The following is a 144,179-nucleotide window of genomic DNA, read 5'->3' on the forward strand; positions in this document are numbered from 1 at the left end:
CCTTCTATCAGGTTTTTTTTGTCATCAGCAGTTATTAGATAGGAACCTGTACAGAAATCTTCTGGACTGCTGGCCAAAAAGACAGAAATTCTGACTCAGGGACTTGGGGAGGGCCTAGAAACAGGGCACTCAGTGGGTCCCAAGGTGAACAGAGGCCAGAGGGGTCCAAGTGCAGGCCTAAGACATGTCCTGGGCTCTGCGTGGCCCTTAGTGGCTTGGGAAATACTCTTTCAGCCAGATTCCATCTAGCCTGACACCCCACCCTGCCACTTCCCAGGCTACACCAGGCTCCCCCACTCCCTGAAGGTCTGGGAATGCATCCCACTCAATCCCCCATGTCGCCTGGCCACGTTCAATCTCTATTTGCCGAACGGAAATAGTGAGGAGAGAGGGTTGCAAGGGAGGGGGCAAAGCATCCTAATTCAGTGCCCCTCTGGTTCCTTCTCTTTCAAAGCCCAGCCCTGGCCTCAGCTCCCAGCACAGGCAGCCTGGGACCCAGCCGGCCAGCCCCTCCCCATGCTCCCTGGATCACCTTTTGGATGCACCCGCTTCCCCACCTGCAGCCGGCTCAGCCCAGTCCCTGCAGCCAGCCTGGGGTTTCCAGAGCTCATGCTGCCCCCTTGAGGTCAGCTCCTGCAGCTTTTCTTCTCAGTATGGGACAGTCCCAGAGGGAAGGGGGTCAAAAGGCTGGGAATGGCTCTGCTCCTGCACATGGCATCTCTGGCCAACAAGCACCCAGAGCCCAGCTAGAGCCCACCTGGGTAGCAGCACGTGCAAGCAAAAGAATCTACCTATTCCAGTGGCTCTGCCCCTCCCCTTGACCTCCCTATCTGTAAAATGGGAAGCAAGATGATACCGCCCACACACAGCCTTTGAGAAAACTGATCACTTGACTAGAGGAGAGAATCATCATTGTGATGATCATGGCTGTCATATTGAACACTTCCTATGAGCCAGGCACTGTGCTTTGCATACATTATCTCATTAAATCCTCCCGAAAAACAAACTTCTGAAGGAGGAACTATTAGTATCCTCATTTACACATGAGAATACTGAAACTCAGAGAGAGCTGGTGACTTGTCCGGAGTGACACACTAATGCAGAGGACAGCCAGGCTTTCAACCCAGGTCTGTGGGACACCACACCCCTGTCCTTCACTGACCACAGCGTCCTGCCTCCCGGAGTTCAGATTACTCCCCACATCTCTCTCCTATCTCTCTCCCATCTTTTCTCCATTCTCTGTTGCCTTCAACTCATTTGCTTGTCAGCATCTCTAGGTCACTGTCCAGCACCACTGTCCTGGACGGCAGAGCCCCAAGTCTTTGCATGAGGAGGCAAGCTACTACCTAGATTGTGAAGTGGGGAACAGTGATGCCCAGAGGGCCGCTCTGGTCCTGGACGCTGGTGCAAGACATGTCTAAAGTCACAGCTTAGTCTCAGTGCGGTACAGACTCTGGGTGAGGCAGACATAGAATATTTCAGGTGTGGAGTCCAGGGGGCTCTTGGAGCACCACCTGGAAAGTAACAAGGATGGCAGCTCTCAATTATTATGCACCTACTGTCTTCCAAGCATTGGACAATGTCAGCTCTCATTGAATCCTCTGAAGTAACACTGAGGTAGGTTGTACTGGCCCCATTGGACAGGTGAGAAAGCCAAGGCTTGAAGAGATGAAAACCCTTGCCCAAAATCACATAGCTCTTCAGTAAAAGAATCTGGGGTTCAGACCAGATGGGGGTCTGCCTGGCATGCAAACCCATCTATCTTGCCTCATGTGTCGTGCAACCCACCCTTCCCACTTGTGGGATGCTTGGGTCCTGGTTTAGTGAGCAGTCACTGTGCACAATGTTAAGGGGCCCAGTGGGCCCTGGCCAAGTGCTCCCAGGATGGCTGAGATCCACCTGAATCTTACCTTCACCCTGTACAGCTCCTCAGCCCCCTCAGCTTCTCGGAGGAGGCCCACTCCTTCAGGATGCTCAGAGGAAGTCAAGGGCCCTAGGTTCCCAATGTGTCTGCAAGTGCTCTTTTGGCCTCAAGTTGCAGAGACTAAGAAAATTGTATAGTATAGCTCAGTGGCTCAGATGCCCCAGCCCTGCAGCTTCCTATTGAGATGGCCTTCTTTCAACATTGGTCCCTACATTTGTGGAATGAGGATAATGGTACTGACCTCCAAGCGTTGTTGGGAAGGTCAAATGAGCTAAGCCCAGTCACGTGCTTTCTCAGCAGAACACCTGACAGGGGGTTGGGGCTCGGTCAAGGGCAGCTATCATTAGAACCATCAATTCCCTGCCCATCTCACACTCATCCAAAGTTTCTATTTGTCTTTAAGATAAAATGAGGAAAAAAACAATTTGTGACTGATGAATAAAGACAACTTAATGTTTACACTTTCAAAACAAAGGGTGTTTAGGGCAACATATTAAATGAAGTCCTTGGTACCACTGGGAATAAAAATGAGAAAATTCCAAAATGGGAATTTCTGCTCAGAAGTACTTGGGTCTTCGTGAATGAGGATCTCTTAGGGTCTTAATAAGTAAGGGCGTCCAAGGGTCTGGAGTAAGGAAACAGAATCTCACTAAATGGCTGTTCTGAAATTTGTCCTTGGGTCTGCAGGAGGTCACAGGAAAAGAACATGGCATTTTGTTATTTTTAAAGTGTGGTTATGAAATAGTCTCCACTGACGGGTTCCTGGAACTGTGTTTTTCTTTACTCTGAACTCTGAATATGGAGGCAGATGACTTGGAATTAGTCTTGTTCCTACTTCTCCATTTCCTTGTTCTGGCAACAGTCCTCCAGTTTGTCCCTGGAGTTAGGCACTGCAGCAGTGAAAAGCTCTAACCTGGGAGTCAGGAGCCCTGGGTAACAGCTCTGGCTTTGCGGCCAGCCACCTGTCACCTGGGCAGGTCAGATCACCTCTCTAGACCTCCATCTGTTCTTCAGTAAAATGAGGAAGTTAAATTAGATGGTTAAGTTATGGGTGTCCTGACATTCTTGGATTTCTCTTTAGTAAATATTAAACTATTGCCTTTTCTTTTTGGCCACAAAGAACTCAAGGGTCTCTGAAATATTTTTACAGCCTCTGTGTCTAGTCCAGGGCCTATTACAGTGGAAAGGACCTGGTATTCTGGCCCCAACTTGGCCATTTACTGACTGAGGGAATATGCAAAGTCATGCCCCGCTGAGCCCATTTCTCCATCTTGAAATGTGGCCCAATGTCCTTATCATAGAGCTTTTGAGAATGACAATATATGTAAGGCATCTAACACACAGTAGGTACCCCGGGATATTCTGTTGAATAGGCCCACATAGAGGTGGTTTTAACTTGACTACTGGCTTCCAAAATTTAATACTGTTCCTGTTCTGCCCGTGACTTGGGACACATTTATCCCCATTAACGCTCCAATTCCCAGCAAAGGACATGCTTTGTCGCACCAGCCAGCACACCCGGAAATAAGGAGCTCTATTATTGTCCCTAATGGTCTTGGAAATAGCTACAGATTTAAGCCTATGGATGCAAAACACTGGTTGATCTGGAAACTAGGGGCTGACTTCCTTTACCCATGAAGAGAATTTTCAAAGCAGTCAGTTGTTCTCGAAAAAATCACCCCAATTTTTCCAATGCTGGAAAACCAGACAGGTCCCTTCTCTCTTGCTCCACAGCTTAGAATCCAAGAGGGTCCAAGATGGAAGGCAGCTTAGAGAACTCTAGTTCAACCCCTCACCTGACAGGAACAGAAACTGAAGGTCCAGGAGAGAAAGGGTAACACAGGCAGTTAACTCAGGACGGGGTGAAATTAAGTGATCAAATTGACCATCAATGTACCACATTGTATTTCCTACTCTGCACAGCACCTTAATGATCCTGTGAGGTAGATATTGGTGTCTCCACTTGACAAAGAAGGAAATCAAAGTTCACAGTGCTGGAGGGACTCCTCCATGATCACCTGGCCTTGCCCCCTCATCACCATGGCTGATCCGGAACTTCTCCCTGTGGCTGTTGGAAGCATCAGTATGACTCTGGAGGGAGGCAGATGTGCTTGGGCTTGCTGGGCCCAGAGGTTTAACTTGTGAGGTTTGGAGGGAAGAGGGAAGGGCTGCTGTGTGTGTCATGGTGACTGTTGAGTGTGGGGACAGAGTCACTCCCACACCCTGGGTCAGAGAAGATGGACTATGCCACCCTCAAAGGTCAGTTATGTGTCAGACTCATAACAAGTGTCAGAGTATCAGGACATGTAGCCTCTGCCCCCAGGAAGCTGATGGCTTGCCTGAAGAGACAGAGGTAACCCCCATGAGCCACTCAGAAAATAGTATCATTCAGCAATAAATAGGAGACGACTACTGATACACACTGCACGGATGACGCTCAAAACCCTATGTCGAGTGGTGGAAGCCAGGCACAAAAGAATGCCTAGCATATGATTCCATTCACACAACGCTGCAGAAAAGACAAACCTAGTCTATAGGGACAGAAAGCAGATCCGTGGTTGTCTGAGGGTGGGGACAGACTGAGAAGAGGCACCGCGGAGCCTCTTCAGGTGATGGAAATGTTCGGTATTTGATTGCAGTGCTGGTGGTTACACAAATATAGACATTTTAAATAAATTTCTACAAATTCATTGATAGGTGCACCTAACATGGGTGTTTTTATTATACACAAATTAGACCACAATAAAGCTGATTTTGAGAAAACACACAGTCCTGGCTCTCATGAAGCTCTCATTCTTGTGGAGAATACAGACATTAGTACAGCCATTGTCCAAATAAATGCAAACTAATTATAACTGGGATGGGAGCTATGAAGGACATCTTGTGGAGTTTGAGAGTGTGTAATAAGGACTTGGCCAATTCAGATTGATCGGAAACACTCTCCGGAGGGGTAACTTTAATCAGAAGTAGGCATGAACCAGGGAAGATGACTTGGGCTGCGAGAGCAGCATTTGCTAAGGGCCTGTGGCTGAAGGGGATCCTGTCAGGACCATTGAAAAAAGGGGCGATGAGGATAGAGCAGAAGGAGGGGAGGGGGTAGAAGGAGATGCCTCTCTGGAGGTGAGCAGGGGTAATGCATATAGAGATTCTTAGGCCCAGATAAAAGTTTGCATTTTTCTTGAAAGCTGAAAGCCCACTGAAGTGTTTGAAGGGGTGGTGGTAAGGGAAATGAATAGCAAAGTTGTTGGGATAACACGGTGGAGTTAGTACTCACTTCTCCCTCATTCTGGCTATAAGGTTCCTGAGATGAAAACCAAGCCTTACTAACCTGTGTAGCCCCCAAAGAAACCTCAGCAGCACTGAATATAAAGTGATGTACAAGAACTGTTCTGAATGAGCAAATGAATGGATGAATTATCTGAGGTTCCAAATATGTGCTTATCCAAAGTCATCTGGTAAATGATAAACTTAGATGAATTTAATTCTTCTCTCCAAACTGAAGATGTGATAACACAATAACACGTTGGGCAATAGGGAGGTACGGGCCTGTTATCCTCTGTGATCCATGAGCCGCTGAGCACACAGGGGACCCACCGCCAGGGAGCCAGTCAGAGTCCATCTCTTCCCCTGGCCCTTACCCTTACAGCATGTCCCTCAGCTTGTCAGCCAAGACCCTCTGGAGGCCATGCTACCTGCCTCGTGGCCTTATTGTGCCAAGTCTCCTCTACACACACTTGGGATCCAGACGTTGCCACCCACCAAGCTCGCTGAAGGCACAGTGTACATTCTCATGCCTTACTGCAGGCTCTTCCCTCTCCCTAAACTCACCTTCCTTTCTCGGATCCACCAGAAAACCACTCACTATGGCCTTGAAGACCCAACTCAAGCACCTGCTTCTTTGGAAGCCTTTTCTGCCTACCTCACCCCATTAGCTACTACCTCATACCTGCCTCAGGTACTGCACTTGCAACCTGATCCATTTACCTGTGTTCCTTCTTATTCAAACATACAACCTTCCAGCACTCTTATCTGTACTGTTTTCTTCTCTGCACTCCTATTTCCTAGTTTGAGGCAAGATGAGGTGGATGGGATGGGTTATGGTTAAGTTTAGGTAGATCCCTTAAAAAGACAGATGACCAGAGAGACAGGAAGAAACACTTTTACATTACCAGTGGAAATGTAAACTAGTACAACCACTATGGATAACAGTGTGGAGATTCCTTAAAGAGCTAAAAGCAGAACTACCATTTGATCCAGCAATCCCACTACTGGGTATCCACTCAGAGGAAAATGTATCATTATATGAGAAAGATACTTGCACATGGATGTTTATAGCAGCAAAATTTGCAATTGGAAAAGTATGGAACCAGCCCGCAAACCCATCAATCAATGAGTGGATAAAGAAATTGTGGGATATATATATATATATACACACCATGGAATACAACTCAGCCATAAAAAAGAATGAAATAATGGCCTTCACAGCAACCTGGATGGAATTGGGAGACCATTATTCTAAGTGGGAGGGGAGTGAAAGATAAAAGACTACACATTGGGTAGAGTGTACACTGCTCAGCTGATGGGTGCACCAAAGTCTCAGGAATCACCACTAATGAACTTATTCACGGAACCAAACACCACCTGTCTCCCAAAAACCTATTGAAATTTTTCAAAAAGAAAAAATATATTAACTCTTTTCAAGGAGGTAACATTTCTGAATGATATGGAAGTCCATAAACAGAATTTTCCCTCTGCCTTTGGGCCTCCATTGATTTTGAACCAGTTTCCCCAGACTCATAGCCCAAACCTATGGGCAGTTGGCTCACACCTCTTTATTTTCATACTGAGATCCTTGGGGTTCTTCCCCACATGCTGCCCCTTCCCTGCGCTTTGTCCGCAGTTCATGACTTTCTACCTTCCAGCCAGGAAAAACCAGCACCCTCTGGTTAAGGAGGCAAATCCTATCACATTCACAGTGCAGAAATCTTCTGCAGTAAGAGGTACACGTTGGCTTGACTTCGCATTCCAATCTGAGGAAGCCTAATTGTGAAAGTGCTTGTTCAGTTGTTTTAAATCTAATGTTGAATATGGAAAGTGTAGGTGTCAGCCCTCTGAGCCCAAGCTAAGCCATTATATCCCCTGTGGCCTGCACATACACATCCAGATGGCCGGTTCCTGTTTTCACTGATGACATTCCACCACAAAAGAAGTGAAAATGGCCTGTTCCTGCCTTAACTGATGACATTGTCTTGTGAAATTCCTTCTCCTGGCTCATCCTGGCTCAAAAGCTCCCTTACTGAGCACGTTGTGACCCCCACTCTGCCTGCCAGAGAACCCCCCTTTGACTGTAATTTTCCTTTATCTACCCAAATCCTATAAAATGGCCCCACCCCTATCTCCCTTCGCTGACTCTCTTTTCGGACTCAGCCCGCCTGCACCCAGGTGAAATAAACAGCCATGTTGCTCACACAAAGCCTGTCTGGTGGTCTCTTCACATGGACGTGCATGAAATTTGGTGCCGTGACTCAGGTCGGGGGACCTCCCTTGGGAGATCAATCCCCTGTCCTCCTGCTCTTTGCTCCATGAGAAAGATCCACCTACGCCCTCAGGTCCTCAGACCAACCAGCCCAAGAAACATCTCACCAATTTCAAATCCAGTAAGTGGCCCCTTTTTACTCTCTTCTCCAACCTCCCTCACTATCCCTCAACCTCTTTCTCCTTTCAATCTTGGTGCCACACTTCAATCTCTCCCTTCTTTTAATTTCAGTTCCTTTCATTTTCTGGTAGAGACAAATGAGACACGTTTTATCCGTGGACCCAAAACTCCGGCACCAGTCACAGACTAGGGAAGGCAGCCTTCCCTTGGTGTTTAATCATTGCAGGGACTCCTCTCTGATTATTCACCCAGGTTTCAGAGGTGTCAGACCACCCAGGGATGCCTGCCTTGGTCCTTCACCCTTAGTGGCAAATCCTGCTTTTCTGGGGAAGGGGCAAGTACCCCAACCCCTTCTGTGTCTCTACCCCTTCTCTTCCTTTCTGGGGGGCAAGAAACCCCCAACCCCTTCTCCTTCACCCTGAGCAGCAAGTCCTTCTTTTCTAGAGGAGGGACAAGTACCCCAACCTCATATGTCTGCACCCCAATCCCTTATTTCTGTGCCCCAACCTCTTATATCTCTGTGCCCCAATCCCTTATTTCTGCACCCCAACCTCTTATCTCTGTGCCCCAATCCCTTATTTCTGTGCCCCAACCTCTTATCTCTGTGCCCCAACCCCTTATATCTGTGCCTCAACCCCTTTCCCGCTTTTCTGGAAGGTAAGAACCCCCGAACCCCTTCCTTCCCTGTCTCTTTTCTCTAGGCTTGCTTCCTTCACTATGGGCAACCTTCCACCCTCCATTCCTCCTTCTTCTCCCTTGGCCTGTGTCCTCAAAAACTTAAAACCTCTTCAACTCACATCTGACTTAAAACCTAAATGCCTTATTTTCTTCTGCAATGCTGCTTGACCCCAATACAAACTCGACAGTAGTTCCAAATAGACAGAAAATGGCACTTTCAATTTTTCCATCCTGCAAGATCTAATTCTTGTCGTAAAATGGGCAAACGGTCTGGTCTGAGGTGCCTGACGTCCAGGCATTCTTTTACACATTGGTCCCTTCCTCGTCTCTGTGCCCAGTGCAACTCGTCCCAAATCCTCCTTCTTTCCCTCCCATTTGTCCCCTCAGTCCCAATCCCAAGCGTCGCTGAGTCTTTCTAATCTTCCTTTTCTACAGACCCATCTAACCTCTCCCCTCCTCCCCAGGCTGCTCCTCGCCAGGTCAAGCTAGGTCCCAATTCTTCCTCAGCCTCCGCTCCTCCACCCTATAATCCTTTTATCACCTCCCCTCCTCACACCTGGTCTGGCTTACAGTTTCATTCCGTGACTAGCCCTCCCCCACCTGCCCAGCAATTTACTCTTAAAAAGGTGGCTGGAGCTAAAGGCATAGTCAAGGTTAATGCTCCTTTTTCTTTATCCCAAATCAGATAGCGTTTAGGCTCTTTTTCATCAAATATAAAAATCCAGCCCAGTTCATGACTCCTTTGGCAGCAACCCTGAGACACTTTACAGCCCTAGACCCTAAAAGGTCAAAAGGTCGTCTTATTCTCAAAATACATTTTATTACCCAATCTGCTCCCGACATTAAAACTCCAAAAATTAAATTCCGGCCCTCAAACCCCACAACAGGATTTAATTAACCTCACCTTCAAGGTGTACAATAATAGAAAAAAGTTGCAATTCCTTGCCTCCACTGTGAGACAAACCCCAGCCACATCTCCAGCACACAAGAACTTCCAAACGCCTGAACCGCAGCGGCCAGCCATTCCTCCAGAACCTCCACCCCCAGGAGCTTGCTACAAGTGCCAGAAATCTGACCACCAGGCCAAGGAATGCCTGCAGCCCAGGATTCCTCCCAAGCCATGTCCCATCTGTGCAGGACCCCACTGGAAATCGGACTGTTCAACTCACCTGGCAACCACTCCCAGAGCCCCTGGAACTCTGGCCCAAGGCTCTCTGACTGACTCCTCGGCTTAGCGGCTGAAGACTGATGCTGCCCGATCACCTCGGAAGCCCCGTAGACCATCACGGACGCCGAGCTTCGGGTAACTCTCACAGTGGAGGATAAGTCCATCCCCTTAGTCAATACAGAGGCTACCCACTCCACATTACCTTCTTTTCAAGGGCCTGTTTCCCTTGCCTCCGTAACTGTTGTGGGTATTGACAGCCAGGCTTCTAAACCCCTGAAAACTCCGCCACTCTGGTGCCAACTTGGACAACACTCTTTTATGCACCTTTTTTAGTTATCCCCACCTGCCCAGTTCCCTTATTAGGCCGAGATATTTTAACCAAATTATCTGCTTCCCTGACTATTCCTGGACTACAGCCGCATCTCATTGCCGTCCTTCTCCCCAACCCAAAGCCTCCTTCGTGTCTTCCTCTCGTATCCCCTCACCTTAACCCACAAGTATAGGACATCTTAACCCCTTCCCTGGCAACCGATCACATGCCCGTTACCATCCCATTAAAACCTAATCACCCTTACTCCTCTCAACGCCAATATCCCATCCCACAGCACGCTTTAAAAGGATTAAAGCCTGTTATCACTTGCCTGCTACAGCATGGGCTTCTAAAACCTATAAACTCCCCTTACAATTTCCCAATTTTACCTGTCCAAAAACCGGACAAGTCTTATAGATTAGTTCAGGATCTGCGCCTTATCAACCAAATTGTTTTGCCTATCTATCCTGTGGTGCCCAACCCGTACACTCTTTTGTCCTCAATACCTTCCTCCACAACTCACTATTCCGTTCTCGATCTTAAAGATGCTTTTTTCACTATTCCCCTGCACTGCTCGTCCCAGCCTCTCTTTGCTTTCACTTAGACCAACCCTGACACCCATTAGGCTCAGCAAATTACCTGGGCTGTACTGCTGCAAGGCTTCACAGACAGCTCCCGTTTCTTCAGTCAAGACCAAATTTCATCCTCATCTGTTACCTATCTCAGCATAATTCTCATAAAAACACACGTGCTCTCCCTGCTGCTCGTGTCCAATTAATCTCCCAAACCTCAATCCCTTACAAAACAACAACTCGTTTCCTTCCTAGGCATGGTTAGTGAGGTCAGAATTCTTACACAAGAGCCAGGACTGCACCCTGTAGCCTTTCTGTCCAAACAACTTGACCTTACTGTTTTAGCCTAGCCCTCATGTCTGCATGCAGCGGCTGCCGCTGCTTTAATACTTTCAGAGGCCCTAAAAATCACAAACTATGCTCAACTCACTCTCTACAGCTCTCATAATTTCCAAAATCTATTTTCTTACTCACACCTGATGCATATACTGTCTGCTCTCCGGCTCCTTCAGCTGTACTCACTCTTTGTTAAGTCTCTACAATTACCATTGTTCCTGTCCCGGACTTCAATCCGGCCTCTCACATTATTCCAGATACCACACCTGACCCTCATGACTGCATCTCTCTGATCCACCTGACGTTCACCCCATTTCCCCACATTTCCTTCTTCCCTGTTTCTCACCCTGATCACACTTAGTTTATTGATGGCAGTTCCAGCAGGCCTAATCGCCACACACCAGCAAAGGCAGGCTATGCTATAGTACAAGCCACTAGCCCTCCTCTTAGAACCTCTCATTTCCTTTCCATCGTAGAAATCTATCCTCAGGGAAATAACTTCTCAGTGTTCCATCTGCTATTCTACTACTCCTCAGGGATTATTCAGGCCCCCTCCCTTCCCTACACATCAAGCTCAAGGATTTGCCCCCACCCAGGACTGGCAAATTAGCTTTACTCAACATGCCCCAAGTAAGATAACTAAAATACCTCTTAGTCTAGGTAGACACTTTCACTGGATAAGTAGAGTCCTTTCCTACAGGGTCTGAGAAGGCCACCGCGGTCATTTCTTCCCTTCTGTCAGATATAATTCCTCAGTTTAGCCTTCCTACCTCTATACAGTCTGATAACAGACCAGCCTTTATTAGTCAAATCAGCCAAGCATTTTTTCAGGCTCTTGGTATTCAGTGACAGACTAAAGGTCTTTTAAAAACACACCTCACCAAGCTCAGCCACCAACTTAAAAAGGACTGGCCAATACTTTTACCACTTTCCCTTCTCAGAAGTCAGACCTATCCTCAGAATGCTACAGGGTACAGCCCATTTGAGCTCCTGTATAGATGCTCCTTTTTATTAGGCCCCAGTCTCATTCCAGACACCAGACTAACTTAGACTGCCCCCAAAAAACTTGTCATCCCTACTATCTTCTGTCTAGTCATACTCCTATTCACCATTCTCAACTACTCATACATGCCCTGCTCTTGTTTACACTGCCAGCTTACACTGTTTCTCCAAGCCATCATAGCTGATATCTCCTGGTGCTATCCCCAAACTGCCACTCTAAACTCTTGAAGTAAATAAATAATCTTTGCTGACAGGACTATGCTGAATTTCCTTAGGCACTCTCTAATCAGATACCCTGGGTCGTCCCAATTCTTAGACCTTTAATACCTGTTTTTCTCCTTCTCTTATTCCATTTGGTTTTTCAATTCATACAAAACCGTATCCAGGCCATCAGCAATAATTCTAAATGACAAATGTTTCTTCTAACAGTCCCACAATATCACCCCTTACCATAAAATCTTCCTTCAGCTTAATCTCTCCCACTCTAGGTTCCCACGCCGCCCCTAATCCCGCTCGAAGCAGCCCTGAGAAACATCGCCCATTCTCTCTCCCTACCATCCCCCCAAATTTTCGCCGTCCCAACACTTTACCACTGTTTCATTTTATTTTTCTCATTAATATAAGAAGACAGAAATGTCAGGACTCTGAGCCCAAGCTAAGCCATCATATCCCCTGTGGCCTGCACATACACATCCAGATGGCCGGTTCCTGCCTTCACTGATGACATTCCACCACAAAAGAAGTGAAAATGGCCTGTTCCTGCCTTAACTGATGACATTGTCTTGTGAAATTCCTTCTCCTGGCTCATCCTGGCTCAAAAGCTCCCCTACTGAGCACCTTGTGACTTCCCCACCCTGCCGGCCAGAGAACAACCCCCCTTTGACTGTAATTTTCCTTTACCTACCCAAATCCTATAAAACGGCCCCACCCCTATCTCCCTTCGCTGACTCTCTTTTCGGACTCAGCCCGCCTGCACCCAGGTGAAATAAGCAGCCATGTTGCTCACACAAAGCCTGTTTGGTGGTCTCTTCACACGGACGTGCATGAAAGTAGGATTTTTACTTTTACACCCTGCAGAAGCATGGACAAAGTTGCAAAATCCTGCATGAAGGGATATTTCCTTCTTCCTCTCATGTCTTTTAAAACAGATTCATTTCTCCTTTCATCTTTTAATGAAAATTTACCTTTTCTTTCTGGCAAGACCTTAGGGTGAGGTTTAGAACAAATTTCAGTTAGGTATAGAGAGTAGATGCACTGTCTGATTGGAGTAGAATCATTGACTTTGGAATTAGATCAAAGTGGGTTCAAATCCCAGCTCAGCCATATCTGTGAAAGCGTGACTTGCAGATAGGTGACCACAAACACCACAGCCATAATGATGATAATGTGCCTTATGCTGAGGTTGGACTATTTGCAAAGCACCTAGCTCAGCCCCGTTAGGCTCAAGTTTCATTTAATCCTTACAATGACCCCAAGAGGTAGTTTACATTTACAGAAGAGGTAGGTAACTGAGGCTCAGGCCCAATATGGTTAAGAAATGGAAATGAGTTTCTCCCCAGGCTAGGTGGCTTTGAAGCTGGAGCTCCCAGCCACTCTGACATATTGTTGTGTAATTATTGCTATTACTCTTGACAGACTAACCTCTTGGATAAGACCTTGCAACTTATATAATGCAGAACCTTCTCTTCCCAACTGGACTGATTTCTTTGATTAAAGTGTTTGTATCTCCTTCATCTCTGTATTTCTCACCCTCCCAATCCCAGTGGATAGTGATTTGCACATTCTAGAGGTTCATGAAATATCAATTGACTAACATAAGTGGGCTTTGGAGAGCCTCCAGCTTTGGTTTTGCAACAGCAGACCTCTCTTTCCCTGTCTACTTGTCTTTTAAAAAATCATCTTAAATATGATTGACGCTTTATAAAGGTAAACATATCAAATGCAGAAAATTCAGAAACTCTAATGAAGAAAAAAATGATTTATCATTCCACTACCAAAAGGTATCATTTTGTCTGATTTCCTTCCAATTTGCCTATGCAGAGATTTATGTTATTGCTCTTTACAAATGTGTATTTTTTTTTTTTACCATAAAAATAGTACATTTGCACATTAGGAATGGGAAAAAAAACTGAAAAATAATACAAGTTACTCAGAATACCACAACCAAGAGTTAGCTGTTGTTAACTTTCTGACACACATTGACTTGACTTCACGTTCTAATCTGAGGAAGCCTAATTATGAAGGTGTTTGTTCAGTTGTTTGCAGGCTAAAGTTGAATACGGAAAGTATAGGATTTTTGATTTATTCTTAATGGCTGCATGATATTCCACTGTGTGGCTGAACCAAAAATCACTTAACCAGTTCCAAGTTGTTGGGCATACAGCTTGTCTTCAATCAGTCGCTTTATACATACCAGTGAAATAAACATCCCTGCTGTTGCTGCTAAAGGATTCTCTGGTCACCGACCAGGGGTAGACGTAACTGGGGTGGGCCCACATGGCTCTCAGACTCCAAAATGTGAGTTTCACCTGCCTTCCACTGTTGTTCTTCTCAGTAGAGGTCTGCCTGTGCCACCTGTGCATCTGAGCCCATCCGATGCACTGGATTCATCTGGAGGAGTAGCTTTCTGGCAAGGAAGTGACTTTGTGGGTTCCCCTAGGAATCTCCTGCAACTTTTCTAGTGTGTTGGCTTCTGATTTCTCCTGTAGGTAGACACACAGGAATAGAGGGCAAAAAATAGAAAAAGGGATTTTTAAAAACTAATTTATGCACATAAAAAATATCCCAACAGTTTAGAGAGAGCAAAAAAGAGAAAAGTCATCTCTCTTTCTCTCTCTCTCTTCCTCAGATGCCTTATTCCCTTCTAGAGGCAGCTGTTGCCCACAGTTTCTCCTGTTTTCTTCCAGAATTGTCTGCAGTCACCTCTCTATCTATCCACTCACACAACCATCTCTATCCACCTATTCATGTGTTCAGCTATCTTTTCTCTATGTATGTATATAACTAGCTGTTGATCCACCCAGTCATCCATCTGTAGAAAAATCAGGAATGTTTAAATGAGTAGTTATCACAAATACAGCAGTTCAGAGGGGGCTTTGGGAGGTAGAAGCCTGGGTCCCCAGCTCACCACCAATCCACTTTGTAACTTTGGCCAAGAGGCTCTGCTGCTCTCAGCCTGTTTCCTCCAGTATAAAATGAGGCCAACAACACTCCCAGGGGGCGGTGAATGTGCCCTGGAAAGTGGAGACATGGAGCAGATGGAAAGGCCTGGAAAGGCCCGTGGAGGATGCTGCTCTCCGCTAAGGCCTGTAGCGAGGGAAGGCCCAGTGTGCTTTTTCACCCAAATGAGGGGAGCAGAAGAGGGCAGAGGGAAGCAAGGAAGGTAAGGGAGTGCCCCCCAGTTCCCCCACCGCCTGGTGGAAGGGACAGGGTGATGTTTCATAAACATTACCTCATGTGTTTTCAAGGAGATAAGGTGTTTAGTAAACGTTGGAGGAGGACCTGACCTGGACAGCCATCCGCATGACCACCACCAGGACACGCGGCTGCCTGCTCGGACCGGCTTCAGGGGCCTCCAGCTTGGCTTGCCCAAAATACAGGAACCAGCAAGTGGAACTGGCTCTATTTAGTGTAAATAGAGGCAAATACTCTTTTGCTGAAGGACAAAGAGGTTGTGCAGGGAGAGGGCCGGCAGCCTCCTCTCGTCAGCAGTCAAGGTCTGTGGGCACCAGGACCTCAGCATTTCCATGTGGGGTTCAGCTCTCTGGAGCTGAGGTTTGCCTCAGGGGCTCCGTGTAGCACAACCCCACAGAGAGGCATTGACATAAAATATCATGGGAATGGTGCCCCCTGGAGTTGTGTAGCGGGGTGCCTGGTGCAGGCACAAGGAAGTGGTCACCATTTGCTTACAGAGCAGGCTCTGTGGGATCCTAGGAAACCTGAATTGGCCACCAGGTCCCCTACTGTCCACCATTTACCCTCCTCCCCACCACAGGAGGGCCCTTGGCTGCAGCAGGTTGGCATTGGGCAGTAATGGCGTACTCTTCCTTATCCGAGCAAGACTTCCCTTCATGCCCACACAGCCGAGCCAAAGGTGGCAGCGGCACAAGATGCCTTCCCTGAGCCAGTCCTCTCTGGACCCTTGCCAGGGAGCAGAAATGTCACAAACGTACAAATCTGAGCTCAACGAGGAATGTCTTTGCTAACTCTCTGGGCCCCCAGGCATGGACAATGGACCAGACCCCATCCTATTTTCTTTTTCAATTAATGTTCCTGACATATTAACAAATGAGGAAATTCTAACACAGATTTGCAAAAATTGTGATATGATGGAAACTTTTGCATTTAACAATTTAATGCTTTCAACATATACTCACCCAAACACATGGACTTGGCAATAATATCGAGTCTGAATTGGAAAGCCTTCATGAATATTAGGCCCAGGACAAATTTCTCTCTGGCTCTACTCTGTCAAAGAAAGTGAGAATTTAGCTTAGTAAGTGGTGATGTCCTCCTCACTGGAGGCACATAAGCAGAATGGATACCACTGAGGGAATCACTGCATAGGCCTGAGGCTGTCTGGGAAATGTGAACTGCAAGACATCTCCAGTACCAAGGCATATTTGGTTCTAAATCTAGTTGTAGAGAGGTCCTGGCTGGGCACGACGGGTCATGCCTGTAATCCCAGCACTTTGGGAGGTGGAGATGGGTGGATCACCTGAGGTCAGGAGTTCAAGACCAGCCTGGCCAACATGGTGGAACCCTGTCTCTACTAAAAATACAGAAAAGTAGCTGAGCGTGGTGGTGTGCACCTGTAATCTCAGCTACTCAGGAGGCTGAGGCAGGAGAATTGCTTGAACCCTGGGGGAGGTGGTTGCAGTGAGCTGAGATTGCACCACTGCACTCCAGCCTGGATAATAAGAGCAAGACTCCATCTCAAAAAAAAAAAAAAAAAAAAAGATCCTTCCTGCTGAGCTGCTGACTTGGCTGTGAGCAGAGGCAGAGTCTGGGAGGCACCCCAGCCTGAGCAACTTTTCTGGAACTGCATAGTGTTTGATGAAATGGATTGAAAACCCAATTTCCAGCTCCGTGCCAATTTAGGGTCAAATGATATATTTCACTTTTGTCAATGAGCTTTGCTGTTCTGAGCCTCAGTTTCCTCATCTGCAAAATGGGAGTGATACTTCCTGACTTGCAGGGCTGTGGTAAAAACTAAATAGGATAGTGTATGTCCAGGCAAACTCAGCATCACACACACAGTTAGCACTCACGTATGTGGCGTGAGAGGTGTGAGGCACCCTCTGAACTAAAACACTAAATCAAAAAACAGATATGGAGCTGGGCATGGTGGTGTGCGCCTGCAATCCCAGCTACTCAGGAAACGGAGTAGCAGGAGGATCCTTTGAGCCCAGGAGCTTGAGTTCAGCCTGGGCAACATAGAGAGACTTCATCTCAAAATTAAAATAAAATAAAATAAAATAAAATAAAATAAAATATAAAATAATAAAATAATTAAAGTAAAACAGATATGGGGAGGAGCTCTCTCTGGCTTTCCCTCCCGGCTCCAATTCCACAGCTCCAGAATCCGCACCTGGCAGGCCCTTTCGCTCTGAACTCAAATGCCTGGCCTTATTCTGGCAGTGTTAGAAGCACAGGCTTGGGTTCTGGAGGATGAGTACAGGTAACTGACTTCCCCGGGAATTTCACTGTAGCTTCTGAGCACATACAGATAGATAGTATCGTTATAATAATAATAACTATTATTTATATGGCTCTTATTATTTGCTAGTTACTTTCTTTGTGCCCTTAAGCAAGGTACTTAACCTCTCTGAGCCTCAGATTCCTTATCTAGAAATCAGAGAAAATAATAATGCTTATTCAGAGCGATTGTGAAAATAAAATTAGCTCATACATATAAAACAGAACAGTGCTTGATGCACAGCAAATTCAAAATGTAAATATAATTAACACTATAAATACATTGAAACAATATAAAATTAGTTGTTATTTGCCAGGCACTGTGCTATACACATGTGCATGATTCTCAGAACAACCTTCAAGGTATCTACTATTATTATAATCTCATACAACAGTTGAATAAACTGAAAAGTGAAGTAAATATTGCCCTAGACCACTTGGCCAATAATTGGCACATCCAAAATTCAAAATTGATTGGCTCATTCCAAAACCAAGCTCCTAATTGTTATGTGCTCATCAGTGTGGAAGTAAGAGATTGTCAAATATTACTTCACACCCCCCCTTCATTAGTTAAAAAATAGGCAACCACCACCTCAATGATGCCAACAACTACAAAACTCAACTCCACAGGACCCCTGTCATGCTACAAGCAGATGGCATCGATCCTGACTTTGCTGCCATGAAATCCCCTCAAGAGAGCCCCACATCAGGGGTTCTGAGTTTGCAGACAGTCATTAGAGACATCCTTGTTTGGGAAACAGCTGCCCTCCACCCTGACTTCACAGCTGGGGAAACAGGGCCTGGAGAGGAGACTCATCTGGTCCCCTCTGTTTTATGCCGCTCCTTCCTCTTGCCAGTAACACCACACCATGGAGCTTTGCCTCTCGGGGCCCATTCATCTCAAATCCTTTTTCTGATTAGCTCACTGTGCTGCCTGCCATCGAGGTTCTCATCAGAGCACTCACCGGGCCTTGGCTATTTAAAAATTCTGTTAATTCGAGAAGTCTCTGCCACTGCCCCTGCCAGCACCAGGCTCACCCATGTTTGGCTTTTGCATTCTGTGCTTCCTAATCCCATTTCTGGGGCTTAATTATGATTACACAGCTTTATTATGTAGAATTGATTTTAAGTAATGGCCCTAATTAAGAGTGAATTTTAATTAAGCTTAATTCAGAGCCTGCCTCCGATTGCCAAAGATTTGCAGCCTGAGAAAGGGAAAGGCTGCCCGTGCACAAAACTCACACGTGACTTTGATCTTCATGCTGCTGGGCTGTTGCAGCCAGATGGGTTTGTACTATTTTCTGGCCTCAGGGTGCATTTCTTCACCAGGGTGCAGGGGGTATCAGCTCTAGTCCATCTTCCCCTTCCATCCAGAAGCAAACTCGGAGTGTTGGCAATAAATAGAAGTGGGGAGCCTGCACCTTTGGGGTGAATATCAACCACACCACCCACCCTGTTGTAGAAAATGAAGCTCATTTGCTTTCTTCCAACTGCTCATGAAACCTGTTGCACAGGTGAGAAAACCAAAGCTCAAGAAGGCCAAGGCACACACAGGCAGTGAGGGCAGCGGGAAGATTGGAAATCAGCTCTGTTCCCAATGCCTGTGCCCACTCTGTTCCAACACAGCCTTCCAGTAAGTGGCAATCATCTCTGACTTTGGCAGAAACCAACCTCCTTGAATTTCCTGCCTGCCCACCTAAGCCACTGCTTCCCCAACTTTAGAAGCTCATATGCTGTGAAGGTGGGTCTTTTATGTAAGAGTGAAAAACATCTCAAACCAACTTGTTTTCAAATGAAAATTTTATCCTACCTTTAAAACTGCTATAAAGTGAAAGTTGTCATAAGAATGTTAAAAAGGAAATAAAACAATGTGATTAAATCCAAATCAGAAACTATTACCTTCTAAAGCCCTAGGAGTAAGGCTTGATCTGCTGTCTTTAAAAAACAGAGATGAGAAGATAATTCGACACAACAGCACAAAACTGAGACTTTGTCCCTAACATAATTGGAAAGACCGAAAAAGAGTTGGGAGGACAATCATTGTGTCACTCTGTGATACAGTGTTATTTAAAGTCATATCCAGGTGCCAGCTAAAATCGACTCTCCTTTGTCCAACACTTTCATGGACACTGATCCAAACCAATTTAGCACAGGTTTCCAGGGACCTCCGAGTAATAATGCCCCTCAGCTGCCCTACAGATGACAAGATTCTGGGCAGAAATCCAGCTCCCCTAACCCCCAGCCCTGGCCCAAGGACAAGATATGGGCATTCCTTTGGTGTTTCAAATAAAAACACAGTGAAATCAATATGTTCTCCAAGACCGGCTTGGTGGAGGCTCTTCATCTGTGGAGAAGGGGCCTGGCCATCCAGTTCCTGAATGCCTTTGCCACACTAGAATGTTTTATGGTTCTAAAGTTTCCATCTTAGAAAATCACCCACTAAGAAGCCAGGCTCTGAAAACGTTTTGACTTTTCTAGAGGGAAATGGAAAGTGAAAAATGGAATTCAATTACCTTGAAAATAAAAGGGGCAATTTCACTCACAACTGTTATACTTAAAAGCTCCATATGAAACAGGCATTCAAATAAGTCTCGGGCTAAGTTAAAAGAAAAAGGGGAAAAAGAAAATCATGTATTAATCCTCTTCCGTCTATTCCTTCTGACCGAGTAAGTCTTCCTTAGATTCAAAAAAGATAGATGGACTTGAAACACATTAAATAAGCATTGTATGACTTTAATAATCCAAGCCACAGAAGTTTTCTATTAAAAGTTGGGTATTTAGAAGACCCATTTGGTTAACCTAACCAGACTAGTGACACAGAAACCACCATGTGCGGGGGGCTCTTCTGAGCAGAGCTGAAGCAGGGACTCCCTACTTTTCTCTCAGGGATTTGGAGGTAAAGTTACCATCAGACCCTTCAGTTCAGCTGAAAACTCTGAGATGCCCAATACACTCCCATTTTCTACTTCTAGGAAACTTCACTAAAAGAGAGGAAAAGATAATAGCCTTGATTGAAATAGAAAGGCGTTACAGAAACCGACACCAAACAACACAACAGACATCATCTCGTCATAACCACGACGCGCTTATTCTTTCTTTATATCTTCATTCCTGCTAGGTCAAGGCAAGCCATAGAAGTGGTTTTATGACCACCATGATGGTTTCCCAAGGCAAATTTAGACAGCGTATTTTCTCCTGCCACAAAAAAATTCCAGCCAGACTCTCCAGTGGTTGAATTCCTGTTCCGCAAGTTACCAGCTGTGGAATTTTGTGCCTCAGTTTCCCCATCTGTAAAATGGAGATAACAGTAGCATCTACCTCATAAGATTGCTGTAAATATTAAATGAGACAGTGCTTAGCACAGTGCATGGCACAGAGCAAGCACTTGGTGGCCGATCAATGGTAAATACTAACCCTGGCTCAAGCTTACTGCCGTGGTTTATCTTAGCAGCTCCTGCCTTGCCTGTTGAGAAAAAATGCTCCTACACTCAGAAGTATTCAGAAAACCTACAGCAAGGTGGTGAGAGACTCGACTCTTCAAACCTCTGAGGTGCTTTTCTGTCCGCATTCCAGTTTTCTGCCCATCACATTGGCCAAAGAGCTCTAGCCAGAGCTGAAGCCAGTGCTGATCACTTTCCTGAAAACCTGGCTGGCAGAGATGGGACCATATGTAGCACAGGGAAGAGGTGTGTGTTCAGACAGCTTCCTCTTGGAAATCCATTTTGAATGTAGATCCAAAGAAAATCCTTCCAGGCTTCTTGTACACACGCCAAAACCTGCACACATGTATGCATTTCTTCCTCTCTATGCATCTCTCCTGCACATCCAGGCAAAAACCAATCTCTGCAGGTAGCATCTTGTGTATGTAGCTGTCCGGCCCTATGATAAAATGCATTGTTTCTCTCTGAGTGAAGCTTAATGCACCTCAGCCTGGGGATTTATACTAAGCAATAAAATCCACAGGATAGAGAAATGCAAATAGATTGTAGAATATGATATTATCATTGTCAACATAAAAGACTTATTTACTGACCCCCAAAAGAAAATACACCATAGTGTCGTTTGTTTCAGGGAATGCAAAAAAGGTTTCAACAACTAACAGGGCATGTTTCTGAGCAAAATATACCCCTTATATAATGTTGGAACACATATTGTCAGTGGCCACTCGTGTGTCTGTGTTCTTACAAACAAACCTGTGGAATTGAGTCATGGAAGGTCACTTCCAGCCACCTCTCTGAGCCACACAGCACCTACCTAGCTCTGTTCACAAACAAACCAGACAATATAGACTTATTTGAAGGGAGAGGCCCTCTGAGGCGGGCCATACTCCATCAGCACATCTTAGAATGAGGCGTTTGAGCAGCTGCTGACTTGGCTTCCTGAGGAACTAAACGGAGTTGTGGTGGAGGTTGATTAAACAGATGGTCCATGTTGCTTTGGGCAAAGGGAAAACTTAAAGAGAAGATTTAGTAGAGCACATGGGAGGCGACAACTCCATCTTTTCTCTAGGAGGTATCCCTACAACTCCCACTAAATGCTCATGGTCATTCCACCAATGCTTTTGTTGCACAGGATACTGACAACTTACAAGACCAATTATTTTCACTGATTTGTTTGAATGATAAGTCTGTTGTTTTGTGTAGGGGTTTAGCTATGATATCAGACCCAGTCACAGCAATTGTTTCATTTCTGTCTATGAGGGCAAGATCTAAGTTTATAAGGCTTTAAACAGCCATAATTACCTAAATGACATTTTATGTGAAAAATATATTCTAACTGGTTCTCCCAATAACCCTGGGAAATATACCCTAGGTATTATTATGGCCAATTTACAGGTGACAAAACCGAGGCTTCAGAGAGGTGAAGCACTTATCCATGGTCACCCAGCCTGTAGGACGGTGGCTCCAGAGGCCTTGGTCCTGAGCCCAAGCCTGTCCTGCTTAAGCTTACATCAGGGAAGCCCCTATGTGGCCCGTGCTGGGTGCTCTGCCATGGGGACATCTCACAGGTTTGGTAGGTTTCATCACTCCTGCTTTACAGATGAAGAAATTGATACTTAAAAGAGGAAAAGAGTCTGCCCAAGTCACACAGATGTATATAGCTTGACTGGACTCAAACCTAAGTCCTGACTCCACCTGCTGTGGGGGTATAAAAAGAGAGCTTGAAGGTGTCATGATTATCCCCTTTATAGGCCACCACACACCCTGTCACTGAGTGAGTTTTATAAGTTTCAGCAACCACATCAGTAATCTCATTTTGCATCCACAAATTTCTATTTTGTCCTTGGCAGCTCACTTGGACAGGGAATGGCCCGTATGTTTGAAAAGATGGTTCAGAAAGGAGGCTTTGGCAATCCCCAGGGTTTCTGCACCCAAGATGCACTGGAGGGATCATGACAACCAGTTGCAATCAAAGAAGGAAAAGAGGAAACCATATCCTAGAGTGGAAGCTGTTTTCTTGCTTTCAGAAATCAAATGTCATTACACCCCTAATTCAGTCCTAATGCGTCCTCCAAAGACATACTCTTGAGCTCTCACAATCCACCCCTCAAGTCATGGTGAGGCTCAAGGCCTTCACTGGGTTTCATTATCACAGAGCAAACAGGGTGGAGAGACTCATTTATTGAAGCAACAGATATTGGTGACCAATGAAATTGATGACCACCATGACCTAGGCTGGGCATTCAGTGGAGAGTAACACAGGCATCTTCCCTGACATCTGGGGCTTACAGATAATGGAGGAAACAGAAAAGAATCAGATAAAAAGATAGGCCAGACCAGAGAGTGCTAAGCAGAAATTAAAACAAGGAAGTCAACATTAAATGCAGAGCCCAGGGAAGGCTTCCTTGGAGAGGTGACACTGAACTGAGGCCTGACTTGCCCTGGAAAGACCTTGGGACACATTCTAGGGGGGAGGGTGCTGAGCCCTGGAGAGCTCTGTTTTGGGCAGTCACTCTCATCAGAGTTTCCATGATGACACAAAGGTCACATGGATGCCCAGAGTCTAATTTCAATCAACAATGAATCATGGCCACTCTGGGCGCACCAGCACCCCACTCTCAAACCTCCACCACACCCACCACACCTACAAGGGCAGTTTGTTTGACCAACAGAGAAAAGATTATTCCAAAATACACTTGGTAAAAACATCCATGGGGAGGGTGAAGTTTCTGGTTTCCCCTTTAAAGAGCTATCATCTTTGGATGTTCAGAGCTTCTCACAGGATAGCACCTCCTGTAAGGGTTTTGCCCCTATAGTTAATGTTCAGAAAGTATGTATTTCCCTTTTGAGAATTCTGTATGAAAGGGACACTGATAAGGGAAATGGAGGCCTTATTGCTAAGAAGCTAGTCAGCATTTGCAAGAGGAAGGGGAACAAGCATTGACTGCACACTTCCATGCACCAGCGTTGAGCTGGATGCCTTACCTGGTTTATCTCCTTCAATCCCAGGAAGAAGGTATTAAAAGCACCACTTTTACAACCTAGGACATTAGGTCTCTGGGAGGCAAGGCAACTTTCACAAGGTTATACAGCACATAAGTGACAGAACCAGAACTAATTATATTACGTTTATTACATGAATCAAATTTCGTGATTACTTACTAGGTTCCAGGCACCTTGCTTGTTGCCTTTGGATCGTGCATGATTTCACCGACTTCTCGCTGCATTTCATTATATTACTGTTCCCATCTAGCAGATGGGAAGACTGAGGTTCAGGGAGGTGAAGTAGCTTGCCTGTGGTTGTTCAGCTTCGAGGTGATAAAGTCAGGATTGAAACCCACACATGTCTGATGCCCTCTTTTCAGAGAGGCTGATGTCAAGAGAGGGAACGATGGAAATTTTCCATATTAAAGGAGATTTAACGAGACATGACTACCAAATGCAAAGCCTGATCATAGACTGGAAACTGGACTAAAGGGGAAAATTCTATAAAGGATATTTTGCAGTCAACTGACAAAATTGGGATGTAAATCGTAGATCAGACAAAAGGAGTTGTATCAGTTTTGAATTTAGGCTGTTGATAACCCTACTGTGATTATGTGAGAGAATATCTTTCTGTCTAGGAAGCTCATAGTATTCAGGGATGAAAGACTATGATGTATGCAACTTCTTCGTGTGTCTCAGAAAAAGAAATTGTGTGTATGTGTGTGTGCCAAGAGAGAAAGAGCAGATGGGGTAAAATGTTAACGTTAACAATAGATTAACCTAATGGGTATGCTTACTTTTCCGTAAGTTTGAAATTATTTGCAAATAAAATTGTTTAAAAGAGAAGGAGAAAGAGAGAGAGAGAATTGCCAGCTGTTGTATAATGAGCTTGTGGATATTTCCTGAGTCCTACTTCAAGGTTAGTTCAACTCTGTGCCCTAATTCTTCCCCTCTGTCTGAAATTTCACCATCACTCATTCAATCTTTCACATTTACCTGTCCAGTTTTTGTTTGTTTGTTTGTTTGTTTGTTTGTTTGTTTTGAGACGGAGTCTCACTCTGTCACCCAGGCTGGAGTGCAGTGGCGCGATCTTGGCTCACTGCAACCTCCACCTCCCAGGTTCAAGTGATTCTCCTGCCTCAGCCTCCTGAGTAGCTGGGATTACAGACACATGCCACCACACCCGGCTAATTTTTTTGTATTTTTAGTAGAGACGGGGTTTCACCGTGTTAGCCAGGATGGTCTTGATCGCCTGACCTCGTGATCCGCCCGCCTCGGCCTCCCAAAGTGCTGGGATTACAGGCATGAGCCACAGTACCCGGCCACCTGTCCAGTTTTTAAATGCATATGCCATTAGGGTTATTTGTCATGCAGATGTTAAGGAGATGGAGCTTGAAGTGTTTTTATTAATTGCTGAGACCCTATTGCTGAGCAAATCTGCTTAATGAAGAGAGAAGAGTATTTGTTGTATGAAGTGATGCCAAGTGCAAGGTATCCCTAAGAAAGTTGCTCAGTGGCCATGGCACAACATGGAAAGCCACTACTAAAATGTGTCGATAATAGAGCTTGGGAGAGGAGGAAGGGAAAACAGAAAAAAATGAGATGGCAGACTATTATGAACAATCTTCACCTGTCAAGTCACAAAGGGCTGGTCCAAACATCTCTGTAATGGGCAGCATTCACGTCTTTTTTATCTTTTTTTTTTTTTTTTTTGGTCTCCTCTGACAAGGTATCATGTCTCTGAAATATGAACATATAGCCTTAAAAAGAACAACAAATGAAGAGCAAATGTTGCTCCAATGGTTACTAAACCCATTGTCACCCTGTATTTGTCTTTTGGGTTAATCTTGGCATTTATCGAAAAAGAAATAAGCATAAATGAGAAATAAACATATACTTCTATAGTAGCAAAAATTATAAATAAGGATAATATCTAATATTGATAAAGATGATTTTATGTCAAGAATCTGACTGAAAATTTTCTATTGTACTCATTATGGAGGAAATGGAATAAAATGAGTAATGGCTGGGTGTGGTGGCTCATGCCTGTAATTTCAGCACTTTGGGAGACTGAGGTGGGCAGCTCACCGGAGGTCAGGAGTTCGAGACCAGCCTGGCCAACACGGTGAAACTCCATCTTTACTAAAAATACAAAAATTAGCCAGGTGTGATGGCAGGCACCTGTGATCCCAGCTACTCAGAAGTCTGAGGCAGGAGAATCACTTAAACCTGGGAGGTGGAGGTTGCGTGCCACCACACTCCAGCCTGGGTGACAGAGAGCGACTCCGTCTCAATAAATAAATTAAGTAAGTAATAATTTTGTGTAGATGAAATAACAAAAAGTAAAGGTAATGATAACCCATAGCATTGTGGAGGTGCATTCTTTCAGTGCTCATGGCAAGTGAATAAATAAGAGCTTCTGGGATGGCAACTGGTGATATGTCTTAGGAACCGTAAAAATGTTCACAGTATTCAGCATGCTGGTAATATTTCCTAGAATTAGCCTAAGTAATTCATCCGAAAAGAAGCAAACAGTTAAATACACGAAAATGTGCATGCTAGTATTCTTTACGTTCTTTAAAAATCTGGAAAATAGCCTAAATGTCCAAAAGTAGGACAAAAGTAAATTATGGCATAGACAGTTGATGAGGTATTAAAATAATAACCACAGTGAATATGCTTGTCATGGACTGAGTTATGTCCCCCTCAGAACTCATATATGGAAGTCCTGATCCTCATTGTGACTGTATCTGGAGTAAGGAAGTAATTAAGCTTACATGAGTCTATGGAGTGGAGCCCTGATTCCATAAGATCCGTGACCTTATAAGAAGAGACACCGGACAGCTTGTATTCTCTCTTTCTCTCTCCGCCACGTGAGGACGCAGCAGGCAGGCGGCCATCTGAAAGCCAGGAAGAGCTTTCGCATGTCCTGCCTCACAAGAAATTGAATTGATTTTGGTCTTCCCAGACTCCAGAACTGTGAGAAAACACATTTCTGTTGTTTAAGCCACCCAGCCTGTGACACATTGTTACGGCAGCCCAAGCAGACTAATAGAATGCTCTTATGCTTAAATGTGAAGTGGAAAATAAAAAGTCTTAACACAAAATGGTATTTGTGATATGCTGACAACAATAGCAGGAAATGGAAATTCAGGTTTCCTGACTTGCTCTTTTCACAGTATGAATGTCAGGTATCGTGACTGCCTGAAGAGTGAGAAAAGTTCTCAGGCTCACCATCATCGGCTGAGTCAAGTGCCAGGCACCGTGGTAAGTACTTTATGCACACTGTCTCAGCTAATGGGCCCGAACATCCTAAGGAGTAGGTATGTCACCATTTTAGACCCTCTGAACCCTGGACACAGAGAGGTTGTCATTGGCCCCAAGTTCCTCAGCAAATAGATAACTAAGCCCAGGTTGGAACTGGGACTTGTTTGAGTCCAAAGCCCAAAATCTTCAATTCTATAAAAGTACAATATTTCAAACAAGTAAACAGTTTGTCTTCACAGCAGAAAAATAAACCAGATAGAAATGGCTATTGCAGTTTGCATTTTTCCCAAGATGCCACCCAATTTCCTAATCTTTACTCAGTGTCCCACGCACTGTTCTTATGTGCGAGGGCAGTAACCTTATTTTCTGGTGAAGCATCTTTAGAAAGGCATCGTTGATGGTTTTCTGCCTTGGGACATCAGCTGGCTTTTGAGCAACCACAGGAAATTTAGAAGTCATTTTCAACAGAGCAAGTGCTGTCACTATCATCATCAAGCATTCTGACTTTCTCAGGGTGACCTCCTTAACAAATGGCCTGTCCCACCGTTAGACCACAGTGCCTCCTAAGTGGGTTCCAGAAGGCTGACTTCTGTGGCTGACAGCTCCTGATAATTCCAAAAATCATAGAATGATCTTTGGAAGGCTTCCTTCACCCCACCAGAAATCCAGTGTTGTATAAACTCTCCCACAGTATATAAGGCTCCAGAATAATCTAGTCTTTAACTCTCTAGCTTCAGCTCTGGCTGCTCCCACCCCATCCCCAATTCAGAGTGGACTACATTTCTTCTATTTCTCTGAAAGTGTCTCATATTATCTCACTTTTGGGGTAATTTTCCCTATTCCCAGAATGCCCCTTGTTCTAACTCCAGTTTTTCCTGCTAAACTCTGGTGTGTCTCTTTTTGTCCCAACCTACATGCCACTTCCTCCGGGATGCCTTTGCTGAATTTTAAGCCACTTCCTCCAGGAAGCCTTCACTGAATCCTAAGCTAAGTTAAAAAGCCAATAGCCTTTCCAGTCACCGAGGTGTTAGCTTTGTCTGAGTTTTTCTTAATTTCCTTATAATGGCACATCGCTCTCCCTTATAAGCTCTTTGTAGTCCACAAAGCAGGAACGATATCTTATTTCCCCACTTTTTTCATGAGTGAATAAAGGAAAGAGCACCAAGGAATAATCTTAAGCTGAATTTCTGTGCTGGCTTCTGCAACACATATACTGAAATTAAACTGAATTTCCCCGTGAAAGCGCAATGAATGAGAGTTCTGAGCTGAGCTCATGAGTCTGTAATGTGAGAGGCAGTTTAGAAAACTAATTCAGATCCCGGTCAAACAGACCTAGTTTCAAATCCAAGAACTGCAGTTCTCTGTGACTTTAAGCAAGTGACCTAGCCTCTCTATGCTTCAGTTTCCACGTCTGTAAAATACAGATAAGCTTTATTTGTTTCCTAAGCTGTTTCATAGTGTTATTTTGAGGATCAAACAACATTAGACACATGGAACTCTTAGCACTGTCACTGGCCCTGGTAAACACTGGATAAATGTTTACCACAATGATTAGGATTTGTTATGCTGTTGTAATTATTAAAGCCGTATTTTAAAAAGCAAAAGAATCAAGCGTAGATGTTCAGAGGGCTGCTGCCATAGAAACCTGGCTAAACACACAAAGTGTAATTGGCTCTTCAGCCGATGTTGCATGTACCACAGCATCTGGGGGTCCTCAAACAGAATCTACCTCTACAAATAAGATTTTTGTTTCCTTTCTCAAGATCAAACCTGATAAGGGAAAAAAATAAAGCATATCATTTCAAATTCCTGGTTCCCTAGCATTCAGAATATGACAGGTGTGTTTTGCTAAATCTGGTGGGAAACATTGAGTGAGGCAAGGTAATTCTTGGGTCTTGAAATTAACTTTTTGCAGGTCCCAGTTACATTTGGTACTGTGGGCATCCATGTCGCAGTGGCAGAGGCCCAGGGATGCAGAGGTAATGTGGCGTAGTGGTCAAGGACACAGATTTCAGACCCCAGAGCCACAACTGACTAGTCGTACCACATTGGCAAATTACTTTACCTCTGTTTGCCTCAGTTTCATCACCTGTAAAATGGGACTAATGACAGTATCTACCTCAAGGTTTTATAAGAGAATTAAGGGAGTTAGCGTTTGCAAAATGAGTAGAAGAGGAAACTACGTGAAGTGTTTGTGAAATAAAGTAAATAATGGAACTGTGAGGCCAACTCAAACAAGAGAGAAAAATTAGAGATTGTCACTTCAGAGCCTTGGGGATCATCGATGTGTGTATTTATCTCTGTATTTTTGTTTCAAAAGTATCTGTTCAGAAGGGCAAGAAGGAGGCAGAAAGAAAATCCTTTTTATTCTGCCTGTGTCATCGGCAATTCCTGTGGGGAAGAAATCAATGAGAATTTGATAAACAGTTTGCAACCCTCTCTGACAAATCTCAAAAATTGATTCCACTAAGATTCCTTGACTTTCAAGTCCTCTATAAAAAAAGACAAAAATAAACCCAGGCTTTTCTCTAAGGTAGAAGGTGAAATTGTATTATTTCCAGCAACAATGATACTTTTTACAAAGGTAGACCGGTTACATTTGCACCAAAGCTACTTGATTTTATGAGAAGTTGTTCAAATGCAGAATATGGTAGCAGCACTCAAAATCAACAGCAACAAGTACCATGCATTTACATGGTGCTTTAAAGATTTCAAAACTTATGTGTATATCTTAGTTGCCTCCCACATATGTGCCATCCCTCTTGTATTGCAGAATAAAAAGCAAGTGGCCTAGAATTAGGTAACTTACATCATTCTGCACAAGCTTCTATTCATAAGCAAATGAATTCATGTTTCCGGGCCTCAGTTTCCCTGTCTATAGAACAGACAAGGCACGGGTAGTATTCCCCTCCATTCTGGTGTATTATAAGTATTCAGTGAGCTAACTATGTAAAGCCCCTCACATGGCGAGTGGCACATATTTTTAGTATTATTGCCTCACGTGATAGATTCTAAAGATTAGGTTATGAGACTAGAGTGTGAAAACTAAGTTATATGAAAGTGCTTTGAAAATATCACATTGAAGGAATTTATTTTAAATGGGATTCACATGTTAAGGAACGATTGTTCAATTTTTACATATGATAATGATAATAAGGTTCTCTTTTTTAAAACAGGCCCTTTCAGATTGCAGCCTCTAAATGCCATTAACCACTAAAATGAACCAAGGCTGCCTGGGAAAAATGGCGAATTCCAGGTCTAGAGCAGGAAATGTGCCATCTTGTCACACCAGACAGCAAAGGAACCATCAAGGCCACCAGGGCTGTGACAAAAAGGACTCAGAAGACAGCCTGGCGAGACTCCTATTGACCAAAAATAGGACAATGTGAGCCTTAATAAAGATAATAATTGTAAAGAATTGAAAAATAACAACTATGCTCAAATCCATCAGTATAAATGATACTAAAATAAAGGGGAAAATCAAGCATTTATTCTGCTCTTTCCATATAAACTGCTCCTCTGCATAATCAAACAGTTAAATAGGAGATGTTGCTTTGTATGCGAGGATTCCAGCTAATAAATGCAGAGGGAATAGTAGAATATCACCATTTTGTACACAGCTAATGAATTAATGGATCTAGTCAATGATCATCTATGTCTGTTCATGTCACCATGGAGAGATAGTTGGTGCCTATGAAGTAGCCTTCCTCTTCAAAAGAACAAAAGACAGACTCTTGTCAAGCTTCTAGATCTAATTGTCAAATTACAGAAAATGCAAGAAACAAAGGATTATGTCAAACACCACCACACAGATACAGGGAGAAAAATTAAGAATCTGTGGCCAGGCACGGTACACACACCTGTAGCCCCAGTTACTCAGGAGGCTGAGGTGGGAGGGTTGCTTGAGCCCAGGAATTCTGCAATGAACCGTGGTTGAGCCACTGCACTCCAGCTTGGGCAGCAGAGTGAGACCCTATCTCAAAAAGACAAAAAAAAAAAGAATCTACAAGACATTTGTCTAGTACAAGACATTTGACTCAGTTTCTTCAATTAAAAAAAATTGGGAGAGAAAAAGAAAGGAAGAAATTTATAGATTAAGAGAGATAAAAATATATCAAACATTCAGAATATATGTACCTTATTTGGATACCAGTTGAAACAATCTGGTTTTTGTTTTTTTTAAGAAAAAAGACAGGGAAATTTGAATACTGACTGGATATTTAATACTAAGGAAATTACTCTTAATTTTTTTAGAGTGAAAATGGTATTGGTTTTTAAAATTTTAATTCAAGTGAAATTCACAAAACATAAAATTAACCATTTAAAAATAAACAGTTCTGTGGCATTTAGTACATTCAAAATGACATGCAACCACCAGCTCTATCTAGTTTTAAAACATTTTCACCACCTTAAAAGAAAACCTTAAAGTGCAATGTACACTACTTGGGCAACAGGTGCAGTAAAAGCTCAGAATTTACCACTATATAATTAATCCACATCACAAAGAAAATGCTTGTACCCCAAAAGCTATTGAATTTTTTTAAAAAAGAAATCCCCACACCCTTTAAGCAGTTGATCCCTATTCCCCTCCCTACTTCCCCTGGCAAGTGCCAATCTGCATTCCGTCTCTATGGATTTACCTATTTTGAATATTTCATCTGTGTGGATCATACAACATACGACCTTTGTGCCTGACTTCTTTCACGTAGCATGTTTATGAGATTTATCCATGTTGTAGCATGTATCAGTACTTCACTTTTCTTCATGACTGAACATTCCATTTTATGCGTGTGCCACAATTAGTTTATCCATTCATTTGTTGATGGACATATGGCTTGCTCCAATCTTTTAGCTATTGTGAATAATGCTGTTATGAATATGAATATGTGTGTATATGTACTTGAGTACCTGTTTTCCATCGTTTTGGATATATACCTGGACGTAGAATTGCTCAGTAATTCTACATTTAACTTTCTAAGAAACCACCAAACTGCTTTCTTCCGCAGCTGTTCCATTTTCCATTCCCATCAGCAGTGTACAAAGATTTTCATTTTTCTTATTGTAACCATCCTAGTGTGTGTGAGGTGGTACCTCAGTGTGGTTTTGATTTGCATTTCCCTAATGACTAATGATGTTGAGCATCTTTTCATGTATTTGTTGGCCACTTTTGTATCTTCTTTGGATAAATGTTTATTCAAGTCCTTTGCACATTCTTAAAATTAGATTGTCTGTCTTTTTATTATTGAATTGCAAGAGTTCTTTACATATTCTACATGCAAGACTCATTAGATATAGGATTTGCAAATATTATCTTCCATTCTGTGAGTTGTCTTTTCACTTTCTTGAAGATATTTGATGCACAAATATTTTTAATTTCTCAATTTATTTATTTTCTTTTTTGCTCATACTTTTGATGTCATATCTATAAGTCATTGCCAAAGCCAAGGTCATGGAGATTTGCCCATATGTTTTCTTCCATTTAATAGCATTAGCTCTTATTTTTGTGTCGTTAATCCATTTTGAGTTAATTTTTTTGCATATGGTGTGAGGTTGGGGTCCAATTTTATTATTTTGCAAGTGAATTATTTAATTTTCAGAGTCTTTATATTCTAAGGAGACGTAGGGATATTTACAAACTTAAATGTCTAGAATTTGTTTCAAAATAATCTATGAAAGAGAAGAATTGAATATAGATAAAATAGAATTGCCCATAAAGTGATCATTGTTGAAGTCAGATAATGAGTAGATGGAGGATCATTTCAGTAGTCTGTATAGTTCTCTATATATTTTTTAATTTTCCTGTTAATGATAATAATAAGAGCTTTATAAATAAGAGCTTTATATTTTAGAGAGATTAATTGAAATATTTACAGATAAAATATATGATGTTTGAAATTTATTTCAAAATAATTTTGTTGAGGGAATTGGGGAAGGTATAAATGAAAGAAGATTGGTAATGAGTTGATAGTTATTGAAGCTATATGATGGTATATGTAGGTTCATCATACTGATCTTTCTAATTTTGAGTATATTTGAAAGTTTTTGATAATAAAGCTTTTTAAATGTAATACATAATTAACTGCTAAGATTTTATTTGGTAAGAATGAGAATCTTTCCAAATGAAAGCAAGAGGAGACAAGCTACAGAACAGTATTGGCAGCTGATGTTTATTATTCTCAAAAGCCAACCAACATCACCACTGAATAAAAGGAATATGGTAGGTGAGCATGTTTGAGGAATTCTTCTGGAAGAGGAAAGCAGGCAACATTTGAATGGGCCTTGAAGGATGAGCATACATTTTTGTCAAGATAGGAGAGGAAGGGTGGTCTACTTACAGGTTATGGAGAGGTGAAAAGGTTACGATATTTGAGAGGAATGAGAAACTGACTGTAAGAGGAGTCCAGGCAATTAGGCAATGAAAATTAGAGGTAGTCTTTGATTCTCATGCTAAGGATGGATTTTCAAGTAAGCCAGAATTACAAGAAAATTGATGGCCCATAGGCTGATATAGTCTTTGCCCTGTTAGTGTGTGTGTTTTAATTGACCCAACACTAAAAGAAAAAAAAAAATGCAGGAGACTTTACTTTGAAATCTGAATGTCTAAATTTCTTGAAAAATGAGAAAATACAGCAACATAGAGCCTGCATCTCCCATGCGACAATTGACCCAAGCTGAAAGATGGTGTCCATCTTTAAATGGGCTGGGTCTCCTTTAGTTCATCCAGCTCTCCCAGCCTCTATCCCATGCCCCACAGCAGGCCCAGTAATGGGGCTATTAATCACCATTGTTTAGCTGGAGGGTTTTTTGTCATTGTAAAGGAATGTTTACCTGCAACTCTATCAACAGGGAGAAAATGAAATGTAGACACAGAAGTCTGAGTGTCTCAATAAAATATTTGAGAGAGCACATTCCTCTGTGGCAGTAAAGACAGCTCTATTTTCGTCTGTTTAATATACAGAGTGTAGCAGTATGGGACAAATACAACTTAAGATGCCAAGGTAACAACAAAAACAGCAATAATAATAATAACACCAAACTAACTAGTACCTACTGAGCACCTGCATGCATAAAATGCTCTTCTCCTGCTTTTCAGGTATTGCATCATTACCTCCTTATGAAGACACTCTATCCCCATTTTACAAAGAAGGGAACTGGCCCAAGGTCATATTGTTATTATACTCCCAGCCAGGAGGCTATGATTCAAGGCAGTCAGACTCCAGAGCTCCAGGCCACCATGCCAAACAATGACAAGAAAGGTATGACTGATAATCCTACAAGGTTTGTTCATGAATAGGAGGTAAAAGGCATTCCACCCATTGAAGGCAGTGGCATTGTGTTACTCCTTTTTATATTGAAGACTCCTCCCCAGTATCTAGCATAGTGCCTTGTACATCGTAGGTATCCAATAGATACACGTTTAATCAATTAATTGACTAGGTGTTGTTATCTGATCCCCTTAGAGTTTTCATTCTTCAGGATAAACAGCTCTCGAACATTTAACATATCTCACTTCTCAGAGCTAACTCCAAGGCACCCAGGGCTAGAACTAGGGGGAGGCAAGAGAGACATCCAGGTTGCAGCATGTGAAAAAGATAGTAGGTCTCAGGTGCCCAACCTGCACTTGCAGGAGCCCAAGAGTGAGGTCCTCCTTATATTTTGCACCCTGGGTACCTCTCTTGCTTTACCCTAATCCCTGCCCAGTAAGGCATCTCTCTTTTTCATCTTCCTGTACTCGTACTCCAGATGTGATCAAACCAGAGTGGACTATGGGAAGGGCTGCCATCATCCATGCACTGAACACTATACTCCTGTTAATTCTGCCTAGGGTTTCACTTCTAGCTTACTAGCAGCTCCCCTCTCCACCTTAGGCCTGTCTGTCAAGCTGATTTCTTAAGACTGGGAGCAGGACTTCATATTTAATCTTTCTCTTGTTTCTTTCAACAATGACTGAAATCGAGTATCATCTTTTTTAAGGTCCTTATTGATTATTCCGCATAGTAGTTATTTTCCCAATCCTCGTTTTCATTCATTTATTCATTCATCAATGCCCATTCCCTGAGCACCCGTTCTGAGGCTTAGCGTACAGAAATGAATGACTTGGTCTCTGTCCTTGAGGATCTGTGGCATGGTCCAGTGTAAGAGACAGGCCAGTAAACAGTTGACAATTGCACAAGGGACTGAGTGTAGAGAAAAATGTCAGAACTGAGGGCATAGAGGGGCACCTAAACCAGACCAGAGGACCAGGGAAGGCTTCTGGAGGAGGTATCAAGGATATTGAGATCAGAGAGGGATGACCAGATATTGTGCATCATTAGACCTGATAAATGATAAATGAGCTTCCATGTCTGTCTCTAAGTTACTAATAATCATAGGGACAAGGCCAAGGCTAAGCCTTGTAGCAACCAGGAAAACATTCCCACCTGAGAAAGAAAGTCACCCTGATGAAGAACAGATGTGTTCTAGAAAGCTGCTACTAGCTTATAGGGGGTCTTTATGCATTTTTTTCAATGCACCTGTGGGCAGAGGAATTAGAAAAAGGCAGCCCAAAGCAGCCTCAGCACTCGTCCTTCTCTCCTTCCTCCCTCCCCCTCAGTATAGCCTGGTGAGAGAAGCAGAATTCAAATGCGGTCGAAGGGTTCCTTGAGGTATTAGGGTTTTGTTTCTTTGCTTCTCTCCTTTCATCCATAAATATGGATGACTTCCCTTTATGCTGGTAATGCAAGAGATGGCAAGTGACTAGGCCACAGTCCAAAAACCAGCCAAAGACAAAAAGAATATTTAGGGTTCCAAACTTTGGAGTGTCAGTCAATAGATTTCTGTTCAGTACTTACACAGTTCCTGCCACAAGAAACTTACTGCCCTTCAAGCTTCCAAGTGAACTGAGCTCTCAAATGCTGCGTCAGAGCTGCTGGGAGCTGCTGCAAGTTGGCTGCCTCTTTATTAAGGAAACAGCGTTCCCTGCTGTCGCTCCTGACTACATACAGATTTGCTTTATATATTATCTGAGCTGTGTCAAGATTGTATTGACACCCCTTCACTATACCTCTGGAAAGAAGTCCACCCGGGCTACTGTTCATTGCTTTTGTTTGTTCAATTTATTTGAAATGAAATTGGTGTTGAGAATTTGGGGATACCATCTGATACATTATTATCATTATTACTGATAACAACAATTAGCGATTAGCAAACCAGGTATTGTGCCAAGCACTTATATGCATTGTTTTATTCAAATCTCTCAACAATAAAAATTATCATATCCATTTTATGGATTAAGAAACTGGAAACATTGATCCCTTGGCACAATTGCTTTTATTGAATAATGTAATATTTACTCATACAACACATTTGTATTGAGCACCTGCTGCATATCAGGCTCTAGACGCACAAGGATGAATGAGGCATCGCCTTTGTCTTTGTAAAGTCGTAGCAGAGAAAGGAGGGAGAACAAGAGGAGAAAAAAACGAATGTTGATTAGACATCTAGTCTGTGGCACTGTGCCTGGTGTTTATAATTGGGCAATTTCATCTCATTCTCCAACAATCCTGGGAGGTACGTTTTCATCTATCCATTTTACAGGTGAGAAAAACTAAGGCTCAGAGGGTTCAAATGACTTGCCTAAGGTGACACAGCTGGTTGGTAGAGCAATTGGAATTTAAACTCAGCTCTCCTTGATAGCAAAGCCACACTTTTTGAGAGGATATATTGGAAGAAATTATTAAAAAAAAAAAAAAAAGTTTTATTGAGGCCCCAGAGGGGGTCAAGAAGATGAAATAAGCACCTTGATATAGAGGCAGTCAGGTAATTCACTAAAACAGTTGCTGATTTTTGAGTTTTGTTATTTACTCATTTCCTCAGTCATCAAAGGAGCCTAAAACATGTTTGTTGAGCACCTACTATGAGTTAGATATGGAAACCAGGGAGATGGTAATGACCAAGCCAGTATAATGACACCTGTCTTCATGAAGCCTATAATCAGGAGGCTATGGGGGTCCAGCATTCAACAGTGGAACTCCCAGCAGCCTCTCATATTGGGCCCAAGTGCTGAGAAGAAAGGTACAGCAGGGTGCTACAGGAGTGCAAGCAGTGCCTTAAGTCAGATGAGGGTGTGTTTGGAGGACCTGGCCGAGCAAGTTGCATTTGAGCTGCCCTAGAAGGCTGGGGAGCACCAAGGAGCACTTTCTCTCTAAACAGAGAAAGGATGGAAGAGCTGCCCAGCAGAAGAGGTAGCAGGCATGGATGTTCAAGTCAGGGAGGCGTCGGGAGCAGGGACGTTGTGCAAAGGAGACATGGGGAGGAAAGCGAAGCCGGGCGGTGGTTGGGGGCAATCAAGCAAAGCTAAGAATATGGAACTTTAGCCTTGGAGCAGCATTTCATAAACTGCCTGTGGGGAGCACAAACTCTGCTTTTCAAAAATGGATGCACAATATTTGTACATATTGACATGGGACATGTGATATTTTGTTACATGCATAGAACGTGCAATGATCAAACCAGAGTGTTTAGGATATCTGTCACCACAAGCATTTATCATTTCTATGTGTTGGGAACAATCCAGGTTCTCTCTTCCAGCTACTTTCAAGCGTGCAATACATTGCTGTTAACTATAGTCACCCTACTCTACTGTCAAACGTTATAACTTACTCCTTCTATCTAACTGTATGTTTCTACCCAGTAACCAACCCCCGGATGACACCCAAATCCTTCCCAGGATAGTTCTCTAATAACCGTTTTTCTATTCTGTACCTCCCTGAGATCAACTTTTTAAGCTCTTACATACGAGTGAGAACGTGCAATATCTGTCTTTTTGTGCCTGGCTTATTTCACTTAACATAATAACCTCCAGTTCCATCCATGTTGCTGCAATGATTTCATTCTTTTTTATGGCAAAATAGTATTCCATTAGAAAAATAGACGACATTTTCTGTATCCAATCATCTGTTGATGGACACTTATGTTGATTTCATGTCTTTGCTACTGTGAATAAGTATTGCAATAAACAGGGGGGTGCAGTATCCCTTTGATATACTGATTTTTGTATAACAATAATATACAAAATTTTTATTTTGTTTCTCTGTCCCCACACATACCAACAGTTTTGTAAAATAAATAAAATGTGAATTAGTATAAAAATAAACAGAACATGAAATAATAGCACAAATTTATGATTACTAGATTCCACAGTCATAAAATCACCCTGTCAAATTGCTATTACTGTACTTCTTTCATTGTGGAGAGGGTTTGCAAACTGGCACCTGCCAAGGACCACACTTTGAGGGGCAAGTATTTGAGAACCTCAGTGAGACACTGACTGTATCTGTGTCTGGAAGAATAAGTGGCATTCAGCCAGGAGACAAGGGGAAAAGAGCTGGCAAGGAGGGCATTGAAGGCAAAAGCAGAGCCACATGAAGCATGCTGATGTGTTTGGGGACTGGCAGATGGCTGGCTGGGTAGGCTGGAGAGGTGCGAGAGAGAGGCTGGCAAGCAGGCTGTGTCTGTTTCATAGCTTTTTCAGCTATGATGAAGAGCTGAGCAGTAAGAACTGTACCAAGCAGGCCCTAAATGTCAAAAGCACCTGCCAGGATCATTGCTCTCTTGTGAGTGTTATGAAAGCCGCCAGGGGCAGTTCTACCTGCAAAAACTGCTCTGTTTTGCCCATCTGATTGCCAACCTCAGCACACCTATTCCAAAAAAGAAAAAAGAGAGAGAAGAAAGAGAAAGAGAGAAAGGAAGGGAAGAGAAGAAACTGGGAGGAGATGGGAGGGGAGGGCACACCAAATAAACGGAGCCCAGAGCTCCTCCTGAATAGCCTTTGACACGTTATTTGGATGAACCCATGGGTGGGTTTTTGTTTCTTTTTATCAGGCAAATGGAAGTTTCACTCAGTTCCTCAAAAAGTGCCCAGGCAGATAGACAGCATCCATCTGCGATGGGTTCCCCTTCCTGGAAGCCACAGCACCATCCAGCCCCACAGTAGGTGGATGCAAATTCTTGGCTGAAATGAATGTGAGCTCAGCAAGATGATCACTGTGGTCCTGACCATCATCATTGTTGCAGTGGAAATTATCCAGGAAAAATCCAGAAAAAGAAATAGCATCCAGGGCCTAAGGATGTAGAGTTGAAATACAACCTTTACTCTCACCCTGAAAAGAGCTTTGGAAGGGACTGTTCAGTTGAGGCAGCCACCAACTGAGCCACCAACTCAGTTGCAATGAGTCATTTTACAGGCTTTGCAGTAAATTGTCACAGCTGGGCTGTGAATGTGGCCATCCGCATTCACAGATAATCAACCAGTGAGCTTCTAGATCCTCTTGAAGCTCACATTCTGGAGGACAGAAAGGCAATAAAAAGCAAATATATAAGAAATGAAACACTTCCTGATTGTGGTAAGTATCAGGAAGAAAATAAATGGGGTGATGAATCAGGGAATACTGGAGGAGTGACTCAGTCAGCGTCCCAGCAGAAAAGAGAGGGCACGCTCAAATTGGGTAATTTGTTAAAGAGACAACTTACCATGGTGTGGGCAAGACTGGATAAAGTAAGAAAGTTATGAGGAAGCCCCTCCCCCCACCCCTAGGCTAAAAACAGTAAGGCACCATTGCTGTCTCTAGGCCTGAAAGGGGCACAGGGAGAAAGCAGTTCCCAGAAGATGTAACAAGAGGACATTGGAGGGCTGTTCGACAGGAGCCACAGCCATCAGCAGGGATGGAGTAAGAGTGACAAACGGGACCATACATTAGAGATGTCATTCTTCCCCCGGGCTACCCGACAGATGCTGCACTTCCAGCGTGGGTTTCTCTGCATACACAGCTTGACAAAGCCAGGTTAGGGAGATGAGATGGCCCAGTTCACAGTAGAAGTGGTTGAAGATTCCACAGTCATCTCCCATTAAACAGGCACTCTTCAAGTGCAGTTGCTTTTGCAGACACCCCTGGGACTCGGCTGAATGAAAAGGGGCCATTTGCATACCAGAACAGCTTAGCACAAATGAATTCTCTTCCATCTTCCTTGTCAGGCTATAAGGAGGTATGCTCTAGACCTTGAGAAATGACCTTGGGCAAGCCATTTAATATTTTCAGGCCTCAGTTTCCTCATTTGTAAAAAGAGAGCATTAGGCTTAGTGATTTCTAGGTACCAAATTATGCTGTGTAGAGGAAGAAGCACTTTGAAGCAGGGGGAGGTGAGTTCGAATCCTCTATACCTCAGCTGGCTGGCCAACCCTGGGAGCACCACATCTCTGGGTCTTAGCTCCCCTACCTGCCAATGTAAGTAATAATGTCTATCCAGACCAATCACAGCATTTAGACAATGCGTGTTAAATCCCTTGTATTCTGTGCAAAGAGTCAGAGTTCCACACTTGTCTATCCATTTGCTGCAAGGCAATGTAATATAAAGGTCAAGAGAACAGGCTCTGAGTGAAGTACACGGCATGGGCTTGAAACCAACTGCCTCTGCCACTTTCTAGTCAGGGACCTTGGGCAAGTCACTTAATACCTCTAAGCCGCCACTGCTTTATCTATAAAACCAAGGGAAAATACTACCTGAACTCAAAAGGTTGTTGCCAGAATCAAATTAAATAATACATATTGAGCACTTAGAACATCTTCCTTCAGTTACAATATTCTGCAGCTGTAATATAACATTACAAAGGCTTTCCAGAATGTTCTCTGATTTTTTTAGTTCTTTTAATGCAACAAAGTTACCTGGGATTGGTTAAATATGGAGTTGTCAGAATTTTCACTATAATGGCATTGCACCCAGAAGCCCTTAGCCTAACCTTGCTTTGCCCTGGGTGGCCAGCATCCGAGATGGCAGACTGTGAGTGCGGCTGAGGAACAGCACCAGAAGGAAAGATCTGTTCAGTCAAAGGCATACTGACCCCAACTCTCCGCATCCCAATATATTGCCCTAACTGCTTTTTTGGCCCCCTAGTGTGACTTGGTGTGAAGCACAAGCAATTCAAGTGATTAAGAAGGGAGTTGCTAATTTAAATGAATAGTTTTGGCAAAATGAGCTCCCCCGAAGAGCTCTGAGGGAGATAATGGGGCCTTGTATTTGAAGGCTAGAGTCAGGATGGTTGTTTATGGCGCTCTGGGGCCAAGCATTGCTATAGCAACAAATGACTTAGCAACTGTATTGAACAGACTGTTTCTTTGAAAGAGTTTACATAATAGGGATTACTCGAATTCTTTCTGGGAAGGATAACATAAGTACTTTTTTCTCCCCTTTTCTTAAACCTAAGAACATATGGAGGAAAAATCCTTTTTCAGAAGCTGTACAACAAAAGGGGAAAAATGACTGAAGGTTTTGAACTAAAATGTTTGCAGTTACATTCCTTGAGTGGAGAGATTACCAGTAATGTTTTTGTTTTTCTTTTTGAGTGCTTTGCTGAGTCTTCTGTGATGGTTTTGGTTTTATAACTAGGAGAAATTTCCATTAAAAGAAACAAATTGACGAACCTGGGCAACATGGGAAGACCTCGTCTCTATAAAAATTTTAAAACTAAAAAAATTAGCTGGGCATGGTGGTGCACACCTGTGGTCCCAGTTACTCAGGAGGCTGAGGTGGGAGGATCACTTGAACCCAGGAGGTTGAGACTTCAGTGGGCCGTGATGACACCACTGCAATCCAGCCTGGGTGACAGAGTGAGACCCCATCACAAAAATATATAATAATAATAATAATGATAAATTGACTATGATAAAATATAAGCCTGGAAATGTGAAGAGGGTGCTTGTGACCCAAGGTTGCGGCCTGGCCTTGGTGGAGGACTGGCCCATGGGGGATTTGCAACACTGTGACGGGCTCCTGGTATTTGCTGGCTTTGTGCCAGCTTTGACTATGGGAAAGCACCCCAAAGGTTAATGACTGGCCTAGCCAGTTGGCACCTGGCTGATGCAAGAATTTGAATCCTGCTGCCCTTGGGATGGACGAAGGGAGGGAGTCCCACCACTGCCCACTCTCCCATTTCACCACCACTTGACCCTGCAGCACCTATGGAGCCATTAGGGAAATCAACATCCTGTTAGTTTGTGACAATTGGCCTAGGATAATGGAAAAGAACAGGCAGCAGTTAATGCAAGACGTGAGGGTTTGCCCACGGAGCTCATGGCTTTGGAAGAAAATAAGAGTTGAGAGACAGCCAGGATATCTATCTTTACATTGTGAATTTGGTAATTCATGAAGACCTTAAGATGCATTTCTCTAAAATGCTTTTTCCAATGATCATTATAATTGTTTTGTGGTTGGGAATGGAGGGAACAAGGGAATTTCAGGGGGAAAATTATCTAAGCAAAACTTTCAGCATATATTTCTTGAGTTCCTCCCGAATACGATGCATTCTTTTGAAGGAATTAATTCACAGTCATGCAATCATAATATGACAAACTATGTTCATAAGCAACATAATACATATAATGGTTAAAAACCACAGGCTTGGGATCAGACTTGCATCTCAATCCAGTACTGCAATAGCCAGCTGTGTGATCTTCAGCCACTTGCTCAAGCTTATAGAAATAGGCAATGCAGCTGGGATTTGAACCCATGCATATATTATCCCAGAGGCCTGGATCCTTAAGTCAAACAGTTTCGGAATGGAAAGATTTGTGGCTTTCTGGGGTGTCTACGGTCTCCTCTGCTCCATCTATGTGATCTGTCTTGCAGTTCTGGCCGGGGAATGTTCTGTCTGCAGCCTCGTGCACCTGAGAATCTAGGCTTAGGGACACTTTGTGTGTTTAGGCTCTCCCACCTGTCTCCATTTCTAATTTTGTCAGAGCCATGAATTAAGCTGGAAACAGATCCAATTTATTAGTTCCATTCCTGCTCCATGATTGTGCCCAGAGGCTCGTAGACACACACTGTAAATCACAAAGAATAATAATAATAATAATAAAGAGCTCGCTGTTGAAAGCTGCCTTAGGGGACATCTGTCAGCTTGTTGAGGACTCCCAGAGAGCCAACTTCCTCTTTCCTCATTCCAGAATAAACCACAAGAAGAGGACCCAGTAAGTGAAGGAAACTTTAAGGTCAAGTGGAGACAAATTCCCAGCCCCATCCACTTTCTTGGCTAGCCATAAACATTCTTATCCTTCTTTTCTACAAAAAGAGGGAATTTATATATTAATGTGCCAAGCCCTTTGCACAGATCAAATGCAATCCTCCCAACAGCACTATTAACTAAATACAGCTACTCAAATTATCCTCATTTTATGCATGAGGACACTGAAGAGTTACAGAGGATAAGTAACTCTAGGATGCACAGCTCATTAATTGAGGAGCTAGGATGTAGATCCAGAGCCTCATGATTCTAAAGCCTGTTTCTTTTTGTTGTTGTTATTGTTTTTGCCACACTAGGCTTCTAGAAACTTCCAGTTCCTTCTTAAAAGTCCTTTTTGGGCATTCCAGCCAAAATCCCAAAACTGTGGTCGGGTACAAGAGAGAATTAGGCCAGTGAGAAAAATTTAAACACATCCTGCCCTTTAAATGTCTGTCTTCTTTAGGAGACCGGTGAAAGTTTCTCAATCACTCAGCAAATAATCTCATTGTGAGCCAGGCACAGAACTAAGCACTTGCAGAACAGAGGCAAACTAGACCCAACTGCAGGCCTCAACAAACTCAGTGTAGTGGGAGAGACAGATTGGAAAACAAACATGGCAAACCATTCGGGGTAGTCTCAAGAATGGAGTGGATAGATGAAAAGATGTAGGGAGAAGAGTTTCTAAGCAAATGTCTTATGCAACCCTAGAAACAATATGGAGGAGCAGAAGGCTGTGAAAGGAAAATAAGATCTTGGGACCCCAAATTCACTGTGCCAAAGGGAAAGGGCTCATCCTAGAATCTGAGTCATGAACAAAACAAAAACAAAAACAAAAAACAAAAGCAAAAACAGAAAACAAAATTTATTTTTTCTTTCCCCTTTCTTGTCCTACCCACTTTCCCTTTTAAATATCAAAGCCCTCAAAATTCTCTTTGGAAGAAGTAGGGCCACAGATCCGACTGTGGCTTGTGTCTCTTTTTCCCCATTATGTCCTCAACCTTGGCAAAATAAACCTCTGAACTGATTGAGATCTGTCTCAGATACTTTTTGGTTTATAAGGCATAAGGCCCAGCCATTTCCCAGCTGAGTAATCTGGAGTCCAACCCTGAGCCTTTCTGAGTCTCAATTTCCTTAGGCGTACAATGGGAATACGAATTGTTTCCAAGGCCCTCACAATTAAATGAGATCATATAGGCCATGCTTAGCATCCCAGTCTTCCATCACCAGGTGTCACCCATCACGGAGTCCATGCTGATTCTACTCCTAAACATTTCTCTAACGTCATTTCTATCTCTTCTGCCAACATGTTAAACAAGGCCCCGTCGTCTTCCCATGGATGACTGCAGTACACTCCCAACTGGATTTCTCATATCTATTCTTTCCTCCTGTCCAATCTGTTCTCCATTGTGAAGCCAGGATCACCTTTTTAAACCCCAATTATGAGCATATCACCCACTACCATTCCCATTCGTCACCTGCTTAACACTCTTCAGTGGCTTCCTACAGGTGTCAGGAGAGAGAACATAACCCTCTACACAGCACGGTTGGCCCCTGCTCCCTCTCCAGCCTCATCCTGCCCTGGGCTCCCCCTCGCTCCCTGCATCCCCGCCTTGCTGACATTCTTCCAAACTCTCCCATCTGCTAGGATGCCTCCTGACACGAGGGCCTGAAACATGCTGTTCCCTCTGCCTATCATGCTTGTCTTTCCTTCTCATCTCAGCCCAAATGTTCCCTTTCCAGGGAAGCCCACCCTGAAAGCTGCCCCAGCCGGGTCACCGTCACCACTGGGACATCCTTCCTTCCTTGATAGCATCTAATTGAATCGTCACTTCATATGCATTTGTGTGATGTGTGGATTTCAGTCTGTCTCCTTCACCAGACCATGAGCTCCATGGCTCACCACTACATGCCTCAAACTTAGCATGGTGTCTGATACACAAGAGATGCTCAAGAAAGCTTTGTTGTATGAATATTAAATGCATGGCACTTGGGAAGTTTATAAAATTGTGACTTCATTTTCCCTTGTCTAGGGCTCCTTATATATGAAAGTTAAAAAAAAAGTGTGTTTTTGTTTGGTGGTTGTTTAAATGAAACAGATTATTTGTCAAAGTCTCCAACAGTGCAGATCCCTAAGATTTCCCTTTCTGCAAAAGATGGTCAGCAGAGGGCCCCATAGGAGCAATTATTGAAGTCAGGTCAGTCCTTGAGCAGCTTGGAGAGAACATCACCACCATGGAACCCTGGCCTACTATGACCAAAAACCGTTTGATCTGGCCTCAAGAAACAGGAGTTGATAAGGCAGATCAGAGCCCTGTGTAGATGGTTTTAATGCAAATCCCTGCTTGCTTCTTGAGTTGTCAGTTTCATGCTTAAGAATTTGTAGTCAAGAGCTCGCACAGTTGGGTAGAATCATGCATGAGTGTTAGGGGAGATTTGCTTTCTTTGGGGGCCACTTTTCGTTTTCCAGTCAGTAGTTTTATTTCCATTTTAATTTTCCGAGCATCTGCCCCCCAGCAACAGCCTGTGGTTTGGAATTCATGGCTCTGTTGTGTGTTTACGCACTATGCTTGCTTGTAATTGACAAATTTAAATTCTGGTCATATTTCATTTATTACCCAGACCCAGGGAAAAATCCTAGGCGAAAACCTAATTACAGCAAAAGTGCCACAAGGTAATTGCTGTGAAAGAACTCCTGCAGCAGCAGGGCTGAATATTTCATCCACCCATAAAATGATTATGCTGACAAGATTCTGAAAAATAATAAAATCTGTTTAATATAAAAGAAGCAAAATATCAGTGTTTTTACACACAAAGTATTAAAACATCCTTCATTTTGGACAGATCCTAAGTCATTTGATTTTTATTCAAATGATGATCCACAGCCAACATAGTTCTTTTATCAGAAACCGGGGTTGGGTAATCCCTCCCACATGAGGCTGTGTGGAAGCTTCCAGGCCTGCAATGGCCTTCTGGAACAGTACTGAGTCGGCTTGCCACTGCTCTGTTGGATCTCTGGTCTGTGCCACAGAATCAGAAAGCAGATGGGATGAAAGGAGAATGCCTTTAGTTTAGACTGCTGTCACTCCCCCACATTCTCCCTGGCCACCATGGGGGCTGTCTGTCCTTCTCTCAGAGGACCTAGAAGGCATGCAGGTGTGACTTCTGCCCTCAGACCTTTGTTGAGTCATCAGGGCATCTGGGGATAATTTGCATCTGGGTGTCTCCAACTGTCCAGGATACCACTATAGCAGGGCCCACTGCATTCATTCAGCTACTGAACAAGGATGTATGGAGCACTTACCACGTGTCAGGAATTATGTTAGGCACAGGGTTGATAACAGTGAACTAGACCCTTGGTTCCTGCCTTGACAGGAGCTATATTATAGTGAAAGAGACAGGTCAAAACCAAAACCAAAAAGTAAACAGAAACATAAATAAAGCATAACAAATTATATCAAGTACTGCATGGAAACACAGAAGGGGCTGGGAGAGAGGATGGGGCGATATCAGAGTAAGGCCTCTCTGAACCCTAAAGCAAAACAAGGAGCCAACATGGCAGGCTCAGAAGGAAACAGGTGCCAAACAACTGCCGGCCTGTGCCAGGCCTGAGAGGAGAGTGAGGGGAAGGGAGTCTGGAACTGTGGGGCCTTATGGACCAGGGTCGGGAGTATGGTGTTTATTCTATTACAGAAACCCCTGGGAGGCTTTAAAGCAGGGGAAAGACACAATTCCATTTACATTTTAAAAAGCTCATTCCACTAGAGGCTGGAGCATGTAATGTGGCTCTCAGGGACAAGGGTGGTAGGTGGTGGGAGCAGACAGGAAGGATGTTATTGTAACACAGGGCAGGACCAGGGCAGTGGGAGTAGAGGCAGGAGTAGAGAGGGTTTTTGAGTATGGAAATGTACATACAAAAACATACATATTTTACAAATCATCTAACATCTCAGATCTTAGCATTAGACTTTCCATTATGATGGCAAGTGAAACTAGAGATCAAAAAATAAAATACGGCCAGGCCTGGTGGCTCACGCCTGTAATCCTAGCACTTTGGGAGGCCGAGGCAGGAAAATCACCTGAGATCAGGAGTTTGAGACCAGCCTGGCCAACATGGTGAAACCCCGTCTCTACTAAAAATACAAAACTTAGGCGGGCGTGGTGGAGCATGCCGTAATGCCAGCTACTCAGGAGGCTGAGGCAGGAGAATTGCTTGAACACAGGAGGCTGAGGTTGTAGTGAGCCGAGATTGCGCCACTACGCGCCAGCCTGGGCAACAGAGCGAGACTCTGTCTCAAATAAATAAATAAATATAAAAATAAAATAAATTACTAGGAAATAGAAGAAACAAAGACCTAAATTAGAAAGAACTTGAAGCTGGGATGCCCATCTCCTCCTTCTCACTTTAGAGAATGTAGACGTTGAGTCTTCGTATTCTCACAAGCCGCCAGCCAGCCAGTGTTTCTCAAACATGATCCAAAGACTTCCTAGGTTAAAATAGAAGGAGTCGGGAGGGCAGGGGATTAAAAATGCAGATTCAGGGAGCCTCATCTTAGATTCACTAAAGCTGAGTCTTTGAGATGGGCCCCAGAACCTGCATTTTCACAAGCTCCCTAAGTTGTGCACTGCAGAGTCTGAGACGCTCTGCTTTAAAGTGATTGATGTATCATGCTGAGAAATGACCTGAGAGGGGTTAAAATTATGACTAGGCGAAATAAATAATCACAAAGAAATAAAGTCACCCTCAAATCTCATTATCATTAATGTTAATAATCATTGTAAACATTTTCATAGATACACTTCCAAATTTGCTCTTATGCACATATGCATTCTTTTTTTTCATAACAAAACGTGAGTACACCCTTATATTCTATAGGAATTGACTTCATGAACACAATACGTCTTTTGATAAAGATGCTCATTCTTCATTGCCTGGATGCTGATGAGGGCACAGTGTGGGGGTGTGGGGCAATGCCCAGAGGGAAGTGACATCCACCAGGATCTATGTCTTTAATAATCAGAGGAGGTATTGTGGGGTAATGGATGCCTGACATGAGAAAATTAGAAACATATTTTACTTTGGAACAGACAGGTATTCTCTGATTGGTGGATCTCTGGAAATTAACACAAATTGTGTCATGAATATGCCTTGCCGGATGAAGGCATCTTCTAAAAAGCCAAGCACAAAGAGTTTTCAGACAAAAAGGCATAGCAAGCAACTGTCAAAACACAGTGCCATGTTGAATATTGTTAGCTTCCTTCCATCTGCTGTCTCAAAAACCTAGCTTCTCTCTTGCATTCCAGGGATGCTGACGGAGGAGGAGAGCCAGATTCCGGCACAGTAAGTTTATCTGTTTTATTATTTTGGACATCACAGTGGAAAACTTCAACATTTTCTTGGCTTTCGTATCTACTGAATCTACAAGGTTTCACACTGTTTGCTTTTCTTTCTTCAGGGTTGAAGTGTTTGGGGTAGAGAGTTGCCAGATTATCAAATGAAAATACAGGATTTCCCATTAAATTTGAATCTCAGATCAACAACGAATACATTTTGAGTATAAGTGGGGGCCATATAACATTCAGGACATACTTATACTACAAAAAAAATCTGTTGTTTCTCTGGAACTCAAATTTAACTGGGTATCCTGTATTACATCTCATGACCCTCTTCAGAGGGAAATATTGATACAGAACTGTAATTTCTTAATTAGAAGTGAAAACGCTTCAGTTAACCTAGGAGCAATGTGGATGTTCATTAATAACATCCTTCTATATTTCAGAAGTGTTTCTCCTAAAGAAAAAGAAAATGACTCTGGATAATGTAACATCAGCTACTCGAAGAAGACAGTGGGCAGGGACTCCAGCTTTTTGTTCACACCAGGGTAGCAGAAGTCAGCTTGCTTCTTGCTTCCTTTAAGTGATTGGCTTTGGGGAACGCAATAGTTGTTCGGATACACAGGAATCTGCTTAATCTTTCAAATGCTGGTCATGCTCCCCAGGTAATGATCCAACACGTGCCTATGTTGCTGCCTCCCAAATTAGTGCACACAGGGGTTGTACAAAGTCAGGTTCAGAGGGGAGTTGATGCTCCAGCAGGGAGCTGGTCCCTAGACACAGAGGCCAGCCCTCTTAATTGATAATGAACAGACAGGAAGAAAATGGGAACCCTGAAGATCTAGTGGAAGAAGTGAGATAATTTACTCAATTTGTTTTCCTGGAAATGAAGACTTTATGTCAAGAATCTGTAATAAAATTAGCTGAGGTGCACACACTAAACTCCATAAAATGCTTGATCACCTTGCTGGTCTGCAGCACCTTTTTCTCTTTATGGGAGCACTTACCAGTTTTTAAATCTCTTTTGTTTGATTAACATTAGAATCAACAACTGCAACCTGTGTTGGGTTCCAGTAAAGTGTTGTATTTGCAAACTTATTAAGGAAGGTAGATTTTTTTTAGGGCCTTAGCTGTAACAGTCTCTAACCCTGAGTAGCAAACCATGCTTTTAAACTTTCATTTTATTAGGGAAAAAAAACACAAAGAGACAAAATCTATAGTTATTTAAGTAGAGAAAACACTGCAATAAGTAGTCATCACTGCTCCAAGACAGTTTTATAGAGAGAAATACATTATTAAATCTATCTTTTTCTGAGTTTTTAATCTCTTTTTTTCCCTCTTAGAACACTTATTTAAAAGGAACACAAAGTTGATTTTTCTTTGTGAATAACTAATGGCTTAATGATGATCTATTCCAAATAGCAGTGGTTTGGATATATTCATAAGAAGCGGTCAGTATTTTGGATGGATCCAAAGCCTTTAGATTCTGCCAAAAATCCTGTGGATTCCAATTCACAGGTAGTAGAGCCATGATAGCTCCTGCGAATACTTGATGAACCCAAAAATGAGTTCAGTGTGCTTGGGACAACAGGACACTCCATCCTACCAACCTCAGTGCCCATCATCACTTGATTTTCAGGATTCTCAGTCTTAATGCTATCTCCACCCACCTACTTCTCCTAAATACCTTATTTTCTCCTGCAGTTATCCACAGGGAGTTTCTAAAAGTGAAGAAGTTTTTACTTCTTCATCATCATCAAAATAAGTGAGGGGGAGAAAGGATACATCTTGCCAGCTTTCTGTCAAGATAGTCTTATTCTGAAGTTAAGACCTTCCTCCTTTTATTTTCTTCCTTCTGTTTTGATATTAAATTATCCTTGCTTTTATCATACAATGAGGCCAGTTCTTTTTGCTTGGTGTTATATATTAATGTCCTAATTTAGGAAATAAATGTTGCTTATCCTATGTTGGTCTCCCCTTATTTGTATTCCTCTTCTAACTCTTTCAGTCATTCTAATTATATCAAGAAGAAAGTCTTGGTTTGTGCTAGACTGTCTTTAACACTTCTCTAACACTTAATAAGAACCCATTTTAACAAAAAAGATCAAGCTGCAGAAAACACTGCATCTGGCTGCGAGCATATATACATGATTAAAAGTATGCCTTATTTTCACTGTCTTTATTTTTCCAATGACTTTATGAGTTTTGTTTGTTTGTTTTGAGACGGAGTCTCACTCTGTTACCTGGACTAGAGTGCAGTGGTGTGATCTCGGCTCACTGCAACCTCCGCCTCCCAGGTTCAAGCGATTCTCCTGCCTCAGCATCCTGAGTAGCTGAGGTTACAGGCGGCCGCCACTACGCCCAGCTAATTTTTTGTATTTTTAGTAGAGAAGAGGGTTCACCATGTTGGCCAGGCTGGTCTCGAACTCCTGACCTCGTGATTCACCCACCTCAGCCTCCCAAAGTGCTAGGATTACAGGCGTGAGCCACCGTGCCTGGCCTGACTTTATGTTTTATTCTATTTAACACTGGTGATATAAAGATTTTTAAGTAGATTTAAATTTTAAAAATAAGTAGATTTAAAATATGAAGGCAATAATATAGCTTCGTATTTTACAAAGCTGGTTATCATTAAAAACTTCTTCACCTTTAGAAACTCCCTGTAGATAACCACAGGAGACAATAAGGTGTTTAGGAGAAGGTAATAATAATATGAGTGCCATAAGCACATAAGCATATTAACAGTGGCCCAGCAATGAGTACAATTTAGGAACTACTGGTTTAGCCTATCCCTCTCATAAGAAAACAGATGAGGAAACAGAGACTCAGAATAAGGAAGATATTCTTTTCTAAGATGATACAGCTGGTTATCATTAAGCTCTGTTCTCCTCTGTCCCTCCTCATCTAGGTAATTGCATTCAACAACAAATTCTGCAGTGTTAAAGTGAAGGAAATTGGATATAAAATACCCAACAATTGTGGTGTGGGCTTTCGGGAAGGTGATGGTTCAAGAGGCTGGTGTGTACTATAGGGGAGGCATAGACACAGCAAAGACTTGTTGTATAGCACCTTGTGCTGAAGGCCTAAACTCCTCAATTTCCCAGGACACCAAGAAAAATCTTTGGGCCTGCCTCAAAGATTGCAGTGGTAGAGATTCCTCTGGAGTCAAGCAAAAGATGGCTTGAATCCCAGCTTCTCAGCTTGGTAAAAAAACACCTTCCATGTCTCAACTCATCTATTTATTCATGCTAGTCTTTACTATTATCTTTCCTATAAAATGCTATAGGAAAAATAATAGCTAACAGTTACGGGGCACTTGGTATCTGCCAAGCACCTCTGATGAATTATCTCACTTAACCCCAAACTAACACTGGAAGGCCGTTATTATCGTTCCATACGATAGGTGAGGACATCTGCATTCTGAATGGTTAATCTCTTATCTGCATCTATACAACTAAGCAGGTAATAGAATAAGATTCAAACCCAAGCGGCTTCATTCCAGAGTCTGCACTTAACGCTACCGCTATCCTGCGCAACTTAAATGCAGATAAGGGTTGCAAAATACCTGGCACACTGGGGGCAGGGAACGTCAGTGCTTTTTCCGCCCACGTGGCCGCGCGAGTCAGTTGTAACCCGGCATCCAGAACCTTCCCCGTAGTGGCCTTACCTGGGACTACAACTCCCAGGATGCCGCAGGCGGAGAAGCTGGTCAATCAGGGGGCGCGGCTTCGCCTTCACTGTCGGCTCACTGCTCCTGTCAGAACCCCGGTGACGGTTGGCCCTGTGGGTAGTGACGGCTGCTCGGTCTTGAAGGATCCTAACCTGGTTTGGGAGGGTGAAGACCGCTGAAATGTCCAGGCTGCCCGAGGCTCCATCCTCCACCACCCAACGGGTGGGCAGTGGGCCTGAGTGGCCTCGGAGCCTCTCCCCGGGTGTCGGTTGGGCCGAGAAGGGGACGGGTGGCTGGGTGGGCTGGGCGGCTGGTGGCTATCCGTAGGCCGGGGTCACTCTGAGGGCATTTTACATTGCCCTAATCTTGTCCACTCGGCAAGAAACTTCGTAAGCCCCTAAGGTTCATTCCAAATCCTGTCTGGGAGGGCGAGGACTGTGGAAACTTCCAGGTGCCTCAGGCTCCATCTTTAGCCGTTGAGCGGGCGGTTGGGCCGCTCATGGCCCCAAAGATCTGGGGGGTCTTCATGGGCGGTTGGGTCGCTGAAGGCCCCAAAGATCTGGGGGGTCTTCATGGGCGGTTGGGTCGCTGAAGGCCCCAAAGATCTGGGGCTCCTCCCAGGTGTCGGTTGGGCCAAGCAGGAGGCTGGGCTTTCAGAGTAGAACCTGCGGTGCTAACGATGGCTCCGCAGGGCTGCGGGCTGAGGGCCTGGGCGGCGTCCTGTGGCCTGCAGATGGCGCTTTAGTGGTATCAGGCTTCTGACCGCCCATTCCTATGGCCCCTACGGCCTGGTCTCCGCTTCCCCACTCCCGGTGAATTGCTGTTGGAGCGGCCTCTCCTTTCTGGGTAGTGGCCTGGCCGAGCTCCCTGGGGAGGGCTTGACCCAGACCTGTCCTGCCTCCAGTCCAGTCCCAGCCACATGCCGCTGTGCCCTCACCCCACCCACCCGCTGGGCACTCGAGGGCCCAGGAGAACCAGACCCCAGAGCGGAGAGAGGCCACTGTCTTGGGCTCTAAAACAATTTAGTTTCTACTTTACTATTTTTTTTTTTTTTTTGAGACGGAGTCTCGCTCTGTTGCCCAGGCTGGAGTGCAGTGGCGCAATCTCGGCTCACTGCAGGCTCCGCCCCCCGGGGTTCATGCCTTTCTCCTGCCTCAGCCTCCCGAGTAGCTGGGACTACAGGCGCCCACCACCTCGCCCGGCTAATTTTTTTGTATTTGTAGTAGAGACGGGGTTTCACCGTGTTAGCCAGGATGGTCTCGATCTCCTGACCTCGTGATCCGCCCGCCTCGGCCTCCCAAAGTGCTGGGATTACAGGCGTGAGCCACCACGCCCGGCTCTACTTTACTATTTTTAAAAAACTTTTTCCTCATTTTTGAAGTTCTTTGATTCCACCACTCCACCCCTTGTTAAAATATCATCTTTCTTTTTCCCTCCAACTTGACTCTTGGTTTGGCATGCCCAAGGAAGATAGCTGACATCCCGGAGAATAGGGGCTTGGAGGTAGATGCAAAGCGCATTTTATTAATGTCTGGGAAACAAAATTAGTTCTTTTACAGTGGCTCTGAAATGAGCGAAACTGGAGAAATTTTCCCTGCTCAGGAAAAGGTAGAGGCAAGGATTGACTTAAAGGTTAGTTTGTTTTCATGATTTTGGACAAGCAGCTTGACCCATAACTGCCCACCTTTCACACTGCTGGAATTGTGTATGCTAATTGAGGTTGAGTTTTTCAAGTCATTTTGAGAGATTGAAGAGCTTAAGACTAGTTTCTAGTGAACCACCTCTCTGTATATTTGTATCTGACGCAATTGGTTAAATACAGGTACTGTATAACATAGGAATGCTTTGATTTATACATTTCAGTTAACCAAAATTAAAATGTCTGTTCCTCTAACTCCCAAAACCAAACTAGCCATTTGCCATCCTCTTAGTGGATTATAATTGAATTATCCTCTTAATGAATTAGAATCAAATTCTTTTTTGAGTTTCACTGTGTACTTAAATCATATGTGGGCCCTGTTATTCAAGAATAAGTTAGAAAAAGACATGGACTTAACATAAACAAAATTAGAGAAGATCTTAACACAAATGCTAAATTGTAAGGTAGTTTATAAGGGCTGAGGCTTTCTGAAAAGGGGGCGTCTTCATTTCCATTGTAAGCCGTATCTTGTGGATATGGTTTGATTGAGGAAGGAACCTCATCCTACAAATTCCAGTTGGGGTTTTCAGTTGGAAAAATATTACATAACACATTGATGCCTTTTGATGTTAGAATCCTAACCATTTATAAAGATTTGTTTCATAATTATTTCTGAAATAACAGATTTATAGAAATACTGAAAATGTAAGTATTTTAAAAGTACACATAAATACTGATTTATACATTGTTTCTGTTTTTCTTTTAAAATCAGATGGGTAAGAAGAGTGTTACTGATCATAAGCTAAATGTGGACAAAGTAATTAAAAATATTAATGCAATTTCTTCGGAGTTGAAGAAGATAAAAGGTAAGTATTGAATCACTAAAATGTTTGCATGTCATTGTTATAAAATAAATGGTAGAACCAAGTTGTGTTTCTGCTGGGGTATAAGTAAATTTTGCCCACTAATTAGGATTTCTCTATTTCTTAACAAATGTTTTCAGTGTAAGTGAACTAGATCTCTAAAGATGAATTATGTTCGACTTTGGAGTTAGCAGATCTGAATTCCCATCCCTGACACTAACAAGCTTATCAGGTTGTCTAACCTCTGTAAATTTTACTTCCCTTCCTTCCCTTCAGCACACCATTACAAGACTATGTCATATTCAGCAAAATTCATTGTCTTTATAAATTCTTACTAAGCCCCTAAGGTTCATTCCAAATTAAGAAGTATAAATTAGATTCTGTGACTTAAAGCTTCTTCATTTTAAACAGATTCATATAGTAGGATTAGACCTTATAAGTCATGATATTTAGTCGCTCACCTCACAGCGACTAAAATATTCAGTTATTTTATCCCAAGAAAATTGCTGTGATTGAATATTTCTAGGGATAATCTATCCCTGACCAAACATTTCTTATGCTGGGGAACTTCCTGTCTCACTAGTCAATCCATTCTATTTTAAACAATTCCTTCTCGCCGGCTAGCTGAAATCTGTTCCCCTATTGCTTTCACCTAAGAGTCCTATTTCTAACCATGAAAACTACACTGAATATGTAGTTATTCTTTTTAAAACAACTCTTGGGTATTTAAAGATAACCTGTGTCAGTTATGAGGCCTACATCTATAAGTAACAAAAAAACCCAACTTAACTTATACAATGAGGAAAAACAAGAAGATCCAAGGTAGCACAGCCCTAAAGTTAATTCAGAGGTTTAAAGATTTTGTCAGGGACCAGGCTCTTTCCATCTTTCTGCTCTGTCATGTTCACTCTATTACTCCTCATGGTCATTACCTTCAGAGGTGGTCGTATATAGACAGTCTCTTTTTATAAGTCTTTTCCCAGATCCCTCCAGCACATTTCCCTTTAATTGGCCAGATTTGCATCACATGCTGATGCTTACAGCAGCCACGGCTAAGGGGACTGGGACTGCCAAGAACAGTTTGGACCAGTCAGAACTGACTACAGGAGCTGGGGAAAGGAACACCTCAGACAAAATCAAGCTGTGACACCAAGAAGAAGAGGGCATGGCCGTTAGTTAGGCACCAAATAGTGAGTGCCTAATATGCTTTTTCCATGTGTTCTCCCTAGGACAGCATTTCCTGGACTTTGATCTGTGAACCCTGCTGTTTCAAGCGATGTTAATAGATGGTGTACAGTAGAACAGAGTCCATGTTCTTATGGACAAATAAGTTTGGGAAGTGCTTTATGCTATGTATTTCACAAATTTACAGTACTGTTAAGAAATCTGACTACCTTTAATTCATTTCTCAAAACCAGCTTCAACACCACAGTGAAGATTCTCCTTCTAAAACGCAAATCTGCAGAAAACCCTCATTGGCTCACCATTGTCCTCAGGATAAAGTCTAAACATCTTAGAAAGGACGATATGACCTGCTCAGATCAGTCCCCTCCTTTCGTCTCTAGTCTCTTACTCTGTTCTTCCTGCATGTTCTATGCTCTAGCCGTACTGAACTATTTGCGTATCCAGAAGTGCTTTTCTGTATCTGTTTCAACACATACTTGTCCATCTGAAATCCCATTGCTATACCCTACCTCCAATATACCAGGTTAACTGCTAGTAGTCAAGGTCTCTTACATTGGAAAACTTTTTTTGAGCCAACATGTTATCCTTTCTGCCCTTTGCTATCACCCGTTATACTATTTTATAATTGCATATTTCCTTACTTTTCTTATCCCTGCTCAACTGTAAGCTCCTTGTGGGTATTTCTAGTACTTAACACTGTGCCTTGATTGATTAGATTCTTAAAAAATGTTTATTAAATGAATAAATGGTTCTGGATGTTTGAACTCATTTAAAACAGTTAAGAAGCTTTAGATGTCCCCCAAACTTGATTATCTAATTGTTCTAGTTTGGAGAATATTCTTTCCTAAAATAAAATGTAATAACTATGATAGATGTTTTCTTGAGACATTGTATGGGTAAGTCAGGCAGTTAGACTCTGAGGGACCTGCAGAGCTACACTAGGAAGGTAGACTTCTGGTAAATGTAGAGGATTAAATGAACACTCTGTGCACCCTCACTTCCTCCCCTAAATAATAATGTCAGCAGCCAACCCTTACAGCATTTACCATAATCCAGGACTCTTCTAAGAGCTCTGCATAAATGAACTCTCTTCATAATAATCCTATGAGGTAGGAACTATTGCCATTGGAATTTACAGATGTGTAAATAGAGAGATTTAACTTTTTCAAGGTCAAGCAACTAGTCAGTGGTACACCTGAGATTTAAATTTAAGTGATTTTTAAAGAGACAAAAATCCACAAGTAAAGAGATTCCAAGAAGAGATAACAAAAGGCAAATGGAGAAGCAAATAGACAAGTCTGAACCCCAAAGCCCAAAAATCTGAACCCTAAGCTGGCTGGGTAAAGCCAAAAATAGCCCCTATGACTCAATTCATGGTGGCACCAGGATCTTCTGGAAGTAGGGGTGAAATTTGGATAATAGGAGGACTAGTTAAATATATAAGAATTGTAGATCCCTGAGGTCTCTTCTGTCCTCTGCATAGCTGGGCAGCTATCCCTTCACTGTGACAAAAGACTTGAAGTTAAAACAAGGATATCTGCCCTGGAGCCACTAGTCATAGGTTGAGGGAAAGTAGTATACTATAAAGAAGGATATTGAAACAAAGTTTACATACCAAATTACAAGACCTCCAGTTTTTTTTTCTTCACTGGACTACCAAAATACTGGCAGCCAGATTTATACCCTCCAAGTAGATTTTTCTCTCAGGAATCTGACCAGCCTAAGATAAAAGATCTAAAGATACTAATAGCAGAGGTTCTTCACAACAAAATAACCCAGCCAGAACACCCCACATTATTGAGTACCACAGGTGCAGAACTTCTAATTGTCTTTTTAGTGTCACAGTCTTAAATATGGGCAACTAAGGCACAACAGATATTTGAGGAACACATCTAATATTAAAAAGCAGAGAAAAAATCAACAGATTCAATGAGGAAGAAACAAATAATGAGGAGAGATGAAAACTTCAAGAAATTATTAATATTCAGAGAGAAGAGAAGATACTGTATCCATGAAAAAGGAACTAGATACTATAAAAAATATTCAGAGAACAAGAAGGAGCTCTTGGAAATTAAAAGTGTGACAATAGAAATGAAAAACTCAATAGAAAGCTTGAAAGGTAAAATGAAGAAATTCCTGTAGAGTGTAAACAAAACAACAGAGATGGAAATTGTTGGTGATGGGGAAGAGAAGGATTAGATAAGTGAAAGAAGTCCAACATCCAACAAATAAGAGTGTTAGAGAGAACATACGTAATGAATGAAGGGCAATTCATTAAAGAAATAGAGAAAATTTTCTAGAGCTGAAGGGCATGAGTTTCTACAATGAAAGAGTCCACCACAGTGGATGAAAATAGGCTCATACCAAGGCAGAATGTTGTGAAATTTCAGTCCACTGAGAGAACAAAAAGATCCGTAAAGCTTCTGAAAACAAAACAATCATATGAAAGTTCTCATATGACTCCAGCTTCACTGGAACCTAGAAGACAATGCAGCAGTGACTTTGGAAATCTGAAAAAATATGATTTCCAACCTAGACTTCTATAGCTAGTCAACCTAATTAAGGATTAGTGTAGAGAAATTTTCAGACATATAATTTTATTCCCTCTGGAAGTTACTGAGCCTATATGTCACCAAACAGGGGAACTGATCAAAAAGAGAAAGACACAGGAATTTGGGGAAAAGGGCACTCCACAGAATGGAGGGATAAAAGGAGTCTCTAGGATATTAGTGAAGGGAGTTCCCAAGATACCAGCTGTACAGCAGTGCTAATAAGCAATCAGTTCAGATTGGAGCAAATCAGAAGGCTCCAGGAGAGGAGAGACGTTTAACAATAGAATAGCTAAGGTGTTGAATAACCCGAGAGCAAATTGACTCAATTGGGGGACATTTAGGATATATTTCTGATAATGCAGCAATGAAAAAACCCAATTATTAACTCTGCTGGGTTGCGTGCAGGAAGGAAAATGTCAAATGACAAGACTCAGCTGTGAAGAATATTTGTATAATTAACATTTAAACATTAGATAATTGAGCTAAGCAAAAATTTTTCCTGAAGTATATTGGGAGAGAAGAGGGTGTGTGAAAGAGCTGTATCGTAATCTTCTGTGTCAGAGGCAGGTAACACTGAAAATTGAAAAAAAAAAAATCAAATCTCAAAAAATTTAAAGTTCCAGAGGTAAACACCACCACACCCCTCCCTGCAATAAAAATACTCAAAACAGACACACTGAAACGACCAAAGCAACAAAAACAAAGTGAACTATTAAAAAAAAAAAGAAAGTTTAAAGTGGTTGCCTCTGGGAGATTGGAACTGCAATTTTTTGTAACATGCCTTAGACTTATCTGATTCTTGGTATTATATGCATGTATAACATAGATAATAAAAGTTAAAACCATATAAATCAAATTTGTATAAATCAAGTTGCAGTTTAGTGATATAGCTGAGAAGTTGGGCTAAAGAGCACCCTTTTAGTAAGTTTTTATGTCATGCTTATTTTGTAATACATAAATCTTATTTTAAGTCAGAATGGGACACACTTAAGTTGTGGTTTGATCACTAATCACTTGGAAAAAAACTAAATTAGGAATTAGGAAGAAATAGCTACTTAAAGCAATAGTAGTTTTTTATGACATATGTGCTACAATATAATATCTCCTGTTTTGTTTTACACAGAGCTCTCCCAGTTATTGCTTTGTGACCTTATCCTACATTTTAATCATCCCGTCAAGACTGAGAACTTAACAGAAGCAGAAAGAAACAACCCTTTCTTTGAAGAGTCTAAAATATCAGATGTATCCCTTGTTTCTAACAGTTTTTCTATCTGATTTCTTATTTGTTATGAGTTTCTGTTTTTATTGTTGAACTAACAAATATTTGGGAGAGTTGAGTTTACTAATTTGTATATATATAATTTAAAACAAAATAAAAATAATGTAAACAAGCAGTTCATATTCTTGAAGGCTGTTTAATGTTTTGAAGAATGACTTAACTTTCTTCACTAATGGCAGGCATATGACATAGGAAACTGGCCATGGGTCACTGCTTATCCTTTAGCTTATGCTTGAATTTGGCTCAGGTTGAAAGAGAGCTACTAAATTATTAATTGATGGTATGAGTTTATATTAATCAGAACTCTCCTGGTAGTGAACACCAAGCACAACTCAACCAGCTGAAGCGTTTATTGAGTCATGTGACTTGGAAGCCCATAGTTGGAATAGATTTCAGGGATCCCACCAATTTGTCTATCCTTTTACTGTGTTTTTGTGTGTCGGCCTCATTCTCTTCTATTGTAGACTGGTTCTTCCAGATAATTGGTAAATGGGAGTAGATGCAGGGCAGCAGGCAGCTCCAAGTGTACAGCATTGCCTTTGGGGACCCCAGATAAAAGAGAGATCTTGTCTCAGGCTTCATGTTTAACATTCCAGAGAGTGACCCTAACTGACCCAGCTTTAGTAAGATATTTATCACTGAGCAGGGTTCTGAGCAACTGTGATTGGTGCACCTGGGGTCATATAGAAGGTCTGTGGCCAAAAGAGGCAAGGCCCAGCCAAAAGGAGTTGCTGGTGCTTGAACAGAGAGAGAATGCTAGTCATGAAAATATTAACTTCCCAACATTGATTTCAGTCATAGCTGTGGAATAGAACATCTTAATCCTAATGGCCCTTTCCACTAAGAGACTTAAAATGAGCTTTGGTTTGTTTTATAAACATGATTCGCTACCAAATAGTTGCTTTGAAATCTATCAGATCCTTCATTTTAGATATTTTTGAATCGTAAGGATAGAATACGGCGAAGCAAGACAAGTGGAGCTTACTCGATACTAGAACCTATGGTGTATGCTGTCCTTACTACCTTGCACCTAGCTCACTTGTTTAACACAGAAGAGCGACTAAGTACATACTTGCTGAATAGCCCATTGTGTAGACATGTAAATGAATGCAGGGTTTTCAGCCTTAAACTCCCAAGTTTTGGACCCTAAACTGAAAACTTCTGGTTGTTAAGGATGAAATTTTGTGAAACACCATTTTTATCATCAGTTAAAAGTCTCTACATTCCGCATACTCCTTATTTTAATATCTCATCAGTTTTAAAATGGTAACTTCTTAGATTCCTTCCAATACCCCTTTTATTAGCTCATGAAAATGAAGATGCAAGATACTCTTTTCCATTTTGAAAACTTGTAGATTAAGCAGAGAAGCCAAAAATTGTTGCTAATAAAAGTTGTGCAATAACCAAGGTCCCAAAGGGAAAAACTTGAAGAACAACTGATTGTCACTATTTGGCTGAATACCAGTTTTTAAATCTGGCTGAATGCCTATATTTTTTGTAAACTGGAGGAAAGAGTTTAATTACCTCAAAGCACTTATACAGCCTGTTTGGGAAGGATGAGGAGAAGGGACTTTATGGCAGAGCTGTCAGGGGGATAACAAGAGATAGAAGAGCCATAACTAATAGGAAAGTCTGATCACATTTAATCTAAAGTGTTGCTCCCTCGTCTTCCCAGGAAGCCTTTTGTAAAATCTATATCCCTGGACAATGCTTTTGGGGTTGGGAGAAGGTTGGTGAGGGGGTGTGATGGTTGGTGTGGGTGTGGAGATGTGAAGAAATGCCAACTTAACCCCAGATGTGTTCATTAAACCTAGACCCACGATAAACTGAAGTCTCATCCCTAAATTTAAAATGTTTTCTTTTGGTATTTGTAGTTTAAATTTTCTTTAAGACAAAAATATAACAGTATGGACTAAAGGTCAATAAAGTTGTTTTAGGAAACCAAAAAAGTAAAGCAAAAGACTATTTTAATCCCAGAAGTTATCTCAACATGCATTTATCTTTTCATAAAAAATTACATAAAAATCCCCCCAGGAAAAAATACCAAATAAGTAAGAGTGAAATTATATTTTTGAAGCCTCTTAAATTATTGCTGCTGAGAAAACGAGGTTTAGTGATTTTCAAATTACATGTATAAAACTAATGAATGCCTCTGACTGACAGAGGTTTGGCTGTAATAAGCAAATCAGTTTTATGTGATACCAATAACTATTACTGTTTCAGTGTTTTAAAACTTGCCCCAAATTGTTTCTGTAGCTGTGTAAACTACTGTATTTTGAAATGGGCATTAAAAAAAATCTTTTAAAAAATGAATTATTACAGTGCACTACTACACTTCAAGTGTGAACATGACTCATGCACTTTACAAACATTGAAGAAGAATAAATAAATTATGGGATATTTGACAGTCTTCATTTCAAACACCGTTTGTAAAGGAAAGGATAAAATCCTTGTGTTCATGGGGAGGGGTTCAGTTCAGTCGTAAGTGTTTGTCCGTTGACCAAGGCTGATTGATCTCGTGTTGGCAACAGAGGCAGGAGGACGGTTCACTTGCTCGACTATAACTTGCTATGGGTACCCTGCAGCATGCGTTAATGTGCACTGGTATCTGGAACCTCGGTTTTTCCCATCAATGAGCAGAAGTGGCATTTTCCTGAAGTAGTCAATAATATCTGACACAGACAGAAAGTCCTGAAAGAGTCAAGATAGGGAGATGAGTCAACGTTGGAATGAAAAGCAGGAACTTCACCTTCAGTTTTTTTATCTGCATAATATATCCTGCCTCTTCAAGTGATGAGGATTGTGGGGAAAAATGTAAATGTGGCAATTAGTTTAATGATTTCTGCTATAGAACTTTGAAAAAAATTCCTCATAAACATCCAACAAACCATAGATAAAAGATAAAATATGGGCGGGATGCGGTGATTCACGCCTGTAATCCCAGCACTTTGGGAGGCCAAGGCTGGTGGATCACCTGAGGTCAGGAGTTTGAGACCAGCCTGACCAACATGCTGAAACCATGTCTCTACTAGAAAAAACAAAAATATTAGCTGGGCGTGCTGCTGTGCACCTGTAATCTCAGCTGCTTGGGAGGCTGAAGCAGGAGAATTGCTTGAACCTGGGAGACGGAGGTTGCGGTGAGCCGAGATTGCGCCATTGCCGCACTCCAGCCTGGGTGACAAGAAGGAAACTCCATCTCAAAAAAAAAAAAAAAAGATAAAATATATGCGTGTGTGTGCGTGTGTGTGTGTGTGTGTGTGTGTGTGTGTAATTTGAAATGCATATATTTTTAACTTCATATGAAGGGGTCATGTAAATAGTCACGATTACAATATTCTTGCCTCGGGTTGCTCTGTTTTTGGTTTTGGTTTCTGTATCTCTATTTCACCCCCAGTCATTAACAGTGTTAGGAAGCATAAGGACTCAGGAGGTCAGACACAGTTCATGGTGTCTAGAGGTGGGATCTGCAGCACGGCACAGGAGTTCCTTCATGATCTCCCTGCTGTGTCCTCACTGCCACCTTCACACTCATAAGGGCTCAGTAGCCAAGTCTTTGCAGCCATAGCCTGGATCGCCTCAGCCTTGATTGCTTGCTAAAGAGGGAAAAGCCTAATTCATTTTTTTAGACATGGGTCACAACTCACCTAGGAACCCTAACAGGATAAAGCACTTCCTTTAAGACTAATCTGCTAGGTGCCTCCCTCCATGGGAGCTGCAATGAGTGGTTGGTCTGCACTTGTGTGTTTCCACCCTGGACCAAGATAAATCTTGAAGGGCAAATACCTCTGCTTCTATAGGGTCTGTGCAGTTCTATCCACTGCCAACCAGCGATTCAAACATTTGACCACAAGCATGCATTTTTTTTCTATTCATTAACATTATCATAACAGAAGTATGTGAAGCGGAAGTTATGGGAAGGCTGTTTCTCATTCTGGACATGTTCGATTCAGCTGGTCCTCCTCTTGGAACTTTGAACTTAGAGTATGTTTGGGGCATTACCTTCAATTGTTAGTTTCCTTTGCAAAAAATTAGCCCTGAGGGTTTCTTTCCATCAGTTCTGATTATCACTCAAAAAGTGACTGGCATGAGAATCTAAACCTTGGCCTAACAGAGAAGAATTTCTTTGGTGATCTGGCCATCTTCACAGGGCCAAACCTCCATTTTGTTAAGAAATGAGCCAAGTATTTGAATAATCACCCCAGCAAATTTCCCCTTTTCCAGGTGGTGTCAACTTAAAATGCAGCCTACGTTAAAATTATGCCACAGAGGTGAATAATAGCGGGAACTTGCCTTTGACAACATCTAAATAGATTTAAGTTAACATAATTTTTCTTGATTTTAAAAATTATACATGTGATTATTTGGAATAAAAGATATACAAGAAAGAATCCTATGGCAGAAGTAACCATTGTAAAGGTTTTGCTGTATTTCTCTTCCGGTAAATGAAGAGCATCACTAATGTGATTTAATCCTAAATTTGCCATACAGCATGGACTCCCAAAGATCGCTCCATGAAGGCATGCAGAGTGGCATAAATAAAGACTTTGGGAAAATGTCGAAATTTGAAATCCTTACCTCTTTCCCTCGGAGTCCAGTTCCCAACAAGTAAACTTGACTTTCCTTCTGATAACGGATCTGGATGTTGTAAACTTTATCTTTGTACAACACCATGAGGACATATGGATTGGTTGTTGTTTTTTTAGAGCTGTCTCTAACCAGAAATGTGCCATCCTAAAAAGACAAATTCCTGTTACTACGGGAGCAGTAAAAGTATTTTTGTTGCTTGTAAGAGTAGTAGACAAACCTCTAGGGATCTGACAAACATGTCAGTTGCACTTTGCAGCTTCTGGAGTGCAAAACCTGTCATTCAATGAACATTCAGCTCTCCAAACAGCTACAGATCCCATGTGTCATGAGTTATTTTGTTATTAAGAAAGGCAACAGAGACTGTATCAAAGAAATTTCCAAGTCAATCTCGTTAAAGTCTCTTGATAAAAACGGAATCTTTTGTTCAGTAATAAATAATCGGTGGTTGAGTGGATAAAAGGCCAGGAGAAATAAAAAACTTTATTGGTTAACTCAAGATATATCTTCCTAGTATTCCTGTGAGTTAATTCCTTAACCTTTCTTTTCCACATCCAAAGTCAGAAAACATCCAAAGGCCATGAAATTCCCCCTTCTTAAAACTTTGTGATCTCTAGATAGTCTTTCCTTCATCAGACACTTGAACAAAATGGAATGCAGATGTTCTCTTTTCTTTTCTTTTTTCTGATATTTGTTAAACTACTGTTTTGATTGTCCTGTACTTTAAATTTCCATTCAATAAATTATTGCTACATAATATTAATACTGTAAAGATCAAATATTAAAATAGAATTAATTGGTAAGGACTCCTTTAAACTACTCCCTTCTCCTCATACCAAATCAGGGTAGTTTTAAATAGCCATGAATTGGCAATAATGACTTTCCTTTGTTCCTTTTACTGCAAGTTAATTGAGCCTGTCAGAACATCTCTGCTAAACAAACATACTTCTGGACCAGTGATTCACAGTCTCGGCTTCAAATTAGAATTACCTGGGAAGTTCTGAAGACTCCCAGAGCTGACACAGCACCCCAGAATAATTAGAATCTCAAGGTGAGACCCAGGAATCAGGATTTTTCAAAAGTTCTCCAGGTGATTTAAATGTGCAACTACTACTGAGAACTACTGGTGTGGAGTTTAAATGTGAAAGATGAAAGATTTTTGCTTTCCCATTTCTGATAAATAAATTTAAGGTAAAGTTTCGGCACTGGCTACGGGAAATATGTTTTATGATATTTTATGATAATATATTATGAAACGGGAAATATGGTATCAAAGGACTAGCTAGAAACGTCTAGGGCAAAAAGCAAAAAGTTGCTGCCGTCTCTTTAATATTGGTCGTTTCACATCAACATGGATGGCACGTCTGTGTTAAGAGGAAGATAGAACTGGTACGATATTGGAACTTCGGGGGAAAGAGATTCTCCTTCTGACACCATGTGATTCCTGTGACAAGACAGGCTCTTTCATTAATAAAATCTCCTAAGATTCTGCCAACCAAATGACTGCCTTGAGATTCTTCTGCCAGCCTAATGATTCCCGAGCCTAGGAATCCCTGCTATGGGTGCTGGTAGTTGTGAAGCTGGCACTAATGGGTCTCCTAGGTATTACAGTAAGCAACAGCACCTAGCAGAATTCCTAGCCTGTAATTGGTACTCAGGACAAGTCAGTTCCCTTCTCCGCCATTAATATTTATAACTATGTTAAAATAAACTATAGCACAATACCTGGTTTATCTTTCTAAGAGCAGCTTCTGCCTCTGGTCGGGTAATATAAGAAACGTACCACTCTTCATTTAATGAATTCTGAAAATGTAAATTTTTAGAAACTGAATAAATTTTACAGTTACAGATGTAAGTGAAAAGAAAAGCCTCTGGGTAATCATTTCCACAAATCCCCACCTCAATTCCAGGAGGTCTGAAAACATTTGTTTTCTTAATTTGCATTCAGAGTCATTTAGCTGGGGCTAAATAGAAGATATTTTGTGTGAACTGCTTTTTATCATGACACTGGTTGCAAAAATGCCTGTGAATAAGTGTTCCTTACAGTACGGAACCTCTTCAGGAAAGATACAGATACAGTAATTTCTTCAGTTTAGCATAATGACCTGCTTGATTAAAAAAATGGGTTATCGAGCAGTTAAGTGATGAATCAAGGTCATAAACATAAAAAACCAGGATTATTTTTCTTGGTGTTTAATGCAAAACACATGTTTGCCATTGAAAGAGTCTGAAAGAACGCCAAGGAAAAAGAACATATTGTTCATCTGGATCTTCTCCTTGAACTTTTTTTTCAAATAAATAAAATAAAACAAATGGAAGATAAAAGTACAGAGGAACATTCAATGGGAGTTTCTGGCGATTCTTTTACCAGGGAAAAGGCAAACAAACAAAAACAAAAACATATGCTCTCTTACCTCTTCCTCCGCGGGGGATGGGGGCCGAGGTTTGTTTGGAAGTGGCAAGGGGAAGTTTCTGCCTTCGGCTCTGATAGGTGGTCTGTTGCTAGGGCCTTCAAAAGTATAGAATTCTGAAAGTTAATTTACTGTAAGCTATTGTTTGCTGCTACCGAGACACAAAACACATTCCCTCCTCCTGCCAAAAAAAAAAAAAAAAAAAAAAATACCCTTGCGATTGGTCCTATAGTTAGCATTTTAAGAAACCAGGGCTTCAAAAAAATTTTCATCTGTTTGAAACCATGGGGGCTGCTCAGGCGTTATTCTGTAATCATGCCAGTAAAACTTTGAGAAGAGAACCTCGACTTTGAGTGATTTTTCTAAATGTGCATGTTACATAATATAAAGTGACTAGATCCCTTTATAAAAAAATTTGCAATTGTTTTAATGAATGTGAACGTCAAAATGAATGCTCAAGAGACAAATTTTTCATAGATTCTTATAATATCGGCATAGGCAGAATGGATTCCCAACAGCTGATGTAGGGACAATGCAATACTGAAGATAATTATATTCTTAATGTTTCCACAAAAAGAAATGTAAGTGACCCAAGAGAAGATGAAATTACCTTGAGAATATTGCTAGCTTGTAGAATCAAAGTTTGCTACCTGCTGTTCTAACTAAACAAGTAGACTGTTCAACTCACATAGAAGGCACTACAGATCAGGAAGTTTTTACTGGGCACCTATTAATTACCCAGCGCTTGTGCCTCATCTTCTCTAAAACTCTTTTTTCTCATTTACAGTTCCTTGAAACGTTAGGAGAATGTTTCCTAATCTCAGGAAAGGTTTAGTTGTGTTTTTTGCAGTTGCCCAGGGTATTTTCTATGCACCAGGCTGTGGTTAAAAACAGAAAAATTCTGTGAGTCAAATGTTCTCTTAATTATTCATCTATCATTCATTCATATCTTCAACAAATATTTATTCAGCACAACTCTGTCCAGATCTTGAGTGAGGTATTGTGTGTACATTTTTTTTAATCCTCACAGCAACATTACAAGGTAGGTATTGTCTTCATTTTGCATATGAGGAAATACAGGCTCAGAGGCTAAGCAAATCGTGCTATCAGTGGCAAAGCCAAAACTTAAACCTGTGGTTACCAAATGCTACTGTACATGAGTCAGAATCGCTGGAGGACTTGCGAGCACCTGGGGCTCAGAAATCTGCATGTTAGCAAGTACGTCCGGTGGTTCTACACCACGGATTGTCACTATGTCTACCTTGTTACACCACTGAGGAGAGGAGAGTCACCTGGAAGGGCTAAAGCCTCTTGAGCCACATCATCAAGATTATTTATGATGGTCCTTCCCTGTTTTTAAACAAGTCTCCTGAGCTACATCACCAGGATTGTTTAAGATGCTCCTTCCCTGTTTCTAAACAAACTGGCCCTGAGCTGCCAGTGCCTTCCTTCTCCAAGTTCCCAGTGCCTAGACAGACCTTCCCCATCCCCATTTTTTTGCAGTCCAACACTTGGCACTTTTATAATGCTTGTTGAATGAATGAAACCTAACAATACAGGAGAGTAACAGAACCAAGGCCAACATTGCACAGCCATTCTACAGTTAAGAAATGATTCTCTTTCTGCCTCTGCACCTGCAGGCCAGCATCATAGAGTTCTAAGTCACAACAGAGAAGCACATACACATTTTTATTGCAGTCACCTACCACCCTTAATATCTAGACTCTCAAGGGAGTTGTGACAGATCTTTGGACAATGCACAACACAACCTTTACCCTTGTGATGTTGGAGCAACCGGTGGAGAAGACCGAGGACCAGGTGTCCTGGCAGTCTTAGGGGAAAAGAGATCAATTTGGATTAAGCTAATGTTCCAAAAATAATTAACTATTTGCATTAATGAGCCCCATCACAGACTCATAAAACTGGAGATCTGTGGAATTTGCTTTGGAAAATATTGCTGTGATGTGTCTGGAACTCAGATGGCTACAGAGGAAAGGAGGTAACACAAATGTGTGTTTGCAAAACACAGTGAGTTTTGGGGATTGTGGAAAATTCGGGGTTGGGTGAGAAACTGTGAAAACCACGTGGTGAACGTGGACACCATAACCTCAAATGCTTAGAAAACATTGAAAACTCAGTGGGTGCCACTTGTGTCCGCAGTGGGATCTCGTTCCTCTATGGAATGATGCACCCAACCGAATACCTTAGATGTGCTCTTGGAAAAAATGTTTATTCTGAGGCTATCAATTCAAATTTACTAATACAGTTTTCTACTGAACACACACTGGCCCGTGCACACACTGCACGTGGAACATGACTGCAAAAAAAGTGGCTTTTTTGTTGTTGTTCTTCACAGCATTTTTTAAAAAATTTAAGTCAACATTTAAAAATTAAATAATTTCACTTTTCTTGAGAAAAAATTGGAAAATCTGGCAATGCTCAGCCAGTTTCCTGGAATGGTAAAGATCTACTTACGGCCGGGCACGGTGGCTCACGCTTGTAATCCCAGCATTTTGGGAGGCCGAGGCGAGCGGATCACGAGGTCAGGAGATCGAGACCACAGTGAAACCCTGTCTCTACTAAAAATACAAAAAATTAGCCGGGCGTGGTGGCGGGCGCCTGTAGTCCCAGCTACTCGGAGGCTGAGGCAGGAGAATGGCGTGAACCCGGGAGGCGGAGCTTGCAGTGAGCTGAGATTGCGCCACTGCACTCCAGCCTGGGCGACAGAGCGAGACTCCGTCCCCACCCAAAAAAAAAAAAAAAGATCTACTTACTAGAGTTGGGTAACTTTCCCCAGTCATGTGATGCTCATTCAACAAGCATTTTTAAAGTGCCTACCAAGTACCTGTCACTTGCAAGTCTTTAAGGATAAAAAACACAAATTAGTCCTGCCCCGGCGCCTTTCGAAGTGGTTCATGAACCAGCAGTCACAGCATCGCATGGAATAGGTTAGAAATTCAGAAACTCAGGCCTCACTCCAGACCTCCTGAATTAGAATCTGCATGTTAACACAATTCCCAGGTGATCTGTATGCACGTTCAAGTTGCAGAACACTCTAAGCGAATACTTATCATGGACATCCAGAGGTGGTATTATTAAAAACACAGGTCCCTGACTTCACTCCAGACTTACTGAATCAGAATCTGTGAGGTTAAGTTCTCTTAGTCTGTATTTTGAACATGCTCCCCAACTCACAACCATGGACAGATTGATCATGGAAATCGAAAACTGCAGAGAAAGCCGAACAGGCTTCTGAGGATTCTGTAGGGAAACCGCAGCCGGAGGAATAGATCTGCACGGGAGGACTGGGGATGAGGGCTGGCTTCCTGGTGAAGTGTGTGTAGGTGTGTCCATGTGTGTATGTGTGCATGCATGTGCATGTGTGTGCATGTATTGTGTACGTGTGTATATGTGTATGTATGTGTATACCTGTGTGCACATGTATATATGTGTACATGTGTATGCATGTGTGTGTGCATGTATATGTGCACGTGTGTATGGGCATGTATATGTATATGTGTGTGTGTGTGTTGTGTTTCAGGTACTATCCTATCATTCTGACAGCCCTTGGCACACTGCAGACACTGAATTAAATGTTGAATGAGGAAATCAGATGCTTTTAGGAAACAGTAAAACCCTTGTCGAAAGCTTTTGGGACGGGTTAGGGATCCAGTCATAAAGGCATGATGGCTGAAGCACGTCACAAAAGCCCAGAGTACAAACCTTGAGAGAAGTATGGCGGCAGGGAGGCACTCTGTGGAAAACTGCTGTTACTGAGGAGACAGAAAAAGAACAAAATTTATTTGGATTGGGGTGATGGGGCCAGACAGGGGAGCTGGGTTAGGGAAGCCAGGCTGCAAATGCTTCTTGATTTGGTAACACTTCCCCTGCTGCCCCCAAAACCATGGGGGCTGGGCACAAGGACAGAACACAGAACACAGGGAATGGAACTACATTCCACTGTGGACCATGCCAAAGTCTAACAAGCTTTATAAAGCGGAACAGCAACAACATTCAACTGTGTAAAGGGCACTTAAAAGTTACTTTAAAAATTGGCTGCAACTTGAGCTCTTTGAGTTGGGAGAATACAGAAGTCCTCTCCCCAGAGGACTTCCCTTTTGCTAGGAAATTATATTAATGGGCTTGTCTTTGGTGAGCAGTGAATCCCCAGGGCTTAGGGTCTGCAAGGAGAGGGTAAGCCAGGTGAGAAGGGAAGTGCTTGCTAGGTGGGCTCTGCAGCAGAGGGTGATAGCATTTGCAGGGCTGGGGTGGGGAAGCGGGCCCAGGGGCCCTGAAATGCTGTCTGTTCCCTCCACACTGAGCAGTAACTCCTGCACCCATCAGTCCAAACCTTTGGGAAAAGTCTGCTCTGCACAGCAACCTTGTGCGAGTGGGATTTTATGCGAAAGAAGGATGGGGTTGGGGCTAGTGTGGAGGAAAGTGGCAAGAGAGTCAGCGTACAGGGCAGCAGACGCCAGTGGGAAGAGGGAGAAGAGCAGCAGAAACTCAGGGCCAGAGGGTCCCAGGGCAGAGGAAACATTGTGAGAATCCTGCTAGGAGTTGGCGGTGGTGGATGAGCCTTGTGGGTGGTTGAGTTTTCTACAATATTAGGGAAGGATCTTGGCTTCTCTCCTTGAATATTAAGGGAGAAGGTGAGCCTACAGGGCTGGAGGACTTGGGGGACACCACAGGCTGCCTGTGGGCTTGTTGGGGGATAATGACTGGGCCTTTCTCCTGCTCATGCCTCTGCCCCTGGGCAGCCTCATACCAGCCCTGAGAAACACAGCTGCTACTGAGAAAACAGGGGGACAGAGACTGCAATGAATTCTTAGCATCAGCCAAGCACAAGGCGCATTTTCTGTCTCCCCAACCAAGATGCAGATGAACTTCAAGTACTTAGACTAACTGGGTTTCTTAATTATTGTTGTTTGTTTGAACTCACAAAGTGAGAATATTCTTTGTTTTCTACCAAAAGGCCCATTCTATCTGGAGGGATCAAGGAGGAAGTCAATTCCTCACCCCTCTCACCTCAAGCAGAGACTCAGAGGACACTAGTGGATTAACATATCGTTCTAAATGCTCAGCTTGGTTTTATGTCTTAAGACCCAAAATGTTCAGACCCTACTATCAACCTGATCATTTCCTTCTTTCTCAATCCACCTGGCATTACTTCAGTACTGGATGGACCTAAATATTACATTAAGCTAGAATTTCATGACAGAGCCACAAACCTTTCTGAGAATGCTCCAGGCATGTGAGAGGACGGGAGAGCGTTCATGGGGCTTGGCTTGGTAGATCTCGAAGGGAAAGTGTTGGAGCTCATAGGAAGTAGTGCTGGCTGGGGCAAAGGCCTTTGATGCACTGTGCAGAAATAGAAAACAATGAATGAGATTGGCAGGCCCCAGCTGTCACTAAGAAACATTCCATAACCGCCCCCCAGTTAGAAACAGCTAGTATAAAGAGGACACAAAAATCCAGTAGATCAGATGTAACTAGGAAGTAGCAGGATGGAACCTTGTTCTCAAGGTGTTTCTAGATGACTTAACCACCATAGAATCCATTTACAAAGGGGCGCAGATCTAGATAATACTCTAAAATACACATTGATTTTGTTTTTCATTTTTGAAATGTTAACTTGGCAGAAAATTGTCAGCTGGAAACCTTATAAATTTCAGAAATGATTTACAAGTTATGTTTTATGAAAGTCAAAATTTTATGCTATCTCATTCATTGGCAGTTACTGATTCTTTACTCATGTGTGTTAGAAGACATAAATGTGAGAAATGTTTCCATCAAACCATGCATGCAATTTTACATTTTGTGATACAATTAAGTAATCTGCACTGTTACACATGAATTTAGTCTTCTTTGGTAATCCAACCAAGTAATTCCATTTTACTATAGTTATGCGGTATGCCGATTGACATAAGTCTACTTAATACTAATTTAAGACTTATAATTGATTCTATGGGGTTCCTGTACTAAACAATTCCACTTGAATGCCTGAGCAGGAAAATGAAAGAATGAGTTATAAGCTGTAAGAACGTGTTTCCGAACATACCATCATCTTCATCCTGGGAAGGGGAAGAAAAAAAAGATATTAAGCTATCATCAAAATACAGTTCTTCAAATAAAAACTGCATTTCTCAATCAAATAAATCAAATAAGTATCTGTTTCTTTCTCTGGCAGTTATACATCCTCATAATAAATATACTGTGGAGAATAATAGAACTTGCTAAGTGGTTTACGATTTCTTAATACAAACAATCATTTAAGGGCATTCCAGTATGAGACTCTCCTCATATACTCAGCGTGAAATAGATTCTGAGGTGCCTAAAAGGGCCCAAAGATATAATAATATTGACAGTATCTACAATGTGTCCAAAAGATTCATACACAAGATTTCATTCAGTTCCCCTAGTGACCCTCCGAAAATTTAACATCCTCATCTTACAAAAGCATGATGCAGAGGAAGAATTCTTAGCTTGCCAGGAGTTGCAGAGATGGATTCAATCCCAAATATGTCTGACCAAAGCTCAGTCTTCTTTTTGGCTCTCTTTTGCAATGGCCACTCTTCTTAAGAGCAATAAGAGCATATTTATATGGTGGCTTACAGGGTTCATCTACAACCCTCACCATTTTTATCTTCAGAGCAACCTTGGGAAATTAGACAAGGGAGGGGCTATTTTCTCTTCTACTCAGATAAGAAACGGGGTTCAAAGAGAAAAAAATGATGTTGCCACCAACTAGTAGACCAAAAGGGCCAGCTTGAACTTGTTTAGTTAGGCCAGATCTGTAATGATGAAATAGCATCTTTCTGAAAGTGTTGTTAGAAGGATTAAATTAGCTACTACTTGTGCCTGGCTTATGTTAAGTGCTCTTTAATAAAAGTTTGCCATCATCAATCCTACCACACACTGAGAGAAGGCAAAAAAAGCCACAGTCAAAATTATTCATCCCAACTGGCCAACTGGGAGTCCCAGAAAAGGGCTGCATAAATAAACACACGTGGGCTCACAAACCCCACACAACAAAATCACTCTTCAATGCTTTTGCAAGTATATTCCCTCTGGTTCCAGAAAATACAACTCCCAGATTCTCATGAGCACAAGTGTCAATCCTTCCGGAGACCAGGAACCGGGAATGTGATGTTATCCTCACTGTCCAGCCTTACCTCTGCCTTATCCCTATCTCTGCAGCCAAGCCACTGTTCTCACTGTCCCTACAGCCTCCGTGGGCACTGGTATCCACCTGCTCAGGACACTCCTGAGGGGAATCCCCATGGGCTTTCTTGAAGAATGACGTATTCTGTGTCCTCCCTATCATTCAATGACTAGCATAAATCTCACCTCCTCTAGGAAGTCACTGCTGGCTCCTTGAGCCACATGGCACACTTTCTTCCCTCAGCCCCACAGAGCATCCCATGATCGCATGCTGTCTGGCACGTGGGGTTGGGAGTGCGCCTGCCTCCATAAGATCTCAGCACTTCACTGGAACAAGAACAGCATCTAGCACAGAGCTGCAAAAATAGCAGGCGCTTTTGGGCTGAGCTCTTGAATGAGAGCAGGGGTCTGATGGCCTTCAGAAGGCTTATGGTATAGAGAAACTCAGCAGATCTGAGTTCAGATCCTGGCTCTTTATAAGCATGCAATTTGCAAAGAGTATCTTATTCCTTCTGAGCCTCATTTTCCTCTCCGTAATAGAGAAAAAGATGTTTCCTTATAGGTTCATTATACTCATATGTAAAGCAAGTAATATCCAACTATCCTGGTTTTCCTGGGATGGAGAGAGTTCTCGGGACATGGGACTTTTCAGTGCTAAAACTGACAGCATCCCGCGCAAACAGGGACAACTGGTCATATTCAAGTAGCATGGCAATGTGCATATGGTAAGCATTCAAGAAATGCTATTTCCCCTCTTTTTCAGGTTGTGGAAGTATTGAAAAGGAAAACAGTAGCCTTGGAAATTTAGGCATGGCCCAAACTTCTGGGCATCCCTTACTTTATCCTCTTCTTCTCCTTGTGCCCTGTAATTACCAGCCCCTGGTAATGGGGCTGCAATTAACCCAGCCACTCTGGGAGCTCTTAGAGGGACACGAGCTGAACAACACAGCATGATGGGCTCCAGACAATGACCAAGGCCCAAAGACAGAGGCACCAGCCCTCAAGAGACCCCTGGGTGCAGGACCTGCTCCAGGAGCTGGGCCAAGGCCGAGGTGGATGGAGTCCCAACCTCCTCAGAGCCTACGCTGCTTTTCCCTGTATCAAGCACTTACAAACTGACATTTTGTACTTACATTCTCTCTTCTCTCTGGTCCCCATCCATGCCTGGAATGAATTAGGGCAAAGAAAAAGAACTGAGTATGAAGAGTTTCAAAGAGCCAGCCTTAGAATACAGTTTTGCTTCATTGAATAATGAGAAATCGAACCCATTGAGCCCAGGGAAGATGGGAAGCGACAGACCCCCACAGAGCAGGGGAGAGGGGGTGGTTCTGTCATCAATGCAAGCTGAGCTAGGCAAACCTTTGTTCTGCGTAACTAATGCAGCAAATAATTATGTGTATATATATATATATATATACACACACACTATATATATACACACACTCTATATATATATACACACACTATATATATATACACACACTATATATATATATATACACACACACACATATATATATATATGGTTTAGTCAGCAAATTAACTCTTTAGTACCTATTAAATTTTACTGAGCTGTTGTTTTTCCCAAGAAATGAAAACATTTTAGGTAACATTCTCCCTTGCCCTCGTTTTAAAACAGCCCTCTTAGGGCCCACCTTGGTGTAAAGAAAAGACAATTAGAAAATGTTGCTGCTCTGGGACTATTCCAAAGGGGGCTTGGTACACTTTGCCCAGATGAATGAGCTAGTCAAACAGATTTGGGGACAGCTGCCTTAAGGCTGCGACAGGCATCTGCACTGCCTGGGCTGTATAATGTCCTCTCTGGGGAAAAGGGGAAGAGCGGGACAATTTGTTGAACACCTCCTGTGTGTCAGATGCTTCACACATCATTATCTCATTCTGTGTTTATTTAAAATTTTGGAATTTTGTTCCTTGTGAGTTTGTTGCATTTATTTTGATTTTTTAAAAATATTACACTAAAGTGTTATCAAACTCCATTACTGAGGAGGTTTTTTGACACACTTTAGCCCTGGTCCTAATTTAATCCTCACAACAGCCAATCAAGGGCGATAGTTATGACCTCTGATTCACAAATGAGATGGAAGCCTTGGTTGTATTCTTTGCAAGTAGCAAGGTTGGCCTTAACCCCAGGTACATGTGTGCCATTTGGTAAATAGGCTGAAAACTACTTCATAGCAGAGTTAAAAATACTAAGGCAGAGCTCAGTATTCTGCAATTATCAAATGTGGTTGAGCAGTAAGGAAGACACTTACGGTGACCAGAAAACCTCCCCCAACCATTTCCTCTCTGCTACTGTACTGAAAAATAAAATGGTGAGTACAGTTCCTGTGCACTGTGAAGGCTTTGCTATAACGAGGTTGGAAAACTCAATGAAATATTTGACTGGAATCTCTAAAAACAGCAGTCACCCCATACCCTTGATTAGATGTCGCTCTACTCATTTCTCAGTAGAGTCCATTTCTTTCAAACAGACCCTGATCCTTCATAGCCAACCTGTGAAGCCTGAACATCCCTCAAGCCACAGCAAAAAACAGGCCCACCCTGCCCCGGAGCACTGAGGAGCCTCAGTTCCCACTGCAGAGTCAGCACAGGACAGCCTGTCTGCCGGCCACTCTAAGTGACAAGCTCAAGCAACACCAGACAGTTACTTTGGCACAGGTGGCTTCTTCCCTGGCAGGGGGCTGCTCCTTTCATGTCTTTCCGTGGTCGGTGGTAAAGGAGGCTTTTGAATCTTGGGTAAATGCTCCCCGAGAGGCCTGTGGAGTTCAGGAAAAGGATGTGTGAGAAACAAACTTTGCTGAGGCAGAGTTCTACAGACTGTCCCATGTACCCTCATGTAGATGCAACAGTCTTACCTTCCTGCTGGAATCGAGGGCTGCAAGACAGGAGGAAAAATGTATGAGTGTCCAAGCACTTTTCAAAGAATGAGGACAAGATGCAAAACAAACAAACAAAACCAAAAAACAAGTTCGCAGCTTACCTTGTCAGAAAATGGTGGTTTCTTTCCTGTAAATGACAGAGAGCAGAAGGGCCATGAGTTCAGAACTTCATAAGCATGAGGTTTAAAAACACAGTTTGATGAAACTATGAGTCTGAACCCTTTTGGGGGTTGATGGGGTTTAAGCATTAAAGAATCACAAACTTCAGACTAGGAAGGGTCCGTTAGAGACCACCAAATTTTATAAGATCAGAGAAATTAAATGGCTTGACCATTTAATTTCAAGGTCACACAGCTTCGTGTACATACAAGTAGTATTGTGGATTCTGTGCTTCTTTTAAAAAAAATCAACATTTTCTTTTATATAACTGATGATCAAAAGGATTAATGTTTTCTTGGGATTTTATGCCTCTTTAATTGGCCAAAGTATTTCTTCTGCAGCCTAAGTTTTATTTTTATATCTGAAATAAATTCACTTGCCATGGAGAGGGTAATTTTTATCCAATTCTGTGAAACACTTGATATTAAATGAAGCACTCCACTTAGTTTCTGAAAAAACCTTTCACTTGGGGAGAGCATTTCAGGAGATTCTCCCGGTATGCTGCAAATCTTTTTTGTCTGCTTGTTTTTTGTTAGTATTTGTTTGTTTGTTTTGCTTTTCTTCTAGAACGGATGATATCCAGGAACCCTGAAGAAATGCCAGGTGTACTTGATAATTGTGCATCACAAAGTTATTCAAAGTAATTTAATTTGTATTCTATCTAAAGTCCCCCAGAATAAATACGCCCTTTGTCTTCAATGTGATGAAAGTATTACTAACAAAATTCAACCAGGTCTAGACACAAATCCTGTATGATCATGAACAAGTTATTCAAGGTTTTTGAGTTCCAATGTTATCATCTCTAAAATGAAGATTATAGATTAAAACTCTATAAGTTTGTCATAAGAATCGGGTGACAATTTGTATGCAGGATCAGGCACTTGATTGTGAAAGTTGATCATACAAATTGGGAATTTTATCACCTCCAAGGAAAACAGAGTCCAGAAGCCAGAGGGAAAAGCACTCAGGACACATAACATTGCTCCAGAAATGTGATTCTATGTGAGGTTGGCTGCTGAAACTGCCTGCTGTAACCTGAAACCAGTTTCATCTAGTAGTTGCTGAAATAATCTGCTGCAACGCGAAGATTAATTTTGCCCTCTGCCGTTGCTTACCAATCAAAACTTGCCAGCCCCCCAGAACCGATGAACTTTCTCAATGAGCAATATGTAACACTTCTCTTTTTTATAAAACCTCCAATCTTCTTTTTGTTTTTCAGACATACTGAAGACCCTGAAGACCAATTGCCCCAAATTGCAATTCTGTCTTCCTAAATAAAACAAATTTAGAGATTTGCCTCTACATTTTTATTTTGACTTTTATATGGTCCACGTGGGCTGACAATTGTTAATTAACTCGCCTTTCTTTCCCTTCCTTCCACACCCAGGCACAGTTAACGCCCTATGGCGAATGGTGATATTATCTGCCTGGAGTTGTATTTTCACAACATGATTTATTCTTTAAGGACCAAGTACATGCCAGGCCCATGATAAGAATATTGCCTCCCTGTGAAGAGCTTACTGGAACTGAGTGTGGTGGCTCATGCCTGTTGGGAGGCCAAGACAGGAGAATCACTTGAGGCCGGGAGTTCAAGATCAGCCTGGTGAACACAGGGAAACCCTAGTCTCTACAGAATATTTAAAAATTAGCCAGGCATGGGGGCATGCACCTGTAACCTCAGCCCCTTGGGAGACTGGAGAAGAAGGATTGCTTGACCCCAGGAGTCTGAGGCTGTAATGAGCTATGATAGTGTCACTGTACTCCAGCCTAGGTGACAGAGTGAGACCCTGACTCAAAAAATAAAAATAAAAAATAAATTTAAAAAAAAGGAGCTTGCTGGTAATGGGGAGAGTTTTGATGGTATAAAAGATGTTTCTAAAACTTTGTTTGGGGTGGATCCTCTAGAGGGGCACCCAGGAAACTTAGATTTATATTCTTTGGCCTGAATAAGTATTTTAAAATTTGCAATTTTTTTTTTTTTTTTTGAGACAGAGTCTCGCTCTGTCGCCCAGGCTGGAGTGCAGAGGCATGATCTCGGCTCACTGCAAGCTCTGCCTCCCAGGTTCACGCCATTCTCCTGCCTCAGCCTCCCTAGTAGCTGGGACTACAGGTGCCCGCCACCACGCCTGGTTAATTTTTTGTATTTTTAGTAGAGACGGGGTTTCACCGTGTTAGCCAGGATGGTCTCCATCTCCTACACTGTGATCCGCCCACCTCAGCCTCCCAAAGTGCTGGGATTACAGGCATGAGCCACCGCGCCAGGCAAAATTTGCCAATTTTTGCATATTCTCTGAGCATGTTAAAAGTCTCATGTGGAGTGTAAACATTTTAAGAAGACAGTAATCCTTCCAAAACATCACAGAAAAGGGACTAATTCAAGGGTAAAACAGAAATTGTCAGAAAAGTGTGTCTTTTAAAAATGCTTTTAAATATAGAAAAAAAGAATATTTTAAAAGAATAACTTTTGTGTCAGGAGGTGATTGCGAAGGATTTGATGTCAGTGTTCCACTTTTCTCATGTCTTGGCTCATGGTAGTGAGCAGGGTTGGAATCTGAAGTCAAATCTATCTTCATTTCCATGTAATTATACAGCTCTCTACAGCAGACAATTCCAAGCCAAAACAGCCAGCACAGCTTTGCATGACTCAGCAAAGCTGTGATGTACTTCGGGGAAAGAGCAGCGAGCAGCAGCCTCAAATCCAAGAACTGAAAGTCATTTTGCTGACAGACAAAAAGGGATTGAGGCCACAGAAAGCTAAATGCCTTGCTCAGAGCATAGCCAAGAAAGGGGTGGGGGAAGCTGGGATTCTGGGCTCCTTATCCGTTCAGTTGCAGAGTTCCTTCCTCAGACTCATGTAGCTCACATCAAGTTAAAACCCAGGGTCCCCAATTGCAGCATGATATGGTGGAAAACAGCCCCCACTTAGAAGTCAGAAAGACGAGTGTTCGAATTTAGGCAAATTATTCAACTTCTTTGATCCTTAATTTTATCATCTGAGAAGTGAGGTCAAAAATACACCTCCTTTGATGAGTTGGTATGAAGATTAGAGATACTGTAGGTGTATTTGTGGTAGGTAGAGCACTTGCCCCATAGTAGTTGCTCAACAAATGGTAGCTAAGAATTGAATTCAAAATAGCTTCACGTGAAGGTAACTGCAATCCAAGAATATTCTGTGTAAATTGTGAAGAAAAAGCACTGTGGTATACCCAATGTTTGGTCAATTGCATGCCTAAAACAAAAACATCCCTGACATTTGAATGGCACCTTAGGGATTTATAAAGCATTTTCTATGTACAGAACATCCACCTTACAGATTAGGAGATTGAGCTCTGAAAAACTAACATCCCTGTGGTCCGTGAGCTATTAAGTAGCAGGCAAGGCAGCAGACACCAGCTCCTCCAACCCTCTTGTCTCAGTTCAGGTCCTCTCTCTGTACCCTAAAGCCTCTTAGCTGAAGGCCAATGGGATTTGTGTACACAGATCATCCACATCACATAGAGAAGCAGCACAGCCCCCAGAAGCTGCAAGCAGGAGCTTTCTAATGAGGCTGATCTGGGTTTAGGTCTCTACTCCCATCACTTGGTATCTGTGTGATCTTGGGAAGGTACCTCTTTGTATCTCAGTTTCCTTATCTGTAAAATGAGGATGATTCTACTAGTCTCCACTTCCTAGTATTGTGGCCATAGTTAAATGAGATGGTACATGTGAAACGCATGCAGGAAGCACTTTATAACAGCTTATCATTATTACTATGCATTAAATGTGAATCATACCCACCTAGTGTGAAGGGTTCTCTATCAAACGGAGCTAATGAACGATCTAGGGGAGGTTTCGTGCTTCTGTCTATCGAAGGAGCAGGGACTGGAAGGGGAAAGGCTGACATCAATTAGAAGAAGAAAGTAGTCGGCTGGGGGTTGGGTGGGGCTAGGGGAGTGCCTGGTGAGAACAGGGCAAGAGAGAGCATCCCTTGTACTCACGCTTTGCCGTTTTCTGGTTTCTGCTTCTGCTGGGTTCTTCGTGGTTGGTCTGGGGTGGGGGCAGTGGCTGCATAAAGATCCAAATGTTAGGAAGCACTTCCAATACATCAGCAAGAGCCGGCACTCCCAAAACCTGTCTGGATCTGCTCACTTTTCCTCATCTTCATGTTCTGCCTACAAACATCCATGTCCATTTCTTCCCTGAACTACTGCAGTAGCCTCCTATCTGAGCTCCCTGTTCTAGACTCTGCCACGCAAGCTCTTTTCTGCAGGCAGCAGAGTGAGCATGTTACTTTCCTGCTAAGACTTCCAGTGGCTCCTATCACATTAGAAACAAAATTAAAACTCATTAATGTCCTGCCCGAGCTGGCCCATGTCTGCCCTCTCAACTCTTTCCTGTGATCCCTTCTCAGTACTCATGGGGTCCCCACCATAGAATCTTCTTGCAGTTCTTGGAAAATCTCAAGGTCGTGCCCTTTTTGGCATCCCTACACTTGTTTCCCTCTCCCTAGAGCGTTCTTCTCCTGGCTCTTCCCACAACTGGCTCATTCTGTCCCAGGTCCTTGTCACTTCCCCCCCCCATACTGTCATGTTACCTGGTCTTCTGTCCCCCGAACCACACATAACTACTCAAATGATCTCTTTCAGACATCTGTCTACCGTCTGATGACCTGTCTCCCCCTAGCCCTAGTTGAGTTTTATGAAAGCAGGGACCTTATTTATCTTGTTCACACTTTATCCCCAACGCCTAGAACACTGCTTGGCACATAGTAGCTGCTCAGTCAATATTTGCTGATTAAATAAGTGAATCCTGCATCTCAAAAGATGGTCTTCAAATCTCAAAAGCAATATACATCTGTAGATAAACTTGTGAAGAGAACACATTCATAACTATCAATTCCTTAGTCTGAGCTTCTCAGGGTCACTCTGGGAACTTATCAGATTCACAAGAGCCCGGCTGTAGGCTTGAAGAAGGAGAAAACGGGGTTTGCTACCTCTGTCTCCTCCGGTCTGAAGGCACCTGTCCTTGGAATTTCAGGTGTTGGCCAGAAGGTGGCGCAAGTCTTTTTGCAGGAGAGAGGAGGGCTCGGTACCCAGGCAACACCAATAGGTGCCACGGACTTAATTCGGTTCTCTTTGGGTTTTTCTCTGGAAGTTTTCACTTCTCTCAAATAGTGGGAAGTAAATAAAAACCACCAGTATTTTAACCCAAAAAAGAAACACGTGTGAATGCTTGGGTATGCATTTCTCCAGCCGAGGGAAAAGATTATAATCTTTTCTTACAAAATTAGAATGAGATCGATGTTTATAGTTTTGTTTTTCTCTCTGGCGCAGGAAATAACTGCAGTGGACACCAAGTACTGTAAAAGAACGGGAGGAGGCCTACCGAGTGATTCCGGCCGGCTGGCGGGGGCGGGAGGGCGGCCATCGGTCTCTGGGGGGGCACAGGAGGCTGCTGGGGGGTTTTCCCAGAGGGGGGCCGGTCTGTGGAAACACAAGGTTATTAAGGTGAAAGCGGAGTGTCGGCCAAGCTCAGGGGTCTCCAGGAACAGATATGCAGCTCGGGGCCCCGGGGGTGCATGATCCTTGACCCCCAGGCCCACTCCAGTGCCCGCAGGAGCCCCAGTCACAGGTAGACCCAGCCTGGATCTCACCCACCCCTCCCTGCCCATTTTTTCTGTCCTAGTTTGTGTCACTCTCCTTATACAGAGGCGTAGCTTTCTTTGCATTTCACTGGAATGGTATTTATCAGAGATTTTGCCAATCAAGAAAGGCCTCTTTGTAATTAGCTCAGCTAGAACCGGAAGGGAGGATTTTCAGACAATTTTGTAAGAAGTAAACATATGCATACCTCTGTATGCAGACACACAAATATACACATGTGCACACATGCATGCACACACGTGCATATATATGCACACACCTGCATACACAGAGACATGAGCGCACACAGACACACACACATGCCAAAAATCTCACAGGCACACCCAGCTGCCTGTGCAGGGTGAAGTTAGCTCTCACTGCCATAGGGATCCTGTTCTGTCTGCCCTTCCTTCCCCTCTCCAATGTCCTGGGCTGTCTCCTCCCTGACACTTCCTCCTTTTGCTCATCTTTTCCCATAAAGGGAGGAACTGGTCACCAACTTCTGTTACCAGACCACAGACTCTTAAGTGGAAGCTAGATTTGCCTTGAACAGAAACTCACATTATCTGGGCAGAAACTCACATTATCCAGATCTCCAGGGAAGTGTCCCCAGGCCAGGTTGACAGGCTGGCAATTTCCTACCCCTTTGACAGGGAAAGGCCAGGACAAGACCATCAAGCAAGAGGGGTGAGTAGGTAGGGCCTCCTTACGCTTTGTGCCCTGGGTGCCTCTCTTGCCTGACTCTAGTCCCAGCCTTGGGGAGATGCGGCTCTTCCACAGGGAAGAGGGTAGGAGCAAGGCCCAGCCTGATCTAATTCCACCCTACTCCACCCGCACTGGCCATCCCTCAGCTTCTCTTATAGGCCATGCTCCTTTAAGCCTCAGGGCCTTTGCACAGCCGTTTCTACTGCCGCAAATGTTCTTCCCTTACCACATCTATTTCCACTTGGCCGACTTGTATTTATTCTTTAATCTTGGTTTAATATCATAGCTTAAAGATACACCCTCAGGCAAACGCTCCAGCCTCATCTGTGCTTGTCTTCCTGCCTCTGTATCACGGTTTCACTAAGTAACCTCATGGCTCATTTGTTGGAGGTTTTGTCACGCGCTGGACTGTCAGTCCCTTGGCGAGGGCTCTTATTCACTCTGTATCTTAATGACTGGCACACACAAGGCACTCAACAATTGACTTATCCATTGCTTACCCAGACCTCCACTTCCCTGTATATGAAACAGACTTGATCATGGTTGTCCTTATTACACAGATGTTTAAAAACCACCATGAGACATTGAGACAACATTTTGTGAAAGGGCTTTAAAATGGAAATGGGTTATACGGCATAAAGGATTAAATGGAATTCGTTTTTTGTGGTACTGACCTTCAATTTTCAGCTTTCTCCCTGAAAGTATATTATGCAAGAATATATTTGTTTTTTTTCTGTCAACACCACTACTAGAATGTAAGCCCCAGGAGGCAGGGGCTGTGTCTCCTTTCCTGATCATTTCTAAGCACTGAGAATGGGGCCTGGGCTCCCAGCAGATCAACAATGTTTGTTGAATGAATGGAGAGAGAAGTGGGCTAAAAGGACAGATAGACAATAAAAATCGTAAACATTGTCTAATATTTTTTAAAGTTATAGTCAAACCCTACTCAATATCTTCATGTTTATTCTAGCATAATAATGCCATGTAACTATAATTTGGTCAAAAGATGGGGAGGAACAGGAAAGTACTCTTGGAGTACCTGAGTAAACTGCAGAATGAGTTGAAACTGCCAAATAGCCTTAGGTGGTAGTTCAATGATGATATTAGCCACCATAGGCAAGAATTGGTTGCAGTCTTAGTAGTCCTCACAGCAAACCTATGTGGTCCATACATTTATTATCCTATTTCATAGATGAGGAAATTGACGCCCAGAGAGGTAGAGTTACTTGTACAAAGCCACAGAGCTGTTAAGAAGCCGAGCAGGTATCGAGACCCAGAGCTTTCTGCTACATGAGCAAGCTGGGACATCGGCCTTCCATGCAGCAGTGGGGAGCTTGGCTTTGGGCTGCTGGGGCCAGAAAATCCGGAAACGGGCCCTTACCGATATACATGGAGTTGGAGCTGGGGAAAGGCTTGGCAGGCAGTATGGAGTTCTGCAGAGCTTCCTCGTCATTGGAGGGTGGCGGCTCATAATCCGCGTCATCTTCCACGGGTGCCTCTTCCTCCTCATTGGGGGACTCATAGTCTCCATCGTCCTCCCCATCCTGGTCATCATTGGGACTTTCATAGTCATCTTCTTCCTGCCCACACAGTGATAGGGACAGTGCAGTTTGTAGAGGCTCTGTGGCCCTCGATGTGCCTGTGCCTACTCTCTCCCTGCCAAGCCTCACAACAGTATAACCCGGGGCCAGGCAGCCTGAAGATGGTTTCTCCCATTTTACCAATGAGGAATCTGAGGTCAGGGAGCACCGTATCACAGGGGCAGCAAGTCATGGACTTGAGACCTTGGTGAAGGTCTTCGGACCACCTTTTTACACAACACCTTTTTGCACAACAGAGAGAGAAGAAAGGGGAAGGATGCTGGAACAGAGGGTACCGGAATAGGCTCTGTCTTGAGTAAACACATTTTTTGCTCCAGGCATCACCAAGAGAAAGACTAAAGGCCCAGAGCATTTGTGATGATACTAATTAATTGCCATTTCTGTTCAAGTGTGCCTGTGCTCAAAAAATGTCCTCTCATTATAACCTAGTGCAGCATTGAAGGCCCAGCTAATAGGAAAAACAGATAAACAAAGCCTGTTAAGTGGAAGGCAGATTAGGTTGTGTCTAGGAGGGTCCGGTCAGAGGCTGTGCTATTCTTTTTGCTGAGAGTTGAGTGTATCAACACATCCATTATTCATGAAATCTGACACTGAGTTTGAAGCTGCTCTCTTGGAAAGAATCTCCAAATTTTAGATTTTTTATTGTATTTTATTTTTGCTTCTTCCTGGGTCTCAGGGAAAGTAAGCCTGAGGTGCTGGGTGCTTGCCTTTGAAGCAGTCCATGAAGGTGAACGAGCATCGGAATGACTTCCCAAGCAAAGGTGGCACCATCAGCAGCAGTGATGAGCGCTCATCACCGTCACGCCAAAGTCCAGGGGTGAGTCGATGAGCCCAGACCTCAACACTCAAGGGCAGTGTGGGAAAAAGCAATGGGAAGTGGCCACTTTTTGAGGAAAGAAATGTTCCAATGTCCTAGAAATCCTGACAGCTTTGGGTGGCCTCAGGCAGACTCTCTTCACGTTGTTCTGTTGAAAGATTCCTGTGTTTGTTTTTGACTTGAGGAATATTCAAATCATCAACAATAAGGGGCAAAGTGAGCACTGGGCGCCTTCCCAACCCCAGAAAAAGACTTCGTCCTGCCCTGTCAGTTTCTTATAACTTAGGAGCAGGTGGGCAGAACCCCAGAGGAATGCTGCTTCAGATCAGGAGCCTCAGCATGGAGGTCTGCAGGCACGTGGCCTCCCTCCAGCCACTGCTGACCCCTCCCTCACCCTGCCTGCCCTAGGCTCGGCATTCCTGACTTTACACCAGCTCTTTACGCCATCAACCTTTCTCAAATGACAGAATTTTCCTCTCTGCTTCTAGAACAATTATTTTCTCCCAATCATTTGGCTCCTAAATTTGTATGCATGGTGTTGTTGCTAATTATATTCTGCCATATGTGTGTTAAAGTAAATTAAAATGGAGACCAGGCCTGCAGAATCCCTGAGCAGACAAAACCAGTTGGGCCTCATCAGTGACCTAAACCTTACTTGATTTGCAGCATAAGCAAAAGTTAACTTGGGCTATTTCTTGTAAATGCCTGTATTAAAGAAAAACAGAACTTAAGCTCAACAAATCAGAAGTAGCCAGCAAACTTATAATTATACAACTACGAGCTTTCCAGCAAGATAGACTAAATGAGATCGGTTATAACTGTAACCCATCAAATATTTTCTTTTTTTTGAGATGGAGTCTCGCTCTGTCGCCAGGCTGGAGTAGTGCAGTGGTGCAATCTCGGCTCACTGCAACCTCCGCCTCCCGGGTTCAAGCGATTCTCCTGCTTCAGCCTCCCAAGTAGCTGGGATTACAAGCATGCACCACCACGCTCAGCTAATTTTTGTATTTTTTAGTAGAGACGGGGTTTCACCATGTTGGCCAGGATGGTCTCGATCTCTTGACCTTGTGATCTGCCCACCTCGGCCTCCCAAAGTGTTGGAATTACAAGTGTAAGCCACCACACCCAGCTCAAATATTTTCTTTGTATTACATTTACATTCACTTTATAAAGGCTTATCCATTATCCTTCTTCAGCAAAGCCTCCTTCTGATTTGGTGCTGCCTGATTCATGAATCACTGCTCAAATAAACTCCTTAAAAAAAAAAAAAAAAAAAAAAAAATTGCATTGTGCCTCAGTTTACCTTTTTAAAATAGGGTATCCATACTGTGAAATGCTCATGACTGGGTCCTTTATCTCCACTCATTTCCCTGTATGACCTTGCAAAGAGCTGGGCACATAATGGAGCTGCCTAGCTCTATAGCCACTAGTGAATGGAAGCCCTCAGTTTACAGAGAGGATGGAAGACTAGCCTCAGGCACAGCACAAGAGAGTTTGCATGGCAAGGATTCTGCCTCTGTGAGTAAACAGAAACATTTCAGGGAAACTCTGGGCTATTTTCCCTTTGTACCAAAGAAATCTGTCAAATTCCTTCATTTTCAGGTAGAAAGCATAAACTTAGCTAAAACTTTTTTTTTTTTTTTCCAAATTAAATGCTGTCTTTTACCAGAATCCCAATAGGACAAGGGACATTTTGTTTCTGCCTCTTCTAAAGGCACTAGAGGCGGCCTCTTACCAGAAGGACCACGTGACTGAGGGTCTGGTTACCTGGGTCCTAGGTCTGCCTCTAACTAGCTTTGTGTTCTACACACGTCACGTTCTGCTCTCCTGTGGACTCAGTTGCCTCATTTGTGAAATGAACAGATTGGGCTACCGTCCATAATAGAGTTCTTAGCCTGAGACTGCTTCATGGGTGGTGACTGTGTGTACAGGTTCCTGCGGAGGGGTTGTACAAGCCATCAGATTCTCAGAGGGGGAACTGTGACCTTTCAATGTAAAAACCAACTGGATCGCACCGTCTTTGAGGTTTTTCCAGGGCTAACAGTCGGTTCTGAAGTTCTTTTTCCTCCGTGCCACCGATGGGGGCTTAAGTCCATGAGAAAAGCTACTTGAGAGTAGATTTCTAGGAGTGTCCATTTTTGGAGATGGGGGTGGCAGGTGGGGGGTGGTAACAGTGGGTGAAGTGCAGTCAGCAAAGTACAGCCTAGGGCCACGTGCAGCCCACCCTCTGTGTTTGTAAATGAAGGTTTATGGGCGCAAAGCCAAGCCTATTTGTTTGCTCATTGTCTGTGGCTGCTTTTGTGCTCCAGTAGCAGAGTTGAGTAGCTGAGACAGAGACTGCATACCCCCCAAAGCCAAAACTATTTCCTGTCTGGCCCTATGCAGAGCACCTTTTCTGGGCCCTGGGTGGGTGTGCTGGCATCATGTTAGAGCCCCGCTCCACTTGGCTCCATCCTGGCTCCTTATCACAAAGCTGCCCTGGACACTGCTGTAAAGGTGCAAGAACAGCCCACACCATACTCACAAAGGACGACCAGCCCCCATTGTCCTCTTCGTGGCTTTCTGTGGAAGGAGATGACACCACCATCAGCACTGAAGGAAGGTCAAAGCAGCTTCCCCATCTGATGCCTTCCCTCACCAATGCCCCTTCCCCGGCCTCCACCTACCTCCCACACTCCTGCGGGTTTAGCCACTTACTGTCAGCTCCAGCGACCCTGCCCAAGGTGCTCATTCTACCAGAGAACCAGGGGGTGGCGATGGTTCTCAACCTTTCTCGTGTGTAACAGTGACTTAGGAAGTGCTTTAAGACCTGTAGATACCTGGGGGCCTATGCCTACAGCTTCTGACTCAGCAGAACAGGCCGGGCCCCAGAAATCTGCATTGCAACACTATGTGCAATTGAACAGTTGAAAAGCTGCTTTACTGTAATCCCAACACTTTGGGAGGCCGAGGCAGGTGGATCACGAGGTCAGGAGATCGAGACCATCCTGGCTAACAGGGTGAAACTCCGGCTCTACTAAAAATACAAAAAAATTAGCTGGGCATGGTGGCAGGCACCTATAGTCCCAGCTACTCAGGAGGCTGAGGCAGGAGAATGGCGTGAACCCGGGAGGCAGAGCTTGCAGTGAGCCGAGATCGTGCCACTGCATTCCAGCCTGGGTGACAGAGCGAGACTCTGTCTCAAAAAAAAAAAAAAAAAGAAAAGAAAAAAGAAAAGCTGCTTTAAAGACTCAGATGCAGGGGGACTGGCTGAGCTCAGGTGCTCACTCAGAGGCGGGGTCCCTGTGTTCTCCTCTACAGAGCTCCCAGAGCTCCTCAGTGTGTCTCTGAAGATGGTCCCAGCAGAACAGGGGCCATAAGCCAGGTGGCCTGCAGAGCAACATCTCCTCCCCTCCGTCTAGACCCAAACCCTTTTCTGGGTAAGAACTGGCTGACAGACAAGTCAGTAAGGTCACCTGAATGAACTCAAGGACCCCTGGGAACCAGAAAGGCCAGAAAACTGAAATACCTATCACCTCCTAAAGCAATCACCTCTGAGCCCTGAGAGCTTTACCTGTCTCTTCAGGAAACCGTGGGACTTGGGGTCTGCAAAGGCAAATAGCACTGCATTAATGGTCTTATTGATTTAAGGGGATCTCCCTCTTTCCTCAACCTGGTCCAGCGAGAGGGAGCCCCCAGTGGAGGGCATGTCTCACTGCTCAAGAGAGGTTTGTGTCCTTGCTGCTCAGCAACTGGGGCTAGGATACCCTGAAAATTCTGGAAATCACCAAGCCACATCGGTGGCATGACTGGAAGCTCATGACTGTCTGATGCTGTAGAGGAAGTTCCCCTGATGTCCCAGACCCAGGGACAGGAAGCAGGGCAGGGGAGGGAACCCCTTCCCCTCCTTGGACACCATCTTCCAGACCCCTGGGATTCAGGGGACCAATGCAGGTCAAAAAGTAGGGCAAAAACAGTTCTGTGCCTCCCTTTTAAGGTTCCACTTGGGACTGAAAAATCTTGCGTGTCCTTACACCAGCCCCACGCACTTGCGTGTGAAGATGCTCCTCCTCTCTTCGTTCTTGTTGATTTCTTGACTTAACTTACTGAGAATCCTGCAAGATAAAGAGACAGATGAAGAGACAAAACCATCTCTCAGTCTCAACCTTCCCCCGACCCTTGATGTCCCCTGGTCTATAGAAACTTGGGGCACCAGGGCCAACTTTGGCCAGCCTCCTCTTTGTCACCTCTGCAGGGACCCTCTGCTCTTCACTTCCTCCCAGAATTTGCCATCTTATTCCCCGGGCCAGACCTTCCTCCTGCCCAGGAAGCCCTCTCTCCTCCTTGCTGATCTGTGTCTGGCTGAGCCTTCCAAGTCCAGCTCAGAGCTCCCCCTTAAAGACTTGTCAGCTCACACCTGGCTTTGTCTCCAAAAATCAGGGGCCTTAGGATCTGGATACGATAGCTGTGTATTTTCTTGTCTTACTATTCGTGGGGCTGAGGTCCCCTGGCTTTTGCATGACCTGACAGTGCTGTCTTGTTCCTAAGAATCTTCAGACCATCATCTAGACCCACAGGAATCAGCTGCTCCTTGGAGATTCCTTATCACAACCTCTAGTGGGCTGTTCTGTGGCCTGCCTTCTCCTTCCATCTTCCCCTCCCGGACTCCCACTCGGTGATGCGGATTCTTATAAAAGTTTGGGGAGGTATTCTCTATAAAGGCAGGGGTTGCAGAATGACAGACTCCCTGAATCACTCATGCCCTCGAGGCCAGCTTTGACCAAGACACTTGAAGATACTCTTAGTCCCTGGGTTCCTTCACGTCAGAACTAGCAAATCCCCAAATCGCAGGATGGAGCTGGGGGAGCTGGGGCAGGAGGGCTTTGCTGACAGAACCGTATCTCCAGCATGGCTTAGCAACAAGCATCCATTCCAGTCTCTCCAACATCCAGAACTTGAGACTCCAGCCCCACTTAGTACCCACTGATGAGACCAAAGAGACCCTTTGTAGTCAACAGTCTTAGTGTTTCCTCAAGATTTGGGGCAACTGGAAGGAACCTCAGATTATCAGTCCAATTTCATTTTACAGAGGAGATGGCAGAGGCCCAGACAAAGAGGGACTAGCAGATCTTGAAGTCAAGAGATCGAGACCATCCTGGCCAACATGGTGAAACCCCGTCTCTACTAAAAATACATAAAAAAGCTGGGCATGGTGGCGCTTGCCTGTGGTCCCAGCTACTTGGGAGACTGAGGCAGGAGAATCACTTGAACCCGGGAGGTGGAGGTTTCAGTGAGCCGAGATCACATCACTGCACTCCAGCCTGGCGACAGAGCAAGACTCCATCTTACAAAAAAAAAAAAAAAAAGGGAGCAGCTTGAAGCCACATAGTAGTTAGTGGTAAAGGCCACCCCTCTTCCCACAACTCACACCAGCACCACAAGCTAGCTGTTCCAATTTCCAAGCCAGTGCCCTTTCAACGCACACACCCCTGTGTCAGTTCCCTTTCTGCTGAAGCTCTCTGGAGGCAGACACTGTTGAGTCCCTGGCCTGCCTATGAGAACGGCTCATGATCTGTATTTCTTCTGCTTAATGACCATCTCAAAGCAACAAGTTTAGCCTAAAATAAACTTGCTAAGTTAGCAAAGGAAGTCCTTAGCACCCACCATTTCTCGATTCCTCCATCACCTCCCCTGCCCCTCAACTCCCCCATTTCTCCCAAGATATGGGCTCCAGGTTGGGCGCGGTGGCTCACGCCTATAATCCTAGCACTTTGGGAGGCTGAGGTGAGTGGATCAGAGGTCAGGAGTTCGAGACGAGCCTGGCCAACATGGTGAAACCCCGCCTCTACTAAAAATACAAAAATTAGTCAGGCATGTTGCATGCCTGTAATCCCAGCTACTCAGGAGGCTGAGGCAGGAGAACTGCTTGAACCTGGGAGCCAGAGATTGCAGTGAGGTGAGATCACGCCACTGCACTCCAGCCTGGGGACAGGAGAATACTTCATCTCAAAAAAAAAAAAAAAAAGAAATGGGATCCAAACTTCCTACCTCATTAGAGCAATAGGATAAACAAATTTTGATAAACACACTGGTACTTAAGAGGAAAGAGAAGGAGAAAGGGAAGGGAAAGGTTTACTCTCTGTAATAATATGGTTGACAACTCCAGGCTTTTGTGACTGCGCAGAGAGAGAGAGAGGCTTTAAGGGCAGCAACGGGGGCTTCCTAGTTGCCTCCTGACCATGCCGTCAGAATGCTTGTGACATGGTTCTTTTTGGTTCCCTTAAGTGGTTGTTTCAAGAAGACGATGGGTATGTGGGATAAAAGGACTCCTATACAACGGGCAAGGGAGCCCCGTTAGTGTCCTGTGTCCTGGCTGTGTCAGGTGGTGCTGGCTGCATCAGCCACTCCCATTCTGTCACCTGTTTATTCAACAATGTGCACTGAGGGCATAATAAGTGCTGGGAACTTAGAAGTGCTCAAGGTGCATCAATGAACAAAACAGACAAAGATCCCTGCTAGTGGAGAGGAAACTTTCAGGAGGTGAAATGTGATGCATATGCACCACGCGCATGCAGAGTGGGGGGCTGGGCAGGAGGATGGGAGTGCAGGGGTGGGGTGTGGTTGCCATTTAAAATGATCTGGCCTCACCGAAGAGGTGACATTTCAGTAATGACTTGAGCGAGGTGGCACTGAGGCTCACCTCAACGCCCTCCTCCTACAGAGCTTGACAGGGCTCTGACCAGCTCACAAGGCTGCTTTGGATCTTGAAAGAACCTCCTGCTCTCTGCGGTGTTGCCTCTCACCAGTATCTCTAACAGCCAGGCTGGAGGCTGCTGGGGCTCGAATTGGGTGAGGAAGGAAATGCCAAACCGCAGGCCTCAGCAGAGGAGCAGCAAAGAGCTCAGTGGGGGCAGAATAGGTCCTGGCAGTTGGCTTGCAGCAAAGTGTGGGCTCCCAGGGTCCTCCTGCTTTAATGGGCTACAGAAAGCACCTTCCAAGCCTGTGGGACCACTGCCAGGGGCTGGTGGACGGGGCAATAGTGATGGTGGGCACAGCAGGGAGGTGGTTGCTATGGCTATCACTAGGTGCAAACGTTCAAATTACACCCTACCCCCAGAGGACCAAGTGACAGTGAGTGGAGGGTGGTGACTCATTCTCCCTTCACCCCATAAACCCCAGGCCTCGCTCAGGACCAGGGCAAGAAGTGATGGGGGCTGGGCAGCCATAGACAGTAGTCCTCTCTGCTTGCCTTTGTTTAAGGAACTAGCTGGCCCTGGAAATGGGCTGAACCTCCCCCCAGGAAGCCAGCCCATTGTAGGAAGGCTGCATTCTACAATGACCTGGGTTCCAGCCCAGCTGCATCCCTAACTTACAGCATGGTGGGGGCCAGTCTTCATCTTCTCAGTCTAAGGTCTCTCCTGGTAATGTACAAGGTACAGGTCCTGCAGGCACAGACAGTCTAACTACAATGTCTGGCCCCAAGGGTGGTGCCCACTGTGTGATCTCAGACAAGGCAGCTGCCCTCACCTGGCCCCAAATTCCTTATCAGCACAATACAGGGGTTAAACCTGATTAGGGAATCCCTGATGGGCCTGATCATCATGATTACTTAGCTGTACCTGTTACAATCACTGATCACCAGGCCCAGCCTAGACCTACCTGAACAGACTCTCCGAGGAGAAGCCTGAGGCTCAGTGACATCAACCGGCCCGCAGGTGATTTTTATTATGATCCAAAAAGCTTGTGAAACAAATTCTGTTATCCTTGACACTGATGAAATTGTTTGTTTGTTTGTTTGTTTGCTTGTTTTAAAGAGGAGGAGAAGGAAAGGCAGGAGAAGGAACTTTGTAATTATGAAGGGAGTGAAATAGGAGAGTGGGGGTATGCGGGGCCTTAGCTGGCCTTTGATGTAGCCCTTTAATTCTCCCCGCCCTTGAACAACTGTGAAGGAAGCCCTACTAGTGGGTCTAGAAATCAACTTTGCTGGTGACACAAGAAGAAAGAAACTATACAAGAAAAGAAGGCTGGCAGGCAGGCGGAAAAGGAGGGAGAGAGGGAGTGGGGAAGGGCAGGGCAGGGCAGGGCAGGGCAGGGAAGGGAGGGGAAGAGAAGGGAAGGGAAGGGAAGGGAAGGGAAGGCAGGGGGAGGGGAGGGGAGGGGAGGGGGAGGGGAGTGGAGGGAAGGCAGGGGGAGGGGAGGGGAGGGGAGGGAAGGGAAGGGAAGGGAAGGGAAGGGAAGGGAAACAGAATAGAAGAGATCAGTGCACAAAGCATGCAGTAAGAATAGGCATTGTTCTGTGAAAATTCCGTCTTTGTTTCCTCTACTGTGGCATGTATAGCTGCGTGCTGGCTTATGATGTAGAGTGCATTCTTGCCACAGCTCGCATAGTAAGAGCTTTGGCCAACTTCTGACCAAAGCCCTCCCACGGTGGGAGCCTTGTTCCCTGGGCTCAGATTTCAGACTGCCTGCTGGTCCCTCCCAGGACAAGGCTCCCAGGCCCTGGATAGGGCAGATGCCTCTCCCCCTGCGCTGTTCTCACAATGGGACCCTGGGACTCTCCTTCTCCTCCTCACCCCTCCTCCCTGCATACATTCCCACTCTCAGCCCTGCTCTCACTCTGCATTCCAATCCTTCTTCCAAGGAACAAAGTGTTCTTTCCGTCTTTAAAGACCAGCCCCCTTGAACCAAGAGCCAAACCTTCTAAATTCTGTCCTTGTCACCTGAGAAGCCGGGGGCAGCCAGATGTTTTAAGACTCATGAAGGAGACTTTCACCATCACCTGAGGCCTCTGTCGAGCGTGTAAGAGTAAGACATAATAATTTGAGGACACAGAGTGTTCTCCCTACTTGTCACCCATGTCCCCCACCCCTGCAGTTTTACATGGAGTGTTTTCCTGGTGCCTCACGATCATTTTCCTGGTAGACAAGTATAATTATTCTCATTTTTACAAATAAAAAAGGCAGGGCTGGCTAGGTGAGGTGGCTCATGCCTGTAATCCCAGCACTTTGGGAGGCCGAGGTGGGTGGATCACTTGAGGTCAGGAGTTCGAGACCAGCCTGGCCAACATGGCAAAACCCCACCTCTACTAACAATACAAAAATTAGCCGGGCATGGTGATGCCTGTAATCCCAGCTACTCGGGAGGCTGAGGCGGGAGAATCGCTTGAACCCAGGAGGCAGAGGAGGTTGCAGCGAGCCAAGATTGCACCACTACACTCCAGTCTGGGCAACAAGAGTGAAACTCCATCTCAAAAAGAAAACAAGAAAACAGAAAAAGGCAAGGCTCTGAAGGAGGCATCTGTCAAAAGGCATGTGACCAGCATTTATGGGGAGAGGAGGCTTCACGTCGAGTGCTGTGGGCTTGCACTGGAAGAGAAGAAGCAACAGCTGAGGGAGGCATCTTTCCTGTGGCATGGCCCTTGAGGACTGATGAGAGCTGGGTCCCTGGACAACAATTAGCCACTGAATGGGACAGGGGAAGACCATGTTGGAGAGAGGCCCTGTCATTGTTTTGGTTTTGTTGAGGTCTGGCCATAATTTTTTTTTTTTTTTTTTTGAGACGGAGTCAGGCTGGAGTGCAGTGGCGCGATCTCGGCTCACTGCAAGCTCCGCCTCCTGGGTTCACGCCATTCTCCTGCCTCAGCCTCCCCAGTAGCTGGGACTATAGGCGCCCATCACCACGCTCGGCTAATTTTTTTGTATTTTTAGTAGAAACAGGGTTTCACTGTGTTAGCCAGGATGGTCTCGATCTCCTGACCTCGTGATCCACCCGCCTCGGCCTCCCAAAGTGCTGGGATTACAGGCGTTTGAGTGGCCACGTTCTTTAACAGGCATGAGAATGTTCATTTCGCCTCTGCGTCCCTTCCTCCACACCTTTCCTGTCTTCTCTGTCTCAGGTAGGAAATAGGTACAAAGGAGATGCCTCAGTAGGTTATTTCTGCCATTAGACTCACAGCCTTACAGGAAGACAGACAAATATTTCTGCATTACTTCTCAGCTTGAATCTTAGGTTTTCCCAGCCTAACTGCATCATTGGTAATGGCTACAGGGAGAACCAGCAGAAAGAGCATCATCCAATACCTATCTGCTGCCTACACCGCCCACCCCGTCACTCTTTTCTCCATAAAGTTACACTGTGGATTTAAATATAAAACTTATAACATCCCATCCGTTAATGAACTCCAAATAGGCACCAGCAGATTTGAACGTGTATTCGTGTATTCTATCGATTTAACCAGACCGTTGTCAGCTGTACCATGAGGGCCAACCTAGGCCCTTTAGAGGGAGCCTTCATTTTTTTTCTTTAAAAATCCTCCACCTTTACAATGTTGCAGGTGTCTTGGGATCAACCATGTCCTGAGAGAGTGACTGTATTTTCAGGCTGAGAGAGCCTTCCTTACCACAACTTACCTTCTTAAAAATCTATTTAATACTTATATTATATACATCAGGGAAGGAAATAGAGACATTCAGAAGAGTGTAATTTTTTTTTGGTTTTCTGTACATGAACACAATTTCTTTTCCAAAGGCCTTTGCGGTAATGATCAAGACAAACCTATGTACAAGGGATGGAATGAATAAAGTATAGAACACCTGTAAGTATCAAGGACAGCACCAGGCAATTTATGTGTGCTGCCTCCTTTAATGTTCTCCACTCCTTAAAAGTTAGCTCTTTTCCCTTCTACAGACAAGGAAGCTGAGGCTCTGATTGCCTAAATGGCTTCCCCAAGGTCCTACAGCTGGTGGGAGGCAAAGTCAGCTTTAGAGCCTGGATCTCCCTCACTCCAAAACCCTACATCCTCTCTATTCTTAATCCCTCTTCTCCAGAAAGATAGAATAGTTAAAAAGCTAAAATTGTTCTAGTTGGGATTTTACATAAAGCAAGAATAGCCAACACTTATTCAGTGCATATTGTTATTTTCCCATTATTTCCCCTAATTTTCCCATTAACGCTCTGAGCTAGGTTCTATCATTATTAGCATTATACGGATAAGGAAGCTGAGGCTCAGAGAGCTGAGCTAGCTTGCCCTCAAGTCTCATGGCCTGTGAGGCCTGTGAATGGAAGGATTGGGTCTCAAGCATCTGACCTCAGAGCCTGCACTTTTTCTCACTAAGCTCTCCTATCTGCCTATTTATACCCCAAATAATAGCACTTATAATTGGTGAGCTCGTATAGTCTCTGTAACCCATTCCTTCCTTTTATAGTTTAGGAAGCTGAGGGTGGTCTAGGGATGTGTCCCAGGTCACACAACTCATTGGAAGTAGAGCTGGAATTGGTCCTTGTTACACATTATTTCTGCCAAGAGGGACAGTGAGTCTCTAAGTCATCTCATCAGGGCAGCCTGGACCTTCCCTTGATATCTTCTCCATCATTCTCCATATTAACCCTTCATGTTCTATGGGCAGGCTTCACAGTCTTTCTAGGGTGCACATTCAAACACATTGGAGGAGGGGATTACATCACAGGCCAAGTTTTTGTTTTAGTTTCCAGAGAGCTAAAGAAAGATCCCACCCCAGCTCATTCACAATGTGTTTATAATTCTCCCATTCACACTAACCAGAAACCATTTCCCACCCCTACCACTTTCTCCAGGCTCTCAAAAAAGCCAGAAGACATCAGTTGAGCTTAGCCTTAAGATGAAAAAGGATCTTCCAAGTTGAAAGGGCCTTCTCTATCTCTGTCCTTCCACTGTTCTGATTAAATCTCTTCCATCCCCCCATCTTCATAGCTACAGCCCTAGGGGAGGCTCCTAGCTCACTGGCAGGATCTTGGTCACCACCAATTAACTCGGTCCCATGTCCCCAGCTGGGCCGTCCTCCAAATCATCACTTACATGCCCTGGACAGAGATAAGACACAAATTTACCTTGATGCTCACTTCACTAACACTCTCTGGCTCCTGAGAATGGCTCACGGGACCCCCAACCAGTCACTTCAGCCCCTTTGCTTTCCACTCCCCCAGATATACACCCCAGCTGCTCTGCCCCACTGGCTGTTCCACCAGGCACACTGGGTGGTGCCTCTGTAATATGTTTCCATTTCTAGAATGTCCTACAATCCATCCTTCCTATTTCAAGATTTAACTTAGGGTCCCTTCCTCCCTTGTCTGCCCTGAATACTGTGGAGAAAATTACTCCTGCCTTCCTACCAGCGCTTGAACTTGTGCATGCATGTACCATTGCACTGTTGTAATTGTAGTATAACTGCTTTCCTTGTCTATCTGACCTCCCTTTAGAATGTGAGTGTCCTGAGGATGAGGATTCTGTCCCATGTCTTTGTAGCCTGAATAATTTTAACAAAGGCCTGACACATTGTAGTTATCTAACAGCAGTTCATTAAATGAATAAAGTATTATTGAACTATTAATCTTGTATAGGGACCACAAGATGCAAACTCAAATGCCCTCAAGGGCCACGTGCATACATAGACCTACATAGTTACCGTTTCTGGCACTCTTCATCCCTGTGTACGTATCCCTTTCCGCTTGAAGGACTTTTAAAAAGCACCTGTGGCAGTACAGTTCAGATTTTGTGTGTCTGAAAAAGTCTTATTTCGTCTTCATTTTTGAAACATATTTTTTGCCTAGTATTGAACTCTAGATTGACAATATTTTTCTTTTGCTATTTTACTTTCGAGAAAGCTGCTGTGATCCTTGCATTTGTTCCTCTGTACCTAATATGTCTTTTTTTTTTCTGACTGCTCTTAAGATTTTCTTTTTATCATTGGTTTTGAGCAATTTGATTATGATATACCTCAGAGCTAGTTTTCTTCCTATTTCTTAGATTTGGGGTTTGTTGAGCCTCTTGGATCTGTGGGTTTATAATTTTCATCCAGTTTGAAAAATTTTTAGCCATTATGTCTTCAAGTGTTTTATTTCTGTCTCTCCTTCCCCGCTCACATATGCATTCTTTCCTCTCCTTTGGGGACTTTAGACATATATTTGGCTCTTTGAAATTGTCCCAAAGTTCCTGGATGCTTTTTTTTTTTGTTTTGAGATGGGGTCTTGCTCTGTCACCCAGGCTGGAGTACAGTAATGCCATCTCAGCTCACTGCAGCCTCCACCTCCCGGGTTCAAGTGATTCTCCTGCCTCAGCCTCTTCAGTAGCTGGAACTACAGTCACCCACCACCAAGCCTGGCAAATTTTTGTATTTTTAGTAGCGATGGGGTTTTGCCTTATTGGCCAGGCTGGTCTCAAAATCCTGACCTCAGGTGATCTGCCCACCTCAGCCTCCCAAAGTGCTGGGATTACAGGCGTGAGCCACCGCGCCCGGCCCCTTGATGCTCTTTTCAGTGTTTTGTTTTGGTTTTTTTTCTCTGTATGTTTCAATTTGGACAATTTCCATTACTGTATCTTCATGTTTACTACTGTTTTCTTTTGCAATATCTAATCTGCTATTAATCCCAAGCAGTGTATTTATAATCTCAGATTTTATAGTTTACATTTCTAGAAGTTCTGTTTGGGTCTTTGAATTTCCTATGCCCAAATTTAACTTTTAGAACACATGAAATACACTCAACATTCTCCTTGTCTGCTATTTCTAATCTCTGTGTCAGTTATGGGTCAGTTTTGATGTTTTAGTTTTTCTCCTCCTTGTGGGTTATATTTTCCTGATCACTTGCGTGCCTGTTAGTCTCTGATTAGATGCCTAATATCATAAATTTTATTTTGTTGGGTAGTGAATATTCTTGCATTACTATAAATAGTTTTAAGTTTTGTTCTGAGATGCAGTTAAGTTACTTAGAAGCGGTTTGTTTCTTTTGGGTCTTGCTTTTAAGGTTTTCTAGCCAGGACCTGAACAATTTTTAGATTAGGGCTAATTATTCCCCACCACTAAGGCAATATCCTTCTAGGCACTCTACCCAATGACTATGTTTTCCAGCCAGGCTGGTAGAAACAGGCACCATTTCCAGCCCTGTGAGTGGCTACTCTTTCCTCCAATACTGTTGGGTAGTTCTTTTGCCACCTACAGGTAGTCTCTCCTTTCATGCATGGACTGATCTGTGCTCTGCTAAAGAGGGGCCCCTCTGAAGCTCTCCAGAATGCTGTCTCTATGCAGCTCTCTCCTCTCTGACACCTGTTGAAGGAACTCTAGGCTTCTGGACTCTCCGCTGCCTCCTCAACTCAAGTCGTCCACCAGACCCAGCACTGTGTTCCCTGCTCCCTGTGCCTAGGCCTGGAGATTATCAAAGCAGCAAGCAACCATAGGCTTCACCACCTTTGTTTTCCATCCCTCGGTGTCTGATGCCCAATGTCTTGAAAATTGCTCTTTCATATATTTTGCCTGGTTACTTGGTTATTTCAGGTGGGAAAGTAAATCTGATCCCTGATCCCTATTACTTCATCTTGTTCGAAAGCCAAAGTTCCCATGATATGATATAAATGGTTGATGTACCTTAGGATGATCCCTCGGGGAATGGTGTGACCCTGGTGAACTGGGGAGCACAAGTCCCAGCTAAACAGGGCAGCAGACATCAGATCCGGCTGACTATTGCCACAGTAGAATATAAGCCCTCAATTGCCACATCTGTCACTTGTTTCTAAAGAGGCTGTATTTTGTGAAAGTTTTCCTGATTTCAAAGCACAGTGGTCACCAAACTTAACACACCTGCAGCCTGGGACTGGCCCACCAGCCACGAATTCTGACACCTGTGTGTAAAATTCCTTCTTTCGCAAAGAACTATGGTTTATCTCTACAACATCACATTTCTGCAATCACAGAAATGTTCTATATCTGCACTCTCCAGCATAGTAGTCACCAGCTATACGTAGCTATTAAAATGTGGCTAGTGCCTCAGGGGAATCAATTTTAAATTTAATTCAAATTGAAGTAGCCACTTGTGGTTAGAGGATATCCTTAGAAAGATCAAGCCATCTTCAACAACACGTGTCCCTGGAGATAGACAGCACCAAAGGCAAATCCTTATTCCTGTCTTTTCCTTCCCCCTTCCAGACAAGGGAAACCCTATAGTCATGCTAAAAATATTCTCCTTAATTGAGCTGCCAGCATTCCTACCTATTCATGAGATCTCCCCACCTCCTACTCCTTTGGCCTGCCTCCCTTCTATTATGATGAGCTCTCAGACCCTTAGAGTAAGAGAAGGGTTCTTATAGAATGTCCAGAGAAGAGAACTCAAACTGGTAACACACAGACTATATGTAGCCCTTAGGTGTGTTTACTGTGGCATCCACAATATTTAAAACATTTGAGCCAATGTTTAAAAATGGAGATATATCACATGAAACCCATATTTCTAGTTATTCTTGATAAATTTGAAGATTGGACACTGTTGGGTCCACATTGGCTGTAACTGAGGAGCTGCTGCACTCTTTGAATGGAACATGTGATATGTGATTTGCCATAATCCCACCATTCTCTATTGTTTCACCAACAATGAGGCTTTACGATGGTTACTTTTTTCATCGTATGATAACCGTGCTATTATTTTTCTTATAATGGAGAACTATTTCTTCATACAGAATATTTACCACTGTTTTGTCCAATGATGATAAAACAAAATAAAACAACAGGGCTTTTTGTTTTCAACTTGGCCAATTTTACACATTTATAGCACCTGCCTGGCTCCTGTAGGTATTTGAGTGTGTGAGACCTTTACTAGAGGGATGAAAAATACATGGCATGACATGCATACTGCAACTTCCCATTTCAGCACCTATGGCAGACATGAATAATCAATCACAGCTCCCTTTCCTTGGGATTCTTCTCAACATAACACCCCTGGCAGACATTTCCAAGCACTCAGTATCGACACATAATCATGTCCATTGCCGTCATCTGATTCAGCTCTCATTTTACTGTGTGAGAAATGGAGGTCAAGAAAACTTAAGCCATCACTGAGTCAATGGTGATGCCATGATGAAACCTTGACACTGACGCTATTTTCACAGGCCCGAGCACCCCATGAGAAGAGAGGAAATGAGAACATGGGCCAGAGTTGGGCTTGTTTTTGGCAAGAGCATCCAGGTCGCCAGCTGGGCTGGATCTGTGACTTCTGTTTTCCAGCTCTTCATGTAACTTCTGTTCCCCACATCCTGCCCTTGCCCTCATCCTTCCTACTTGCTTTCTTATTTCAAGCCAACAATGACATAGAACTGACCCAGCCCCCACTCACACTACTCCCCATTCCAACCTCTGCTCCCAGATCACCCATAGAGTTAGAGGAGTACTTACGGCACCCGGAGCTTGGGGAACTTCTGGATGTCATTTTCTGTCAGGTTCTGAAATGAAGACACATATGGCAGGCAGGTTACAACCCACAGAAAGGGCTCTGAGCAGGAGGGGAAGAGTGATATGTGAAACAATAGAGGGAGTGGTGGGGACTGCGGCAAACGGAGGAGAAACCGCCCTGCCCACCCACCCTCCCAAAGTAGGCAGTCTCTAGATGTTTTGCCTAAAAGCCTGTGGGCCTGGTGTTGCTGGATCTGCTTTTACAAAGGGAATCCTTAAGTCTAGGTTTTATGTGAAATGCTCTGAGTTCTAAATGTTGGCAAATAATTTTGACTTAAACACTGTGAGAGCTAAATCTGTGAAACCAAACGACTCGTTGTGTGGGCTGCATTTGGCCATGTTGTGACCTCTTCCCTACACCCCAGACCTCAGGCCCTCTCAGTCTCCACAAGGTCAGCTGCAGAGAAGCCAGCCTGGGGAAGTCTGTGCCTCTTTTACCAACATCACACCCCAGAGAACCGGGTTATTGGTAGAATTCTCAAGATATGGGGATGCCATGAAAAGGCTTTCCTGAGGGAACTGAGAAGGGAGGGGAGAAAGAAACTCTTATTTGTCAAGAACTAACTCTGGGCCTCCACCTCTTAACACCTTAATGAATCCTCACATCAACTCTGTGATGCAGGAGTTATCAGCATCCCCATTTTGCCAGTGAGAAAGCCCAGGCTCAGGGATATCGAGGGGATTCCCACTTGTGGGGGATGAGCTGGGGCTGGAATTCCACTCTGTGACATCCACAGTCTATTTTCTTCCTGCAAACCTCCATCCTACCACGTCTGATCCTTTTGAGGGCCCCTGTGGCCTATGTTGGAGAGGATTATGAGGGGAAAGGTGAAAGGAGGCATCTGGGAGGGAGGAGGATAGGAGAGCATGTCAGAATTGGGAACAGAAAAGAGACTGGGCATGCTTTCCACAGAACCGATGATGAGCCAACAAAGGGCTCCACCACCATTCTAATTAAGGCCAGAGGGCTGGGTAGTTAGGGTGGGAGCTCTGGAATCAGACGGGCTGGGTTTGGATTTTGGTTCATTCACTTAGCAGCTGTCTCATTTAGGGCATGCACTTTGCCTCTCTGAGCCTCAGTTTCCTTATCTGTAAAATGGGGACCATAATAATAATAATGATACCCACCTATCAGGGTTGTGAGGACTGAGTGGGATGATGTATGTAATGTGTTTTGGCACAGTGCCTGGCACAGTGTGTGATTGAGAAATGGACGAGTAAGATGAGGAATTACTACCCCTGGTGGGGAAGCAGCAGGGGTCTAGGTGAGTCTTAAGAGTTTAATGTTTTTGCTTCTTTTCCTTGTCTGTCCTGGGAGCTGCCTGTCAAGTTTTCTGACCACCGGAAAGATCTGGGCACTCTTCTTTGAGATCAGCTGGCACAGAGGCTGGGGCTAGGGCATCTTAGCAACGTGTTCACTGGATCCATCTTATCCAGCTCATAGGCATGGTTTCTGATCTGGACGCTGATCAGACCACCTGAGGCAGGGTTGGGGCTGGTGAAGGGAGTCAGCCAGAGGTCCTGAGGGCATCAGGCTTTTGGTTAAGCTTCTTAACTCCTCCTTTTCTTTCTTTCTTTCTTTCTCTCTTTCTTTCTTTCTTTCTTTCTTTCTTTCTTTCTTTCTTTCTTTCTCCTTTCTTTCTTTCTTTCTTTCTTCTTTCTTCCTTCCTTTCTTTCTTTCTTCCTTTCTTGTCTGTCTTTCTCTCTTTCTTTCTTTTCTTTTCTTTTTTTTTTTTCATCACTGAGCAGCAGCATCTCCCTGCTTCTGAACTACCCCCACTCAGGGAAGTACCAAGACTTATGTTTTGAGTGTGGTGTGAGGAGTTGAAGCCTTTCTAAGGGCTGCCAGAGGGGCGGCAGCTGAGCACTCAGCAGCTGGCCACCAGCTTCTTTGCTGAGAGGAGGGCACAAGCTGAGGGAATTTCAGGAAGATGGTGGAGGAGGAGGTGGACATGAGCCTGGCTGGAGGCACAGAGGAGCAGGGTGTTAGGAAAGAGGAAGACATTCAGAACAGGGACAAGAACTGTGAGGAAAGATGAGAGATGTTGAAACAGAATTTTTGGAGAGTTTTGCTATGTGATGTAACCCCCTCCTCCACCTCTTCCAAAAGCCTCCAGCAAACTCTGGGTTATTTGCATGATGATTTTGGAGTTAAGATTTGTGGCTATGTGGGAGTATGCTGTGGGTGTTGAGAAGAGGGGTACAGAAAGAGGAAAGCCACAAACTGGGCCCCGGCAGGAGAGGCAATGTGGCAGACACGGCTGCTTGCCTACCCAGTACCCACTCTCCCTTTGTTTTCCTACTGACAGGTCCTGGATTTCATTCAAGGCAGTAATTGTGCTTGTTCAAAATATTTAACTCCCCAGACTCCCTTGCAGATGGTGGAGGTCACATGACTCTGCTGTGGACAGTAAGATATATAACCAAAGTCTGCTGGATGGAACTTCTGGAAAAGTTACTACTTTCCTTGAAAAAAGGGAGCATGCATTTACCATTCACCACACAGCTTCTCCTCTTTGCCTTTCTCCCCTTCTCCCTGCCTGCCATGGAGATATGATGCCTAAAGGTGAAGTAGCCAACTCACAACCGTTAGGACAGAAGCCACAGGCTTTTTCCATAGGTTAGATGAAGCCTGGGTTCTTGATGTCTTCCTTCACCATCCCCAAGCACCCGCCTACACATTTCTTATTACTTGAAACAGACCGACCCTTGTTTGGTTAGGCCACTGTGGTCAGGTTTCTGCAACATGGGGTCACATGCCTTCCCAACTGACACAAGTCTCAAGCTCCTTTTCTCTTCTTTTCATACCTTCTAGAAAGATAGCTTCTACCAGATAAGGATCTATCCTTTTTAGTGGAAAACAAAAATGGCAAAGAAAGAAAGAAGAGAGAGAGAGAAAGAAAGAAAGAAAGAAAGAAAGAAAGAAAGAAAGAAAGAGAAAGAGAGAGAGAGAGAGCTGGAGAGAGGGAAGGAAGGAAGAAAAGAAAGAGAGAGGGAGAAGAAAGAAGACAAGGAAGGAAAGGGAAAGGAAAAGAGGGAAGGGGAGGGGGGAGGACAAGGGAAGGGAAGAGGGAAGGAAGGAAAGAAAGGAGGAAGGAAGGAAGGAAAGAAGGAAGGAAGGAAGGAAAAATAACTAGGGCCTTTCCATTTTGCCTTCAATAGCAAAGTGGCCCTGGATATTACAGAGCTGGAAAGGGTGACAGATGAGTAATTAGAGCTTAGATCAAGCGTCCCAAATTGTACCCAGTACACCGGGGCTGGAGGGTGGGTTTCAGCAGAAGCTGCCTTTACATCCCCCAGTTGCTGGGACAGGCACTAGATTCTGCTTCCTTTCTTCTGGTTCCTATCACCCTACTTTCCACTTCCTCCTCTTCATACGATGAACAGAATGTGCCACGTTGTCTGAAGAACTGATAGAGGACTGATTGGAGCAGAGGAAACACAGTTGCCTAGATACCATCTCTCAAACAACCCTGTTCTACCAGGCCTGACACTCGCACCGGGACTGTTGTGGGGAATCACAGAGCCGGGAGGGGCCATCACCCACTATGACCCAGTCCAATGTGCTCAGTCAACAGGGTAGGAAGCAAGGCAGGTTCAGAGTGGGCAAGTGCTTGCTCAGGGTGACCGAGGCAACAGGGCCTCACAGGCACCATCCTCAAAGATGTCTTCCTCCCTTTCCATTCAACTGTGATAAGTCTCTGTTCTCAGTGCTAATAGCACCAGAATGAAATATTTGGGTTTAGCAGTAATTTGCAAGAATGGCACCAAAACTGCAGGAATTCTACTGACTCAAATCTCAATACGAATAAATAATATTGTTAAAAACTCAAATGGTATTAGACTAAATTAAGTGTATGCCTTAGTTCAATTAGTAGGTATGTGACATAGAACAAATCACATCACAGCTCTGCATGTGTTTCCTCATCTGCAAATGAGGTAGTTGGAAGCCTTTCTGAACATACCTTTCTGCTATAAAACAAGTTTCTAGAAGGCAGAAATCACATCTTAACCATTTCTCTATCCCCACCACCTGTAATGCTCTCCAGTATGTAAAAGCAGCTCGGGAAACTGCTTGTCAAGTGAACGAATAGGTGAATGAATGAATGATTTAGGCGGACAGTGAATAAACATGTCTTACATGGCACCTGGAAGCAAAACTCAGAACAATACGAGCACAGGTTAGTTTCAGCATAAGACTTGAGAGCTGCCTAGAAAGGGGCAGATGACTGTGGGTGGTGGTGAGCTCACCATAACTGAAGGAATTCAAGAAGATGTTGGTAGCAGAGATGTAATATAAGAAATGGATTGGTGTTCTCTGGGGGCAAGCTGGAGCTTGTGAGCTCTCTGGTCTCATTCAACTGGCCTGAAGTCTCAAGGTCAAGTTCCCTTACTGACAATGTCTTACCGGGAGACACAACTTAGCTTACTGTCTTCACTCTGAGACCCTTGAAGTCTTATTTTCAAAGAGTAAAGCAAAGTTCCCAGAAAGGATGGATTGGTGCAGTCAGGGTCTTTCTTAACCCATGGGCAAAGGTGTCATTTCAGGGAAAATGCTCAAACCACCTCCCCGACCACAACCTAGCACCTCTGTCTCCACCATTAGAGCTGCATCTTTTTCCCTTTAATGGCTTAGTCTTTAATACACACCTGCACCTTGGTCTTAGACTTCAAGCTTTTTGAAGTATAATACAGTGGAGACAGCCATATCACATGTGTGTTTGATACAAAATCAGCTTTATGAATTTGGTAGTGAGAAAGAAGGAAGTAATTGAAACAATGAGGGTGATGCTATCCTTTATTCCATTCATGAGTATGTGCTCCAGAGTGAGAAATCGGAGGTGAGAAGCTTCTGTTCACCCATATGGTCCTTCTTCCCCTTGGGCTTCTCAAAGGATGAATGGCATTTAAATAGATTTTCCAGATTTTTTTTTACCATACTTGGATTCCTCCTTAAGGTGTAAGTGGAAGATCAGAGAGGGGTTCTGGATGGTAGGATCCTGAAAGGTGGTGAGAGAGGGGGCCCTACCAAATTTCTGGAAAAAGCAAAGGGATCCTCGGGTGTCCCTGGGGAAAGGGTAGGCCCGTTGGCCCTGCAGCCATGGGGAAAAATGCCAAACAGTCTTGGTTTCAGTGTGTTGGACTAGCCAGAGCTTACCAAGAAGCGAGCCCCATCGATGTGGTACTTCTTCACTGCCTTCTCACAGTCCTTATAGTTGAGCTGCAAAGAGAAGGGGAAGGTGTTGTCAGTGACGAGCAGTCTCTTACCATTGGTTCCTCTCCCTTGTCTGCCCCAGAAACTTAGCACTTTGCGGTACTTGTGGCTAGCCAGGCTCCCCACTGCCCTCCCTTGGCTAACAGAGGGCCCAGTCCCCACCTCAGCCTCGCTTTCACTACCCCCTTGGGACTGCCTGAAATGGAGAAATTGCCTTGCTCTAAGGCTTCGGGGCCAACCCTTACAGAAAGACTGCCTCCAAGGCATGCAGAGCTCTGCCCTATGCTCCTCAGGAAGGAGGAGCTAAAAGAAGAAAAGAAATACCATCCATTGTCTTGATGCCCAGAGACAACCTCGGCGTTTCTTTCAATGCTTTCTTCCTAGCATGTTTCTAAACATAATTGAGGTTATGATTTATATTCAATCTCATTATCCTGATTTTTTTCTCTTAAATTACCTAAAGGGATAATATAAACACTACCTAGTGTTATGCAAACTCAATTTAAACATTATTTTAATGACCACAACATCATGTAATCATTCCCTTATTGCTGAACATTTAGATTATTTACCAAGTTGCTGTTTCAATAATGATAATAAAAACGGCGAACAATTATTGAAAGCTTTCTGTATGGCAGGCAGTGTTCCAAGTAGTTAAACTAGTCTTCAATCATTTAACCCTCACATTTTGCAGATGCGGAATGAGAGGCACAGACAGCAAGTAACTTGCATAAGATTCCATGGGTTTTAGGTGACAGTTAGGTTTCAGAACAGGCTTTAATGTCTCTTTCAGAAATATTCTCCTTTTAATAACAGTATAACTTATATACAGTAAGTAAAATGAGCAAATGAAAATGCAGCTTCATTTGTTTGCAGTACATCATCCCAATCAAAATACAGACCATCATGGACACTATTTTGCAAACTTTTTTCTCCCTCTTTGAGATAAATTGTTCAAATCAGAATCTCAGAACCAAGTTATATAGGATCCATAGGAACGAGCATTTTTAAGATCTTGGTTATTTTCCTAGACCTATCAGCAATCATATGAAGTGCTGGTTTCAACTTGTCCTCAACAGCATAAATGTTCACATTTGAAGTATCTCTCAGCTTGCTGCTTTGGGGTGGAGCATTTAAGGTTAAATGTTTCTCCTTGAGGATCCTAGGTTCTCCTCACAAGGGTGGGCCTCATGGTTTGTGACAGCCTTCTTTTGGAGCACATTTTAAACCATATTTTTATCTTATAGCTAGCAAATCCAAAGAATAAATACAATTGTTGTGACATCTTAGCTTGGAAGGGCGGGATAATTATCACACTCAGAAAGCTGACTTAGAAGTTGATATTGAAAGCACGTCCCATCTATGGAGCCCTGGTATCCTCTTTATCTATAGGCAGTGGAGGGTAAGCGGTTCTTGGAAGAGTCAACTGCCTTTAATTCATCATTCTCACTGTTATCATTATGAGATAAACCATATGATTTTGAAGAGTGCTAACTTTGCGTCTAGATCAGCAGGGAGTCCTGCAGACTGGGACCCAGGCATTTGATTCTGCTCCAGCAAGATCTGGGCTTGTGGACCTCAAATCTGTATTTTCAAGGAGCATCCTAGATGATTCCTATGGCATCCAGCTTTGGTAGGCACTGGTCCAGAAAAGTTACCTGGATTTGTAGTAAGGAAGACTGAGGCCTCTAGAAGGAAAGAGGCTGGTCTAAGGTCACACAGTGAGCTGGGTTACCAGCTGGGACCCCACCTGGGATTAGGACACACAGCTCTGAGCCAGTGCCTCCCCACTGCACGACCCAAGGATGTTCTCCTGCAAGTCAAAAGGAACTGGAGAGATTGAACAAATATGTAACATGGTCTCAGTCCTCAGGAGCTTATATTCCAGACACAGGATGAGGTACACATGTCAGAGACAAGAAGACACAAAGTCCCACCAGTCTGCATGGGTGTCCCCAGCTAGGAGCCAGTTAATAGAGAAGGAAAAAGGGCAGATGGAACATGCATTACAACCCATCTGTCTGCTGAGTGCCTTGCACACATCATTTGCTTTAATCCTCACAATGAACCCATTGGGTTAGTTACTGTTCATATCTCTATTTCACTGATGAGGAAGTTAAGGCACAGAGAGACAAAGCAACTATGGGAAAGTCACCAAGCTAGCAGGTGGAAGAGCCAGGGCAAGGTGTGTCTGACTCCACAGCTGAGTCGGGAGGTGTCTCCAAGGGAGGCCTAACCCCACTACTTGGGTAGAGTTTGCATCTGCAGATCAATTCTTTACATGTCATGTTTGACAGCTAAGATCCATTCCCAAATGACTCTGCGGTCCGTTCATTTCGTAGTTTCTTTCAGGGGGCTGAAGTACTCAGAATCTGAAGGGTTTCTATCCAAGTCTGTGGAGGGACTAGAACTTCCAGGATAACAGATTCGCCTCAGTCTCCTAGTTTCTTCCCTCAGTCCATTTACGCCAGAAGAAGGAATCTGCCTGGGTGCTGTAGATTTGTGCTGGAGTCTGAGATCTCCAGGAAGAAAACTTTCCCTTCCCCCAGCTCAGGCAGTGAGGTCTTCCTGTACCATCCCTCACCCATGGTCCATCTCCCTGTACTGACAGGAGTTTTAGGGATCAATTCTCTGTTGTTCAATTGGATTGTATAATTCTCCTGGTCACACCTGAAGGTTTGGCCTATCTGTGCCTCTCAGCCCATCCCAAGTCTTTCTCTTCATAATTCTCAATTCCTTTCTTTTTCCTTTATCGAGGTAACATGCCACTTTGTTTCCTCTTGGCAAATTTTACCTTGTTGCCCTATCTTATTTGGTCTATATTTGAGCAAGATATTTAGAAACATCCTTCAAAAAACCAGTTGTGCAACAATATTTGCTGAAGTCTAAGTTTATTATGACCTTGCAGAAGGAAAATAACAGAAATGAAAGCACAAAATATGGCAAAAAACAGGATCTGTGAGCTGTACCCCTACCATACCACACCTAGTTCAACATGTTCTCATTTTCTTCTTCAGGTTGGGGGAGAACAGTTGTGACTATAAATGCCTTGGAAATGCGTAGACCCCAGGTTTGGCTATACGTCCTAGGGAACCTTGTCTACCCTCTTGAATCTCAATTTCCCCAGGAAAAACAGGAAGCTGAATTAGATGACTTCTACCATCTTAGCTTTACAATCTCATCTTTATGACAGTCTGGAATAGCAACAGAATCTGATGCCAGCCCGCAGGGATGAGGGTGTTAGAAGCTTAACTGTCTCTCACAAGTCATCTTACCACATGGTCAGGGTAGAGGGACTATAACTAAGTCATACGGCTTGAGATCTGCCCAAGCAGATGCGTTGTCCCCTTCTGCCAATGACCAAGCACAGGGATCCTTCAACCTTTCCTCTAAGTCCAGAAGATAAGACAGCAACACTCTGGTCCCAGCACTGCCACAAGACTCTTCCCCTCTAGAGGCCTCAGTTTTCATAGCTATAAATTGGGGCTCACATCAGTTTTCTGTCCTGCTTCACAAGACTCTCATAAAGCTCCAAGGAGACCGCCCCAGGCGGGAGCTTGAGGACCCCCCTCAGGGTCATGAGCAGTGAAAGCCCAAATGCTGTGTCTGGCACTGCTCATCATAGTCCTCTATCCAGCCCTCCCACCCTGCCTATGCTTTCTCCTGCCTCCAGGACACCACGTCTCCCCTTTCTAGTAAGTAGCGTTGATCTCAATAGCAGTTACAACAGTTCTGCATCTCAGAGCATGGACTTTAAAACCAGATAGGTGTGGCTTGAGTCTTGCCTCTATTGCATGTAGTCCCTAGGGCTTCGGACCATTTCACTTCCCTGAGCTGATTTTGCACCTGAGTCAAGGGGATAACAATGCTGACCTCACAACATAGTAGGGAGCGTTAAATGGGACAGTGCCTGTGAAACACTGAATTCAAACCCTAGCACATAATAGGCACATACTCATTTGAGGGCTCCTGCTCCCATCCTTCTCTCCAGAACTCATTGCCAGGAAAACTCAGCGGTCTATATGGCGCTCACTCAACCAGTAAAGTTGCCATAGGGTTCCATTGCTATCTTACACACCTCCCACATTCTGCCACAATTCCATCTTCAAGCCTCAGTTCAGCCCACCAAGGGCACTATCATCATGACCACTCACACAAGAGCAAGGCTCACCTTCTTGAAATAGTCAGCAAGGCTGTCGGGGTCCCAGCCCAGGACCTCTGAGCGAAAGGGCACATTCCTCAGTGCCATGGCTGCTCTCCCGGGAGGAAGCTCACAAGCTGAGCATGGGTGCTGCACCCATGGGCAGAGAAGCTCAAATCCAGAGTTCGGAGGAGTTCTTGGCCCTTCCAACTCCCAGCTACCCTGTGGAACACCCTTGTTGGAGCTGAAGTCTTTTCTGCCGTAGCCAGATCCCAGAAAGCAACGGCTTCCTCTGCGAACAAATATGGTCTCTTCTCAGAAAACGACTCAGCTAGTTTCCTTTACCACTTCCTCTGTTGGGCTCTAAATAAGTAAACAAGGAAGCCCAGCTCTGGGGGCTTGAGATGCAGAGAGAGCCACAGGGTTGGTAATTCCCCACTGGCTCCAGTCACCCCAACCCAGCAGGAGAGGCAATGAAGGGGTCTTAAACTCCAATGTGAGTCCGAGTATTTTTCCTTTAAACTCTGGGCACTCATATGTCTACACTGCATTCTTGCTCAGCTGGGGCTTTGCAGACCAAAATCTATCCTGACGGTTGACCTGAAATGCAGACAATTTCTCACATCAGTGAACTGCTGGAGCATGGTTTTTTAATGCTTTCCAACCACTTTCCCCTCCCACCATCAAAGACTGGGATTCTTTCAGCTGCCTATTTACAGTTGTCATGAGAGGATCCTCAAGGAGGCAGTGAGTCAGGCACCCAGGGCTGAACAAGGTGCTACATTGTGCAGACAGGGCTCAGTTTCTGATGTGACTATTTCTGTGCTATGCAACCTTAGGCAAGGACTTAAAGCTGGGAATCTCAGTTTCCAAATCTGTATAATAGGAAAACAGTGATTCCCATATACACATAAAACTTAGATGCATTTAACTAGACAAACCTAAAAAGAAAAATTTAAAAGAAAAAAGACTTAACAATTGCTAATGATAGTGTCATATATTCCATTCACTATTGTTTCCACAATATATTTTATTCACTATTGATTCTGCCATATAGTCTAGCCAAAGAGCACATTCCCTGGAGATAGGAGGTGAGAATCTGCTGTTTTCTTAGTTTCAGACATTGTTCATTTCTCATAACTGAACAACTTATTGGCAGAGGGTGAGTGTAGTGTATAAAAGCAACTATATTTATGCAATAAGGCAACCTCTAAACACAAGTTACTACTTCATCTAATGCTACACACACACACACACACACACACACACACACACACAGAGTCATCTGTTCTAAGGCTGTTGCCCTTACTAAGTGATGCTGTGTTGATCCTTGAGGTGGTGCCTTCCTGAGGGTTTTCAAGCATAGCTTTGGCCATGCACAGTTTTCTTCTTATACACACTCTGAGGAGCCCCACTGTCACTGTAAGGCACCTGCCTCACAAGCTGGTAGGCAGCTTAAATGAAATACACATTTTGCTCCAGGCCCAGCACCAGCTCATCAATGTGAGCTGGTGTTAGCCTCACCTTAGAAGGTGCTGAGGGCATCAGTGAAGGTAGCCCAGGCCATTTGCTCCTTGCAGGCCCTCACACCTAAGAACTCTTTTCTTTTCTCTCTTTCTTTCTTTCTTTTCTTTCTTTCTTTCTTTCTTTGTTTCTTTCTTTCTTTTCTTTCTTTTCTTTGTTTCTTTCTTTTCTTTCTTTTCTTTCTTTCTTTCTTTCTTTCTTTCTTTCTTTCTTTCCTTCCTTCCTTCTTTCTTTCTTTTTTTTAATTGAGATGGAGTTTCACTCTTGTTGCCCAGGCTGGAGTGCAATGGTGCCATCTCAGCTCACTGGAACCTCCGCCTCCCAGATTCAAGCGATTCTCTTTCCTCAGCCTCCCGAGTAGCTGGGATTACAGGCATGCACCACCACGCCCAGCTAATTTTGTATTTTTAGTAAAGACGGGGTTTATCCTTGTTGGTCAGGCTGGCCTCGAACTCCCAACCTCAGGTGACCCGCCCGCCTCGGCCTTCCAAAGTGCTGGGATTACAGGCATGAGCCGTTGCTCCTGGGCCACACCTAAGAGCTCTTGGTAGCTGATCATCCTGTATAAAGCACAGCCCTGCTGTACAAAAGCTCCATCACGGGTGAGAGGTCACCTGGTCTTTCAAGTCACTAGCATAGCAGTGAACAATAAAAAGCCATTTGAAGAGAAAGAGAGAGAGAAATCACTTTGAAGTAGAGTAAGCACAGAAGATGTTATGGAATTAACTGGGATTTAAGCAGCGCCGCGGAGGATGGAGTAAAAGGGAGGGCATTCCTGACCTGGATCAATCTGTCTCTCTCTCTCTATCTCTCAAAACACATGCCACCTATGAAAAGGAACATTCCAGATCATCCTTAAAAGTAGAAGCAATTTTACTTTATTTTATTTTAATTTCTTCCTTTTATTTGCTTTTGTTTTTTGTTTAGAGATGGGGTCTCCCTCTATTGCCCAGCCTGGAATGCAGTGGCGCAGTTATAGCTTACTGTAGCCTCGAACTCCTGGGATCAAGTGATCCTCTCACCTCAGCCTCCCAAGTAGCTGGGAGCACAGGCATGCACCACCATGCTCGGCTGATTTTTTTATGTTTACTCTTTTGTGGAGATGGAGTCTTGCTTTGTTTTCCAGGCTGGTCTTGAACTTTGGTCACAAGCGACCCTCCCATTTTGGCATTACAAAGCGCTGGGATTATAGGTGTAAGCCACCAAGACTGGCCTAATTTTTTTAATGATGTTCACCTCCCTCAGGATAAGAAAAATCTACAGAAAAGCAGTTGTAGTGAAGGTATCGCTAAATATTAGGCTCCTTTAGAAAGAATTATCCAATTAATGTGGCCAAGATGGAGGATCCATGGAGCTCATTTAGAAGACAAAGCAGCTAAGAAACCTGGATGACAATAATGGTGACTTTGAGAAACATAAGAGACACAATGCCTTGAGCTCTTCCTATGCGCCAGAGAGCACAAGCTGAGAACTTCTTACTTACTGTCTTAATTGTTGGCACTATTATTGCTCCTACTCTACATAAGAGAAAATTGAGGCTCCGAGAGGTGAACTACTTGCCCCCTGAACCCAGCACGTTGGGAGTGCATCCAGGACTCTTCCAAAGTTGATCTGAGTCCAGAGCCCCTGTCCTTGGCCATTTGCCACCTTGAGGCTCTGAGGTGTTACAGAAACTGCCTAAGGTAGACTTGGGACTCAAACCCAGTCTGTCTCCAGAGCCTGCGCAGTTTCTTCTCTGTGGCGTCTGGTGAGGAGGAAGAGAGGTTGTCAATCTGAACAAGCTCAGTAAAGGATGCAGCACCCTGCACGAGGCGGGCACTTGGCGGCCCCTCCCCGCAGAACCACAGGCCCATTCCTCAGAAAGGGCAGCTGGTGCAAGGGGAAGCGTGTTGCCTCAGGCCTGGAGCCTTTCCTCTTCCCCAGACCTCATCGATTTCCCAACACTCACGAGTTTCACATCTCCTGTCTCTGGCTGGAGGGTTCCTGAAGCTCTGGAGACTGGGCTAGTTAGCCCCCAAGAGAGACTCAGGAGACCAGAAGGACCAGTGTGACCCTGTGCAGGCTCAGCCGCAGGCCCCTCACCTCCAAAATGGGGCGGCCATGACAGCAGCCTCTGGGTACAGCCCCCGACAGCGGGGCTGCCATGACTATGGAGGCCAAGGGCAGCAGTTGGGTGCACAGCATCTGTCTGTTGGCTTCAAGCATGAAGCAGAGCAGAGGGTGGGGATCCAGTAGGGCATAGTGATTTGAAGCAGTGGTGGGGATACCCTCACCCATGTCTCTCTCCCTCCCCCAACCAGGTGGAGAACTCGGCACTTAAGAAGGAATGAGGTTACAGAGGCCTTCTTAGACTTTGCAATGCATAGCTCAAGATTTGGGAGAAGGTAAACAATCTCTGAGCAGAATAAAAGCAACATTCTGGGGGCTGGGCACAGTGGGTCATGCCTGTGAGTCATGTGGTGGGTCAATCCCAACACTTTGGGAGGCCAACGTGAGTGGATAATCCGAGGTCAGGAGTTCGAGACTGGCCTGACCAATATGGTGAAACCCTGTCTCTACTAGAAATACAAAAATTAGCTAGGCATGGTGGCATGAGCGCCTATAGTCCCGGCTACTGGGAAGGCTGAGACAGAATTGCTTGAACCCGGGAGGTGGAGGTTGCAGCGAGCTGAGATGGTGCCACTGCACTCCAGCCTGGGTGACACAGCAAGACTCCCTCTCAAAAAAAAAAAAAGAAAAGAAAAGAAAAAAAAGACAACATTCTGCTCCTACACAGAAACAGGGCTTATGGAATAGGAATGATTTCTTTGTTTTTGTTTTTGGAGATGGAGTCTCACTCTGTCACCCAGGTTGGAGTGCAGTGGTGCCCTCTCCGCTCACTGCAACCTCCCCCTCCTGGGTCCAAGCAATTCTCCTGCCTCAGCCTCCAGAGTAGCTGGGACTACAGGCACATGCCGCCATGCCCAGCTAATTTTTCGTATTTTTAGTAGAGACGGAGTTTCACCTTGTTGCCCAGGCTGGTCTCAAACTCCTGAGCTCAGGCAATCTGCCCCCCCTCGACCTCCCAAAGTGCTAAAATTACAGGTGTGAGCCACCGCGTCCAGCCAAGGGATAGGAACCTTTACTGCACAACCAGTGGAGGCTGTGGACAAGAAAGCAGTACCTGCAGAGAGGCTGTGTCAGATTGTGAGAGTGGATGTGGCAGCAGCAAACTGCAGCCCCGGGCATCGCCCGAATCTCCTCCCCACCCCACCCATCACGTCCAGACTCCCAGCTCCCTCCCTTTCCATCTGACCCACAGCAGAATCAGGTGGGCAGATAACTGCCTTCCTTCACAGCTAATTCTAGAGGCGAGAGAAGTGCACAATTCCTTAGAAGAGACTTGGGAGTTGCAACTTCTGTGTGTGGGGTTGGGGAAAGCGTCTGGGGAGTTGATGCTTAGGGACGGGGAGAATGGAAAGCAGGGACTTTACAGACAAGAATGTGTTGACCTTCTTAGGAGAGGAACACAAGAAGTTAGAAGGTGGGTGGGAGGAAGTGCTTATTTGAATTTGACTTGGACAGAGGGTCCTGACCATGGGAGAGAGAATAAGGTGGTGGCACGTGGCCCAGAGAGGATGCTGACGTGGGACAGACACCACAGGCAATCGGAGGATGACCTTGCCCGTGTCCACCCAGCCTCACTCCCACCAACTTTTTAACGTCTCAGATTTATCACCAGAGGCTGAAGTGCCTTGCTGTTGGAACTTTCTAGAGGACCTGCATGGGAGCAAAGCCTGCAGCTGCCATCCTCGCAGAGAGAGGGGGCAATTTTCCCCTCCATCCTTAAGGCAGGCAGTGGGAGCACCCTCCATGCCTGGGATCCTTGTGGATGGCAAAGGGCTCCACCACATGGGAGAGTCCGGCGGAGCGAGCAGAACCAGGAAGGGGTCCTGACTGCTCTGCTGGACAGAGGGGCCCACACACTCCAGCAGCCACACAGGAAGGCACAGAACTCGGCGAGCCGGCCTCAGAAAGAGTGTGCAGGCAGGGGGAGACCTGCCTCCCGTGCACCGCATCCTCCATGCAGAGCGCCAGTGCTCACAGCACTCCTGCAGACCGTGGGTGGGAGGCGGTGGGGAGGGGGCCCGCGCAGCAACCCCATAGGAGCTCTCCCGCAGGCCACACTCCACTCTACCTCAACAGTCACTGAACTCCCTGCCCCCAAGCCTGGACACAGCTCTGACCTCCCCCGTGCTGGGAGACGGCATGGGGAAAACATGAGCCGGCCAGCCTGAGCAAGGCAACGAGAAGCAATATTTTCCACTTCCTCCCAGTTGCCAATTTCATTCTTTTTAAAAAACTCTTTCATCCCCTTTCTCTGTGTCCTGGCTCTGCTGTTTTAGCTAAGTTGCCTCAGAAGTTCAAAGGTGGGTAGGAGGAAGTACTTATTTGGACTTCCTGTCAAACCTCCCCTCCCTGGCTGCCCTATTTTTGACTTTGGCAGCCTGAACCCAGATAGCTCTGCTGTGAAGGGAAACTCCCCAAATGCCAGCAAGGGGGGTGGAGTGGGGGCTGGGGGCCGGAGAGGGGGTAACAGGCTTCTCAACTTAATAGAAAAATCCTTGTCTTCTTCCTTGGCAAGCTGGAGAAGGCAAGGTTTCTGGGGGGTGGGAAGGGGTGCCAGAAAATAAAGCAAATGAAATTTATCCCCAGTCAGCATAGGCACCTGCGACCAACTTCAGCTGCTTCTCCACAAGGAAGAGCTGTGGACCCAGAAAGTGCAAGCACGTCCCTAAGATGAAGTGGCTTGCAGTAAACGAGAACAGCATAGATGAGAGTTTCGGAGTACGTTTGAGAAGTGGGAGCATCCTGATTGCATGTAATTTGTCTACCAACCCTTCCACGAGGCTTCAAGGGCTTGGCGAAAAGAAAGGCTAGCTCCTTGTGTGTATGACATCACGTAGCCCTCTTAATTGCTCTTTGTGAAAGGGGGATAGAGTCATACACACTCACTTTATAGATTGAAAACAAAGGCTTGGGGAGACCAAATGCTTTTCCAAGGCCTCACAGTTCATCGGAGGTAACATGTGGGATTTGAAACCAGATCTGTCTGACACTAAGACTTTCCACCAAAAGATGGCACTTTCCAAGAATAGAAATGTTACGAAATGAATTATCAATACTCACCTAGAGCAGGTCTTTTTAACCATATTTATAAGAAAGACAGGATATTTTGTTTCTGAGTTCTTCTAAAATGATGATCCTTGGTTTGCATACATTTTTCTCTAATTAAAAATAATTAAGCCTAGCAATCTAATGCTATATGAGTTTTGCAGGCTCACTGAGTCCCTCAATTGTACCCTGCAAGTGGAGAGACACCTGCTGAGGGCTGCAGAGGTTGGCTGGGTCAGGCTGAGTTGCAGATGGGAGGTGGGGGTGGTGGAGGAAAAGAGTAAAATAAGGGAGGAAAATGACCACAAGCTTTCATTCATTCCAGCCTGAGGCCTCAAGGAAGTCTGAATTGCTCCTGCTATGGACACCCTGGAGTTGCCTGGCTCCTGCATGTTCCAAGCCTGCTCTTAAAACTGTCCTTTGGGAGGCTGAGGCAGGAGAATGGCATGACCCCGGGAGGCGGAGCTTGCAGTGAGGCGAGATCGCGCCACTGCACTCAGGCCTGGGTGACAAAGCGAGACTCGGTCTCAAAAAAACAAACAAACAACAAAACTGTCCTTTTGAGTATGCGAAGGCCTCTATATCCTTCCAGTAAGTAACTTTATTGCTCAGATTGCACAGAGTTAGATTCTGTTGCTTGCAACCAAAACCCCAGCTCTTCCACATACATAGACCGTTCTCCTTTAATTTGTCCAAACAGTCTCAAGGGGGAAAAGGAGGTAGGCTGGAGTAAGGAAGAGACATGGACTGGGAGATGGGGAGGACCCAGGCTTGGATTCTACTCAAGCAATGCCATCAGCTGGGTGTCTGACCTGGAGCCCCTTTTAAAGTTTCCTCATCTTTAAAAGGGACTGATAAAACTTAACATCCCATTTCATGTGCTTTTGCTGACACACAAAGTTGCTTGTGTTACACGTCTGCCCTGTGTCTGACATATCTGACATGGAGATGCTACAAGTTCATTTCCATCCCCCAGACAATTTCTAGAGCTTCCTTTTAGTCTATGCTCCTCTCAGTGGCGGATTAATTTTCAGTTCACCTCTCTTTGAAGACTCAAGCAGAAGAAACAAATAATCTTTTTTTGTATTTTTAGTAGAGACGGGGCATACAAAAATTAGCCGGGCGTGGTGGCGTGTGCCTATAGTCCCAGCTACTCGGGAGGCTGAGGCAGGAGAATCGCTTGAACCTGGGAGGCAGAGGTTGTGGTGAGCTGGGATTGCGTCACTGCACTACAGACTGGGCGACAGAGCAAGACTCTGTCTCAAAAAAATAAAATAAAAAAATAAAAATAATCTGATATCAAGAATTTATTCTGAAAAGCTTTCATGGAATATCATCAGAGGGTGACGGTACATGTGATCTGCCAAACTAGGATGTTTTTGGAAGTGGAAGGGATGCTGCTTGTGATATGTTGGGATGGCCGGCAGACTTTGGGGTTGCCCCTGGCAATGGAAACATATGGGATCCCTAGTCACAGAGTTCTCACCCATTATACTGATGCCTTGGTCTGTTTTCCTCCTGCAGAGTTTCATCTGCTCCATCCACCAAAGCAGAATTTCCTACTCCTTGCTTGTGACAAATGGTGACTCTATTTGCATTTAGCAAAAAATTGGAATACTTTTTGCCACAGGCAGAAACTCCAAATGTAACTCAGGTGGGGATAGTTTGAGCACACGCCAATAGCTTATGTTCCCTGAGGCCAGCGGCTTTTCATTCCCAGCTGTTTCATGAGGCCTCTTCAGAGCATTGCCTTATCCTGCCCTTACTGGAACTGGAGGGTCCACTTTATCTTTAAACCAAGGAGACTGCATAGGCTCATAGCTCTAAATTTAATGTGTGACTAGCCAACAGAAGTGCCAGATTCTTACAGACAGACTTGCCCTGTTTCATCCCCCTCAGCCCTGCCGTTGTTCTTTGCTATCTACTGTAGAGTTTCAGGCCATCTCACCAGGGTCTTGTGCTCCCTGACGGCCAGGCTTGTGATTTAGGAAGACTGTCCTAAACAACTCAAGGCCAGAATTTCACAAAACTGCAGTGTCCCCTTATGGAGGGCCTTTGTTCCTGTTCTGGGGGCTTCCTGTGTGAACCTGGATTCTCAGAGGGCCTCAAGTCCATTCTGGAGATTTGGCAGAACGATCCTCCCTGGTCTAGCTTTTCTTCCCAAGTCCAACCCCTCAAAAGTTTCAAATCGCAGATATTTTTTCTTTCTAGAGACAGAATCTATGGGAGTCAAGACACAGACTCTGGAGTCAGAACAACATGTTTGAATCCCAACTCTGTTACACTCCAGCTGTGTGACCTTGTGCAACTTACTTAACTTCTCTGTGCCACAGTTGCTATGGGGGTATGGGAAAAGCTAAACAATAGCATGGATCTCATTGAGTGGTTGTGAGGATTCAGTGAAATAAAATTAGAAGCATGGATCACAGCCCCTGGCACACTGTAGATGGTGTCCTTGCTGGCAGTTTTCACTACTATGAACAAAACTGACTCATTCATCCCTCCCCAAGGACCAGCCCTGAGTGACAGTTGGTTCTCCACTGCCGTGCACCCCCGGGTTGGAGACAACCCTGAGCTCCCCTCTCCTGTATCACATGTGGGTATGCACCAGTGGCATGCAGTACTGTGTAATATTTCTGATGTAAACAGATAGCAAAAGTGTAGAGTTGGGTTTTCCTAATGATTACAAGGAGGTGCTGCAGGCTCAAAGGCTGATAAGGCCAGGGGGAAATGCAAATGAATGAAGCACGTCTGATGGGATAACTGACCGCCTAATGCAACCTAACCTGGGCATTGTGTGAGGGTGCAGTAAGGCAGGGTGGGGCCTGGGGCAAACAGGGAGCAGCTCAATCCAGGCGCATTGCTGCCATACTGTAATGGGGGCACATTAGGCAAGAATTTGGGTCCTGTGTTGCCAGATCTTTGCTTAAGAAAAGGTAGAAAGCTAGATATTATGTTTAAAAAAAATCAAAAAGGAAAATGTGGCAACTGCGGTAGGCAGAATAATGATCCCCCAAAGATGTCCACGTCTTCATTTTGGAATCTGAATATGTTAAGTTACATGGAAAAGGGGAATTAAGGTTCTGGATGGATTTGAGGTTGCTAATCAGCTGGCCTTAAAATAGGGAGACAAGCCTAGAATATCTGGGTGGGTGCAGTGTAATCTCAAGGGCCCTTAAAAGTGGAAGAGGGGAGGTGGGAGAAGGAAGCATCAGAAGGAGATGTGACTATGGAAGCCAGGCACAGAGATGCAACACTGCTGATGTTGAAGATGAAGGCATGGAGCCATAAGCCAAGGTACCTGAGCGGCCTCTAGAACCGGGGAAAGCGAGGAAAGGGGATTCTTTCCAGGAAACTTCAGAAAGCAACATGGCTTTTGATTTTAGCCCAGTGAGAACTGTTGTAGGTTTTCGACCTCTGGAACTATAAGGTAATAAATTAGTGTTGTTTTAAAGTCACTAATTGTGTGGTAATTTGTTACAGCAACAATAGAAAATGAATACATCACCTAACTTAAAAAAAAAAAAAAAGGACAAACCAACCACATTTGTTGGCTGTAGAGCCACTGAGAGCCTCCTAGGACTGAGAATCGCTGAATGACAGGTACTAATTTTAAGGTGGAAGGACTTGAAAATCAGCACCCCAGACTCTATGACCTAGTCAGTGGCAGGGAGAGCCAAGATCACACAGCTGTGACTCATACTGGACAGGCTGAGTCCTCGAACAGCACTCACACGGCTCTCCAGCCATCGAAGGAAGGCAAATGGAGGTGAAGTAATATTGGTAAGTTCCTGCCAACGTGGAGTTCACGTCATAAGCACGTGAAACATAAACACAACTGCACGTGGCTGGAGGGAGAACGAAATAGGAGCTTAAGTAGTGTGGGCTGTTTTAACTGCTGTTCTATTCAAGAAACAAAGGAATGCCCCAGGGTAAGCTCAAGAAGGCCAGCTGTAGGTGCTGCCTGTTAAGCTAAACCCTGTCGAAGCATAACTCCCTTCCAGACATGGGCGTGCATGGTGCCGGGCCCTTGACCTGCCATTGCTGTCAGCTCCATGGCCTGCTTCTCAGACGGATGCTCCTGTTTCACAAGCCAGCTGCATTTCTTTTTCTTTTCTCTTCCTTTTTCTTTATTATTATTATTTTTGTTTTTGGCACGTGTAATTTCGGAAGCATCGCTCAGTTTCCCCAGGAAGCTCTGCACAGAGTGAGGACAGGAACAAGTACGCCTTCATTGAGCACTACCTATATCAACGGTGTTCTGGGCCTTGGCGCCTGGATTGCTTTACACACACAGGATGCTTATCAAGACTGTGACATGTCTAGAGTTGAATCTCTGGGGAATGGAAACAGATACTTGTCATTGTGGAGGGACAAAGGCCTTTAAAGGGACTTAGCTCCAAAGTGGCAGCCCCTGGGTGTCTTCTAGCTAGGGGCATTCCGTTTGGACCACAGTGCTCTTTGCTGCTCCCACTCTCCAAAAATCACTTTGAAAGCATTTAGCTGGGACATCTTCTCTTCTGTTCACCATACCCTCAATCCTCCCCATGATCTTGTATCACCCCACTTCACTCAGCTACAGTTCCCGCCTAGCCCTTGAGAGAGAGTTTGAGTTTGTGAGAGTTTATCCTTATCCAAGTGCCATATTTAACTCAATTCACTTATTCATTCATTCATAATATATTTATTGAACACTTACTATGTGCTAAAGAACGTAATGGGATTCAGGAGTGAACAAACATAAAGTTGTCGGTCTCATGGAGACTGATAATGATAATGTTATAATAATGGTGATGATGATGATGATTAATGAGCATTGAGTATTTACTTTGTGCCAGGGGTGTTTCCCTTACTGTCAAATGAGGAAACTAATGCACAGGCCAGTTTCATCCTTACGTGGCAGACAGAAATAAGAAGCAAATAATAATAATAAGGAGCAAATAAGAAGTGCTAGGGCTCTATGTACAATTTGGTATACACTAGCCTGGCTATTTAAATCTAAAGTCATGGAAATGCAATAAAAATCAAAATTCAGTTCCTTGGTCACACACATTTCAAGTGCTCAACAGTTACATGTATCCAGTGGCAGTCACTTCAGGCAGTGCAGACACAGAACATTTTCATCATTGCAAAGTTCTACGGGGCAGCCCTGGTCTAGAGTGTTGTGGCTCATAATGGAAACTCCAGAGTTTGAATCCTGATCTGACACTCACCAGATGGGAGACCTTGAGCAAATTTCTTAACCTCTCTCTATCTTGGGTTATTGATCTATAAAATGTGGTCAATAACAATACCATTCTCAAGGAGTTTGGGAGAAGATGAATTAATTCTAGGATGTTTAGAACAGTGTCCATCACATAATAAACATCTGATCCATTGATTATATCTACTATTATAAATATGTAAAATGATGGGAGGTCGTGATAAATGCTGTAAGGAAAAATAAAGCGAGGTGAGTGGTTGGTTGTGACAGGGTCTTGCTTAGACAAGACAGTCAAGGGTGTCCTCTTGAGAGGGTGGCCTCTGAATGAAGTCAGGAAGCCAGACCTGTGGATAACTGGGGGAAGAACATCCAGGCAGAGGCCGTGAGCAAAGACCCCAAGGCTGGGGCTTGCTTGGCACGTCCCAGGTACAGCAGAGGCCAGTGTAGCTGGAAAGGAGCAAGTGAGGGAGAGAGGAGGAAGATGGGCTTGGAGAGATGCTAGAGGACCACGGTGAGGACTTGCACTGCATTGAATGTTGTGGGAGCACCTGGTGGGTTTTAAGCAGGGACGTGATGGGGTCTGACTTATATTTTAGAGTCACCCTGGCTGGCCATGTGGGGCTAGAAGACCCCAGGGGAGGAGATGGAGGCTGGGAGGTCTGATAGAAGGCAGCTGCAGCCAGCAGGCCAATGGAGACACCAAAAGAAGGGGCAGTGGGCAGGCTGTGCATTCAGGGCAGCTCTCACACTGGCTGTCCCCTCTGCCTGGAACAGGCTTTGCCCAGATGTCCTCCTGGCTCACTCCCTCACCTCCTTGTGTCTTGACTCAGAGGTCACCCTTTCAGATTAGGCTGCCCGACCCCTCCTGTGCTTTCTGTTTTCTCCTTATCACAAATGAATCTGCACCATATTTCACTGATTGTGTTTGCTGCGCGCATGAGGGCTCACATAAGGATGTGCTTTTGGCCCACTTTGTTCATGACTGAATCACCAGCACTGACAGCTGTACCTGGCACAAACTGGGTGCTTAAGAAATATTCGTGAATCAACGAATCAATAAATGAATGTTATAGAGAAAGCAGGAGAACAGATGATAATTGAGAAAAGTGAAGCCCAGAGATGGGAAGTCACTGGCCCAATGTCACACAGCAGCAAATGCAGAACCGGTCCTGGAACCCGGCCCCGTCCTCTCCTGTGCTTCTCACCACTTTATGTAAGTTTTTTCTTTATTTGTGGAGCTCTCAGCAAGCATTTTTCTCTCTGTGCTCAGTTGGCATTTTTCCCTTGAACCAGCTGTGTCTTCACTCTCTTCCCCATTTTCTCCAAAATATGTTCTTCTGTTCAACTGAATGTTCTCTTTTTCTGCAGGCCTGGCCCAACCGCAATATCTGGAGAATTTTCCGTGTCATATGAAAGAAAAGGAGCAGGAAGCCAAGATGCCCCACCTGGCTTCTACATCAGGGTGGTCTGCATAGTAAGATGCAAGGACACTGACATATGCCTGGGGGTAATGAGGGCAGTAGGAGGGGAGGGAGCTAAGCCAAGATAAGCCTCCTCCCCACCAAACATAGGTGCTACTGAGCAATGATAGGGGACATGCTGTCTGCTCTGGTACTTGCCTAGGGAATGCTCTGAGAAACCTCACTAAATCTGCCCTCTAGAGTAGAGCAACCTGGGAGCTCAGGCTTCCCTTTCCTCTGTGTGATGGGTTGGCAGTCCTTAGAGCCAGCCATTTCATCCTGCTCCTTCTCTCCTCCCCTTCCTGACCAATAAAGACGGTGTGCTTCCCCAGCCTCCTGCTGCCCAGTCAGCAGGGCGGGTTCTCACTCCATCCTGCCTCTGGTATGACAGCACAATTCCCCTCATTCTTTATAATCATTATAAAATAAAATAACTACCTTTTAGAATACTTATTCGATATGAGGCACTTTGCAAACCCACAGTCCTGCATATTCCATTTGACAAATCAGGATGCTGGGCTTACAGGTTACCCCAAGGGTGGAGCTGAGCTCAATCCTAGGATTGTCTGCATCTGATTCTGAAGCTTGTTTTATTTTCCCCCCATACACAATCATTCATTCATTCATTCAGTAATTTTTAAATTGAGACATACTATGCACCAGCAACTGTTCTAAGCATTGGATTATAGTGATGAATGAGGCAGACAGGGTCCTTCCCACAAATAACTAACTCTGTTCAAGCAGGGGGAGAAAAAGCAATGAATGGGAAATAAATGCACAAATCAAGTAATGTTGGATGGGACAACTGCTGTGGTCCCATTGAAACAAGCCCAGAGTGAGCCCAGTGTAGGGGCTTCTCCATTGACTGGTTGGGAATTGACTGACAATCGGTTGCTGCATGCTGATGGGTGCCAAATACGGCCCTAAGGAAACACTCCCCTGGGAGGGAGGCGGGATCCAGGTTAGGAAAGAGCCTTGGATTGAGGCAGAGTGTCAGGAGGTGGGGAGGTATGCGGCTGACCTTGGAGAATATCCCTGAGTGGTGCAGATCTCTTGAATCTCTGAGTGGCTCAGAGGCTTCCTGGAAATGCAGAAATCCCCATGCCACTTAGGGGCATCTTCATTCATCTCCAGCCCTCCCTTTATTAAGTCATGTATACCATCTCCTCTCATGCTTAATGTCAAGCCACTCTTCAGTCCTTGTCCCTTCTTTCCCTCTATGCCTGCTTGTGGTTTACTCCTGCTGACACCAAAGACTGAGGAGGATGAAAGAACAATTGCAGCAGAGAGAGACAGCAGTAGCAGCAACTACCTCTGGCTTCTCCTAGGGACTTTGCCAAGCCACACCTCTGTCGCGCCTTCCGCTGTCCCTCTGCAGATGGTTCTTCCTCCCGCTACACCCTCTCCACCCCTACCCACAGTCTCACACCCAGATTCTCCCTCTCTGCCCAGCCACCTTCAGATTGGAGGCTTGGTCAGACCTGATGCCTGGCTTTGAGTTTGCTCACCCTCCCTCTCCTGGGCTCCTGGATTCTTCCTGGCTCTTCTCAGATTCTATCTGGTCACCTGACCAGGATTCTGGGGCCCCACAATCAGACTCAGGGCGCTCAGACCCTATTGATCTGGTAAGTGACTGCAGAATCACCCTTATTCGTGAGCCACGAATGGTAGATTGTGAAAAGGCATCTTCCAGCATTATCCTGTTCCTTCTATGAGATTGTGCAAACGACCCCTCCCTAATTCTCTTTTCTATCAATTCTGAGCATTATGTCCTTTGGAAAACTTCTCAGAACCTCCAAATATGGATGAAGTGTCCCTCCTAAGTGCTTCCAGGTTGTGCTGCACTTACCTTTCATATAGCACCATCTACACGTGGCCATCTCGCTGCTCAGCTCTCCCACTAGAATATGGTCTCCTTGAAGGCAGGTCAACATGGTATCTCCATAATTAACAGGGTGCCTGGCACAAATGAATAAATGAGGCCACTGCAGCCCTCCTGCCACGGACCCTGGGAAAGCAGAACACATGTTCATTTCCTTTTCCGACTCTCTAGTGTGTGAGAATCCTTCCAGATTGGGTGACTCTTCAACTCCTCTTGGGGATCTGTAGGTGCAGCAAGGGTTGGAGAATCAGAAGCACATGTGTTGAGAGCACCCTACGATTGCTCAGTGACAAGCAGGGAAACCAGACTCCCTGTGACATCATCACTTTGGGGCATGCATGGCCTGGGGATTTCTGCATTTCCAGGAAGACTCTAAGACAGTCCTGTTTAGGATGTAGTGAATCACTGGCACTGTCTGGAGCTCTGAACTGCAGCAGAAGGCTGAGGTCTGTGAGACAGCCAGAAGAGGTGGGTGGGGGGAAGATGGTTTCATATAGATGCACCATCCAAATCCCTTCAAGTTGTCTGTGACCATCATTTCTTACTTTGAACAAAGTTATGGATTTTTTTCTACCTGTAAAAGTAAAACAGAGTCATGAAAACATGAGTAAAATACAGGCAAGAAAAAGAATAATGAAAATTAGACACTTAAAATGTTGGTATTCCCTTCCTTCAAGTAAAAAAGTCTTTCTCACTGTCAAAATGAGAGTACCATCTTCATAGAATTATTTATAACCTCTGTTAGAGGAAAACTTTAAATTTCCAAATTAAATTTAACAGAGTTTATTTGAGCAAAGAATGATTCACGAATCCACAGCACTCAGAACCAGAAGAGGTTCCGGGAGACCAGGAGCATGAGCACTGAGCTTTTATAGGCTGAACATGGAAACAAAGCAGATAAATCACCTGATTGGCTACAGCTAGACATCTGCCTTATTTGGGCCTGGTGCGATGAATTGGTTGTCCGTGATTGGCTGAAGCTCAGCTGTTTGTGATTGACTGAAACCAGCTATGGGTTACAAAAAGTATTCTCCTAAGTTTCAGTTTGTTTATGTACTGAGTTAGGGTGTAGTTTGTTATGGAGGAACTCAAAGTGCGGAGGCTTCCTGCTTGTTTAATTTAATACCTCTTTGTGGTTTTTTAAATTCGTTTTCATATATGCAACATATTATGAACAGCTTTCCATGTGGCTGAATGTCATCTCAAAGCAGCTTTGAAACGGCTGCAGAGTGCTCTATTGTATGCAGGTACTAGAATTTATTTCAGTAATTCCCTATGGTTTAGATTGGTTCCAAATTTCATTATTATAACCCAGAAATGAGCATTCTTTTAGCTGACCCACTGCACACAGCCATGATTACTTCTTTAGGATAAATCGCCAGATGTCAGTTTGCTAGCTCACGGATATGAACTTCTATAATTTTGCTACGTCTCACTCCACCGTTCTCCATACAGTTTTCATTTTGGCTCCTGCCAGTTGGCCATGAGGATATGTGTTGTCATTTTGTGACATTTCCTCGTGTCACAGCTGCCTTAGTGTCCTCTTAACCTGTTTTCCATGAAATGGTGGATGGCAGGCCGTGCGATTGGTTCCATTACCCACCTGAGAGAAGCCCCAGAGAAACCTCAATAAATCTGGCTCATACCAGGGGAGGCCAGTGTGAATATCAGCAGGACAGAACAATAAATGAAGAAATCCCTTGCTGATCCTATTGCACACAGCACAGAGATTAATAGACTCTGGGATCACGCAGACCTTGGTTTGAATACTGACCTTGACTTGGGCAAGATCTTGCTGAACCGCAGTTTTCTCAGCTGTGAAATGGAATCATACTGTCCCATCCTGATGAGGTTTAAATTGAATCGGGTGTCAAAAACTTATAGCATAGAGCAGGTACCCAGTGGGCCCTCGGAACACATTAGCCAGAATTATTACTAAATAGGCACAATAATTTGAGCCAATATAACAAACCTTTTGTTTAGTTGGGGTCCTTAAGAGACCTGTTAAACTACTAAGAATGATTTCTAGCCAGTGTAACAATTGTGCCCAGGGGAAGAGACTCCCATGAGTTAATTTCCTTAAATGTTTACTATATTCTATGTTTCATAATTCAGTGTTTCTTAACATTCCCTGTGAAATTTTATTTGGTGTAACAGGGCCTATTTTCACAGAGCTTGTCCTACCAAGCCTTCTCCATGGCAAGGGAAAGGCAAACCCAGGCTTAGTCACCAGGGCAGAGGTTCCCTGGCGGTGAGCTTAGGGAAAACACAAATCCTGGGGCTTCACTGAGTCCCCCTGGCCCAGATCTCCAGGCCACCCTGGGGATCCCAGGTGTCTGCCCCATTAACAAACTCCTCAGGTAATTCTTAAGCTGGCTAGGCCTAAAACTGCAAACTGGTATTGGGCATGCCAGAAGGTAACCATAAATGGGATATTTGAAGATCTCTAGGAAGAAGAATGACATTTTGTTTCATTCCATTCCATTTCATTTCATTCCATTAATATTAAAAATATTAACCAAAGCATCATTTCTACTATATATCCAGAAGAGAACATGGTCTTAGGTCTTTTAATAAGATGAGCTTTCAGTTGCAAACCTTCTGCTGTGACGTTATATTTCTCTTTCCACCCTAGACCAGCCCCTAAGGGGGCCATGAAGTCAGATTTTTGGTTCATGGTGTTGTTGGGGGCAGCATAGCCCAGAATTCCACTTCCTTTCCTGAGGACACATTTATTCTGGTAGATGTGCTGTTTTCCATTTAAATGTCCTTTGGCAATAAAAGAGCTGGCTCCAACAGCAGACCACAGGGCTGGCTTTGTTGGCAGACGCCACGTGTTCATGACTGGCAGCTTGGTCTGGAAGAGGGAGCTTTTAAAATGCAGTTCTATGCTGACTCCTTGGAGTCTTCCCAGGAAGATAACTGCTATTGCATTGTATGCTTAAGTTAGAGCACCTATTTTTCCCTCTCCTTCAAGGTTTCTGTATATCTTCCCAGTTCATGAAATTAATTATTTGGGTACAATAATTGTACAAAGGCACTTTATCAGACGCTTCGTATCAATTATTTCTCATTCTTCAGGCAACTTGGAAAGGCCAGTCTAGGGGTCAGCTGCTACTTTGGTGATCAGGCATCACCCCCTCCTTCCTCTTAGTACGTTATGACAGTGGCAAGTGAGCATTACCTGTGGACCCCAAAGGAGTTCATTTCCTTAGAGCCAGCCATTCCTCTGTTAATCTGGTCTGTCAGACACTTTGTCCCAGGACACTGAGCCTTGAGCATGTGAAGGTGTGGGCTCTGCTGGGGGCTTGGCAGCCAGCACCTGTCTGTGTATCACCTGGCTCCTGCAGTGAGAACCTGCGGTGTGATTTCTGCAGCCTGGCCCTCTGAGATCCCATGGCTGCTGACCATTTTCCGCTTTCCAAGACTGTTCACATTCCCAGCAATTCTGTGAGGCCCTGGCCTTCAAAGATGTTCAATACATTCCATTTTTTTTTTTTTTTTTTTGAGACAGAGTCTCGCTCTGTCACCCAGCCTGGAGTGCAGTGGTGCCATCTCAGCTCACTGCAACCTCCACCTCCTGGATTCAAGCAGTTCTCCTGCCTCTGTCTCGCAAGCAGCTGGGATTACAGGCACACACTGCCACTTCTGGCTTTTTATTATTTTATTTTTTATTTTTAGTAGAGATGCAGTTTTGCCATGTTGGCCAGGCTGGCCTTGAACTCCTGGTCTCAAGTGATTCACTCGCCTCGGCCTCCCAAAGTGCTGGGTTTACAGGCATGAGCCACTGTGCTAGGCCCCATTTGTTGTTTGGGGGAGAGTCCGTTTCTGCTGTTTGTAACTAAGGACCTGGTCTGATCTCTAGGAATTATTGACCCCAGTTTGCAGATAAAGAAGTTAAGCTTGGGGCTAGAGCTTTTGAGCAAAAACTCCTCTCCTAGAGAACTCAAGTATCCAGGAATACTCGGTCAAGGCTGGGCTGGACCAGGTCTGTAACCCTGATATCCAGAAAAGGGACGATTTCTCCTCTTTGGTTTGGTTTTCTCACCGAGGCCTGCACACCAGTTTATTTCCTGACTTGTGCATTCAACATGGCCAAATCCAGGTCAACAAATAATGGCAGCTTGTTCCTGAGTACAGTTCCACCAGGTATGGCACACAAAGTGATATGAGTTAGAACACAGATGAATATAGATGTTTCATAAATGTAAGTTTGCGTAACACACACAAACACACACACACACATTGCTATGTGTTAGAAAAATACAATAAGCTCATCTAATTTATGATTTCATGTGTCTTATTGCTCAGAAAGAGGAAAAGATTTTATTGAAGTTGAAAAAAGAAATTGAATTAAAATAGTATACTAAATAAACAAAAGTAACTGTGGCTCATCTTAGTTGGGCCAAAACCAGGATGGTGACGAATGGAGGTCTGAAATGGGAGAGTCCCCCACAGAGTAGGAAGAACTCTGAGGATAGTCTCAGCAGATTATGGTTCCAGATGTGTCAATGCAAAGGACGCATCTTCTTGGTACCATCTCTTTGGTTGAGATGAATCATTTTTAGGCTTTCACTTGCTATTGGTTGTCCATCCTTTATCTGCAAATATGAGTGAAACCAAGCCTGGGTGAGGGAGATAGGCCCTTTGCCCAGTGTCTAACGGGCAAGTGATGGGGGCAAGCTGAGTTTTCTCTGATTATTGAGAGGGAAGTCCTGGGAAGCCCATAAAATATAAAATCAAGAGTTATGGCAAATGTTAACCCAAAGGCGTGGGCAAGAGTGTGTTTCCAGGTGAAGCATTCCCTCCAGGAGTTGGAGAGGTTCAGATCAGAGTCAACTTCTGTCTGTTCACTGTTTGCTTCCAGCGTTCATTAAAAACTCCTTATTGCCCACCTACCAGGTGCAAGACACAGCTCTGAACTGGCACTCCAGGGTGGACAAGTACCTAGTGTCTGTCCTCCAAAGCAAGAGAGATGGGTCATCTGTCCCATTTAGTTCGCTGGTGTGGATGCAATGGTACTGGTTAGCATATGAGCCAAAAAAGCGGGGGATGATCCTGACCTTACTGTGTGCGCAGGGAAAATGGGTTTGCAGAAGTAACGGTGGGGCGTGCGGGAGTTAGGGAGGCCTTATTTAAGCCAAGCAGGGATTTGCAAGCGTTCCCCATTTACTAGCTATTTGTTCTTTGGAGAAATCACATAATTTAACCATGCTTTTGTCTCCTTATCTGTAAATGGGAATAATAAGATCTTCATAGAGTAAATAAGATAACCTATTACAAAGGAAAGGGCTTAATAATATCCCACTGAATGTGTATACCATGCTTTCTTTATTCATCCATCAGTGGACATTTAGGTTGTTTCCACCTCTTGGCTATTGTGAATAATGACACGGGAGTGCAGATTATTCAGCCTTAAAAAAGAAAGAAATCCAGTCGTGGGCGACAACATGGATGAGCCTTGAGGATATTGTGCTAAGGAAATAAGCCAGTCACAGGACAAATACTGCATGATTCCATATATAGGAGGTACTTACAGTAGTCAAGCTCATACAAGCAGAAAGCAGACTAGTGGTTGCCAGGGGCTGGGAAGGGAGAAAAGGGAGTTGCTGTTCAATGGGTACAGAGTTTCAGTTACACAAGATGAAAAAGTTCCAGATATCTGCTAGACAACAAAGTACCTACAGCCAACAATACTGTCCCATACAGTCAAAAATTTGTTAAGAGGTAGATTGTATGTTATGACTTTTTCACAATAAAGAAGAGAAGGAGCTTGAGCAGACATGAATAGTTATACTTGTAGTAAATGTATAAAAACATAGGAAGAGGGCTGCCTTCCCATTTTTGGCAAGCATTTTTCTTCCAGAAGGGGAAGGAGAGTAATGGAATTGGGAAGGGAAAGACTCTGATGCATCTATAAATTTTATTTCTTAAAAGGGATCTGGGCCGGGCGCGGTGGCTCACGCTTATAATCCCAGCACTTTGGGAGGCCGAGGCGGGCGGATCACGAGGTCAGGAGATCAAGACCACGGTGAAACCCCGTCTCTACTAAAAATACAAAAAAAAAATTAGCCGGGCGCGGTGGCGGGCGCCTGTAGTCCCAGCTACTCGGAGAGGCTGAGGCAGGAGAATGGCGTGAACCCGGGACGCGGAGCTTGCAGTGAGCCGAGATTGCGCCACTGCACTCCAGCCTGGGCGACAGAGCGAGACTCTGTCTCAAAAAAAAAAAAAAAAAAAAAAGAGATCTGAAGCAAATGGCAAAATGTTGCCTTTGTTGAATCAGAATAAGGTATACATTGGGATTTACCACTTTTATTATGTTTGAAATATTTAAAAATAACAATCAAGAATAAGACAGTGCTCAGCAAAGCAGCTTGGCATAGAGAAGGGTTCAAAATGTGGCGACTGAATAATACAAACTAAAACACAGAGCCTGTGCAGAAGCCCAGAGCTAGAGAGAAAGTGCAGCCTTCTAGGAAAGCTCAGGCATCCGTGAGGCTGGAGGCAGTATGTGGGATCACAGACTGAGGTTGTGGAAGAAAGCCAGGGCCAGATCACAAAGAGCTCCCATAAGCTGAGGCGGACCCTGCTAAGGCTAGCTTTAAGCCTGAAGCCCCACACCGTTGGTCTAGCATGGAATAAAATGAAGTCTCAGCTCCAAAGCCCATGCTACCATAAGGGGAGTCAAATGTGCCTCCAAGTCCACACAGCCCTATCACCTGGGAGGCTCCCTACAAGAAAGGCTCTGCCAGATGCCAGTGAGTCTGTGTCCCCTCTCTCTCTCTGTCTTCCTGCACGTCACCTAGGAATGGCCAAGACTGGCCCTCCTTGGATAAGGAAGTAGAAAGAAATTGCTTTGATTAAATGAGCGAGGACACATAACAAGATTTTTGTGTGTGTAATTTGAAGGCTTGAAGAAAAAAGCTGCCTTGCTTTGTATAGGGATTACTGGGGAAGCAAGAAGGTCTGTGGTTCTGCATGTGAGGTGGTAGATTCCAGAACCAGTGCCATCCCAAAGCCTCTGGGTCAGCTATGAAGTGGCTGGGTCTGAGAACTCAAACAACAGTCACTCAGGGCTGTAACAGTTTCCCAAAACACAATCGAGAAGGGTCACAGTCCTGTCAGTTGAAGCAGAGGGTGGCGCCCAGCACTGCATCTCAGGTTGGAGCCTCAGGGGCAGCTTTGAAGCACTGTCAACACTCCACCCACTTAAACCTGCCCTTCTCTGAGAGGTGGCAACCTCCGCGCTCCTGCCACAACCTTCTGTTTCCTGCTCCCACTCTGCTCCACAATCACAACTCAAATGGGGGCTTGGGGCCCTGTGGCTGTGGTCCACTAGACTTCCAGTTCTCTGCAGCCTTACCCTCAAGAGGGGACAGGAAAATGCCTTGTCCCTAAGGTCTGTGGCCATTTTGATTGGAAATTTCCTCCACCGAGAGAAGATTTTGAAAGAGCTTTCTGGGAAAAGGCCTGAGTTAGTAGATCTGTTAACAATTTCCCCCTGAATAACATTGGGAGTGGGTGTCTCTTCTCCTGAAGATAACTCCAGATCCTGACACCTGTGACTGTTACATATGTTGGGGATTGTATTCACATTGTAAGCTGCCATAACAAATTGTCACCAATTTAAGTTGTAGCTTAGAACAACTGCTCTACTCTCACATTTTTGGAGACTAGAAGCCTGAAATCAAGGTGTTGATCATGGCGGATCACACTTTCTCTGCAGGCTCTAGGGAGGAACCCTCCCTTGCCTGTTCCTAGCTTCTAGGGATTACCTTCAATCCCAGGCGTTCCTTGGCTGGCAGGTGCATGACTCCAGTCTCTTCCTCTGTCTTCAAATGATCTCCTTCCCTGAATGTCTCTGTGACTCTGTATCTTTAAATCACCTTCTCCTTATAGGCACACCAGCCATTGGAGCAAGAGCCCAGCCTAATCCAATATAACTTCATCTTAACTTGATTATATCTACAAAGACCCCATTTCCCAACAAGGATACATTCACAGGTGCTGGGGGGGGCATGAATTTTTGGAGGACGCCATTTAACCCACTATAGGGACTTCTGGCTATTGGACACAGCTAGCCAAGGACAGCTTTCATGCAGCTGCTCACATCCCCTAGCTTTATTGGAAAAAGACCAACTCTACTGGTCTTCCCTTCAAGACACTTATAAATTTTAGGGGGCCCCTGAGCATATCATGGATAGGGGAACTCTGAAAACTGTTGCAGAGAACAGACTTAAACTCTACTCTGTTTTGTGGGATTAGAAGATGTTGAGGAGTAGGGTATGACTAGTGCATTTGTGTCCTGGGGACAGATTGGAGCACATTACTATACCTAAAACTGAGCAGCGGAACTCGCTTTAATTATAGAAATTGATTCATCCTCCACTTCTTCCTGAGTATGTGACTACACAGCAAGTGATGGCATGTCTGGTCTTATATGAGGGTAGGAAGAGCTTTGTGATGATGATCCAAAGTTGAACAGGACACAGTTTCTGACCTCAAGGATTTAAAGCATAGTGAAGTGAAGGAAAGTAGTCAGCCCAAGTGTTCACCAGTGGAATCTGAGCAGGATGTGAAGTTTCAATGTCACTTGGTTAAAGGGAATTCCTTGCCTTAGACTTAGCCAACTTAAGAATCCAGGGTAACTTTCTTACCCTGATTAAGAGTAACCAGACAAAAAATGCATAGCCGACCCTTCACACTTAATGGTGAAAGAGTAAATGCTTTCCGCCAGAGATTGGGACTAAGGGAAAGATGCCTGGTTTTACCATTCCTATTCGGCATCATACTGGGAAGTCCTCGCCAGTGCAATAAGGTAAGAAAAAGAAGAGACAATAAGGTAAGAAAAGGAAGAGATTTAAAAGGAAGAAATAAAAGAGTTCCTGTTCATTGACAATGTAGTGGTCTACATAGAGAATCCCAAGGAATTCATTTTTGGAAAGTCTTAGAAATAATAAATGAATATAGCAACATCAATGCATACAAGGTCAACATAAAAAATAAATTGTGTTTCAACTTAGGCATGAACAACTGTAAACTGGTATTAAAAATAAAAATACCATCTAAAAAAGCTTCCAAGAAATGAAATGCTTAGGGAAAAATCTAACAAAACGTGTGTAGGATCTACATGCTGAAAACTACAAAACACTGATGAAAGATCCCACAGAAGACCTAAGTAAATTGAGAGACATACTGTATAGACACGCTGATTCTAAAGGTTTGCTTTTGCAGAGGACTTAGAGTAGCCAAAACAATTTTGGGGGAAACAAAGGGTAAACTTGAAAAAAAATCATACTGCCTGATTTTAATATTTATTACAAAGCTATAGTAATCAAGAGAACGTGATGTTGGTGACAAATCAGACACATAGATTAGGGTAACAAAGTAAAGGGTCTAGAAATAGATCCGCATAAATATGGTCCATTGATATTTAACGAATGTGTAAAGGCAAATCATTGAAGAAGGGTAGTTGGTCAAAAATGTGGTCGAAAAATTGATTCAAATGTTTGGTTCATTGAAATAAGTATAAAAGTAGAACTATAAAACCTTTAGAAGAAAACATAATAAAAATATTTTAGGCAAGAAGTTCTTAGACATGACACTAAACACATTATCCATAAAAGAAAAAAATGATAAATTAGACTTCAACATTTTTTTAAAAATCTGCTCTATGAATACACTTGTAAGAGAAAAAAGATACAAGCTACAAATTGAGGGAAAATATTTGCAAATCACATATCTGACAATATAAAACATACTATTCTTAATGCCATAATCCCAAATGTTGAAATTCCAAAGGATCAAAATCCCTAAATTCAAAACTCCTTAATGTCTAAAATCCCAATAATCACAATCCCAAAGGATTAAAATTCCTAATGTTGAAAGCCTGAAATCCAAATTCTGGGGACGAAGTTGGTGCATTTTCAGTTATATGCTGCCTAATGTTAGTTGCGTCATGTTAGGCAGAACTATTACCTTATTATTATCTTTATTTGGAAATTAAGTATGGTTTAAGGAGATGCATATGGGTGCCAAGTTGACAAGGGATGGACTTGTGGACTTAATTTTAAGCATCAGTTTTACTGGATTAAGGAATACCTGGAAACCAGGTAAAGCATTATTTTAACTGTGTCTGTCAGGGTGTTTCCAGAGGAGATCAGTAGTGTGTGAGTTTCAGTGAACTAGGTGGGAAGGATCTGCTCTCAGTGTTGGTGGGCACCATCCCATAGGCCAGGGACCTGAAGAGAACACATACAGAAGGCGAAGTGGTCTCTCCCTGAGAGCTGGGACAGATTTTTCTTCTACTGCCTTGGACATCAGAACTCCAGGATCACTGGCCTTTGGACTCTAGGACTTACCTCAGCAGCCACCTGGGTCCTGAAGCTTTGGGCTTCTGACGGTGAGTTACATCATCAGCCTCCCTGGTGTTGAGGCCTTCAGACTTGGAGTGAGCCATGCTACAGGTATCCCAGAGTTCGGCTTGCAGACAGCCTGCACTGGGACTTCTCAGCCACCATAATCATGTGAGCCAGTTCTCCTAATAAATCTCCTCATACACCTATATACATGTCCTTTGGGTTCCATCTTTCCAAAAAACCCTTATTAATATGGATTTAGTATTGGGGAAGCCAAATATCATTCCTTCTTACTGTATTCGTTAAAACACAACAGAAGAGTTCTGTGAAATTATTTCCCCCAAAAAGGATGTGATAAGTTAAGTATACGAGGCTATTTAATGGTGAAAGATAAAAGTTTAAAAGCTAATTATTATTAGTGCTGCAAAAGCAGAAAATTCCCTAATTGCAACAGCCAAGCAATAACCAGACTTTTAAATGGACATCATATAGTTAGAAAATCTGTAGACCATAGCCACTCTCCAAATACAAGTGCAGCAAGTGTTTAGAAGATTATACAACTGAAAATGCAGGCCAAGAATACAAGAAAACTACCCTGTCAAATTATTCTATCATGTATGGTTTCTGCTCCTTCACACAGAGCACCAGTTCCCTGTGCTATGTATTTCATCTTTGCATTATTTTCAACACTGGAGGTATAAATTACGTATAGACTTTTAGAAAATTCTAATTCACTGTATGCATTTTTTGCAAATTTGACTTCCTGAAAGTGCCTTATTGCAATTTTGACTTTGTGCGAACCAGAGAGTGTGTATGTAAAAAATCAAAACTCCCTCAACAAAGGAAGAGCTATCCTTTTGTACATTTGCATTTGTGAAAGATGAAATGTCTCCAGATCTCGGCTCTTTGGGCAACTACATGCCATGGTAATCCACTGCAGTTTTTGATCCATCTCATTAAGACTTAGGTATTTCAGATGACTGCAGTTATGAAGTGAGGTGCACACAACACCAACATTAGTGATATGTGTATATACATTTCACTTTTTGACATATTTATGAATATGGTTCATCTGCTCAGAGCTCTTTACCCATGTGACTGTCATTAGTATACCTGAGTGTTTATGTTTACAAAAACATGAATGTTATTATTGCCTATTTTGTTGTGTAAAGTGGCCTATGAAGTGCTCTGTCATGTTTTATATGTTTTTAAATAAAGAAACATATTTTCAAATGTAAATAATCTCTAAACTTTCTAAAATTATTTTTCCCAGAATTATATTTTCAGGATTTACATCTTTTAGGATTGTTAAATTCAGGATTTTAGACTTTAGGGATTCTTACCTTTGGAGATTTAAGCATTTGAGATTATGGCATTCGGGATTGTGTCTTTCAAGATAATGGCCGAGATTCATACCCAGGATCTATAAATAACCTCAAAATAAATAACCTCAAAATGCCACAGTAAGAAAACAAAGACCCAAATTAAAAATGGATAAAAGACTTGACCAAACACTTCATCAAAGAGAACCTACAGACATCACATAAGCATATGAAGAGATGTTTGATATTATTAGCCTTTAGGGAAGTGGAAATTAAAACCATGGTGAAATGCTACTACATAACCTAAGTACATTAAAAATACTGACAAAACCATGTGCTAGTGAGGATTGGAAGCAACTGGAACTCTTGCATAGTGCTGGTGAAAATGCAAATGGTACACCACTCTGGAAAACAGCTTTGTAGTTTCTCATAAAGTTAAGCATTCACTTATCATGTGAACCAGCATTCTCATTTTTAGGTAGCTCTCCTTGAGAAACAAAAACGTATGTCCACACAAAAACCAGTGTGCGAATGTTTATAGCAGTTCTACTCACAATCACCAAAAACTGTAAATAATCCAAATGTCTTTCTGTTGGTGAATGGATAAATGGTAGCACATCTTTACCATGGAATGCTACTCTGCAATAAAAGAGTGAACAATTGACACACTCAGCACCTGGGGTGAATCTCGGAGGTATTATACTGGGTGAACACAGCCAGTTTCAAAGCAGTACATTTATAAGACATTCTTAAAAAAGACAAAACTATAGTGATGGAGAGCAGACCAGTGATTACCAAGGGCTAGGGGTTGGGAAGAGCACGGCTGCCAAGGATTAGCACAAGGGAGACTTTTGGGGTGACAGAACCTGTTCTGTATCCCAATTGTGGAGGTAGTTACACAAATCTAGACATTAAAATTCATAGACCTGTACACACAAAAAAGTCAATGTTACTATATGTTAGTTTAGAAAACAACATTTTTTAAATCCTGGAAGTAATACTATAGTGATGGTGTTCGGCCATCACTACCAGTACCTCTGAATTGAGGACAGACGACTACATGGTACAAGCAAAAGGTTAGATGATTCTTAAAAAACATCTGGAACTTACATTTATCCATCCGTCAAGGCATCCACCCTACCAGCCAGTCATTATGGGTTGTTCTGACCAGCACACAACCAATTCTTATGGAGAAGGCAATATGATGGAGGAGGAAGGTATAAGGAAAGACAAAATACATGAAAAATGTTAAGTGTGATGAGCATCAACAAAGAAATACATTGATGACTGGAAGACAGAAAAGTTTCTAAAGTGGTTTCCACTTAGGCAAGAATTTACCAGACTCATATCACGTTTAACAGCCTTCAGTTATTTTACTCACTGGGCTATTCCCATGCAGCTATTTGCATACTGGCACAAAATATCTAATTTGGCATATTTGCAAAATGTATAACACTATAGCTATTTTAGATATATATTGTATAAAATACAGCAATGTTGTGTCTACAACCCTGAATTTACTTTATATGAAGTAGTAGAAAGTCTAATATATTCCAATGTATTGGGAAGTGAAGAATTTCAGTTTCAGGGTGTGAACGGAGTGTCCCTCTGGATGGGGATAATTAGCAAAAAAGGAAACTAGGAACCGAGAATGGAAATGGAAGGTCAGCAGAAGAAAAGGAGGAGTGGAGGTTTATTTCTTTTTAATTATTGCATTAAAGCCCTGGAAGACATGGAAGAACAGGAGAGGGAGGATGGCCTTCAGGCAGCGAGTGTGAGGGGCACCACCCAGAGTGTTGAACAATATGTCAACATGGCAAAGCTGAGACCACTAGCCTTGGGGACAGGAAAGGGGCCTTGAGAAATGTCTATTAAGTTTCCAAGTAATAGAATAAATACCCCAGGTTCGGTATCTTGTTCATGATCTAGGACTTCTTGTGGGTGATTCTGAGACTCCAGTGGGGGCCCAGGAGGCAGAACCCAGAAATTGCATACAATCTAAAAAGAACTGAAATTTGGATTGAGGACCAGACGAGGCAAGAAACAAAGTGCCTTAGCATATGTGTTGCCTGCAACAAAATAATATAAATCTGCAAACTTATTTTTAAATATCTAAAAAAGTAAGACGAATTGATGGATGGGTAAAGGAATAGCTAATTGATAGATAGATACGTGATAAAAAAAAAATACAAATTTACACCCTTAAGGAGGTGACGCGTAATTCCTCATTCTTTCAAGTTTTTTGAAGTGTGGGATGCACCTAGTAACTTCCTTTCAAAAAGTACACAGGGAAAAGAGGGAAAAAGTGTAACTTCACAGTGGAGAACCCGGCCAGCACTACCTCAGCCAGGTGATCAAGGTCAACAATAGTGATGACACGTGGACAGTGTGCATCCTCGACATAATGAGATGAAAAAAGCACTTTACCTCTGCCATCCTTCTTCTAAAAATCCACAACCACAGTGTAATCGCCAGAAAATCATCAGACAAATCCCAATTGAGGGACGTTCTATGAAATACCTTATAAGTACACCTCCAAGGTCAGGAGTTCAAGACCAGCCTGGCCAACATGGTGAAATCCTGTCTCTACTAAAAATACAAAAAATTAGCCGGGCCTGGTGGCATGTGCCTGTAATCCCAGCTACTCAGGAGGCAGAGGCAGGAGAATTGATTTAACCTGGGAGGCGGAGGTTGCAGTGAGCTGAGATCGTGCCACTGCACTCCAGCCTGGGCCACAGAACGAGACTCTGTCTCAGGCAGGGGAAGGGCGGGGGGAAGAAGTACACCTCAGATTGCCAAGGCCATGGAAAACAAGAAAAGCCTGAGAAACTGTCACAGCCAAAAGGGCCTAAGGAGACATGATGACTAAGGATAATGTGGTATCTCTGATGGGATGCTGGAACAGAAAAAGGAAATTAGCGAAAGCTAAGAAAATCCAAGTAAAGTATGGATTTTAGTTAATAATAACACACCAATATTAGTTAATTAGTTATTACAAATGTACCATACTAACATAAGATTTTAATAATAAGGGAACGGCTAGGAAGTATATGGGAACTTTTGCAACTTTTCCTTTTTGCAGTTAAAAGGTTTATTTAAATAAACAAGCTTAGTAAAACATTAATGGTTGAAACAAGGTTGTGTGTATATTGGTGTTAATCGTAAGATTCTTTCAACTTCGTTGTAAGTTTGAAATGATTCATAACTTTATTTATTAGCTAGCATTTATTTGTAAGTTGAAACTTCAGGGTAGGAAGATCCTGAAATGCTTCAAGCACCTACAAGCAAACAAAGGTTTGCAAATTAAAATGAACGGTAGAGCACTAACAAAGATGTGCAAATTGCCTCTGAGGTTGTTTTTACTTGGTATGCTTTGTTCACTGCTTTATATTAATTGATGTAAAACAATTTGTAAGGATATTAATAACTTTACCATCAACTCGGTTTCCTCTAACCCTAATATTCCCTTGAGATTTATAATTTCTCCTAAGTGCCCACGGTGTGGGAGAAGCTGTGTATCTACGTTTCTTCAGATGATCTATCCTCCTACTTCACAGCAACAAAGCTGAGGCTATCAGGCATAACTGCCCCATTTCCTGTCCTCCTACCTAGAAGCTTATTTATAACCTTCCCACCCTTGCCCCCTTCCTTCCAGACTCAGAGAGCAGTTCAGGGTTGGCCCCTTACTGTGTCACTTGTTCCTCCCCTTCCTAATTCTGTCAAGGCATTCACATTTTTTTAATCAATTATTTTATTTCTTCCTCAAATTGTTAAACTTTATGCACCAACTCTTCATCACAGCCCCCAAAGCCTGCAAATCTCATCTTTAAACAGTGAATCATGTCCTTCCAAAGCAAAACAAATCAACCACCCTAACACCTTCTCTCTGCCTCTGTTCTCCTCTGCCTCTTGCCTCCTGTCTTTTCCCAAAGCCAAGGTTCTGCATAAGACCATCTACACCTGTCGTCTGCATGGGACTTTCATTCCTCAGTACCCAACTCTCCACTGAGAGCCCTCTGACAAGGTCACTGAGATGTCCCCAAAACTCACGCCAGCAGCCTCTTGTGGTCACCTTCTTGCTAGACCTTTAGCAGCAGGTGACACCCATGACTGAGTGTCTGCTTGGCATTCTCCCCTCCCCTGGCTTCCAGGACCCCTTTGGCTAGTCCTTGTCAGCCTCCTTTGCTGGTTCCTCTTCCTCTGTTCACCCTAATAAATATCAGAGCTCTGTCCTTGGTCTTCCTCATATCAAGCGCTAATACACTCTTGCTACACAATCCAACTCCTCCCAAGGCCACCGTCAACTCCAGTGACTCTCAGATATACACTGCCCCACAGAATACCAAAAGCCAACACACAACTTGTTTTCAAGACTATGCGCTAGGCACTGTTCTAAGCATTTGACCTACATTGTCTCATCTAATCTTTACAACCTATCAGGGTGTACTATCATTAACATCTCATTTTACTGAGCACAGAGAGCTCAAACAACTTGCCCAAGTCCACACATCATGAAGCCAGGATTCAAAGCCCTGTCCTGCACTGTGTTCCTTACAGAACATCTCCACCTCAAGGTTTTTCATCCACCGCTAACCTACCATGCCCCAAATGGAATTCATAATCCAAATGGAATCCTTTCCCCCAAACTGTTCTCCTTTTATTTCCATGGGAAGATCCAGGCTTGGTGGAGCCTGAGGATTCTATAATTGGGCAGGAAGGGGCTCTTTAGGAAAAAATGAATACAAAGAAAACAATGAATACAAGAGTAGGTTTAGGACCTTGATAGTGGATGTGAAAGGGAGGGATTCTCGCACATAACCTTCATTAGCTTCATGGTGAACCCCACCCCATACATTTGGTATTCCAGTGGCTAGCATCTAGTCATTCTAGCAGGGGTGTGGAAAATTCTTCTCTTTATATTTCCTCCCTCTTCTCTTCTTCATCCATATGGAACCATGGATAGCACTCTAGTTCTACCTTCCTCAAGTCTCTAGAATCCCTCTTTACCTCTTCACTTACACTATCCTTATTAGCTCAGGTCCTCAACATCCCACACTCGGACCATCGCCATAGTCCACCCTGTCTATTCCTGCCGCTTCCTGGACTTTCCCCACACACAGTTCCTGTGCTTAGCAGGGTGACCATCAGAAACAGGCATCTCATCAACCCTTCTGTGATGGTCCATTTTCCTCTGACTAGCGTCTACATTCCTTAGCCTAGCAGTACCCAGCGCAGGTCAATCTTGCCAGCTTTACTTTTCCCTGTGCTCTCCTTTTGTTCCTTTCTTCAACAAATAATTATTGAGGACCTATTCTTGAGTACTATTATCAAGTGCCAATAGTAGGGTAATTGAATGCTAAACACTGAATATGCAGTAGCAAGCAAGACCAGATCTTTCACACCTCTTGTCCCATCACACCAAATAGCTTGCAGTTTTTAGACTCTAAGACTGTGTTCAGGCTCTTTCCCTTTTCCTAGGCTGCAGGGAAGCTTTTAAATTCATTGATTACCTTAATAATAACCATTTATCCTTCGTGGATCAGATACAGTGTTATCTCCCATACAGAGCATTTTCTGATCACCCTGCACCAGCAAAAATGGATCCCTTCCTCATTTCTATCCCAAATGTGCTTTTCAGATCTGATATTCCTTCAGAACACCTAATATACTTTGATGCAACTACTTGACTATTGAGAAGGTCTTCCTCATTGCAAAGCAAACATTTGGATCAAAGAGGCATCATTTTATTCATCTCTACATCCTCACTGGAACCTGGCATATAGTAGACACCATCCATTCATACATACGTACATTCACCAACTCATTCATCTACACTCATCCATCCATTCATCTATCTACTCACTAATCCATCTACCTACTCACCCATTCATCCATCCATCTACTCATTCATCCATCTACCTACCCACTTGTCCATTCAACCATCTACTCATCCATCTACCCACCCACCTGTCCATCCATGTACCAATTTATTCATTTACCTACCCATCCGTCCATCCATCCATCTACTTATCCATCTACCCATCCACCTGTCCATCTACCCACTCACTCATCTGTCTACTCACCCACCTGTTTATCCATCCACCTACCCACCTACCTATCCATCCAACAAATATTTCTGAATGTC

General features: G+C 43.9%; 2 protein-coding genes and 1 long non-coding RNA gene across 12 annotated transcripts; 1 reads left to right on the top strand and 2 right to left on the bottom strand.

Moving 5' to 3' along the window:
- Positions 1-13,913: 13,913 nt before the first annotated feature.
- Positions 13,914-52,196, bottom strand: LOC131383687 (uncharacterized). Its single transcript, XR_009213898.1, has 3 exons — positions 52,067-52,196; positions 16,023-16,113; positions 13,914-14,348 (listed from the first exon to the last, which is right to left on the bottom strand). It is a non-coding gene; the product is annotated as an uncharacterized LOC131383687 (long non-coding RNA).
- On the top strand, positions 52,028-59,702 carry CUNH5orf58 (chromosome unknown C5orf58 homolog). Of its 10 annotated transcripts, none has more exons than XM_058440129.1 (5): positions 52,028-52,182; positions 53,618-53,701; positions 54,481-54,574; positions 55,588-55,761; positions 59,432-59,568. In XM_058440129.1, the coding sequence occupies exons 1-4, from the start codon at positions 52,087-52,089 to the stop codon at positions 55,716-55,718; spliced, it is 405 nt and encodes a 134-aa protein (XP_058296112.1). In that variant the 5' UTR covers positions 52,028-52,086; the 3' UTR covers positions 55,719-55,761; positions 59,432-59,568. The 10 variants fall into 10 exon arrangements, with proteins under 10 accessions (XP_058296112.1, XP_058296113.1, XP_058296111.1 ...); XM_058440130.1 differs by having other exon boundaries at positions 55,615-55,761; XM_058440128.1 differs by lacking the exon at positions 55,588-55,761 and having other exon boundaries at positions 59,432-59,702.
- Positions 59,703-61,537: 1,835 nt separating this feature from the next.
- LCP2 (lymphocyte cytosolic protein 2) lies at positions 61,538-111,405 on the bottom strand. Its single transcript, XM_032158605.2, has 21 exons — positions 111,162-111,405; positions 106,934-106,996; positions 101,719-101,765; positions 89,578-89,643; positions 89,103-89,134; positions 88,074-88,111; positions 84,513-84,711; positions 82,170-82,267; positions 80,783-80,849; positions 80,583-80,666; positions 76,748-76,773; positions 76,623-76,642; positions 76,416-76,523; positions 74,880-74,910; positions 72,644-72,656; positions 71,814-71,943; positions 70,306-70,355; positions 66,586-66,680; positions 65,897-65,974; positions 64,163-64,318; positions 61,538-62,278 (listed from the first exon to the last, which is right to left on the bottom strand). Exons 1-21 carry the CDS (start codon positions 111,237-111,239, stop codon positions 62,156-62,158), a joined length of 1,602 nt encoding a protein of 533 aa, XP_032014496.1. The 5' UTR covers positions 111,240-111,405; the 3' UTR covers positions 61,538-62,155.
- Between the last annotated feature and the right edge of the window lie 32,774 nt (positions 111,406-144,179).

This window comes from Hylobates moloch, unplaced genomic scaffold, assembly GCF_009828535.3.
Source record: "Hylobates moloch isolate HMO894 unplaced genomic scaffold, HMol_V3 SCAFFOLD_6, whole genome shotgun sequence".
NCBI classification, from domain to species: Eukaryota; Metazoa; Chordata; class Mammalia; order Primates; family Hylobatidae; genus Hylobates; species Hylobates moloch.

Bases quoted from the DNA above. Each gene is read 5' to 3' on its own strand.
- LCP2 (XM_032158605.2), bottom strand. From the start codon at position 111,239: ATGGCACTGAGGAATGTGCCCTTTCGCTCAGAGGTCCTGGGCTGGGAC. The intron at 76,774-80,582 runs GTGGGTATGATT...TGTCATTTACAG, and splicing joins TAGAGAACCCTTCACACTAG to GAAAGAAACCACCATTTTCT. The intron at 70,356-71,813 runs GTTTGTGGCTCT...CTGTCTCCTCAG, and splicing joins CCTGGAGCATTCTCAGAAAG to TAACAGCAGTTTTCCACAGA.
- CUNH5orf58 (XM_058440128.1), top strand. From the start codon at position 52,087: ATGCCGCAGGCGGAGAAGCTGGTCAATCAGGGGGCGCGGCTTCGCCTT. The intron at 53,702-54,480 runs GTTAGTTTGTTT...TTTTAAAATCAG, and splicing joins AGGCAAGGATTGACTTAAAG to ATGGGTAAGAAGAGTGTTAC. The intron at 54,575-59,431 runs GTAAGTATTGAA...TGTTTTACACAG, and splicing joins GGAGTTGAAGAAGATAAAAG to AGCTCTCCCAGTTATTGCTT.